Source organism: Mauremys reevesii, linkage group 11 (assembly GCF_016161935.1).
Source record: "Mauremys reevesii isolate NIE-2019 linkage group 11, ASM1616193v1, whole genome shotgun sequence".
NCBI lineage: Eukaryota > Metazoa > Chordata > Testudines > Geoemydidae > Mauremys > Mauremys reevesii.
The window spans coordinates 64,551,457-64,695,635 of record NC_052633.1 but is presented as its reverse complement, the minus strand read 5'-3'; the positions used below and the strand labels follow the sequence as shown (position 1 = coordinate 64,695,635).

The following is a 144,179-nucleotide window of genomic DNA, read 5'->3' as shown; positions in this document are numbered from 1 at the left end:
AATTAGAAGGCCCACTTCAGCTTATTGGGATGCTTTAGTATGTTTAATTATCTGAATTGTCAAAGTTCTAGATAGAGAAAATTAAACCAGTTTTTACAGAAGCTAAGAAATTCCAATCTCATTTTATATTAAAAGTATTAATCAGTGTTGTATGAGATGATAATGATGCAGCCATATCAGACCTAAAAATCTAAAATAGTTTTTATTCTTTGAGAAATCAAAAAATATCAAATAGAATCTAAGTGCTCTTTGTTAATCACTGTGAATATGCAGGATAAAGTACAATTAAGCTTTAAAATCTCGGAATACACAATTTGTGTAAGCTTTATGTAATTGGGAATGTAATCTACAGAGTATTTTAACTAAAACTTCAAAATCTTGATATCTGCATGTGAAAGAATCATAAAAAGTTATGTCTAGGTTCAACTGTACAAAGAAATATGCAACACACTTCAGGACTGAAGTAAATGCATTAGCAGACATGTATTTTGCTAAAAAAGTTTTTAAAGTATTTTAAATTAATTAGACTTTTAAATAATGGAGTTAGTCTATCAGAATTTATTATTACTTTTTTCCTCCAAAACACAGCTCAGTGTAATGCAAAGCAAAAATAAAGGGCATATGGCATTTATTTCATTTTAAGAAAGAGGGAAGAAAGGGTATTTCTATAGAATACACCAATGTGGTTTAGCCATAATCGCTTGACATTTAAACTTTTAGTTTATTCTGTTTAGTATATTTAGGTTCCCTACTGAAGAGCAATGACTACACTGACAAGCTTAGAAAATGACAACATGACAATTACTGTTCTACCACGAACGTACAATGAAACCAAATAGGAAACTATTATGGGAGGAAACCTTACCTTGGGTTTTTTGTTTTGTTTTAAATTTAAGTGTATGTAAAAGAGCAAGTTTCTGGTCTCGAACAAGTGAGTAATAAACTGCCTTTTATAGGAGAGACAACATGTAAGGCAGTTCAATGACTGGTGGACTAACCAAAAATGAAGTTATTGATCTTGCTATATCAGCTTATTTTTGTTATAACACAACGTTCTTAAAAGCTGTACAGCACTCCATTTTATACAGAGCAACACCACTCTTGACAGATCTGTTCTAAAGTGCCAATATTATTTACAAAGATTTTCTTAGCCAAAAGTCTGGCCCGTTGTGGCATCAGGTGAAGAAGTCATCCCAGCTCTATTATCATTTACATTCACCAAGGGAAATTCAGGGAATTCAGCACTTGTCCCTGGCCCTCGCAGGTTCACCTGTCCGTTGGGAGTGCTAAACTGAGGTGATATTCCAGCTCTTGCTCCATGGTATTGAGCTCTGAAGGGCTGCTCAAAGGAGCTCATTTGATAAGCCTGATGGACAGGCTGTGCCTCTGCTTTCTTCTGAGAAGTCACTTGATCCAAGAAGTCCTGTGTAGAGGAGGAGGAAGAATGATTCGCCTCATCACCTGAAAAGGGAAAAGAGTGCTGGGAATCAGCAACCATTAGTCCAAAATGAGACTTGTCTGGAGTTGTTCTTAATGGAGAGTTCATTCCCGATCGAAAGCTATTGACAGGTATAGAAGCATAGACCTGTTTGTCTATGGAAGAGAATGCTGGCTGGCTTGTAAGAGTCTGGTTATCAGTCACAAAATTAAGGCTTGGGTTGTTCAAATAGGCATCATTTTGGCTAGTTCTGTCCAACGCTTGTTGTAGAAACTTTGAATATTCTTGTAACATACTGGCTTTATCTGATGAGGAAGCCTGAGAGCTTGTTCCAACAGTTTCAGACTGGGTGACCTCAGATACTTCAGAAGAATTGATTGATATACTGGAGGTCACCTCAGTATCCGTCACATTGAAAGATATTTCATGTTGTCCATTAGCCTTGTGGGAATAATGATCTAGTAGGGTCTGAAGCACCTCATCTGGAATGACATTTTTGTCATGGTTACTTTTAATTTCCACATTCAGTGCCTGTGAATCTAATATGGATGCTGTGGTATTTTCATCAATGACACTTGCTACAGCTGCCTGTGTTACTGAAGGTTGAGATGCTATAGTACCTACATTCAGGGCATATTCTCGACTATTATTACTAGCCGCTTGCAGATACCTCTTTTTCTTTAAAAACTGCATTGCATCATCATAATTAGTGCTGCTGTGTACAGGTTTACTGGGTCCTTCCTGTAAAGTATCAACTTGGTCAATGTCAGCATTACCATCTGCGTCCAATAAACCTTGTTTATCCACAAGATCAAAGGCATACTTTGAAACCTTGTTCTCTTCATATGTAGATAAAGGTGAAATGGTCTGACTTTGCTCAAGTGGCTGTTTTAGACTTCTCTTACTAGTAACTTTTTTGAGAACCAGTTTAGGTGGGTGTATTTCTCCAGAATTTGCATCTTCTAAATGTGACCCACTGACAGAAGAGTGTGGCATCTCAACAGCATATTCTGCCACCATATATTCATCCTTTACTTTAGCACTGGCAGAATACAAAGGCAAGTAGTCATTTTTATCCTTCTTCTGTTCTGATTTATCTCCAATTTCCTTGTCCACAGACTTTGCTTTCTCTGTTTTCTGTCTTTTCTTCTTTGGCAGGGAGCTGTCTTTCATCGGTGTAGAGAAGCCAGGATCTTCCTCAGATGTCAAAAGGCCAACTTTGGTGGCACTCCTATTAGGTTTCTTGTCACGGCTCTCATGGCACATACGTTTATGTTTCAGCACACGGTCAGTTCTGGAAAAGTACTGTAGAGGATATTTTAAGTTAGAGAAAAATATATAAATAAGAAAAGCCATCTTTGATTGTAAGTAATTTACTCATTAATTCACACACAGTTCAGCCACTTCAACTGAAGGCTGCCCTACAACATACATTCAGTTTGCATTAGTATAATTTTTTCTAGATCGATTTGTAGGCTTGTCAGACTTCAAAATTTAGAGAAAGTCTTATGTGTATTACTTTAGAATCAGGTTTGTTATTTCAGTTTTTAAAATGATGTGAATTATTTCAATTAACCATCTTACCTGCAAACAATATTCACACTGGTAAGGCTTCTCTCCGCTATGAGTTCTCTTGTGCCTTTCCATATGATACTTCTGTATGAACCTCATACCACATTCATCACAGCGAAATGGTTTTTCACCTAAAAACAGTCATTATATTAAAATATAGTTTAAACAAAATAAAAACAGAAAAACAGAGTTATTCCATATGGTAACCTTGGCAAATGGAGAAGAGGATTTAATATGCTCCCATTGAAAAGGCAATCTGTGTTCGTTCATATAAGTCTCAATTTCCCCTAGTACTCACTAATATGTCAAGAATACCATGAAGGAAAGCAAAAAGGGAATATTATACCAAGAAATTCTAATTAAAAAGGGGAAATTTTAAGTAACCTGTTTCTATTACCATCTCTGTTTCCTGCATGCAGATATGTACTGTAAATCCATCAAAGTGTTACCAAAGATTGCATAAGATAGAAAAATATATTTCAAGATGAACTGTTGCCAAAAATACATATTTAGGACAATGAGAAGACTGTACTGATGACAAGGCCTAAATTCTTTCACCTTCTTTGCACAATTTGACTCCATTTTCTCAAAAAGAAATTTAAATTTTCAAGATGTCAGTGATTAAACAAATTTAAAATATCTGTGTTATTTTCTATAGTTCTCCCTCTTCTTTCTCTCCATATCTGTATGAAAAGCTGAAATAATGGCCCTGAACAATTTAAGCATTTTGGTTTGATTTCTAGAATAGTTCCAATAAGTAAAAGGCATGTTCACTTTACCTTTTCTTTTTGTAATTAAATATAAAAACAACAAATCTCTGTAGTTAAAGTCATTCTGGCAAATGAAAATGGAAGTCTTGCCCTTTGTCACATTATTCATTTGTTCAGACAGCATATTCTGAATGCTACTTCCACTCCAGTGCTACTTATACCTCTCACCTAATTTGTTCTTAATTAAAAATAAACAAAATTTACAAAGATCCATTCACATTATAAAGTAACTCAGATTAACTCTTTGTTTTAACTTTTGTCCTTTGCTATCTTCATTGTCTATGTTTGTCTGATGAAGCCTAACAAAAATCTACCTGTCTTGCAGAGTGTCTCTCTTTTACAGGAACTCACTGTTATTCAATGGAATTCACCTGAAGAGCAAGACATCTCTTGCATTATAGATGTAATATTACGGCTTCAAGACTGTAGAATAAAGGCAAAAATCTTGTCTTTTTAGTAACTGCAAAACAATCTCCAGAGCTATGGCACATTACTCTTTATGAATGAATGAATGGATTAATTAATTAATTACAAAAACAACAAGGAGTCCGGTGGCACCTTAAATAAATCTGTTAGTCTTTAAGGTGCCACCGGACTCCTTGTTGTTTTTGTGGATACAGACTAACACAACAACCCCCTGATACCTAATTAATGACACACATTCCTATATAAAACTAGTTTCTTAGAAGGAAAAAATTACTGAGATCCTGGTATTTGTCCAGGAAAAAGGTTCCATCTTTCATAATGAAGAGAGACGGGGGCAAAATTAAATTTTAAAAAAAATAAATTAAACCAGTATCATCTTGGCCAATAGATGTAAATCTCTTCAGGAAATAGGAATTACAGTATCTAGACATAAATAATATAGGAGTCCTACCACTTCTTAATAACCATATCTAAGCCTCTGCATTTGGAATGCGGTTATCATTTTGTTCTCCAATGTCAAACTTATTTATTGTTGATGTGACGGATTGTTCTTTTTTCTCAATATTTATTATGCAATCTTGTGATTTAATGAGATAGAAAACAGGGATTCTGCTGACAGCATCTGCCAACATGGTTTTGGTCCTGGAAAACAACGCAATGTTTTTTTTATTGCAGACAATACTGGCATCCTTCCTTTGTTTCTAGAAGTAAGGTTTAGATTGTCACCTAACTTCAGATGGAAAGGATGGAACACTCTGTTATCTGTTCTCATTATTACCAAGTTATGAATTTATTGATATTCAGAGGTATGTTTTCCACTCAATAGAGAGGAATTTAACCACATCCCAGTACTAATGTAAATGAGGATGGCATGGCTAAAGTTTCATATAAGACACTAAAATTTTATAGTACTGCAATTTTAAGTCATTACTACTTAGAATTCCAAATAGATGATGCAGAATTAAAAAAACAACAACTGTATATATTCAATGTAACCCTCCTTCCAATATCCATGTAGTGAACAGATTCTGCATCTACTATAAGTAGCCTACTATTGAAGTTTTTGTTTTAATTATCTGTGTATTATTATTTTTCAAGGTTACCATTATATAATTAGACACACCTACAATAAAACCATGGAAATTTGATTCATAGAAACTAGAAAAGACCTTTTTAGATCATCTTATTGTCTCTCTTGGTGACCCCATCAGCTACCACGGTTTCATCTCTCACCTTTATGCAGATAGCTTCCAACGCCAGTGCATCTCCAGTGCTTCTCAGATACCTCCTCTTGGATGGCCTGATGCCATCTCAAATTTATTCTCTCAAAAACTGAACTTATCTTCCATCCTGAGCGCTCTTTGCTGCTCCTTCCCCCCAGGCTCACAAGCTCAGTATCGTCTTTGAATTCTCTCTTCCTCCTTCCACATTTAGTCTCTTGCTAACCTTTGTTACTTCTTCCTTTTTAAATCTATCACCAAACTGGGTTTCTTCACTAACCACTTGCTCATAACGTGGTCATATCTTGTATCGAATATCATACGTTTCTCCTCTCTGGCCTTCTAGCTTTTTACCTCTCCAACTCCAGTCTACTTAGTTTAGCCATTATTAAAATTGTCTCTCTCTCTCTCCACTTTCACTGTAATCAGATCAGTACTTTCACACTTATTTATCTAGGTGTTTATACCACTTTTACCATACTACGGTATTTTTGCCTAACCTTCTACCTGCTTCTTGAATCAAGTTCAAGAACTTCACCTTTACCTTCAAAGCCCTGAAAATTTTTTCCCACCTATATTTCTGCTCTAGTTTTAAACTCCATATCACTCCCATAATTCCCTATCCTGCTTTCAATCCTCTTTCCTTGCTGTTTCCTTTTCCTGTTTCCTGCCATTCCCAATTTTGTGCTATTATCACATTCTCCCTGCTTTTGGAATAACTTCCTGCTTCTTGTCTACCAAATGCCCTCCCTACTGTCATTTAAATCCCACTTTAAAACCTAACTCTGGAGTTGGCGCAAAGGTGGCTTTGCCTCCCACATTTTGGGCCTCCCCAGCCCAAATGTGAACAACACTAGAGAAAGCTCAAACTTATTTTAGCTTTAACATCCCTGTAGAAGTCATTCTGCCAGCCCGTAAAGGCTGGAGCATAGAGTGCTCTGTTCACACACCTCTCACCCCTAAGCATGCCCCAGGGGCTCCATAAATGGACTGTTGTAGAGCCCTTACACTGTTTTACTCTAACTGGGTAGGCCCTCGGCGGGGTGAGATGGGGAAAATGCTGGTAGGTTACACTGCTAGTTATCTGTCCCCTTTACAACATTTGAAAAGTGTGAATGGGTGAGATCACAAGAGAGAATTTGGGGCCTTTGCGAGTATACACTAGTATTCCTTCAAATCTAAACATTATTTCTGTCTAAATCTTGACTGGAAAGAGCAGGAATCTTGATTTGAGGAAACTGTTCCCAAATGAGCTGCTACATCTAGGAAGATGATATTATTCAGCAGAGTGGCATAATGTTCTTCCAGATAAGATTAAGAAATGCCTTGTGAAGGTGAGTCTGTGAAGTTAATACCACCGTTAACTCTGGTTTTAATCTCTGTAAGGATGAGTATGTTAGAAAAGTATTAAAAATGTATCAGAAAATTCTTCTATTCTTAAGATGATCTGATGCCTACTGTAAACCATTTAACATAGCTGAAATCTGAAGGTAGATGGTTTTTGTAAAATTCTATCCAACTTCTAAACCAGGACACATTATGTGAATTGATACTATCATTAAGACAAAATCTTCTTCTCTTAAACTAGGGAAAGAGTTGAGGACATATTTTCCTTAATTGGGTTAATGAATGGGAAAAGACTGCACATAGAAGGAAAGGAATAACTTAATTGGAATGTACAAGATATTATGCAGATTATTGATCTAAATCGTATAAAAGAAAAATCATCTCAGATGTTTTGGACATGTCTGTACTAGAAGTCTTAATATTAATTCTAAAATGTATTTATAAAGTGCAGCTACAAAGAGTAGTGAACAGGACGCTTAACAGTTATGCAAGCAAACGCCTAAGAAGAGCTTACAATCTTAACACAAAATTTAGACAAAAGAGCAGAAAAGGCAAGCAACATAAAAGCAGAGTGATTGAGCAATTATGTTTGGCAGACATCTTGTTAGTCCCACGACGGTTTTATCTATTTTTTGAGGTAGACGTTTTTTGTAAAATTCTATCCAATGTTTGAACCAGGACACATTATGTGAACTGATAAGATCATTAAGACACAATCTTCCTCTCTTAAACTAGGGAAATGTCTACTCAAAATGTGAAGTGAGCTGGATTAAAGAATTAGGACGTGAGACAAGAATGCAGAGGTAGGGAGCTGGTGCAGAAATCTCCATCAGTGAAAACAAAACAGAAGAGATTTGAAGAAAGCCTGTGGTGTTGTTCTCTTCAGGAGCCAGTGACCTAAGAACACCAAAGTAGTAGTCTACTTACGATTTTCCCTCCTCCCACAAACTGAATGTTGATTCTCAGTATCATTAGCAACAAGCAAAATAATAAAAATTACAACTAGCAGTTGATCTTTCTGGTTATCACCCTTTTCCCAAGTGTGGCTGTTTCTAGGTAACATGATTTTGTATTAATGCAACTTGTTAATTTCCTATATAGAATAAGGGCTGTTGATTGATGACTTCCTACCGTCTTTGAACAGTATTTAATTTGAGGCAATAGTTCCAAGGACAGAAACCCTACCTACTGCTACTGATTGAGCACCTCTAAGTTCCCTGCTTTTACAAAGATATTAATGGGACTACTGTCTGTGTTAGTGTTGTCTTTAGCAACCTTAATACTGGTAGTTGGAGAATGGATACAAATCTTAAAAAGGCAAAAAAAAAAATTCTGTTACTATTTAATCTTTTAAACACTGTACCAAAGGCAGAAACAATATAGGATCATTTCACTAGGAATAAAGGCAAATCAGACCTACTGCATTTGAGGGTTGGGAAATGAAGAAAACCAAAACTGTTTACAAAAGAGAAAGGAAGAGCTAGGCAGAAATACTTCCCATGGATTCTCACCCTTTACAGACTATAAAGAATCTATGGCAGTACTGAAGTTGAAGTCCAAGGAAAATACCTTCCCCCCTCCCCCCCAGAGTAAAATCATGGAAACAGTATTCACCTTCTAGTCATAGAAGGCAATCTTAAAATGTAAATTATTTGGAAGATCCCAGTATGCAGCTGTTGAACAGCATACCGCAACACTAGACAACAATTTAGGACCAGTGGTGAAGAATACCATATCTAAATTAAAATACAGAAGGATTTTTAGGTATGTAGACTGTAAGGAGCCAAACTAAAATTGGGGCAGGACACCAAAATCCACAGATTATAAAGCCAGAAAGGACCACTGTGATCATCTAGTCTGGCCTCCTGTATAACACAGGTCCAGAGGTTCCATCACTACATTTTCTATTTATTTACTAAATGAACTTTAGAAAACTTTTTAAAACAACCAAATAAGTTATTTCCTTTTTTTCAAATAAGCCATATAAATATAATCATCACAGCTCACTGGGACTTATTAAGATTGTAAGGCAGCCCCTTCTGACTGCATGCTCAGTAAAGCAGAGAATTACCCCAGTGGAGATTGTCCTAAACACTCTTTTAACTGTCATCTGGGAAACACCAGTGTTCTAGTGGTTTAAACCAAATCCTCTATTCCAGTTCCAAGAGGAAAATTACCAAACTATGCAAGTCAGTAGGAGGCTGAGGAGAGTGGGAAAATATTTTTCCAAAAGTTCAGCAAACAGTAAGGTTAATTTGTTAAGACTGCAGTGTTTTTCTCTTATACACAAAAGAGTAAAACACCTATGCAAGAGTTGGCATAAACAAACAAACCAACACTAAAAGCAACATAGCAGCTTTCTCTATAGGGCTGGAAATGTTGAATTTCAAAAATACTGTACTAGTGACATTTATATAATGCTTGTACTCAGCTGTTAATTGGATACACTGCCCAGTCTCATTTTCAAAGCTATGTACAGGGAATAATCTGCAGAAAAAATGATTCTGCAAAACGTGACAACATTTAAACCCCTTTCCTGCTTTCTTTTTTTTTTTTTTGGGTGTGATCCATTCTTGACAAGAATAATATCTACAGAGAGTGAAGGCAGCAGTTTCTCCAGAGTGAAGTTCACCAATTCAGAGCCAGAGTAAAAACTAGGAATAGAGCAAAGCCATTGGACAGAAAAAGAATGCGGGACTTTTCTGTGGCTGACTGGCCAAAGGAAACCTACTAAGTCTGGATTCATGGCAACATAAGACACAGAAATCCCATTAACAACAGGATACTTGTGCATGTAACTCTCTGTACACTGCTCAAAAATTCATTTTGCAGAGTTTTTAACTTTCTCAACTTTCATACACACTTTCACATTAGTACCGTTCATATCCATTTAAATGGTACAGCCAAGAAACACTCTGCACATTCACCAGCTCTGCTTTTCTGTAAAAGAGGCTGAGAAATTGGCATCCAGTCCAAAAGGACCATATCACAAAATATTTACAGAGGGATTGAAAGGCCATGCACCAAAATGCCAAAAACCCAATAAAGCCAAACCTGTTAGAGAATGTGGTTTTGCACATTGCAATAAGACAAAAATAAACAAATGCGCATAAACTAACTCTCATTTGTTTTAAAATTTGGGCCTTATTTGACCTATTATATATATATATATATACACATATAAAATATTTTAAAATATATTAGAATAATTCTGCATTAAAACTTTTAAAATAGAGTGAAAAGTAATGCTGATGCTAATACCTCAAGGGTTAGGCATTTTGGCCATTACAGTCCTGATAGTTTTCCTTTAATTCAATAGGAAATAAGAAATCTTCTAAGCTATGAAGACCCCAGTGAAAAAGTCAGTTTTATATGACAAAAGAGAAGATTGAAAAAAATCATGGGTTGTTAAACAAACTTTATGATTTGCCACTGTGGGACTATTTTAAGAAGAATATGTAATTCCCACCTTTGCTCACTATAGTTTACACTCACTTTGCAGCCAAAGAAAAGAGAAGCAAGGCTAAAGCACAGAACTAAGTGTTTTGTATCATATATGTTAAAATCAAAACAAACTCCAACAAGATATTAAGCTGCACACTTATTATTGGAAACCTGGCCTGATTTGGGAAACAGTTCTTTAAGCACGCCAATAAAGATACTCAAGGCACTATACTCACCAGTATGAATCTTCTCATGTCTCTGTAGCAGGTACTTCTGTATGAAACGCATGTCGCATTGACTGCACTGAAATGGTTTTTCACCTTGAACAATATAATTCCACATCCATAAGTTAATAACTACAAACTGTTGTTTCTGATGTTTACTTTGAGGAATAAAATAGTTGTCTATAAGAAACCAGCATCTGAGCGAATTCCAAAATAGTCTAATACCAAAAAATTTATCCCTACTAACTATATGGACTTCAAAATTCTCCCCATGAGTCACATTTAACACAAACATGGAGGAGTTGAAGCTGAAATGGCTGTAATTTCCTCAAGAACAAAATCAATCATGATGCTGGCATAAGTCTGCATTTTGGGTTCCGGCAAGCTATTATAATGGTAAGTACCTTTTTCATCTCTCCGAACCAGAGATACCTCATCAGGCAGATAAGCATCTAGAGCACATTTTACAAAGGGGTTAATTTTGGCATTTACGCTACAGGTCAACCCATTACTTTCTGATAAAGAAAGAAAAGAAACCTTGTAAACAGTTATATCTTCAGTTTAATGAACATATGTTGATTTTTTTTCTGGTATTCTTTTGACACTTTGGTGCATGGAATCACTAAGCTTAGATGCCAAGTAACCTACACTCTTAGAACTGAAATTCGCATAGAGCTGAAAACACTTTTACTGTGAGTAAACAGATCTTTATATAGTAGAAAAGACAAGTGAAGTTAAGCAGTACCTGTATGAATGAAGACATGTCTCTGTAAATGGTAGTTGGTTCTAAAGGCAGCATTGCAATGCTCACAAACATGAGATTTGGGGGTTTTCAGACCAAGTGATCCATCCTCATTTATTGTAAGGATCTATTTTAAAAAAAGTAAAATTTGTTCTCACACTACCCACTAAATATGTTTTGTTAACTACAAATCAAAACATAAAATAACTTTGTAATGCAGAAAATTCAAATATTTCACATAAAAATAGTGCTAACTTCTATAAATCTACACCAACAGGATTTTGGTTTTACATTTGCAACAACTGCCTGTTCCAAACTTGTGTATCATCAGTTGTCAAGAGATATTTCCACCTGCTGGAGACAAAAGCAATTGATGGAAAACCAGCTTACAGCTTCTCTATTCAGAGTGGAGTCACTTTAAATGTCAGTGTTTACTTTCTCCATCTGTTGGGAAGGAGGTAAAGTAACCAAATCATCTTTGGCACAGAACCATGGATCATCATATTTTAAAGGATAAGTGGAATGCTGTATGATCTTTGTGGAAATAAAGCAAGAATGTAGGATTGTCAAGATGTATAAAAGCTTATCCCTGAGTAACCACATAACCTGTCTGCTACTGCACATCATAGCTAAAAATAAGACTGGACTAATAAAACTGTACCCCTGTCCAGTTACATATAAAAAGTCAGTACAGAAGTATCAAAGTAACTCTTTAATTGTTTAGTTATTTTCCATTATATTCCCTTAGCCTGGCTTTCTAATTCTTTGATATATTGTCATGGTACAAAACTGTCATGGCAGTACCTAGCAGGCTTTTATATCACTTTTATATGCTAACTGGCTACAAGACAACCTCTCCCAATATTCTGTAATGTGGAGATGATAAAAAAACAAAAACAAAAAACCCCACCTTGGACCCCTCCTAACTTGTTCATCTTACAGAGCCCTTCCTCACTTAGTGTATCCCTTGAGAAGATCTCCCTGCCAAATTCAGCTTTCTACTTTCAATAATTTTGATGACCATAGCAGATTTTTTTTCAAGTTGCATGAATTTTTTAAAAACTAGGGAAAGTTCATTTCCACACCCCATTTGATACAGCTCAGTACAGTTTTGCTCAAACTTGCCCCAAAATAACACCATTGGGAAGAGACCAGCAGGAAAATGGCAGCTCAACAAATGAAATTTTCAGAAAGTTTTAGGTGACCGAAAACAGTGTTATAACAATGTGTTGTAACAGAATAATCTCAAATAAATAGTGATTTGCTCTCTCACTATAAACCGAGGAGGAAAGCATGCTGGCACTCTAAATAGCCAGCATATTTTAACAGAGCAAGCAAAAGAGCCATTCCACTGCTCTGCAGTTGTTGATAAACTCAGTATCAACTGTTATTATAGGACCTACTTTGAAAAATGATCTAATTTTACCTGCTCGTTCTGCTACAGCCGACCTCACAGACAGTTTAAACTCTGATCTAGCACACACACTTGAAACCAATGGGATTACTTATATGTTTATCAATAAGCACATTCATACGTTTGCAGGGGCCTTACAGACCTGTGAAGTCCAATGCTTATAAAATTATGTTCTGTAACAACATGCTACTACTTAAACGGACACTGTCAGGTATAAAAGTATATTTTATAAAACAATTAAATTTTATCACATGTATTATGTATACTATTGACATTTTAAAGTAACTGCTGAAAACAGAAAAAAATATTTCATATTCCTCCATTTTCCTTCTAAATTCTGGAATCTTAATTGACTGCATTGTAGCTCCCCTTAAAAAAAGAAAATTAGTTTTGCCAATGCGGTTTCACCAAAATGTAGTCCAAAAAATAATGGGGGTAAAAATGAATAAAAACTAGATTTTTCAAGTAGTCAATTAATAAAAGGAAAATAGTACTAAAAATATTTCAGTGTATTAAGTGACCTCCACACTAAAAACCCAGATGTTGGACTGATGGCAAATCAAGACCAATATACTGGGATTATGCCATGCCAATCCTTCTGCTCTTCCTGCCCTTCCTATTCTTATGAGCCAATAAAAGATTGATACAAAACCTGCTCAAGGATTTTCCTCAACCTTTTTCAAACCTTCTTCATCTCAAAAGAATGGAGCAGGCAGACAGGGAGTTAGAGGAAGGAAGCATACATGAATGCCCATGAAACCTTCTGTAAGAGGGACACCAACCTCTCCCACCAAACAATACTCCCACAGATGTGGTCTCTGAGGAGAAAGGGTGAGGCATTCAAGCTGGATCCCCCTCATTATAAAAGAGAGAGTTGTGCTGCCATCAGGGACGCAAGAGCCTGGAACTTGCTCCCAAACTCTGTCTTAAATATTTATAATCTGTCAGCCCTTCAGGCATGCCACAAAAGCCATCTATCTAAGATTATTTGTGGGGGAGGTTATGGGATAGGTAACCCTGGGAAAAATGAAAAGGCTTATTTTCTTTCAAAAGGTGTTTGTTTTTTTCGGGGGGGGGGGGGGAGTAGAGAGGGAAGAGGAGATTTGCTGCTTTAATTTATTTGCTGGCTGGGCTGTTTCCTGAATACACTTATTTTTATGCTATTGTGTGGTCCTCTTCATGGGACTGTGATTTTACTTAATTGCTACAGCATCTGTGTGCTTTATTTTAATTGTTGCATAAATCCAAATAAAATAAATAATTAGCTTGGGTTTTAGTAGAAGAGGGCAAAACGTTGCTACAGCCGCAATTTGGATAGCTGATCCTGTTTTTGTCTTAACAAAAACGTACCCCTTTGCTATAGGAAAATCTAAGCTCTCAGACTATCACAGGGCAATACCGTCCTACAGGACCCTCTCATGGCACTGCAGGCACTCCCTGCCTCAGTTTCTCCTCCCCAGGATTGTCTGTGTCTCCTGGGGTTCATGTGGTTCAGCCATCTGGCTGGATCACTCTAAATTCAATTCCTCTTCAGGTAACAAGCTATGAGGAAGGAGAGAGCATTTATGCTGGTCTGCATCTCCCAGCTCATGCCCAGTTGGCTGGATGACAGGAGAGCCTGGCCCCACCCTCTCCAAGACTCCCAGCCCTTAAAGACAGTGATGGAATTTCCTTGCAAGCACTACTTACTCCTGGAACCACTTCCTCTCTATCAATATCTCTTAGGACAGTTCTTATATTATATATATAGGACCATTCAAAATCTTAAAAGGCCATGCCATCTGGCAGAGTGGGCTGACCCCTATGTGCCACTACATTTGAAGGGCAGGTTACCCAGTGACACAGGCAGACGGGTAAATTGCTAAATCCCTCTTGACGGTAGATCTGGAGAACAAATTCTCAAAATAATGCAGAACAGTTATCATGAGAACTTCTAACACAAATAAGAATACTACTCCTAAGGGAAGTTCTGCAAAATTCTGCATATTTTGTTAAAATAACACAATATAATCACACTATTTTCAATTATTTGCTGACAAGTATTTTGAAATAATTTATCAAAATAATTGAAAATTGTGAGATTATATTGTTATTGTGTTACTGTGCTATTTTGCCAAATAAAATTATGCAGAATTTTTAAATTTTTATTTTTTTGGCACCAAATTTTTAAATTTTGGTGCAGAATTCCCTCAAGAGTACCAGGGTTCTGTGTGGCACAATTTGGTGCAGGCAGCTCAGTGGGGGGTCCAGGAGGGATCTGGATGCACAGGGACTTGGGGGGTTCTGGGTGCAGGGGGAATAGGACTCAGCAGGGGAGTCCAGGTGAAGGCAGTTTGGGCTCAACAGGGGTCTGGGGGAGTGGGGCTTGGTGGGGGGGCAGTCAGGGTGCAGCTGTTTGGGGCTCAGTGGGGTGGGGGTCCAGTTGTGAGGCGTTCCTGATGCAGGGGGTAAGGCTCAGCAGGAAGAAGTTCGGAGGGCTCGGTGGAGGGGGGGGGGGGGTTCTGGGTGCAGGAGGCTCCTGATGCACGGGGAGAGTGGGGTGAGGATCGGCAGGAGGGATTTTGGTGGGGGGGGGGGTCCCGATGCACGGGGTTGGGCAGACAGGGGGAGCAGCTTCCCATACAGTAGCTGAGGAGTGATGGGACCAGGAAGTGGGGGAAGAGGGTCACTGTAGGGGGAGCTGGTTCCTGTCCACGCAACTCCCATGCATCTGGACACCTGCCCCTGCTGTGCCTCACCCCCTGCACTAAGCCCCTCCCTCCAACCCTCCGCCCGCAGTGCAGAGCTTCCTAGAGCCAGGGGAAGTTTCTAGGGTTGATCTGACGCAGTGCCGGCTGCTCCGGGCAGGGGAGGGGGAAACTCTGTCTCTGTCGTCCTCCTCCTCCCTCCCATGCCCAGCCGGGACTAACATCCTGGGGCAGCCGGGGCATCCCCAGACATGCCCCCCACTCACTGCGGTGACTTTCCTCTCCCCTGACTACCCAAACAGACCCTGCCGGAGAGGGGTGAGTGAGCACTGGTGCAGCTTCTCTTTGGTTCTCCACAGAAACCATTTTTCTGTGGAAAAGCAAAGAGAATCTGCACAGGGACATATCTCTGCATGTATGCAGTAGCGCAGACTTCCCCCAGGAGTAGAATATATACAAAGACACTTAAATTTTAGGAATGCTCTCTACCAGCAAGTTATTTTACTAAATTTATGAATGAAAACTTTTTAAAATTTTTGAAAACTCATTTTAAATTTGTTTTTAAACTGTTCTCAATGCATAAGGCACACAATAATTCTCAGGCTCATAGAAAGGTACAACTATTATTAGATGAACATAGTGAAATGATTTATAACTTGTCCACAAAACTACTGACTCATAATTTAAAAAAAATATATTTGGAAAGGGAACTGCCTGGAGAGACAGATGTTAAAGTATGTCAAAGGTTCATGTTGCTAAAAGGAGTTCAAAGAAACACACTATGAATGCCTTATATCACAGTCTTCTCTGGATTCTGGAAAGCTCCAAAGTTGCATCTTTACTGTGCAAATAAAACAACTTCCGACATAACTACTTCAAATTCTAATGAAATCAGTCAAAGTCATAGTAAATCTACAGGTTCTTTTCAAGCTTGGTTTTTACAAAATCCATCTTACCTTTGCTGGTGAACGCTGTTTTCTTTTCTTCTTTTTCTGCAAATCTACTGGCTCTCGTATTTGTTTTTTGTCTCTCTTCTGTTGTTCAGATGCATCAGTAAAAGTAATTTCTTGCTTTACACTGATCTGTTAAGATACAAAGTGCCAGTTTCAGGTGAGGTTCTCATTACAAAAGAGCAATTTTTCATTTTCAGATGACAAACAGCTGAAACAAAGGCTAAGATTTTTTCTGAAGGGATTGTCCCATGGTTTCATTCCTTCAGAAATTTAACAAAAAGGGAGTAATCAATATCTTAAATGCAGAAAAGAAATAATTCTCTACAGATTTACAGTTTGCTGTACCTCTTCATTCATCCCCCAAAATTTAGGCTTTTCTTTCTGACCTGTAGTGTTTCCTTGTGACTCCTAGTGTATATCAAAATCTCTCATATGTGCATATAATCACTCTTCAATTTGTTTCATACCTATATTACTTTTGCCTGTCGTATTGTCAATGCCAGGATTTAACAGAAACAGATTAATTTACTATATATTTGAGCTAAAAAAAAATTTAAAAAAACCCAAAATACAGAGAATGAACTTTTCCCCCAGTAATACTTCTTGATCTAATGTCAACTTTATTAAAGATCATATTCTTAAATGTTCCTGGTATGTTTTCTAAACGGCCCAACAATCTCTGAACTTCAGTTAAAAGGAAAGCCCTCTCAATGTACAGTGTTTTAACAAAACTCCAGTTGAAAAAGACTATTATTTCTTTTTACACCTATATAATTCATCTTTTTTAATCGTTGACATTTCAGTAAACACTCAAACTTTACAGTAATAATGCATTATTTTGAAATGGAAGCCATTTTTATTCTCCCTGTGGTAGATGGAAGACACTTTCTATTAAATATCAAGGAGGACATATATGGGCATCTACAAAGTGTTATATGTTTGACCTGCAGCATGAATGAAAGCAACAGCTATCAAATGCTAACATTTTATATGAGATATACTTTAAAAACATGTACAGAAATGCTTCAAGATGGCAAAAAGAAATGTGCTTTGCATAAAACAAATAAATCATCCAGGTCCTTTAAATAATATTACTTATCCTGGTTTATCTTTGCTCTTTAAAATTTATTATTGTGTGTTTTTTTAAGTGTTTAATGTTAACCAGTCAATTCATATAGTAACAAAAACAATATAATTATCAATTTTTTTACAAATAGATGCTTAATATAAAAATGAAATATAGCTGGGCGAAACTCACCTCAACTCAAATGAGGTACAAAAGGTTGTAACGCACTTTTAATACCACACTTAAGCTCATGAAGCTTGGTTTAAATGATGTATAGGGCCTTGTGTCAACCCTCTAACTGAGATGAATTTCACCCAGTCAGCAGCTAAAGACATTTTCATAAACAGCATCTATTATTAATAAATATTTTATAATCAAAATGCAAACAACTCATTAATGTATTCCTTACATAACACAACAACATTACCAAACCATGCTTCCTAAATGAGTGTGCAATATTTCATAAAGAAAATGCTTACAGGAACATTGACTGCGTACTGTAGCCCTTGAGGAAGTCTATCTTGAGCCTCCAGCTCATCATCATTTTTTACCGTCTCCTCATGGACCATGAGTTCATCATGTGAAATCATCTCTTGCTGTCGAAGCTCACTTTCTTGTAACACTTCATCTGTTGTAAGAATTTCTTGATGTGCCATAGTCCGGTCTTGAAGCACTGCTTCTTGCCGTTCCCCAGATATTGAAGATTGGTCAGATACTGCACCCATCCCTACCATAGCCCTGGATGACTGCATTTGGTCTATGCCACCACATTTAAGAAATAATCCTCCAAGTTTGTCTTCAATATTCATGCTTAAGTGCAATAGCCTACAAAAAGAAGTATAGCAAGTGAATATCTACAAATGGGGAAGTTATTTAAAAATTTACTTGACATTTAAAAAAAAAAGTTTTACAAAATAGTCAACAACACATGCCTTTCTTGTAAGTACTATCCAGGATTTCAATACTTCATCTTCGTTGTAATAAGCTAAAGGAGATCAATCTCTCTCTCTCTCTCTCTCACACACACACACACACACACACACACACTTACTTTCAAATAGGTTGTAGTTGAGTTGTGGTTGTCTTTTGACTACCAATATAATGGGGTGATACCGTAGTTATATACATTGATAGCCAAAAGAAACTTAAATACATTCCCTACCCTTTAAAGGAAGCTAACTGCTTCCATTTTTAATTTTCTGCCTCTCTTCCCCATCCTCTCCCCACCTTTTTTTGTGCCTGATCCCTCTCCTGAAGATGCCTCCTTTCACTGTGTTCTCTCTTCTCCACTTCCCTTTGTATGTGCTGTCTGTCTCTCCTGTCACCACTGCCCCAGGCTACCAGAACAGCTTTATCTTCACAAGGGAGAGGAAGGAGAATTTTTTGGCTCTTCTTGGGCTGCTGTTATTGCACGTGAAAGAAGGAAGAGGAGTAGTTAAACATACTTATAGGGGGGTGATCACCTCCACACCCACTCTGACACTAGAGCATGAGTCAGGGTGTATGGGCTTAGACACTGCCACCATTAATAGTGCAAAAACATAGTAGGAAATAGGCTGTAGTTCATCACGCTGAGGGGGAGGCTCAGCTCCACCTCAGTTAGGCTTTTTAGCTAATTAGTTTCTGGGTCAGCTCTGTCCCTAATGTTCTAATCGTCCAATTAAATAGCCAAAGAAGCCAAACCATCTTGCCCAGCAGTACAGAAGGGCTCTCCATCATCTCCTAAGAATTACATTGTGATGCCCTACAGCCAATTTAACATCCTGCTACTCGCAAAGCATACATTCCATCCACAAACTTGTATCAAACAGATCAACATGTAATGTTTAAACTTCAGTTTTCAGTTTGAAAATAGAAAATATGTCTCAAAAAACACTTGCAGTGATTTGAGAAAAATAGTGAGGATTCTGGATTTATCCTAATTTCTAGTGAAGATTTGTTCATTTCACAAACCCACCACACAATCTGGCATGAAGGGCAGACTCGCCTCAAGTGGGGCCCAGGAGCATTTGATGTTAGGAATGTGGTCCACTGACAGAACTGAGTGGTAAAGATTACACATTACTCATCTGCATTATACCTGATTCCAAACAGTACTATTGGTAGTCCTGATTCTTGTGAATATTCAATGCACACAAGCAAATTAAAACAGAATTAAAAATGTAGCCAAAATTACCATTCTCCAGCATTAATCTAATCAAGACAGGAGAGGATCTGTGCCTGCCCTATCACACAAGAGCAAGAATCTCTAACGCCTTGAATACGTCAGAGAGGTGGCTGATTTTTGAGCTGTGCAGGATTGTCTAATAATCCTCCCCCTTTTCAAGTTCAGCTGCTCAACAGCCAAGTCAAAAGAGTGAAGCATGTTGGATATTCAAGATAAAGTGGACCTTGTACCAGTAAACTTTCCACTGCTGGAAGTCCGAATGGATTGACTACTGATGTATTCACTCAGCTTGACCCTAAATATGTATGGCACTGACATCATTAAAAGATTTAATGATGTGGCTTCATTTGCTTTTTGGGAGACACTGAAACCCAAGCTTCTGCACACAAAAGGTCAAAGATATTTATAAATGAATAAGAAAGTAAAAAGGAACCAACAACCTTCAAAAATGTGGAAATATGAAAATGGAGGAATACATTTGAGACAAAAAAGTAAAGACTGATACTCCCCAAATCTACAACCTAACCTGTGAGGTAGCTGAAGAACAAGGCCTTTGATGAAACTAGAGAAGAGAGACTCCAACACATTTGCATGGAATTAATATTTAAAAACAAAAAGGGCTTCCAGACCCTTTGTATTTTTCCAGAATAGATGTCCTCCTAGATTTCAACAAAAATGTTGAGAACTGTCATGTTAGAAGGGCTCGGTACGCAAGATTCCATAAGTGTGAATATCAATGATTCAGAGACAGATGTTCCTGCAAGATGCAGAAACCACAGTCTGTAGGGGCAGTTTCGGGTGATGAGGATCAACAATCGTTTGTCTTCACTGAGGAAGGCAGCAAAGTCTCTCTGCAGGCCATCCCATGTGAAGAAGAAAGCAGTTGTCCAATCTTGCTGTCGTCAAGAGTCTGGAACAAAGTAAAAGTTCAGAACTTTCTTATTTGATAAAATTTGCAAACAAATCTGTTTGTGGAAGGAAGCACATCTGCGTCAGGTAAATGAAGGTGTCCTAAATTTCCAATCTCGTGAGGAGAGTTCCTTCTAACTCTGCCAATCTGTTTGCCAGTTCAGCTTTGCTGGATCTCGTATACTGCTAGAGAGAGAGGCTTTTGAGACCTTCTCATTTAACTTTCTGCTTCTAGTGCCATCCTAGAGGATTTTTAGCACCATCTTTGAAAATATAGTTAAAAATCTCTCAATAAAGACAGAGGTACAATTAAAAAAAGGTAACATAAAAGGTGTAACTTAAATGCTCCAAAGCTAAAAGAAATGCAGAGTTAAGATGTTCATTGTGCTTGTTAGAGATTCCCCAAATTCATTGCCTCGAGCAAGGCATTTGAATGTGGGGCTCCACAGGACAGACTGCATGGATATGTATACCAAGAAAGAAAAAGAAAGGAAGGAAGAAAAAGAAAAAGAAAGGACTGGAAAAAACAAACTCAGAACAGTTGCTCCATCCTACAGCTTCTTTCTCTTTTGATACAATGCTCAGCAACTGCTTGCAGAACACTGCATTTCTCACATGTGGGCACCAGAGGCTTTTCTTGCAGCCACAGCCATCTGGGCAGTGATTGGGAGCCGGGGGGAGAGGGGACACAAACCATTGGCCCCTACCCTGGGTCTGCAACTAGGGGTTGGGCCTTGCACCCCTTTGAAGCCACAATGCTGGAGGAGCAGACAGCCGATGTGAGTTCCCCACCTTCTCGTGCGTGGTGGGGCTCAGGCTTCCGGCTTCAGCACGGGGTGGTGGGCGGCAAGCTTCAGCCGTGCTTCAGGCTCACCCCCAGCCCATCACCTCTGGACCCTGCTGCCTTCCTCAGTCCATGACCCATCCACCCCATCACCCCTGGCCCCAATGCCTCCCTACCCACCTCCCCACCCAAGGCTTACTTTGTCTCCCAGCTTGCCAGGGCTGAGTAAGTAAGTCTGCTGTGAAAACTGATATTTGTTTGTTAATACCACTTTTCACTGCCTCCCCCTAGCTAACAACTCTGATGCTGAGAAAAGTGATATTAACAAATGGCAGTGAAAAGTGATATTAACAAACATACAAATATCACTTTTCACAGAAGCAGACTTACTAGCTAGCAATTCTATTTAAAAACAAAACAAAAAACAAAACAAAAAACAGAAGCCAAAAAAGCAAAAGAAACAACAACAAAAAAGACAACAACATGAAAAGTACCTTATTTGTGTTTCTATTCTGGTTAGGTCTTCTAAAGAATAGAGACAACTGCACATTGTTATTATTATTGAGTTTGAAAAAAAAAACCTACATAAATAAATTACAAAGATTTGGTATGTGTCCATATTTATTTGTTTTTCCTAAAGTTAACTACATTTTTCGGAAAAATTGTCATATTGGCCACCAGCAAGAGTTGGTGACAGCACTCAAAGGCCACCAAAAAATTTGTTGTGAGAACCCCTTCTAGAGCCACTGAACCATGTTGATTTGTTTCAGAAACGGCTACTCAAACAAACCCAACTACAGCACCTCAGTACAGTTAGTTTCAGTGTGCCTCACATACGTTTTTCCAAAGATTCCTGGTACATTAAGGAGATCTAAAGATATATCTACACTAAAGCTAGGAACGAGCCTTCCACTTGGGAAAATGGACTTGCTAAAAAAAGCAGTGTGGATATTGTGGCTCAGGCAGCATCTTGGGCTCTCAAGCCCACCCCAATCCCCCGACTCAGAATGTAAAAGGTACTACTTAACTGAAAATATCTTGAAAGCAAAATGTTGTTGCCTTTGCCTATTTAGAACAAAAAAGACAGTTTTGGCAGTGGGTGGAAAAGAAATGTGTCCTGATAGCCACCGCCAAGTTGACCCATTCTGCATAAAATGACGCTAACAAGTTCACTATAAACAAAATATAGAGTTGTAAAGACGCTTACGAGAAATAAGGTGGAAGGAATATGAAAGATTCTGTGAAAATCCTGCAGAACTGTTAAAAAGTTCTTGGCCAGCTATTATTTTATGGTTGCAGATACTGTTCATTATGATCCAGAGAGCAGAGTCAGTCCCATGCGACGGGCAAAAAGGTGATATTCTACCATTTTGGAAACATAAAGGCAGCAATTGAGACTGCTGTAATTATTGTTGCTTTACTCTTCTGTCCACCCAGGGGAAGGTTTTTGTTTCTGTCTCATTGGCCCAAACTGCTGATATCTTAAGCAATAAGACAAGACCCAACAAGCTGGTTTCATTCCCGGCTGTTCAACGATGGAAGGAGCCAATCTTCACAGCTTATTCAGACGGCCCAAGAATTCAAGTGCCCCATTCACGTTACATTTGTGGATATCAAGGCATTTGATTCTGTTGACAGGGTATCGCTTTGGCTGATCTTGAAATTCGCACACATCCCTGATAAGTTCTGTAGAATGTTTCAACTTCTACATGACGACTCCTCAAGCTTCATTCTTGTAAATCGGAAAAGAACTGCCTTCTTCCAAAATAAGGTTGGATGTTCAACAAGGACACGTTACTACCCCAAAATTCTTCAATGCCGTCACAGATTACATGCTTGACCAGACAATAAGTAAATGCAGGTTAGGCATATGTCTTGATGATAAGAACCTTACCATCATCAATTTTGCCAACAATAGAGCACTAGCTGTCAAATCAACAGACAATCTGGTTGTGGCTCTTAAATCTCTGGAAAACTCAGCAGCCAAAGTCGGCCTGAAAATTAATTGGGGGTAAACCCAAAATTCTTCCAATTTTAAATATGCTGTGACCTTTAGCATATGAATGACCACCCATCTGGGACAGTCAGTGATTTCACCAACACTGTCTGTGTTGTTGATAATACAAGCAGTGTCAACAAAGAATGTGAAGCCTGCACTTCAAAAGCTCATCAGTAGTGGGGCATTTTATTAAGAATGTCTTTCATGAACCAAACACCCTGATAAGTACAGAGACAAAACTGAGGATAAATAAAGCTTCTGTGGTCAGTGTTCTGACCTGTGGGACTGAAACATGGTGCTTCTCTGTCCAGATTTTAAAAAAGTTGGACACCATTCAGATGAAGCATGTCCAAATGATCTAAAAATATCAAATGGCATGAATTAAAGTCTAATGAAGAACACCATTTTCTAACTAAACAGGTCATGCTCTGTCATACAGTCTCCCAACACTCTCTAAGGTGGTATGGTCATCTGCTTCAAATGCCTACCATCTTCCCTGCAAGACTCATTACCTACTTTGACCCAATGAAAGCAGGATAGAAAAGACCCCCAGAAGACCTAAAACACAATGGCTGGACAGTGTCAACAGATCCCTGTCTCTCACAGCCATTCTATCCTGTAATGCACTAGATTTGACTCAGGACAGCACATCATGAAATTGCATGATGTATTCTGTGGCCTGTACGCTGTCCAAATGACTGCATCAGACCTAACCTAACCTAACTCGATAATTAGGACGATAGTGACTACTCACTGGAGTAGAACAGACACCCCAGAGGAAAGAATCATCTTGTTTAACATCAGGATAGAATGCAAGACCAAGCTCTTTTCTCACTTTGACTGGTGGTGGATGGGTGTATATATGTGTTTTTCCTTTTATTCTTGTACAAATAATGTTGATTTTATTAAATAATTAACATGCACCTTGAGATACTAATTGGGTGCATTTCAGAAATCTTAGACGTAAATTAATATGTGCAATATAGCCTTGGAAGAATTTGGGAGATTTTAATGATTGAATAGACAACTTGCGCAAAAGAAAAGAATGGGGAAGTATCTGGAAAAACTGATAACGTAAATAAAGAGGAAGCAAAATGACTATCTTTTCTCACATATCAAACGTGCATTCTTTAGGTTTCACACTGCTTTTTATTTATCTATCTACCTACCAACTGCAGAACAGAAGTGGTTGAAATTTTTTGCCAAAAAAATTAATGAAAAATGGCCCTTTTTTAATGAAAATGTTTATATACGTTTTAAAAATTTATTTCTAAATTTTCTGAGTTTCAAACAAAACATCAAAAAGTTTTGAGTTTTCATCACTTTCGTTTCCTCCCCTCCACCGTCTCCATCTTTTTACAGAGGCAAAATGGCAAAAAGAAAAAAAGGAGGGGGGAGGGGGATCCTACTCCAAAATGGAACATCTGCATTTTTTTAAAATAAAACACCAGAAAGTTACCAGCTAATTCAACTGTGAAATTTAATTAAATAATGTATTATGAACAGATGCAGGCACTAACTCCCTCTCGTTGTGCATTCCAAATTTCAGCCAGGAATAAATGTAAAAATAGTGTGTATAATGGAAATTCTATCATATCTTTATCAACTAGATGCCATGTTAAAAAATCTCTCTTCAGGATTTCCCAAAAATCAAAATCAAGATACAATGTGATTCAAGTTATAAAATGGCCTCAGAGCAGAAATACTCCTCCCATCCCCCATAATAGAAATACTCTGATAATGTTGCTTCTTCAAAATGCAACTTCTCATTTTTTGTTGGGTATTGTTTTAGACCAAGCTAAAGGTAAAAAAAGCTTTCAAGGAAACAAATACCTGAAGCTAGAAAATACAAGTGTGATGGTTCTTCCCACTGTATCCTATCTCCCACAACAATCTTTGGAAAAAGGTTTAGTGTTTTGTCCCCCAGCAGAAAATTGTGCTGAGTCGACTCATGCAAATAGCAAACCGAGGAAGCTTAACGAATTTTGGTGCAACATTTCCAGACATGTCGTCTGGCACGTCATTTCCAGGCATGTCGTCTATTCTTTGGGCTTGTCTACATGGAAAAGTTACACATAAGCTAAGGTGTGAATTTAAACAGATATAGTTATACCAGGACAACTCCCTGTGTTCTGGTTCCCATAGAAGAATGCCTTTTTTCAGTTTAGCTTACATCAGCGGTTCTCAAACTGTGGGTCGTGACCCCATTTTCGTCAGGGCTGGTGTTAGACTTGCTGAAGCCTAACCCTCACCACCTAGGCAAAAGCCTGAGACCTGCTGCCCTTGGGCTTTGTCTTTGCCCCCCCCTTCCCCAGACCACCCAGGGCAGCAGGGCTCGGGCAGACTCAGGCCCCCCTCCTGGGGTCGTGTAGCAATTTTTGTTGTCAGAAGGGGGTTGTGATGCAATGAAGTGTGAGAACCCAGGCTTACACTAATTCGAAGAGGGTTAAGGTAAACCAAAAAAAGTCACCTTTATTCTAGAATAAGTTATATCAGTATAACTATACCAGTATAATTACACAGGTATGATAAAAACCTTCCCAAATAAGCAACTTTTGCTGAAGCCTCATTAAAAAAAAAAAAAAGTACCAGCAACAGATCACACACTCACAACAAAAGACAAGTGGAAGATTTAAATAAATCAATCACAAAATTCAGGTAAGAAAAACAAACAAACAAAAGCCTCCAGTCCAGTTCCATAGGCTATTCCATGTCTTGTTCTTGTGTCTGTGTTCCTATTTTGCCAGAACCACTCAGTCAAACACTAACTGTATGTACACTGGTGAGTAGGAAAGGTAAGACTGGTGTAGGAACCTTACCTAGCCCAAAATTTACACCAGCAGAGGGTTTGTATTTAAAATTCTCAAACGTAACCATTAGAATTTTTTACAGGAGGAAATAGGGCAATATTCCTGCAATTCTTTATGCTAACAAAAAGAGAGATGGCAAAATGACCTAATAATGCTTCAAAAACTATAAGTGCTTAACATGTTGTATTTTTATCCTTCGTATTAATAAAACAATACTATCAGCAGAACCCTCCTTAGAAATTAAGAAAAGTATCACTCATGGTAATAAATTATAGCTGTTGAGTTTTGAATTGCAAAGAAAGTTACCAAACATAAATCAACACACAGAAAAAAAGCTGACAGATCATGAAATTAGAGAATTCTAACTGTACCATATGACTGAAACCCTCTTAAGACTCAGATCATTCAGCATATGCCCCTGTGAATAACTATGTTGCTGAACTTGTGCCAATATAGGCCCTGATCCTGCAAAGATGTACCTATATGCTTAACTTTGTGCACTGTGAATAGCCACATTAAAATGTGGGACTCCTCACAGCGCACGTGTGAAAATCTTTAGAGGTTTAGAGCCATAGTCTAGAACTTCCTGCTTTTTCTAAATTCTATATTAGTTGACCATTTATCATAATCATACTGTAACAATACTGAACACAAGTCTCAAAAAGCTTTCCATATTACTTCAGCAACAAAGCAAGTTAAAAACCACAAACCAGAGAGGCAACCACACTTTAGCCATTCAAAAAACCATGGATGAAAATAAAATATGCAACATTTGTTTACTGTCTGAACTGGAAAGGTCCATGAATCTTGTGGCACTGTATTATCAGCTTCTGTGCAACATTAATAAATGCAATATTTCAAAAACCCATTAGAATTTCTATTATTGTACAATTGAAATGAATAGACTACATATGGTATCTGTGTCCTTACATTGTGAAACTTAAACACTAAGAAGTCTTAGCTCTAGCTTTAGCTTTACTATAGGTGGGATAGTAGCACTGCCTATATTTAAGGTTGCCTGACACTTCTCTGTTTTCACTTGCTTATATCTTTGCCAAACTTCAGCTGTTTTGGATGAAATTTTCCATGCCAGATGTCTGCCAGGGGCTGAATTTTTGTTTTGGTTTGGTCTGGTTTTTTGTTTGGGGTTGTTTTTTTTTTACTATTTCAGCCAAAACAGTTCAGCAGTTTCTGAGAGCAAGGCCAAAGAAAAAATACCCCATTGTATTTGTCCATATTCTTTTGCCCATATTAAAAAATTCTAGTGACCTTTTCTTTGAAAAGCTCTAATGACCCCATCTTTTGGAGAAGGAACTTGGAATTTGGCAGGGGATGGCTTTTGTATCAGGGATGTGCCTTTTCCACCCCCATGTCAGGGCCCATCCACAGGTGGCCTGTGTGCATCCATCAGTTACCAAGTTGCATTCAGGAAATGGGTGGCCAGGTCAAGATATTAGGGAGTCAGGGTCAGGGGCCAGGCAAAAAGCAGAGTTGGGGATGAACCAGGGTCAGAAGTTGGAGACTACGGTCCACAGCAAGGCAAGGTCTGGAGCAGAAGCAAGGAGGCGGTCTGCATTGTTGCTCAGGCTGCTCCCCAAGATGGCTTCCTAGTTGATATACTAACAATCAGTGGACTGAGGGAGGCAGCCACACAGGCCCTGTTCAGTGGTACTTTCTGCAGTGTCTAGCTTCACAGTGTCCTCCAGCAGAAATCCAGCCTAAGCTTCCCATTGCAATGAGGAAGTGTCAGCAACCCAGAACCTCATGGTCCCATGTTCTAGTCCTGCAGGTTCTTATATCCCATGAAAATCCACACAAATTTGGTCAAATTATCATCCTCTGAAAAAATTCAGTTGGTACATGCTCAACAGACTTCTATCTGCACTGGGAGTGTCTGAGCAAGGACACTTGGATTGGGAGGTGGGGATAGAAACAACAAGTGGGGGTAAGAATGAGACCAGCTGAGGACCCTGGCCTCTGTTCTTTACACTGTTTCCTAAGAATACAAAATTCATGGTCTCAGTCCTGATCCTCAAGACCATCAACAGCCTGGGCCCAGGATACCTAGAAGAGCCCCTCTAAATTTCTGGAGTGAGGACCACAGCTGACAGCTCCACTCCTCAGGCACAACAGAACTGCAATTGTCTACAGTAAAGGTACAGCTTGCATGGGCAGGAGAAAGAACTATCTCAGGGGCCCATCCAAGATTGTGGAATAAATTCCCACAATAACTAAGAGCGGCCATAAACCTCACTATTACCACTACAAGAACAAGGAAAAAGTTATTTGACTTTGCTTGTATTAATGTAAACACACAGTACAGTGTACATATATTAAAATAAAATAGAAATTAAAAATTCCTGTACAACACTCTCCTGGAGAGAGGAAGAGAGAAACACAAGTGACAGTTATTAATCATGATTTTAATGCACTTCTGGAAGGTGATAAGACACTATGATGATGAGAGCTGTATAAGAACCTCAAGAGGAGAGAATAGTAAAGGTGACATTAAAATGAGTATCAGCCCTAGAGGTATCTCAGGGAATATTCCATTATGATAACCCCTTCTGATTTTTATGCATAATGAATAACAGGGGGCAGAGAACCTTGCAACACTCCATAAAGAAGAGCGTTAAGTAATGATGATGAGAAAATGTCTATCACCACATTTTGAAATCCCTCTTCCAGTTATGGAACTCAGTGACTGAAGAACAATTCTGCTCAACACAATCAGGAATAGCTGCCTGGCCACCAACTCCATGCTATCAACTGTGTCAAAGGCTGCTGTCAGTATCTAACATTATCAGCAAGGATCATTAGAGCATTCAGCAAGTTGATCAGAACGTGTCTGTATTACAAGACAGTCTGAACACAGACTGAAAGAAATAAAATAACTAATCAACCACAGACTGGTGGGAACAGAACACCCAAGTCATGCCTTTCTCAAAAACCTTTCCCAAACATGAAAAATTAGAAACCAGGCAAAACTGCCAGAACAATCCAGATTTTTTTTTAAATTAAGGCCCACACCTTCATACATTTAACCACACTCAAGACCTTATTAACTTAAACAGAATCACTGACATTTATTACCAGCAAGCCCATCACTAACCCACTGGCAGCAAAAGAGGTACATGACATTTGTGGTCAGAATAAACCCACTGAGAACCATTCTGATCTTGGAATCTGAAACTCAGCCAGGACAGACTGGGTACAGACATCTTGTTCATCTTAGATATTGATACCACAGTCATAAACCAATCTTTTCTAACCTGGTTGAACTACTGTCCAAAGATTGAGGAAAAAGTGTTAAGAGCAAACTACTGCTGAATCCATTATGGGTCACTGGCATGCTGTATTCACCAGACTACCAACAACCCAAACTAGTTCTGCCAGATAATTCCTCACTCTAGTCTAGACTAAGAGAACTTTAAGAAAAAGAAAAACCTATTGGCCTTCATCACAGACTCCAAGTGGGTTGGCCTTCACCAGACTTCAGTCTTCTCCCTGACTTTTTAATTACTCAGGCCTATTATTAAATCAAGCCAAAGGGATGATACAAAAAGAGAGGATGTCTTGGAGCCATTTCATGAATGGCAATGGGAAACACGTTTATACTAATCCATTAACCCACTTCAGAAATGACTCAATGGCAATTCAGGCGAGAACACTCTAACAGGTCTCTGGAACAGGCACTTTTCTGGGGAAGGACCACTGAAACTGAGCCTTGACCTTAGTGGCACTGGTACCCTGATCACTGTCTGCACTAATTAAGTGTCAGAATACAGAAGAACAGACATTTGGACTGATCCAAAAACAAGGCAAAAGTATGTTTTCATCTCTGTGTGTACTCCCTGTACTTATCAGGGACAAATTGATGAAAGACACTGGTTCCATGAACTCACAGCCAATAATTAAGAACTATCATCTGCACTGACTTGGAAACCTCCTACCACTAACAGCCAAGGGGACTCCACCACCAAGTCAAAATTGGTGTAATACGGTCACTGCAACCAACATCACAAAAAAGGCAGGAAACTATGGGTTTGTCTACACTACCAGCCGATCGACGGGCAGTGATTGATCCAGCGGGTTTGATTTATCGTGTCTTGTATAGATGCGATAAACTGGCCCCGATCACTCTAGTGTCAACGCCAGTACTCCACCTAAACGAGAAGCACAAGGGGAATCGACGGGAGAGCGTCTCCCATCAACACACCACAGTGAAGACACCACGGTAAGTAGATCTAAGTATGTGGACTTCAGCTATGTTATTTACGTAGCTGAAGCTGCGTAACTTAGATCGATCCCCCCACCCTAAATTCTGGTGTAATATATACACTCTGACTAATGTCCCACAGTCACATTCAACACATGCTATAGCTTCTATATGGTGTTCAGAGCCTACATAGAGTGTAATGCAGTAATTCCAGATATTAATTCCATAAAGCATATAACAGCTGACCACCTAATAACGGTTAGGTTTCTGGGCAGTTAGATATAGCTGATATACATTTCTTAAATTTAAAAATATGTAGTGTAATGTATAATATTCATAAAAACTGTATATGCCTTCCCCTTACCCTTTGTATGTTGCTTGTCTTCTCAGATACCAAGCTCTCAGGACATAGACTACTTCCCTGTGCATGATGTGTTGGTGGGTGTAAGCAAGCATGTGGACATTGTCCAGCACACTGTACTACCAGATTACAAATAAGAAGTAACAAAATAATAAGGTTGTCTAGGAGTCACAAAAAAGGCATTTATCCAAAGGGTCTGAAAGAAATAGTCATGACTGTCTTGCAAAAAAGGCGTTTTGGGACACCTTTCCACCTGGGAATTCAAAAAATTTGCTATTTGGCCAAAGGATTGCCATCCTCCCCGAGACCAACAATGCAGACAAAAAACACTCTCACCACACTCTCAAGAGTAAATAATTTGCTTTAGGTTAAACTCAAACCCTTCAAGTTGTAAAAGTACTAAATACAATCTTACCTGAGCTGTTTGGTGATGCTGTTTCAAAACTCGACTTATCAGAAGGTCAGAGGCTCAGATTTTCAAAGCTGGCTGTCAGCCAGAATGAATATAAAATACCTTCCAGGCACCATAGTGCATCATCCCCACCACATAAGATGACTTGAGCTCCTAATGCTGCCCCCTGCATGCTTCTCCCATGCTGAATGAAAACACTGTTTAATTAGTGTAGACCTTGAATAATACCACATTGCATAAAATGCACTGAAGATTCATGTCAATCAACTAATTTGAGCTAGAAATACATTTTAATTTATTTAGTTCTTTGGATAAATCATCAACTTGTATATAAATACCAAGTCTGATGGGGTGTACATAGACCTCACACGGATAAGGAAGGTCCAAGACAGGCCCTCGGAGCTGCCTGGGCTAGCCCTCCCACCAAGGCCCTGTCAATCTTGTATAATAGGAAGGAGGCTTTTAAAAGGGAGGAAACGGCAGCCAGCTATTGTGGGGATGAGGAGGGAATTGCCCTAAGCAGCAGACTGCAGAAGTGACTCCTAAAGTCACAAAGGGAACTCCCAGCCAGGAGACCTTCACCCTGACCCTACTGAGAGTGCAGCAAACTCCCATGGTAAGTCAGACACACTAAGCCTGACTCAGAAGCCCAGCCAGTGAGATTTCTCAAAACTCACTATGCAGGTGCTGGATCAATGGCAGCACTGTGGACTTTTCCCCATCTCACTTTTTGAGAGGCCCTGGGAATGGGGGTACCCTCAAATGTGTTGGGGTTTGTGACTTTTCTTTCGATCCCCCATCCGGAGAGACTTAAGAAGGCTCACAAAGGACAGCCCTTCCACCCCTCCTTGCAAGTAGTAAGGAACCAGGGCCTCTGCTGGAACCACCCAGTGAAAATAACTGGGTGTGGTCAGGTTCTCCTACCATCTGTGGGAGGAACCACAGGGGACTCTGTTACACCAAGTTTTAATTCTAAAAATAAGACCTTTTGACCAAAGTACTGATTATGGGTTGGTGGCATCTGCACCATAAGTAAGGTTCAGACTTGTTTTCCATCATAAGCCTTACTTTACCCCCAAAACAACTTTCAACTTCAAATATGGTATACGTGGTCTGTGGCATTAACATACTTTTTTTTTTAATTACATTAAAGGTAATTTAGACAACCCATTTTAAAGGTATTACAGGAGATTATGAAGTTTGCATGGGAGAAGAAGAAGCCATGTGGTTTTCACAAGGTCCACAAAACAATTACCTAGCTTCCTCATGGCCTCCACACATCAACAGCATCCCTACCACATACACACCCCTGCAACCCATCTGCTGCCCCAATGAAGATTCACACAGGACTAAAATTGGCAAGCTTGGCTTCTTATGCAAGGCCTAACCACCATTTTCTCCTAGAGGAAAGGTGACAACCTACCCTCCTATATAAATATATTAACAATCTCAAACAAAAATTGACTCAGTACCCACACTGGATTCTACCAAAGTGGAATGAGATCACATGCAGGTTGAAGGCCAATACTCCTCACACACTTCTAGAAAACAAGCAAGTGGTAATGGCCCAAATTCATTCAGAGATTTTGTTGCATTTGATTACAATGGGGACTGATCATCACTTCTGAATCTAATAAATCATGTCCATGAAATAAATAATCACTTCACAGCAAGAAAAAACATTAGATTATCTTTGCAAAATGAGTCAGCTAGGATATACCAAACTGCCAACTACCCTGAACAATTCTGTTACAGGGCAATTTTATGGACATAATGGTAGACAAGAAAACTGCTTTTTTCACATTCACTATACCTACCATGTGACTTTAGAAACGCTCAACGCTACAAATGATGCAACCTAAGAGCTTGACTTTTGCCATCCATCTCACTTATCACAGGCTCTCAAGATAGCAAGGTGACCTGTATTAAGAACCATCATAACAACGATCAAGAGCAGATGACAATCAGGATATCATAATAGGCCATCAACAGACAGGGCCACTGGCTGTAGCATATTTTCTCTTGGAGAACTCTGAAATCTATTTGGGTCCACTAGTGTCCCTGGTAGGATCTATGAAATCAGTCCTTCTTAACAGCAGCCACAAGCACATATTGTTCCAAAAGAACTGCCACACTGGATCAGAACAGTGCTCCATCTAGTCCAATATCCTAGCCCCAACAGCGGCCAACATCAGGCATTTCTCAGAAAGGTGCAGTAGATAGTTGTGCATAATGTGCCCGGTGAAGGTTTCATTCTAATCCCTAATGGTTAGACATTGTCTTAAATCCTGAAACATGAGGTTCTCTCTCTCTCTTACAAAAAGAGTATCAAAAATCTGGGTAGTTTGTTACCCATATAAACATTCAGTCCCTCTTTGAAACTTGTTAAATTCTTGGCCTCAATGACACTCCGTATTTGTTTTTCCTAGGATCAGTATGTTGTAAGCAAAATCCATACATTTTACCATCCTACCACTGTGAAACTTGCAAAAGACAGCACAATGGCAGCAAAGGCTGCTCTAGTCCCTCCCACATAACCTACAGATCTCAATCTTTCTCCAAGCAGCTTAGTAACAGCACCTCTTCCCCTATAATTTTTGAATATTTGCAACACTCAATGAACAAAACCCTAGGCCAGTGATCTCCATGAGTTTGGGATAAAGAAAAGGAGGAGGAGGCAGTCTAGGGACACTGGCAGAAGAATGATGGGTCAGAGTCGGACCAGACAATCATACAGTATACTGGCAAATGAAGAGCCAATATGTAACCCACTTACTATGTCTGTGGCAGAAACAGATCAGAGAGGGCAAGGGAATTGAGGATTACTAGGTACAGGAGTAAGTTATACTTGTCTGGAGTACACCAGAACTTTCCCACCCTCAACTCCAATTCTTGCAAAAATATAAATGTATTTGACATTTCTGAAAAACAGCCATTTAGAAGCTGCAATTTTGATAGTGTAAAAAAGGTTTGTCTTCCCTTTCTCAAATATTTAGTGAATGCACAACTACATCACATCTGCCAGCTAACAATCTTCTTCACTCCACCTCTTTCAATAATGTAATATTATCCAATCACGATGTTACTTTTACTGTAAACTGTTCCATTTGACAATTTTTTTTATATTCTATTTTGGGAAACATCAGTAATAAAAAGTTAATACAGACATTGTGGAATATTACAAGAGCATTAAGATAATCTTTGCAATTTTTAAGAATGGGCATATTTTTACCCTATGTGTATGCAGCTTTGTTCTAAAATTGCATATAGCCTCCCACTTTAGAGAGTTTATCCATACAATCATTACAACAACTTTATGCATTATTAAAATAACTTGCTATTCCAAGGAATTATTTTTACAGTCATTTTACATGCTTCTTGATTTTTCAGTGCTAGAGATATAGACAGTTTATACTTGATAGGCTGCTCACAAATTATATCCTTCTGCTGTTTGCAGGTTGGATCTTCTGCCCACACAGATTTCATTCTATCATCAGACTATTTAATTCTGCACTTATAAAAATGTCATCCAAGCCATAAAAGAAGAATCAGACCGCACTGTCTTAAAAGTTCTCTGTACAAATTGTGACAAGATGCAGATACTGTAATACTAAACTATCAATAAAAACAGTTCAGAAGACTAGCTCCAAAATCAGACCAATACATACAGGATATACAGTTAAACAACAATTTCCCACATTATTTTTCCAAAACTCAATAAAATGCTGAAAGCATATTAAAACCTAAATATATTTCATCACTAGTAAAAATTGCTACTTAATTATACTGTATTCCTGAACATAAGAAAAATCTGACAACAGTACTGGATTTACCATGGCACCAATGGCGCCATAGTGCCGGGCCCAAGCTCAGAAGGGGGCCCATAACACTCACTTCCTCCCCTCTCGCAGCACTGCACAAACAGAGCCTTGGAGCAGCAGGGATCCAGCATGGGAGCTGAAAACCCAAGGGGCCCTGGGAGCTGTAGTTCCTTGGCCAGCTCCCTGCCTAGAGAGCCGGCCCTGGAGCAGGGAAGGAACTACATTTCCCAGCATTCCCTTGGCTGCTATCAACAGGAAAGGGAGGGGGAAAGAGTAGGGAAGCTAAGACCCCATGCGCTGCAGCTTGCTGTGAATGGAGAGCTGGCTGCTAGAAGGGGGTGACCCTGTGAATGGGGAACAAGTATGCCCGAGGAGTAGAAGGCTTTGGTCCAGCTATCACCCTCAGAAGACTTCCCCAGACTGGATATGGGATGCTAGTGTGACCTCGCCTGGCAGCCCCCAAAGAAGGAACTGGGTAAAATGAATGGACAACGCACCTCTCTATCTGAAGCCTAGCAAGGGAGGTATTGGGATACCACCAGGAGAAGTGAAAATGAAAAGTAAGAGAGGAGAGACTCTACTGGAGGACCTGGGCAGCTTTAGGTACAGTACCAGGCATGCAGGAGGATTTCCACATCTGAGCCATGGAAGCAGAAACTGACTTTTCCTTTCCAGATTTATCCAATATTAAGAAAGGGAATCTAGCACATGCCTTCCTGATTTGAACACTCTCAAAATTCAGGAGCGCTCAAGCTCAATTGGGCAGCTGTTTGTTCATTTCTCCCAAATCAAATATACTGATCCACTGTAATTTGGTGTAGAAAAAGTAGGATAAAATTGAGCAACAAATGCTGGGGTCTTCCCACTGCTAACAAGGACTGGAATTGCTATTTTCAACAGCCAGTGCCATTTTTTTTAGTTTTGTTTGTTTAAAAAGAAGACAGTAATATTGCATTGGCAAATTCCCCACAGCAAAGAAGAGTGGAAGAAAAGAATAACAAAGGCACCTCAACTTTTCCTCATTTATGTAGGACAGTCTTATAATATGGATCCGGATATCCTCCAATCACGCAAGCTGAAAATTGTTCCACTTGCCTGCAGCTCTGTAACCATGCAGGAACCAATCCTGTGCGTGTTCTGTGCACATACAAAATTCCTACTTTGGAATTCAGAAGTGCCTTGCTTTTGTAACCATACTACCTGATATGTTCATCCCTTGTAAGCTAAACAGGTTTACATTTAGTAATTGGGCAGGAGGCCCATCAGAAAAAGTTAGGTGCTGTAGGAGGTGTTGCTTATTCACTAGTTAATGTGAGACCTTCCTATTACAATAGTAAACCAGTGCAGCATAGAATACACTTTGCTCCTAGAGTCTAGAATAGGATCCTTTGCTTCTATACGCAGCCCATTAAAGACAATGAAAAGACTCCCACTCACTTCAACAGGCTTTGGACAGGACTGGTTATACACAGGGTAACTCCACTGTCTTCACAGGATCCTGGTCCCACAGCAGAGGGGGGCCACATGAGCTTGTTGCAGAGCCGCTGCTCAGGGATGTGAACCTCCTGGCACTCCAGCCTCCAAAATCATTCAGGCTGTACTTTCTGCTTGACTATCTGCTAGCTGAGGGGTGAGTGGGAATTGGTGGTCTCCGCTGCAGGTGATGGGCATCTCAGGTACTTAAAGCCATGGCCTAGAGAAGGGAAGCACCTAACTCGACTCTGCAGCTGCCTAGGGCCAGCGCTGAGGATTTAGAACCCCTAGTGCTGCCACTGCAAGGTTCATGGATGCTCAGCCTTGGGATTGTCACCCCTCCCTTGCTAGCAGCTGCAGCTCTCTAAGGCTGGCCCATGGCTGTAGTCTGAGAAGCTGCAGGTGGCTCTGTGACTACAGGGGGAGGATAAAGAAACTGGAATTAATCTCAAGGAACAGAGGTCACTTATAGGAAAGGAATGTCATGGGGAACATAAGAATGGCCACACTGGGTCAGACCAAAGGTCCATCAAGCCCAGTATCCTGTCCTCTGACAGTGGCCAATGGCAGGTGCCCCAAAGGGAATGAACAGAGAGGTTATCATCAAGTGATCCATGCCGTCACCCAATCCCAGTTTCTGGCAAACAGAGGCTAGGGACAACATTCCTGCCCATCCTGGCTAATAGCTATTGATGGACCTATCTTCCAGGAATCTATCTAGCTCCCTTTTGAACCCCGTTATAGTACTGGCCTTCACAACACCCTCTGGCAAGGAGTTCCAGAGGTTGACAATGCGTTGTGTGAAAAAATACTTTCTTGTGTTTGTTTTAAACCTGTTACCTATTAACTTCATTTGGTGGCCCCTTGTTCTTGTATTATGAGAAGGAGTAAATAACATTTCGTTATTTACCTTCCCTATACCACTCATGATTTTATAGACCTCTATCATATCTCCCCTTAGTTGCCTCTTTTCCAAGCTGAAAAGTCCCAGTCTTATTAATCTCTCCTCATATGGAAGCCGTTCTATACCCCTAATAATTTTTGTTGCCCTTTTCTGAACCTCTTCCAATTCCAACTGGAGCAGGGAAAGAGGAAGCAGATCAGGCTTGCAGGGGGAGAACAGCCCCAGCTGGCTAGGGAGCATGTCCAAGGTAACAGGGAAACAAGCACAGGGAGAGATGGAGGTGACCAAGTAGTGGATGGGAGCAGAGGGAGAAAGGCTGGTGACTTCAGGTTCCCAGGGGCTAAGTCCTCACTTTGGGAAAATGGTGTTTGCAAGTGGCTTGCTCAAATGGCAGGATGAGTGCTGAGGAAGGGATTTGTCAGAATTGATCAGGTACCTGCTGGCTGTGCAACTTTATTGACCTGAGACCAGAACCACATACAGTGACTGCTGACATGGGGTGGTACTGGAGACATGGCTACAGAAGGTCGGAATAAGGAAGGAGATAAATCTGTGGGGAGTTTCCCCTGATCACTGTGAAATTACTGCTTACTATGGACACTGGTAAACCCACATTTATATACAGCTTAATGAGAAAAACTGGGGGCTGAGGGTGCTGTGTGTGGCAATGCATCTAGTCACGCAGAGGTGTGTGATCAAAATGAAAAATGTCTCTGAGATTCAGTACCAGGTAGTAGATAATGTTTTCACTTCTTACTATGGCACCAATAGCACTGCCACACCAGGCCTACACTTGGAGCCCACAATGACTACATGGGGGCCCACAGATATGTTTGGCACCAGGGCCCACAAAAGGTTAATCCAGCCCTGTCTGACAATAGCCTAAGCATAAATGCTGAAAAAATAGGAATTTTAGAGCAAAAGTACTATCTGATTTTTTTTAATAGATAATTCCAGACATTGTGTAGATTGGGTTACCAGAATCATTTCAATACATTAAAAATATCGTTAGAAATATATGCGTATGTAGATCTATCACTCTGTATGATATACTTCTCAGTGCATTTCCAAAGGAAGGTAAATCTTCTTTCTGCACATTTAAAAAAAAAAATTAAAAAAAAAATCAAGACACACACCAAGCAATATGAGAAAATAATTTTAAGTTTTTCTGATATATTATTTGAACTGCTGACTACATATGAAAAAATCTCATTATGCAATCTATTCAAGATCACATTTTTTAATCACAAATCCTATTGTAATAGTTTTTGAATATGTTATTTCATATTGTGTACTACATGTAAGTAAGATATGTTCAAGCGGTATGTTAATTATTGCACGTGTAGCTTAAAGCATTGTTGCTAATATATAAAAGGACACTCTGCTATATAAATATGAAGATTAAAAAACCCTAAAAATAACTGAATGTTTAGAATGTATATATAGTACTAATGAGCTAAACAGATGGGATAGTGTTTTTAACTTCACTGGAAAGTACTAAAATAAAGTAACTGACAGAATCTGTGTAACTGAAGATAAATGTTGTGAAAAACTCTCTAATAAGAGTGCTCACTCCAGAGTTAATAGCTGGGGCCAATGGTTTGTGCCTTGCTGACAACAGTTAACTTTCTGCTCTTTAGGGACATCAAGCAATTTGTATGTGGGGATTCACTATTTGTTCAAAGGTCTTTATCTGTATTTCAGTATGTCCATGTGGAGACTCAGTAGCTTCAGTGGGACTTCATTTGAGCATAAGCGTCCACCTACACAGATCAGACTGCATGCTAAGGGCCTTAGTCTATTCTCCAATCACTATGTGGCGATTTGAGAAGGCAGCTTTCATTAAAACGTCTAGTCAAATGAAAAACGTAACAATTTAGATGATTTCAACTAAAATAATTTAATTTGCTGATTTAATTTTAGCCCTTCACTCAGTTTGAACAATACAAATAGACATGTCAGTTTCACTTTCAGGTTCTCCTGAACAATGCTAACCAGCAAACATTGCAGGATAATGTTTAAACCCAAAGAGAAAACTTGTAATTTATTTATGTATCTTTAATGTCACAAAAACACGTTTCTTAATATTAAAGGGGGAGGTTGCATTTTTTAAAACCAAAACTAAATTAAGCCTAATCTATCTGACAATATTTCTGACAAACTGGAATTAGGAGCCCATTCCTGCAAGCTACTCTAAGCATGCACAGCCTAAGGGCTTTTCTACAAAGGGACACTCAAACTTGTGGACACAGTGCAGCAGTGCGCATTACCAGGGTGTGTAAACTGCAGAATGCTTAATGTATTGCATTCTAACTGCCTCGTGTAGACCTTCCTGACATGCTCTAAAAGGTACCTAGCGTGCACTGACAGTCTCGTTTGAAACAGCACTACATTGACACACACTAGGAACCTTTTACAATGTGTCAGCAAGGTCTACACAGGACAGTTGGCATGCAACACATTAGAGCACTGTACAATTTGCATACACCCTTTTGGTGAGCACTGCCACACCATGTAGACAAACCCTCAGGAAAGTTAAGGTGAATCAACTAAAAGTGTGAGGTTCATGTACATAAGTCCTGGTCTACACCTAAAACTTAGGTTGACCTAGCTACATCACTAAGGGCTGTGAAAAATGTCACATCCTGTGCGACCTAGTCAGGTCAACCTACCCCCCACTGTAAATGCAGCTAGGTCAACGGAAGAATTCTTCCATGAACCTAGCTAAAGCATCAGAATGGGGGGAATTTACTATAGAGATGGAAAAACCACTTCCCTCACTATAATAGGTGTCCACATTACAGCAGCATAGCTGCAGCACCGCAATTGTGCTACTGTAGCACTTGAAGTATAGACATAATCCTAAATTAAATCATTTTAACCCCCGTGTGGATGCTTTCATTCAGGACTAGGTGGTCTTAGTTCATTATAATTTAAAACCATTTTACTCTTGAGTAGGAGCCTCCATATGGGAGTTTAACACCCTGATTTATGCACACTGACTTCAAATCTCTAACTGATTCACCTTAACTTTCCTAAGTGCCCTAAGTACATAAATGTTTCAACTGGAGATATTTACAATGGAACAATAGCACACTTAATAGTCTTCTTCACAGGGGAATAAAACTACAAAAGATCCTTGCCACCATAGACATAATTAATTTCCAGTAGAAGGCAAAATGTTAACCCTGTCCAGGATTTTTCCAAAACACTAAAAAATGGTGACTGATCACATTTTCATCCCCAAAACACTTTTAGGGTTTTGAAACTTAGTCTAAACTGACTGAACTCACAATTGAAAACTTTAATTCCACCATTTCCAAATTTACATCACCAAATCTGTGGTGCACAGTCCTGTCCATGAGCTGTCAAATCAGTTCTTTTATATTTGAGTTCATAATATTTCACTGGGTCAAACTATGTCCATAATATTGTCTTAAAACACCACTAATGTTGTTGTCACAGAAGTTCACAAATTAGAAGCAGCAGTTTTCAACTTCAATAGATTTAGAATGCCATTTTCCCTCCAGAATAAAGTGCTAATATTTAGACTTATAAACTGACAATATCATTATCTGTTATATTAGAGACTTTCCATTAAAATTAATGCATTTCTAAGTGTTTACAGGATCGGGACTTAAATTTGGAATAGGGTAGAAATTAAATACAAGACAATAAAGCAATCAAGAACCACACCAGAAATATATATTACATATACACTTGTTATCCCAGACTTTTGCCTGAGGGGGTGAGGGCAGAAAATGTGAATGCTACATTGTATAGTCAAATAAAGGAGACTAGTCTCTTTATTTTGTTTTTAACTTATATTGGCCAAATAACTGTATTTTTTTAGAATTTCTACACAACTATGAAGAAAACACTTTTAAAAAATCAGTAACAAAAATACAATTATTATAATTAAACAGTCCCTGTTTCTTGTTTGTTTTAATACATAAATATTCTGCAATACTTCTTGATAAAAACCCATGATAGGGATTTTTATGGTGGGGAGGACTGACTTAGTAAAGCTGATCTTGAGGAGTTTTCCTCTAACCATTCCTGGGAGATCAGCATTTGTCCCTGCTGTGAAACCAACAGGATTCCAACCCAGAGACGTCAAATTCCACTAGATCCACAGAAGACTATGTCTGAGAGGCTGTGGGCCCCCCGGCACTGTCCAGGCTTCCCTCAATGACAGCTGTCCCTGGAAGCATGCATGAGTACCACAGGATGCCAAGGGAATACAGAAGAGTTAATGCAGCCTGAAGGGGCATAAACTTTTTTTGTAAATTGAAGCATTTTAAGGCTAGAAGGGACCATTAGATCTTCTAGTCTGACCTCCAGTATAACATGACTCCCTGCAGGAAGTGGGATAGGATGATACCATTCCTCAACATCTTTTACCTCCTCAGGCACGGATCTCCAAACCTAGGGAGGGGAAGTGTAGGGACAAGCAAAGGAGTAGATCTGAACATGGATGATCCACTGTGTTCAGAGAGCTCAAGCTCCAGGTACATACTGCTGGTGACTTTGAAAAGTAATGTTAAAGTTTGTACTTGGGCTCGGCCTTAATCTAGCACATTAAAGGGAATCTTTATTGGTTTGTTTTTATTTTAATAAAAAAGTTTTCATTTGATGTAGTTTGCCTTTCCAATAATCTTTTTTTCAATGTGTTGTGAAACCACCATCTCCCTCAGTCTCATCTTAAACTTCTAGCTTTCCAGAATCACATACATTTTACTTTATGAACCATGGCCATATTCTAGGTGGGGTTGAGAAACAAACTTAAAAGTTTGCTCACTGGATTCTACGTATAATAATACTTTACATCATTATACAGCATTCTCAATTAAAGAACTCAAGAAGGTTTATGAAATTGGAAAAGGTTAGCTAAACAGAATACATTATATTTGCAACATTGATGTCTAGCCCATGTCTATGCACCGTTAAAGAAAAAGACTCACTATTGTGCTAATCCAAACTAAGATCTGACAGCAGTATTGGGGGGAGTTTAAATCGCAATTAAATACCCGTCACAACTCCGACACCCCTTTTTTCTCTCTCTTGTGTGAGGACTTCCAAGCAAGCACTTGTTAGCAGCTCCTGACACTAGAGAGACCACTCGCAAAGCTGCCAAGAAAGGGGGGGGGCGCGCATTGGAAGATTAAATCCCCAAATCAGCAGCTCCCCTTCCCGAGAACAATAGACAGTGGGGGGAGGGGGGTGTCTCTAGGTCTGTCTGCCTGTCTCCATATCCCCGAATCTCACTCCTCCGTCTTTGTCCGTCAGTCCCCCAAGTGCGAGCCCGGCTCGCGGCGGAGCAGCAGCCCAGCAGTTCTCACTCCACCTCCTACCCCGAACTCAGACTCCGGCAGGGAAAGCCCCGAGCGCAGCCCGCATCAAGGGGGGGGGGCGGAAGGAAGCTCCCCTCACATTCACCCTCCACAGCAACAAAGCGGGGTGGAAGCCTCCTCGCCCCCCCTCCTCCTTCTTCCTCTTCCTCCTCAAGCTCCGGCCTCGCCAGCCCCGCGGGGGCTCCGGCCTCCCCCGCCCCGCTCGCGATTCCGCAGAGCCTCTGGGCCGCTTGGCCCGCAGCGCCGCGCACAGGGAGCGGCGAGGCCCAGCTCCTCTCCCTCCCTCCTCCCTGTGCGTGCGCGGCCGGGCCGACCCAGCTGCCCCGCGCCCCGGGGCTTACCGGCCGCGGCGCTGCGAGGGGAAGGCGGGAGCGGCGCTCAGAGTCCCCGGGCCGCTGCCCCGGGCATGGTGGGCCCTGAGGGAAAGTTCGGCGGCGGCGAAGGCTCCTTCCTGCTCGGCGGCTCGAGGAGCGCAGCAGCGTCGGCCTCCTCCTGGCGGTGACAGCGACAGGCCGGCCAGAGCGCCGCCGCGCCGCGGTGCAGGCTGGGAAACCGCCGGGAGGACCCGCAGCCGCCCAGGCGCCGGAGCCCTGGGAGTCGCCGGGGAGAGCCGCGGACGGAGCCTCGGCTGCCTGCTGGGGCGCGCGGGAACCTCGGCACTCCGGGGGAGCGGGGTCTGGGGAGCGGCGGAATGGAGGCAGCTGGGGCCTGAGGAACCGGCCGCCTTGGGCCATGCGGGTAGGGGAAGGGAGTCTGAGCAGCCGGTCACACTGCGGGATGGGGGCGGGGGGTGTCTGGAGAACCGGTCACGCTGGGGGTGGGGAGCAGAGGGGCTGTGTGGGGAGCTGGTCACTCTAGGGAGCGGGGTGCGTCTGGGGAACTGGTCACACGGGGGATAGGGAGTGGGGGCTGGTCATACTAGGGGATGGGGTCTGGGGAACTGGTCACTCTAGGGAGCGGGGTGCGTCTGGGGAACTGGTCACACGGGGGATAGGGAGTGGGGGGGCTGGTCATACTAGGGGATGGGGTCTGGAGAACTGGTCACTCTAGGGGGCGGGGGGTGTCGGGGGAACTGGTCACACTGGGGGATAGGGAGTGGGGGGGCTGGTCATACTAGGGGATGGGGTCTGGAGAACTGGTCACTCTAGGGAGCGGGGGTGTCTGGGGAACTGATCACACTGGGAGTGGGGAGCAGAGGGGCTGTGGGGAGCTGGTCATACGTGGGGGATGGGGGTGGGGTCTGGAGAACTGGTCACTCTAGGGGGTGGAGGGTGTCTGGGGAATGGTCACAGTGGGGGATAGGGTGGGTGTGGGCTCTTGGGAATTGGGCCTTGTATGGAGGGGCAAGAGGGGGCCCTGCAGTAGTGCATAGGGGCAGGGCACCCCAGGCTACAGGGAGATGGAGCGGACTTTGCAATACTAGATGCCCCAAGGTGTGGAAATATGTGGTGGTGGGCCACAGCATCATGTGCTCTATGGTGTGGCATAAATAGGGTGACCAGACAGCAAGTGTGAAAAATCGGGTGAGGGGTAATAGGTGTCTATATAAGAAAAAGACCCCAAAATCGGGACTGTCCCTATAAAATCGGGACATCTGGTCACCCTAGCTATAAACCAAAGCACTAAGTGTAAGGAGCCTTCAGGAATGGTGTGGCCCAGCCTGTTGGAAACCTGCAGGAGCTACTGCCATGTGTAGAGGGAAATTCACAGCAATGGCAGTGTTAACTGTGGAGGTAAACCTACAGTGTGGTGAGTGTGTTGGGTGTAGGGAAACCTGGAGAAGTAGCAGTAAACGTGGGTGCACAAGCACTAAGTGAAGAAAAGCAGTAGGAGCAACAATGAAATATGGAACTGCAGGAAGAGCAGCAGTATGTGCCCTGCGTGCAAGGAAACTATGGGGATAGCAGTATTCAGGGCTCCGCGTAGAGGAAATATGCATGGGAAGTACTGACTGCAGAAACAGCAGCCCTAAGGGAAAGAGGTGCTGAAAACCTGCAGGAGCGGCAGCACTGAGTATCTGCTGTCAGATATCTGCCGGAGAAGATAAGAAGGTATTGGATGTGGAGGAAGTTGCAGGAACAGAAGAACTGAATGGTGTAGATCAGCAAAAGCAGCAGCACCCCCACCAAGGATTGGGGGTGCACGAAACCTGTTGGAATAGGTACAGCTCTGAGCACCCTGTCTCCAGGAAGGCCGCAGAGGTAGCAAGGCTGAGTATCCTGTATGCAGGAAATCTGAGGAGGCAGATGTTCCCACAGTCTAGGTGTATGATGCCTTCAAGGACAGAAAAACCTGTACCAAGTAGACAAGGCACCTTACAAGTCTGGTAGCAGAGGGCCGCCCAGAGGATTCAGGGGGCCTGGGGCAAAGCAATTTCGGGGGCCCCTTCCATAAGAAAAAGTTGCAATACTATAGAATACTATATTCTCGTGGAGACCCCTTCAGGGCCTTGGGCCTGGGGCAAATTGCCCCATTTGCCCCCCTCTCTGGGCGGCCCTGTGGTAGCAATGAATGTTTGAATTCAGGAAATCCGTAGGGGTATTAGCAGTGAGATCCTTGGTGTTGGACATGCTGGGGGCAGCTGAGCTCTTGGTATAGGAATCCGGCAGGGACAAAAAATACAGACCCTCTAGAAACCTGCATTAGCAACAAGCCAGAGTCCAGGTGTCAAAAATGTGTAAGGGCAGAAGCACCAAGCAGCCTCAGTACTACAAACTTGCAAGAGCAGCTGTCTAGAATCCTGGAGAAGTTACAGGCACGGGGAGCAGAATAAAGCCAGGTGCAGGTAAAGCTGTAGGAACAGCAGCACCAAAAGGCAGGAGAACTGTAGAAGTAGGAGCAACAGCAAGTATGCCAGCTACCTGCATACTAACTATTTAGATACATTTAAAATATGGTACAGAAGAGATCACACAGTAGGACAAGCCTGAAGTCATATGAATCCACATCCATACTTTCTACTGCACACAGTCATGAAAAGTACACTTATTTTAAGCTTTAACTTTTCTTTAAAGGTTGCTGTTGGGAGAAGGATCTGGCATCAGCCCTGGGCCGCTCTCGGCAGGGGGCGCCGGCTTCTGCCCTGGCCGCTCCCGACTTCAGCACTGGAGCTTGGGGCACCAGGTTTCAGCCACTGGGCCATACAGCCCCCCCGAAAGGGCTCACAGTCCCCTGGTTGAGAACCGCTGACTTAAGCCACAGAATTTCACCCAGCAATTCCTGCACCGAGCCCATAACTTCTGGTTGAGCTAGAACATAACTTGACCTAACCTGAAGGAGACAGTGCATCTCAACTTTATACTGAAATGTGGTAGCATTCAATAACTAGAGTTTTTGTGGGTAGGTGGGTTGGAGCGAGATTAAAAAGAAATGTATTTCCAATAGTTTGAAATACTCATTGATATCGATCACAGAATCTTGGATCTGCTAAATAATTTGTTCTCTTGATAAAACATTTTATTCTTAATGTATCACTTGATATCATCCTTGCCAAAATTCATTTATTTTAATGTTATTAAATATTCATTACAATAGCACCTAAAGTGCCCGTGCCACAGCTCAGCTCCCATGGTGCTCATAAAGACTTGGGCACTAAGGAGTTTACAATCTAAATACACAAAAGATGAAGGATTGGGGAAGGTGGAGCAACAAATACACAATGGGAACAAAGTGTTGCAGAAGTTACAGTTTTAGTTTTCCCACCAATGTGCATATTCCTCATGCAAACTATGATTACCAATGTCCTCCATACTCTTATTTTCTTAACCACTGCCCCCAAACCCATTCCCCTGGATTGCACAGAGATAGAAGCCCCAGTCATTAAATAAAAAAAGTAAATCCTCAAACTAGTGAAAAGTTACAGAAAAAAACAGCCATCAAAATATTATCCTGTGTTAGGTGAGGTATCCCGACTTTCTCGCAGCCACTGGGAAGACGGGACGTGCCATATGATGTTTCTACTACAGTCTAGACAGCTTTTGTAATTGGTATTAACTTTCCTTGCTGTGTTCCTTTGTTATTCAGGATTTGCCTTAAGGAGCGAAGATGAAAAACACCCCTGGACCCCTGGCTTGAGCCCTGCCACCCCTTACCTCTCTCCCCCCCCCAAAAAAAATAGAAATAAAACTATGCCTATGGCTGAGGGTCCCTCCCCGGAGCCCTGAGTATTCTCCCCTCCCGCCCCGGCCCTGGCATTTTTATAGCATGTTGAGGGAGGCCTCAGCAAGAAAAAGATTGAGAACCCCGGGCCTAGGTTATGCAGGAAATCAGACTAGGCAATCATAATGGCCTCTTCTGGCTTTAAAAATCTGTGAATAATTTCTTCAGTATATTTTTAATATTTTTGTGACTACCACTGTACAGTACTTTGGGTTGTGGGCCATATCTTCAGAAATGTGAAAGCTGGAATTTTAGCATGTAAATACCCCAAATATGGATATTGTACACCTGAACAGTGTGTGGATTTGTCTGTCTACCCTGCTCTGGCAGTCAAACATCTAGAGACCACGAGCAAATGTTTCCATTCTGCTCCAAATAAATGTCTCAGTCTAGCAAAACACTTTTAGTGCATTCTTACCTTTAAGCTTGTGCTTAAGTGTTTTTGTGGATGGGACTAAAATCTGCACATGCTGTGCAAGGTCATACTTACCCCTAAAGCCAAATTCTACAAAGTGGATAATTCAAATAACTGCAGAACATGTTTTCTCCCTAAGCTAGGCTGTCCTACAGGATCTCACTGTCTGCTGTAAGGCTTATGCCCTTCTCCCATATTCTGGTAGTGTAACAAGCTGCATCTCCACATGAAGTCAGCAGGTGTTATCAGCTTTGTGCAGTTTTTAAACTCCTGTTAACAGAGTGCCTCAGTAGATGAGCTCTTCTCTTTGCAGGGACATAGATCTTGCCATCTGGTTATATTGTGATGCATTGCTAAGGACAAAATATCACTGAAGTTAAGCCAAAGTTTGAGGATTTGTATTATGCTGGCTCTTTGCACACAGGTTTATTTAAATCTTTTGGTCATTGCATTGTATTGTGTAATAGATCTGTAAGAACAAAGCAAGGAGTTAATAAAGTATGACTACTTTGCAAGCAGTCATTTTCCATTTTGTTCAAACACAAGTAGTAGTAGTTGTGGTTGACTTGCTTGCTGAACAAAATGAAAGACTAGATGTTCTAAAAATAGGGTTATAGAAACCAAGAAAAATTGTACACTTATGAAATTGATTTTTTTTCCTTCAAAGACAATTAACTTCATAACTCTTCATTTTTACCTATCAAAATTTTTGAATCTCCTTAAAAGGAAGGAGTAAAGAACCTCAATACTGGAAACTTGACTTTAAAATACATTTCAGGATTACAGGCCTCTAGCAGAGTAAGCACAACACTTTTTCCTAGGATGCTTTTCAAAAGTGTATTTGGAATTAATAGTGTAATTTGAGGAAGGATTATCTTGTAGTTAAAGCACTGGATTGAGAGTCAGCAGGTTCTGTTCTTGGCTGTTACCTAACATTTCCTCTATGACCTTGAGCAAGATACTTAGGACCAGATTTTCAAATGCCTACTGACTACAGGTATCTCTGTTTTGGGGGCACTTTTTCAGAGGTGCTCAGCACCTGCAAATATAGAAGTGAGATCTGCAGGTGGTGCTGTTCCTCTGAAAGTGAGGCTAGAGCAGCGGTTCTCAAACTGTGGGTTGAGACCCCAAAGTGAGTCGCAACCCTGTTTTAATGGGGTCCACCAGAGCTGGCTTAGACTTGCTGGGGCCTAGGGCCAAAGCCCAAGCTCAAAGGCTTCAGCCGTGGGTGGCAGGGCTCATGTTACAGCCCCCTGCCTGGGGCTGAAGCCCCCAGGGTGGCAGGGCTTGGATAGGCTCAGGCGTCAGTCCCCCCTCCCGGGGTCCAGTAGTAATTTTTTTGTCAGAAGGGGGTCATTGTGCAATGAAGTTTGAGAACCCCTAAGCTAGAGGCATACAAAGTTAGGCACCTCAAAATTGGGGCACTTGTAACTAGTGGACACTTGAAAATTTAGGCCTTATCCTTGTGTTTTAGATAAGGAAACTAACAGAGAGGTTGTTAATTACACAACTCATAGGTCTGTTGTGAGGCTTAACTTGTTAATGTTTATATACTTTGAAATACTTACTTGGATGGAAGGTATTACACATTGCAAACAGGCATAAGAAACAGAGTAGGGCAAATGTGTCCTTATAAAACTTTTCCAAGATACTGTATTGGATTGTTGGTTTTGCATGTGTAATATTTTGTTAAGGCCATAGAAATATTTGTATGTTGTCATTAGGTAAAAAATTCAATACCATTTAAAACACCAAAAAATAAAATGAATACCACCGGAATCTCTCCAGCCGTGGGCAACCCTACAGCAGTAGCAAACTAACGTGCATATGCTATGGGAGGAAACATTTCAGTTCCAAGTTTCCAAGGGGCTTATAATAAACCACAGTAAGTAACTATTATTTTTAAAGTGATTAAAATTGCCTATTCTTTTTCCTTTTAAGTTTAGAGTGAATGACAAAGATAGGAAGCAGCAACTATCATAAAAATATCAGAGAGGTAGCCCTGTTAGTTTGGATCTGTAAAAGCAGCAAAGAGTCCTGTGGCACCTTATAGACTAACAGACGTTTTGGAGCATGAGCTTTCGTGGGTGAAGTGGGTATTCACCCACGAAAGCTCATGCTCCAAAACGTCTGTTAGTCTATAAGGTGCCTCAGGATTCTTTGCTGCCTTATCATAAAAATAGTAACTGGGATCTTTGGAGGATATTGATGGGTTATAGCTGGTCTTAAACAATGTCTTCAGAAATTTTTTAATCCATGAACTGTTCTGATGGTCTAGACCAGTGGACACCAACCCGTCGATTGCAATCAACTGGTTGATCCCAGGGACTCTCCCAGTCGATTGCGATCTCCGGCCACAGCTGGGCTGCCTGTCACTAAGGCAGGTTCTCTGCCTGCCGCAGCCCCACACCACTCTCAGAAGTGCCCAGCATGCTCCCACATCCCTGGGGAAGACAGCCAGAAGGGATCTCCATATGCTGGTCCTGCCTGCAAGCACCCAGCAAGTCCCATTGGCTGGGAATGGGGAAATGTGGCTAATGGGAGCTTTAGGGGCGGTGCCTGCAGAGAGGGGCAGTTTGCAAGGGCATGTTGGCCCCTTTTGGGAGTGGTGTGGGGCCGCAGCAGGCAGGGAGCCTGCCTTAGCCTCGCTGCGCCTCTGATCGAGGTAAGTGCCACCTGGTGGGAGGCAGCACCCCAGCCCTGACCCCCCCTCCCAGAGCCTGCACCCTCTCCTGCACCACAACACTCTGCCCCAGCCCAGAGCCCCCTCCTGCACCCCAAGCCCCTACCCCAGCCTTGAGCCCCCTCCCCGGAGCCAGCACCCCACATCCCCCACCCCAGCCCTGACCCTCCCAGAGCCAGCTTACTTGTACTTGATACTCCCCTGTGGGCCCTGCTGATATCACGGATTGCTTTAGCTCTCTTAGTTGCAGCATCATTTCTACTATTCTGAGTTGTTCCACTGACTCACTCTGTATCAAGACCAGGTTATTTAGCCTTTTTGTTTCTGTGCTTCCCCATCAATAAAATGGGGATACAACTTCTCTCTCCCTCTCTTTTCCATGAGCTTATTGTGGACTCTGAAGTCCTGCTTAGTGGTCTCAGTCTTCCAAACACACAATTCCACACACACGAGAAATCCCACTGAACTCAGTGTGACCAAGTATTTGCAGGATCAGAGTCAATGTTTGTATAGATCCCTGACAATGTGAAATGCTACATAAACAATTATATATTTTTTCTGAGTATTTTAAACCCATACTAAATCTCACACAAAAACAAACTTAAGGCGGGGGAAGTCAATAGGTGGACTGTAGACCAAATCCAGACTGTCAGAAGCTTTTGAACTGACCATGAAGTTTTTATTTACTTATTATTGTTATTTTTGTATTATGTTCTCTGGTGTCTGGACCTTGACTATCCCTTGACCAAGAAATTTGGACCTTGACAAAAAATAATTGATTACCCCTGATTTAAGGTGTCATTGAGGTTGAGTATATATCAGTAATTTAAAGGTAAAACACTTTACTGGGGTGTTAACGTATGGAAATGCACAGGTAAACCATGCAAACAACACTATTATTATCTAGTAGTGATTCTATGTAAAAACCAAACAATTATGATTAAAGGATTATAGTATTTTTGGTACTAGATTGATCTGATTTTTTAATCATACTGGGTTTTTTGCCTTATGGATTGTTTTTACAAATGTTGGTTTTGGCATCAAGTGTTTGCATCTAACAAACCTACACCTCTACATGGAAATGCTTCAAAATTGAATGTAATGAACCACAAACAGCATGGTTCTCATTAGACAAGCTAGTTTTGTGTTTATTCCAGGGAGTATGTAATACATTGGTTTAAGACATGACTGGCTCTGGCAAAGATAAACCTTGACACATCTAATAATGGAGTTAGTTGTTGGCTCACGTGGTATAAATTTGTGCATTTGGGCCCCAGTTCAGCAAAGTATTTAAGTACATGACTAACTTTAAACAACACATTAGTTCAATTGCAATTTACATGCTCAAGGTTAGACAGGTGTTCAAGTACCTTACTGAATTGGGGCCTTGGTGTCAAAGGTCCAGTTTTGAGCCCCACTGATGATCATAACAACTGTATCTAGGGTTTATGACACAGTTGGGTGCATTTCAGGAATAAAATGACTCTATAGCAGTGCCTATGGGAATGAGGGATGAACGCCATATCTTGCAGAGAGAGTTAGCAGTAGTTAGAAAATGATAGCTACTAAAAGTAGGAAGGTCTCCTTCCACCCTCTCTTCGATTCAAATACTTAGGATAAGAGGGAGTATAACGAATATCAGTACAAATACCCAATGAGGAAAAGTAAATGAGAAAGCATTGAAGTGTTTATTGTCATTTCAACATCCCTAATTGAATTTGTGGTTTAATTTATATATTGGGTTTTTAATTAGTCAAAAAGGCTCTAAAGTTAAATTACTGAAGTAAAGTCCTTAGAGGTGGCAAGGCAGGAAAAAAAAGAAAAAACCCACAGCCAAACACATACCTCCGTAAGAACACAGCTCCCTATCACTCAACCAGGAAGGCAAGGAGTGAACCCATATGACTAAATGGAAAGTTTTGAGAATCTATTCAAACCTTCAGTATTTGGAAATCTGACTCTGGTGAAGCCAATTAAAATGGGAGCATGTTGCAACATGCAGTAAGAGGAAAATTAGAAGGTCCCAAATAGATTTCAAAGAACAAATAAAGGTGTTAAATAAATAAGCAAACAAGCCAAGAAATTCTTCAAGTTTCTTCAGAAACAAATACTTGATAAAGAATGGGTGAGTCTGCTGGATCACTAAAGTTCAAAGGGAACAATTGAGAGAGAGGGACACAGCTGAGGAGTTATATGATTTGCATCAAGTCTCCACCATCTAGAATGTTGGAAGATTTCTTCCCCAGATCTGCTGTTTTCTGGTAATGAAGGTGGGTGCTCTCAGATATTGAAGTGTTAGGAGGCACTGGAGCAGGGTGATAATTTAAAAAGCAGTAAGTCACCAACCCCAAATGGTACATCCAAGAGTTCTGAAGGAATTTAAGTAGGAAGTACAGGGTAGCTGAGTGCTAACAAAAATAGGCACTCACGTAAACACTTCAGGAGGATGGGAAGGGTATCAAATGCTGTACATATATTTAAAAAGGCTCTAGAGTGATCCAGGGAATTATAAACGCAAACTTTACATCTCTTCTGGCAAATTGGTTGAAATAATAATTCAAAGCAGAACACCACATGGAAACTCAAGATAGGATCTCCTCAGCAGTTTCTGCAAGGAAAAAAATGTGTCTCATTAGTAGAATTCTTTGAATGTGTCAACATAGTGAATAAAGGAGGACTGACTCAATTTATTTGGACTTCCAAAGGGCCTTTGACAGGATCCTACAGAAGAGGCTAGTAAAGAAGCGAAAATAGTCATGGGGTGAGAGGCAAGGTGTGTCATTGTCAACAACCTAAGAGACTGAGTCAGAAAGCAAGGTAGATTAAGTGGTCAATTTTCATCGTGGCAGAAGGTTAAGGGGGATGTCACATGATTCCAAGTTTAATATATTTATTAATTATCTCGAAATGGGGGTTGAACAATAAGGTAGGAAGATATGCAGATGAGAAAGTTATCTAGATTAGTACTCTCTGGTCCTGACTATAAGCAACATCAGAGACACCCTAAACAAACCAGGTGAAGAGGCAACATGATGGCAAATGAAATTGTGTCCATAAATGCAAAGTAATGCACACTGGAGGAAAAAAATATAAATTACTCCTAGACCATATAGGGTTGTAAGTTAACTCATCTGAAGAAAGGGACCTGGGCATCACTGTAGCCTGTTCAATGAAGACCTCTGCTCATTGTGCAGCTGCTGTCAAAAAAGCAAACAAGTAGTTTAAGATGTGTAAGGAATAGAATGGGGAATAATACAAGACATGGAACATTCTTTTATATAAATCATGGTGTGGCCTTGTGGAATATTGTGGGCAGTACTGGTCACCCCATCTCAAAAATAATATTGGGGGTGCGGGGGAGAAGAGAGAGTTCAAAGGACTGGAATGAGAATGATCAAGGGCATGGAAAACTGTCTCATAAAATAAGAACAAGAAGACATTCAATGAAATTAAAGATGGGAAATTCAAAACTGATTAAAAACAATAATCAGCATTTAAATCACATTGTGTAAAAAAGTGGAACTCATTGCCACAGGAAATCATTGAGACTAGGGCTGTCGATTAATCACAACACAAGATTAACTCAAAAAAAATAATTGTGATTAAATAATCACACTTAATAAATTTCAATTGGTATTCTATTGTTTAAATATTTTGGATGATTTTCTACATTTTCAAATATATTGATTTCAATTACAACACATAATACAGAGTGTACAGTACTCACTTAACATTTTTTATTACAAATATTTGCGCTGTAAAAATAAATCATTTTCAATTCACCTCATACAAGTACTGAAGTGCAATCTATCATGAAAGTGCAACTTACAAATGTAGATTTTTTTTGTTACATAACTACACTCTAAAAAACAAAACAATTTAAGACTTTAGAGCAGGGGTTGGCAACCTTTGAGAAGTGGTGTGTCGAGTCTTCATTTATTCACTCTAATTTAAGGTTTTGCGTGCCAATAATACATTTTAACCTTTTTAGAAGGTCTCTTTCTAAGTCTGTAATATATAACTAAACTATGATTGTATGTAAAGTAAATAAGGTTTCAGAATGTTTAAGAAGCTTCATTTAAAATTAAATTAAAATGCAGAGCCCCCTGGACTGGTGGCCAGAACCCAGGCAGTGAGTGCCACTGAAAATCAGCTCGCGTGCCGCCTTCGGCACCTGTGCCATAGGTTGACTACCCCTGCTTTAGAGCCTACAAGTCCACTCAGTCCTATTTCTTGTTCAGTCAATCACTACGACAAACCACTTAGGTTACATTTACTGGACATAATGTCATCTGAAAGTGAGAACAGGAGTTTGCATGGCACTTTTGTAGCCAGCATTGCAAGGTATTCATGTGCCAGATATGCTAAATAGTCACATGACCCTTCATGCTTTGGCCACCATTCCAGAGGACATGATTCCATGCTGATGATGCTTATTAAAAAAAAGAAAATAAAAAAAAGTGTTAATTACATTTATGACTGAACTCCTTGGGGGAGGATTGTACGTCTCCTGGTCGATTTTACCCACATTCTGCCATATATTTCATGTTATAGCAATCTCGGATGATGACCCAGTACTTGTTCATTTTAAGAAGATTTCTAAAGATAGCTACAGCACTCGACCCAAGATTTAAGAATCTGAAGTGCCTTCCAAAATCTGAGAGGGACAAAATGTGGCGCATACTTTCAGAAATCTTAAAAGAGCAACATTCCAATGCAGAAACTACAGAACTGAACCACCAAAAAAGAAAATCAACCTTCTGCTAATTACATCCGACTCAGATGATGAATATGCATCAGTCCACACTGTTTTGGATCGTTATTGACCAGAACCCGTCATCAGCATGGACACACGTCCTCTGGAAGGGTGGTTGAAGCATGAGGGGGCATATGAATCTTTAGTTCATCTGTCACAGAAATATCTTGTGACTACAACAGTGCCATGCAAACACCTGTTCTCACTTTCAGGTGACATTGTAAACAAGAAGTGGGCAGCATTATCTCCTGCAAATGTAAACAAACTTTTTGTCTGAGCAATTTGCTGAACAACAAGTATGACTGAGTGGACTTGTAGACTCTAAAGTTTTACATTGTTTTGTTTTTGAGAAGTTATTTTTTGTACATAATTCCACATTTGTAAGTTCAACTTTCATGATAAAGAGATTGCACTATAGCACTTGTATTAGGTGAATTGAAAAATACTATTTCTTTTGTTTTTTACTATGCAAATATTTGTAATAAAAATAATATAAAGTGAGCACTATACACTTGTATTGTGTGGTAATTGAAATCGATATATTTGAAAATGTAGAAAACATCCAAAAATATTAAAGAATAATACATACCATTTATTTAAACAGTGCGATTAATCACACAATTAATCACAATTATTTAATTGCACGATTAATCATGATTAATTTTTTTAATCGCTTGACAACCCTAATTGACACCAATAATTTAAGAGTAAAAGAGGAATTGGATAATTATATTGCTATCAAGAATATTCAGAGTTATTAACAACACAAATTGTGGACAGGATACTAAACTTTGTGCTTCAGGATTTATTATTTTTATTTAAGCCAGTCCCTTACAATTAGTGTTCAGGAAACCGATTATCCCACATCTGGCTACTCCAGATGTTTCAGAGGAAAAAAGCCTAGTCATGGCCACTATCAGACAGGATTCTGGACTAGAAGGACCTCAGCTCTGATCCAGTATGGCAGCTCCCACATTCCTATATTCTAGTCGAAAAGCAGTGTAGCCCATATTAAAATTAAATTAAAACTGGTTAGTTAATAGATCACAATAAATTGTAAATGGGAGTACTTCTAGTTGGGTCCTTTATGGATTTGTTCTTGCCCCATTGCTATTCAATACCTTTATCAGTCATCTGGAAGAAGATATAATCATTACCAGTAAAATCTGTAGATCACAAACATCTGGGGAGTAGAAAATAATGAAGGAAACAGGACAATTATACAGGCTAACCTGGATTGCTTGGTCAGGTGGGCTCATTTGAATGACATGCTGTGACAATTTGCTGGAGTTCCCAGAATTGTGAGCCACTGCGTTACTCCTCAGCCTCAGCAAGTGAGAGTTTTGCTGCTGCTAAGCTCTGTGACAGCTCCCCAACATGCCATCTTGTCTGCCTTCTCAGCAAGCTCTCCTGGACTCTGCCAGTCCAGACTGTGCCTAGCTGGTAACAATTAGTGAACCCCAATGCCTGAGTCCCTCAGTGACATCTTTCTCTGCAGTGCCCACATAATCTTATCAACTTCACTCCTCCTTTAAAGAGACAAGTACACTGCAGCTTTTTACCTTAACTGTGGTTAACAAACACTATTTCAGTCAAAGCACTGAGCTGACTAATGGTAAAAGTAAAACAAGTTTACTAATAAAAAGGACATAGGTTTAAGGAATAAGGATAGACATGGTTACAAACGAACAAAGGTAAAAAAAACATTTTTAAAGAACTCAATCTATTCCTTTATCCAAAAGAAGGTTAATAGGTGACTTGAATATGGCTTGTGAGTACCTATGTGGGGAAGAGATTTCTGATAGCAGATGGCTCTCTAATCTAGCAGAAAAAAATCTAGTGGTTGAAAGCTGAAACTAGACAAATTCAGATTAGAAATAAGGCACACATTTTTAACAGTAAGGGAAATAAATCATTGGAAAAATTTATCTAGGGACGTGGTTGATTCTCCATTACTCCAAGTCTTTAAATCAAGATTGAATGTCTTTCTGAAAAAGATACACAATAGCCCAAATCAAAATGATGAGCTTGATGCAGAGATTACCAGGTGAGGTGCTTTGGACTGTGCTATACAGTAGGTCAGACTAGATGCTCATAATGATCCCTTCAGGCCTTAACATTCATCTATGTCCTTTCCACATGGTCTTACATGATCTCCCTCTATTTTACTTCTCTCCCTCATGGTCCCTCTATTGAGCTGACATTCCATCCCATCGGTGCTATTCTTTAGCTAACCAGGTTGCTAGAACGATGCACTGCATCCTGTTATATTGAAAGCCCAAGCCTCCATGCTAATACCAGTGCAACGGGCGACAGTCAACATCTGGCATTCAAACTCATGCCCCTCCTTTGCTACTTCTACCCTTTTCAAGGAGTGGCACCCCCCCCCTTTTTTTTTTTTTTTTTGCTTCAGTGGCAGCACTCCAGACCTTTTTTTTTTTTCCCTCCCTCCTTGGGGCGGCAAAAAAACCTGGAGCTGGCCCTGCCTGCCAGGCTACTCACATTCCAAATATTTCAAAAACAACCTGCCAAATATGTTGATAGGCCATACAACATGTTAGGACTAGACAATTCAAAGGCAAATTTTTAATTAGTTGTGTTCCTAAATAAGAACAGGAAAGTAGAATTGAAAGGATTTTGAAACAGGGAGGAGGAATATTTCTTAGAGAAATAAATACTTAAAAATGTAAACCATGAGGCCAAATTTCATCCTCGGTTACACCTACGCAACCCCAATGGAACTGAGGCCAGAATTGGCCCAGTCACTATTTTTAACTCAAGTTTTGTGATCTGATCCAACAAGATTGATGCTTACCCGAAAAGTCACTGTGCAGCCCTCTAAAAGACCTCTAGTTACTGTTTTCCTAATCACATAAGTAAATTACATGTGCTAATAATCTTTCATGTGTGTATCCAGTTGTTTTGGGACATATACAGTTTATCTAGTAATAAACAATGTCTAACAATCCCCAGCCTGTACTAAAACATTCACTAAGAGTCTCTGTAAACACAGGGACAAAGGTCTTCTTTACAAAGTCTTATCCCAAGTTAAACAAACCATTACAGAAGCTATTACTGAATAACCACTGCCACAGGTCTTGTATTTATGTATAAATTCCATATCAGTATAACGACTGTGAAATTCAAGACCTGTGCTTAAAGGGAATCCTAGAACAAGAGCAAACAATTATGTAGATACATGTTGGAAAGATGCCAGAGCTTGTCAGAAATTGGTTTAAGAAGCCTTCAACTGTAAGAGAGCAATAATACAAAACAGCTGCTAACAGATTGGCGATTTCAGGGAAGGAATCTGGCCCCATATGAAGCAGCACAAATGGGCATTAAAAAAATGTGACCTTTGTTATGCTAATGTGTCGAAATCTTTATTTTATAGCTGGAACGATGTCCATGCTAGAAACTTTTTCCTTGACTCAATTTTGGTAAATAGGGGCACAATATACTGTGTGTGTTCTTCCTATGGATGACCCCATTCATTTCTCCAAGGAAGAGCCAGCTAAAATTGATGATTTTCAGGCAACAGCACGGAGGCATTCATTATTTCTACATGGTTTTCAAATGGCACATGAATTAAAAGCCTGCCTTTCACCTAGCCCGACTCAGCTCCCTTCTATTCTTAACCAGTGAGAGCTATTGAGATTAATGCACCTACAAACTTCAGATTAAATGCTCTGGAGTATCCAGAGACACACTTGTAAAGATCTAATCACCACTGCCTAACACTAGTATGCTCCTTCATGAGAAAATTAATCACTTCAGTCTCCAGCATGAGATCCGGTATCACGACACATCCTGCCTTCTCGTTTGTAGCTCAGCCTATGATTATTTATATCTCCAGTCCACACATCCTTGAAAGTCCTTTCTAACGCTAGGTCAGATGGCTCAAGTACACAAAGCTTGCTCAGAGTACTTCCAGGGAACCTGTTACCAAATAAATGCCCAGAAAACCTGACTGAGCCATATGGAGACGCACATTAACATGGCTAGAACAGTGTTTAAAAAGTTCTGTCAGGAGTTGGAGAGATCCCAGCCCAATAATAACAGAAGCTTTCAATAAATACCGTTTACTAAGTTATGCCTTCCAGCTAGAAAGCAGAGGAAGGTTCTTTGCTTAAGTTCATTTAAAGTGAGCTGTGTGATTAAAAAGTGTCTTGTTGATTAAAAGGGCAGTTCCTTGAAAAGTGACCTTGGTTTGTGTGCTGATAGAATATGGCCCACACCCAACAGGACAAGAAAGGGACTAAAAATCCTTCATTGGGGTAAATGGGGGGGGAGGAACCTGCCCAAGCCTAAGAGAAGCTGCCTGAGCTGCAGTGGATGTAGAGGGAGGACTCCATCTGCGACCAATGAAGGAGCAGATAGAAAAGCGGGGTTGAGATGAAAAAGTAGATTTTTTTTCCTCCATGTAATCTGGAGATAGAAGTTGCCATTAGGCTCTGAAGTAAAGGACCTGACTTGATCCCGAACTTGCCCAAACCTGAGACATGATTTCTTTAATACAATGCGGAGGAAGGGATTTGGTGCTGGCTATAATCTGTTGCCTCCAACTGCTACAAAAAAGTTGATCTTAATTTTCACAAGCCTGAGGCCTTGAGCGCTGTAGAGGAATGGAATATAAAGTAGCCTCAGAGTTTCCTTTTCGGATTTCAAGGACTGATAAAATATCTAGCAGTTTAGATTCCACATTACATGCAAAAAACATGGAACCACTGATTCAGCAAAGAAAGGCTGGCCTCAGGAGATGAGCCAAACCTCCTGCAGCCTTTATGGGAAAAATAGCTTTATTTTAAAACAAACAAAAAAAGACACCATACTATCCTGGATTCCTTAGCAAATGCTTCGTGACAGATTGAAATCAATACTGTTCGCTAACCATAATACAGTTTGAAAAACAAAAAAGAAAAATCTTTGGCTTCCCTTTAAATTTTATATTTAGATCAAGATTACAGTGGCTTTAATTTTGCCATCATAACTACTTTGGATCAGCTCATTTGGTGTATTTAATTAAAATGGATAATAAGAGACCATAATTCTACGTGGACACAAATTGAGCACTATTAGGAAACATTTAGGAAACATATTGTTTTGAAATACAATCCACTTATGTACTCCCCCCACCTCATTAAACAAAAAAGATTTGACAATACTGGGGAGCAGTCAAAAAGGGATGCAAAACAAAATACTCTGTACTGTAGCTATGCACACTTGTCAATAACCCTAATTTTCCTATAGGAAGTAATTGCTACACAAAAAAGGTGGACAGAAAAAGGACTGACTGTCATGATGGCCTTAAAACATGTAGCATTGCTTCTTTGTGGGAAGAAATGAATAAAGCCAGCAATATGAACCATCATTCCCTTTTGCAGGCAAAGTGTTTTATTGAATTAATTCTTCTGTAATCCTAAAAGGTACCTGAACCCCAATTAGAAAAAGTAGCAAAAGGTTCAGGGAAAGTTCTCTCTCAGCCTGCAAAAAATACTGAAAATAACAATACAAAAATATTGGATAGACTAGATCAAAAGTGAGGGTAAAACAGCTCCTCTTCCATATCTAAAAAAAACCCATGCTCACATTTAAGGCACGTGATAATCTTAGACAAACAATTGTTTATCTTATACAGATTATATTACTATATCTTTAGAAGTGACATTATGCCAGACAGTTATCTAAAAAGGTCTGACAACACTCCGTTTTGTACATTATGGTCAGTGCCAAAAAAAAAAAAAAATCAGTATTACAGGATCAAAGTTTGTTCTTTAATAGAATATATTTTTCACATCCATATTTCTTGAGCTATAAGGATATGTATGTTGGGGTAAAATGAGATAAGAAAAAATGAGACATGCGAATGTATAATATTTTTCTTGTCATTGCAAAGAAATGTCTTCTAAAAGCACTGGATTATAGCAACTATTCCCAGTTATACAATGTTGAAACAATACTTACCCATTAAAAGCAAGGTGCTTTTTAAAGACAAATAGTTCTGTGTACTAGAGTATTTAAAAAATGTTATTTACCATTGAAAGTGGTTACAGTCTAAGTAGAGAGTCACTTCTCTTATTAGTCCTAGTTTTGGACAAAGAACAAAGAGGCACAATCCTTGCCCTAAATGGTTTACAATCTAAAGACACAAAAATTAAGGAAGGAGGATACATTTTTTCCTTCCTATTTGTGAACGTATCCAGTTTCTTACTGAAAAGGAGTCATGGAGACCAGTGGTTCTCAACCAGGGGACCGAGGCTCCCAGGGGGCCACGAGCAGGGCCAGTATTAGACTCACTGGGGCCCAGGGCAGAAAGCCGAAGCCCTGACGCATGGGAAGCCCGGGACCTGAGCCCTGCCACCTGAGGCCGAAGCCGAAGCCTGAGCAATGTAGCTTTGAGGGAGCTCCTCTGGCATGAGGCCCCACCCCCAGACAATTGCCCTGCTTACTACCCCCCAACGCCAACCCTGGCTTTTATAGGCAGAAAACCAGATATTGTGACACAGGTGGGCTGTAGAATCTTTATAGCATGTTGGGGGGGGGGGGCTCAAAGAAAAATGTTGAGAACGCCTGATGTAGAACATACTTTCACAAGTCTGACATGTTTTACTAGTTATGAGTTTTAGTATTGTAGCTGCTTTTTCTGGGATGAATCATTTATCCTTTTCCATGTGTTTCTGATCCTTTTCCTTCAATAAATATTGTGGCTAAAAGATTAATAATTCCATCCTGTATATGAAACATCATAATCTAGAAAAATTGATATTGGTCATTAAACACTACGCTGTTTAATTGTCAGTAGTTGTCACCCCACTATGAAGCACACTGCTGCTTAATAGCCCACAGCATACTCAAAACATGCAATGCACATTAAACATCGTCCATTTCAATACAGGACAAACAGCAGACACTATGAAGCAGCAATCAGGATTTAAATGCATTTAAGATTGGTATCCCAGAAAGGGGCATTTAAACAAAAGTTACTTCATTCCCCTGGTTTCCTAGTGCATCTTGACTTCTCTATGTCCAAGCTTTTTAGATTGGGAAGTCCTTCACCTATACAGTTTTGTGTCCTGTAGACCAGTGAACATATTGGAATTGCTGCTGAATTGCTGACAACAGATAAAGCATTTGATGTCTCAGCTCCTATCTCTGTGCGGCCTCTTCATTGATGGAACTGCTCAGTTGTTATTAATGTTGTTGGACCTTTTGTCAACAGGTGTGACTGCCCTGTAGCACCCCCACATGGCCAAGCATGGCTCGATAGCATCCTGCCTCAGTTTCCCCTTCTCACATGGCCCCTTAAGAACACCATAGTCCAAAAGGTATAAGACAAAATTCCCCTGCTGGAATTGCACTTTATTAAGTCCAAATAAACTTGAAATAAAGTCTCTTCCAGTTCCAGACACAAGATCTCCCTGGCCTCTACTGCTTCCTAGCAGGCTCAGGGGTTGCCCAGCCCTCCTTGGGTGGCCTATATTCCTTAAGCCCAGTCTCCTTGACCTGTAGTCTCACCTTGGGTTCAGGAGTTGCACAGCCGGCCTCTAAGCCCTGAGTTTCTGGGCTCTCAGGAGCTCCTCCAGCACCTGTACCAGCTGTTTCCCTCAGGAGTAGAGTGATCATATTTTCCCAAAAGGAAAACAGGATACCCCCAAGCCAGCCCGAGCCACAAGCCTTCCCTGCCTCCCACCAGCATGGGGCCAGCCTGAGGTCCCCCCTGAGGCTGGCCCCAGTGTGCCCCCCCCTCGCTGGCCCCACATGCAGGGCCACCCTAGCCCCTGCCCCACATGCAGGGCTAGTCCTCTGAGCCCCCTTCCCACTACCCACCCATGGGGCTGGTGGTCCAAGCCCGCCCACCTGCGCATAGGGGCCACCCAAGGCCCCTCTCCTCCCTTCATGTGGGGCAGGCCAGCCAGCCCAAGCCACTCTCCCTAGCCCTCCCTCCAGTGCAGAGCTGGCGTTGCCACTCGGTCTCACCCCACCCCCGCACGTTCTTCTGCACTAGGGGGTCCCACCCCACTTTTTGGACACACTGGTGATCAGTTGGCAAGAGCAAATGGTACAAATGCCCAATTTTGTCAAAAAAGTCAGGTGGCCGGGACAGAGCCTAAGAGACTCTCCTGACCAAAACCAGACATAGGGTCACGCTACGTGGGAGCCCTGCCTGCAGCTTCCTATGTAGTTTTTTCCCCTCACCTCTCTGGGCTGATGAGAGCCCACAGGTAGCAATCTTCCCTCTGCTGACTCTTGGCCCTGTAGGAGTTTGATTACTCCATGCAGCTATGAAGGAATTTGCTAATAACTTGTAGCTGTCTCCCCCTTTAAGAGTGCCAGTGCCTTCTCTGAAGGTCAATGGGGCAGTAGGAAATCAGGTGAGGTGCACTGGACCCCTCTCCCTTTTAAAAGGGCCAGCCACTCTGTGACACCATCCCATTCCCCCACCCACTGGGAACCTTAAATAGCCTCCTATTTTCTTTAAACTGCTTCCATGTCCCTCTGCAGTTAGATAGATTGATAGATTATAAGGGTTGGAAGGGACCTCAGGAGATCATCTAGTCCAACCCCCTGCTCAAAGCAGGACCAATCCCCAAATGGCCCTTTCAAGGACAGTTCTTGCACCAGAAGCTATTGATGCCCTGGAGCTAGTGGGGGAATGAGAAACTCTCATCACTTCACATGTCATAAGGGAGTGTAAAAAGGAGAATCCATCCTGAGTTTCTCTTTTTAAAGCAATGTTCTGATAAAGTGGCAGAAACAGCATTAAATCAAATATTTGCTCCTTCTTATGGTGCAGAGACCACAAGGCACATTTTGCATGAAGGACACAGGCCCTTCTTAACGAGCCAGTGGTAACTCTCTATGGACGTTCTCTCCAGATTCCTGACTGGGATTTGAAATAGCCAAAGAAGAGTCTGCCCCAGGACAATGCAGCCAAGGTTTTACACTCAGCACAGAGTATCTTAGGACAGGACCTGGGGAGTTTAACCAGTGCTGCATGGATCCCTGTGCAGTACAGACATGATCTGTACAGCTCATTGTTATGTACCTCATTACTGAATCTCAAGACTCCCAGTAACCAGGGATACAACACTATTCAATGCTGTTGCCTCCGCAGCACTTCACTTTTGCAGATTGCTAATTGGCTACCAATTGAAACCATCGCTCTAGCCTTCCCCTTTTACACTATAAATGCCCAGAGTGAACAACGGATGTGAGTAAACAGCACTCCAGCCCCTTTCTACAGTGGCATCTGATTCATCCGTCCTTAACCTGCATTCTAGGGATGCTCGCTTGATTCAGCATTTAAATTATTATTTGCGTCAGCCAGCTCCAATAGCGTGTGGCTGTCATTGTTATACTAGTTGCATCTGAAGTTCAGGTTTTCATATAGCTCATTTAGAACATCAGTGTCACCGCTGTAGGCAACAGGATGCGAGGAATGCTCAGGTGCAGCAGCGCTTATTTAATTGCGCTACAAGACTGCCAGAAATAATAGGAATCAGGTAAGGAGAGTTTCACAGCGATCAAAGAGAGCTAAAGCTCAGCAAATACCACGGCAGGGGCCTTTGAGTGAGGAAATCAGGACTAGATTATATTTGGCATTAGATGAGAAGAACAACATGGGGGATGGTAGCTTGTCATAACAGCCTAGGAAATAAGGTACAGAAAAGTGTGTTGCAAAAAAGAATCTCGGCTGTAAATATGCTGACCCAGTTTCTCATGAGCTGTGTGCTCAAACCACATTTGTCGTATTTCTATCTGAACTAGGCCCCAAGAAGACCACAGATCCAAATACCTCTCAACCAGCTGCAGCCAGTTTCACATCTGGCTCCATGCTAGGCTGAAAGAAGATTCTAGATCTGTCCACGCTGAATTTTGGGGAAGTCTGGATAGGTATCTAAACTTTGTGCCTGGACAGGGCTTAATTTGTGCCAGGGCTTGTAGAGGTTGAGCCCTGGCCAGGGGCGGCTCCAGGCCCCAGCACGCCAAGCGCGTGCTTGGGGCGGCATGCCACAAGGGGGTGCTCTGCCGGTCGCTGGGAGGGCGGCAGGCAGCTCCGGTGGCCCTCCCACAGACGTGCCTGCGGAGGGTCCATTGGTTCCGCGGCTCCGGTGGAGCATCCGCAGGCATGCCTACAAGAGATCCACTGGAGCCGCGGGACCAGCGGACCCTCCGCAGGCACGTCTGCGGGAGGTCCACCGGAGCTGCGGGACCGGCGACCGGCAGAGCACCCCCTGCGGCATGCCGCCGTGCTTGGGGCGGCGAAATCGCTAGAGCCACCCTGGCCCTGGCACCTCCAAGCTTGGAAGTTCCTAGCCCCAGCACCTCTGGGCTTGTTGCATCAGTTATGAAGGTAAAAAACTTGTTAGAGCCCCAAGACCTCTTTCATTGCAAATTAAACCCTGGGCCTGGACCCCTGCTAGCAACTCCATGAGTTAACCTTACTCAGAAAAGTAATTAGCATTATTTTAAATTCTATTGAACCAAACTGCATTTCCTGGAAACTGCTGCTTCTAGATCTCTTAAAGGCACAGTCCACGGCAAAACTGCCTTCAGTTCAAAGCAATTCATACTGCTACATGCTGGGGATACAGATTGCCCCCAGGGGCATGAGTGGGAGCAAGGAGGTGGCCAAGGGGAAAGTAGGGAACAGATTTGCAGGAGGACAGTACATAGCCCAAGCAGCAAGATTTTTAAATTTTGATGGTTATGGATAACTACATCACCACACCAGGTATAGATAACAATGGTATAGTACCTAACTGGCTTTTTGAAAGTTCCTTCCCAATGGAATATAAGAGCTAGTAGAAAAATGTTTAATACATGACTTTCATTTTACTATGAAATTTGTCAAATGCCAAAAGAGAAAAGAAAGTTTTAGCATATTAACATGTTCCCACCCCCCATTGCATATAATTGAATTACAGTAGCTGCCATTAAAGAGGCAGTTTTTGCCAATAGTTCTCTCACAATCTGAGATGAGATACTGCAAATTCTTCCTACACCAAGGACAGGAAATATATGGGGGTGATTCTGTAGTAACTATGGCAAATACAGACAATGTTGATGATTGTACTATGTATGGTAAGAGCTGGTGAAACTATCTATTATGAATAATAATCATGGTTTGGGGGCCAACTGAGACCCCTAAAGAGGCACCTGACTTTCTGAAGTTGGGTGTTGAGCACTTTCTGAAAGTCAGGCCCCTTTAAAAGTGTCTCAACTGGGGCACACAAAAAATTGGGACACCCAAAATCAGCTTTTAAAAGTCTTGGCCCTACGCCCTTTGCTTCTGTCTCTCTCTCTCTCTCTCTCTCTCTCTCTCTCTCTCTCGTGTGAGTGAATCATTCATGAGCTAATCCCAATTTTCTTCAGTGAAAATTTTTGAATGACAAATATATTTGGATGAATCATATTCAGAGCACGAGTCAGCTGTCTGAAGACTCTTTGCTTCAACTATTCTCTATGTTGTGTGCTCAGTGACCTCAAAATCCTAATGTACCGTTTCTGCTTCCTGACTCTTTGACCAATGTTTTAGCTGAGAGAACAGCACACAAGGAACAATGCAGTTCATGGCATGAATAATCATTCATGTCAAAACTATGAAATTTTTGGGAAATCCAGAAACATTTTCACAAATGCTTACCTGTTGTTTGAATACTCAAGACCAACATATAAGACTCCATTAATTATAGAGAACCGAACCCAGCACTTATATTAGCTAAAATATTTGCAAATAAGGTGTTTTGTTTTTTAATCTACCAGATTAGCTCTATTAGCAGCAGCCTTTTGACAAAATCGTGCATGGAAAGAGATTGTATTACTATACTTGATTTGTACTGCCACTGTATATCATCTGACACACTTTAAAGACATAATTAACTATTTAAATAGAAAGTTCTTGAAATCCTGATATCATTTACAAGAGATCTTATTAATACACAGTGCATTTATTGGTTTAGAGCTAACAAACCCAACAGGTGTTCAGTGTATTAGGTATGTCAGTGTTTAGAGAGTGGTGTTCAAACAACAGCATCATAATTGACCGAAAAGCAGGTGCCAATTTACACAGATAGTGACAGGATTAGTTTTTCCTATAAGAAAAAAAATTAGTTTGTGCAGTGGCAGTTGCTTTGTGTAATGTGTGAGATTCACTACTTTGTGTCTTCTGGAGTGCTGGATAGGAGTCTCCGATCTGATCTTCTCCACTGTATTTTGCAAGGGTGCAACCAAATATCACATAGTGTTATGCAAGGCACAGGAAATATCAAATGAGACCATCGATCCATCTTGTCTAATATCCTAATTTGGACATTGGCCGCTGTCCAATGCTTCGAAAGGAGGAATCCAGGTGCCCAACTATTAAAGTATTGATTTGCATTTCTCTTTCATGGGGGAGAATGTGTGTTTAAAGTGGAATGGTCTATTTGGGGATGCAAAAAGAGCAGCATGCTGCCATTTCTCTATAGACCTTATGAAGAATCTGTTGGCACTGGTGGTAAGAGTCCTGACAGAAGCAGCAACTGAGACATAGAACTTAGGTTTGAACGCCATCACAGCCCTCTTCAGCTGATCAGCTATGTGGGAACATGAGTGCTGTCCACCATAGCTCCTACTACAGGCTTTCATAACAAAGCTAATAGGAAAGGGTGGCCTGCTTATAATCCTCAAGCAATAGTGGAGGGTCATTCATAGTATGGGAAGGATTGATGCCCCACTGTTTTCACGAGCATGTAAAAGGGGTGTTATAGGCTTTTGTGCTGCTTAGAATTGGTTTTTTCCTGTACAGGAACATGCATTACCATAGCCCATAGCTATATATTACATTATAGCTACCAACAGCACCCTGTTACATACCTCCCTGCTTTACGTTTCCCAGCTTGGCTACAGTCCCCCCTTTTCCACTGGGGGATCAGGTTTCTCCCTGATCACGCTCTATTTTCCTTATAAGGGCAGCAATCGCTCATCACTTCTGGAGTTCCCTTAGTCTTCCTTGCCATTTAAGCTGAGAAGCCTACTGGGTCCAAGATAGCAGCCCTTAACACATTGTCATTCTTGGCCTGCTCCTCGCTCAATGCCACGTAAGTGGCTTGGGTGTCTCTGACCAAATGAGGGGCTAATTGTAGGGCCTATAACCCTTTATCTCAGCACACACGAGTAGCGATTCTTTCAAAAGTCAGTTGGAACACATCAGGATCACCCCTGGGGCCACTTTTACAGAGACTTAGTCTCCCTCGGCTTCTAGTCCCCCAGAAGGACTCATGTTTTGTAATTGCTTCTGTACCTTGGTCTGCTCCTTCATGTATTCCTGAAACACCCACTGTTGCTCCACCTGCCAGCCTGGCAGAGCTTGTTGCTTAGTCTGCTGGAATGCCTGCGACATCCACAGCATCTCCTTCTGTTGGTCTACAGAAGCTCCTCCATCTTCTCCAGGTCCTGCCCGGCCTCTCACAGGCCACCTACCAACCCTTCCTGGTTCTGGCTGACAAGTAGATCCCAGACACGCCCCCACTTAGGAACAAACCCTTCCTGCATCTCCTAGAAGCCCTGGGTGGTAAACCCTCTGTGTGAATTAAGCAATACACATAGTCTAGCAGCATCCTCCCCTGAGTATCTGTATTGCTTTTTGTGTTCTAGGTACGTCACAATATAGCCTGAGTCATACTAAACCCCCTTTCCTGTGCCCCTAGCTCAGCTTTTTATCGTTTGCTTTCTTCTCACGGGTCTCCAGCTGGTGGGCTCATTAGCTCATCAGGCTCTACAGGTGCAAGGGATCCCTTCTGCCCTTCCTAACCCAAGTCCCTCCTGGTCTAACTACTTCCAGTGCCTGGGTGTTTTAAGTGACTTCCAAAGGGCTCCATTTATAGCTGTTACTAGCTCCCTGTTACGGGGGAGTGGGGGGTGGGGATTGGCAGGACACACTTCAACACCCAATTAACCCTACATAGATTACTAGTGAAAGGTAAAACAGCACCAGTCTGTTCCTTTTTTCTGCAGGGCCCCTCTGCAGAGATGATTTGTACCTGCTGATATTGGGGGGGGGCACCCTGTAAGGAGGGGCACCTGATTGCCCCACATGTCACCTCTGGGAGAACCTTCCAGCCCCACCTCCCTGGGTCAAGGCAGCCAATTCCACCGTCCGGGGGTGGGGGCCAGAGGGCTCACAACAACATGGTTTCTCCCTGGACTCCGGAGCTCCTATGCCCTTGCAGACACCTCAGCAGCAGGCTGGGTGCAGGCAATGCCCCTAACCTGGGCTGAGCAGAGGGAACCTGCTCCTGGCACCTTCCCCCAGGACTCTGTGCCCTGCCTGGGGCCGCTGCGCTCTCCCCACCAAAGTTTCCTGTAAAGAGAGACTCTGTCCTTCTCCTTCTGCAGCTCCCTCTCCCCACCAGCGTGTTTCCAGCTCGCTTGGTCCCTGTCCCAGCACCCGGGTTCAGGCAGGGAGTGGAGGGGGCAGGACACAGCTGTTTCTCATGCCAGGTGAGAGTGGCCACCCTGGTAGGGTTACCAATTTTAGTTGGACATATTCCTGGAGATTTCATCCTATGACATAATCTTTACTTAGAGATTAATTTTTAATTCCTGGAGACTACAGGCCAATCCTGGAGCGCTGGCAACCCTACGCCCCGGGTAGCTGCCTCTGTGCAGTGTGGCAGTTGCCTGGGAGAGAGCCTGGCTGGGAAGGCAGTGCCAGTCCACTCCCCACCTGGGCCTGGCTGCCACAGACAGGGGCCAAGCGAGTCAGAAAAGTAACGGGGGGGGGGCGGTAATAGGAGCTTATAAAAGAAAAAGACCCCAAAATCAGGACTGTCCCTATAAAATCGAGACATCTGGTCACCCTCACTCAGCAGGAGGAGCGGCTCCATCTGGCCCGGCTGTCAGGGGGAGGGACTAAGCGAGCTGGAAACGTGCCGGGGGGAGCACAGAGGGAGAAGGACAAAGCCCCCTTCCTCCCGGCAGGCTGAGCTCAGCACGCACAGAAATCTGGTGTGCGGGCATGTGCAACCAGAGAGGGTCCTGGTAGCACAGAGCCATTCTACCAGCAAGTCAGAGAAGGGGCAGCACCAGCGCGTATGGCCCTACAGTTCCTTGGAAGCAAAGGTCTTTACAAAGATGTTCCTGCTTTACTGTGGCTGCCTGGGATCTTCCAGTTCTGCGGGTCATTCCAGGGGTGGGGCAAACTCTCATTCCCTAACTTTCAGGAAGATGCACATAGGGGATTCCTTACACATTTTCCTCTGCCAGGCATTTCTGTGGGAGGCGATGCTCTAGCCCATGGGTTACAAAGCTTACTGAGGTAGATACAGATTGGTGCATTGCTAATATTTCTGTTTTCCTTTATTTCAGAATCCCAAACTGATTGAAGTGCAGCTGTCTTTTATTTTCCTGGTGGGAAGGGGAGGCCTGGCCCACTCTTCCATTTGATGGTTTCACAAAAACTACCCTACAGGCCTGATTCGGCATACTTGTACTATCCTAGAAGTCAGTCGGATTATTAGGGTAAAAAAGGGTTTGAAGGATCAAGGCCTCATGTTGCATCCAGCTGTGGATGTTCATGGGGCACTCACCCACATGCCTACCCATTTCCAGTCGAGAAGTCAGAGGTTTTGTTTATAGACGCAAGTAATCCCAGCAAATTGAAAATCAGTGGAGTGGCACGGACTGCACTCCGTTCTGAACTGCCAGGGAACAATTCGCCTTACAAATTAACCATTAGCTGGTGGATGTAGCAACATATAAGCGTGTCACATATGTTGATTTCCTTTTCCTTTCCTGCACAAATGTTAAATTAAAACACAGGGAAGCCCCGAATATTTCTTTAATCTATTTCTGTGCATTATTCAACAAGGCATTTAAAAGCAAGTTGTGCCCTTGCATATGCTACTCCTGGGGGAATTCTGCACCACTGCACGTGTGCAGAATTCATATCCCCTGAAGATTTCTTTGCTTCCCTGCAGAAAAATCACTTTCTGACGGGGAAGCTGCAAGAGTGGTCACGTGCCCCTCCCAAGCAGAGTTGGTGCATTGTTTCAGGCACCCAGAGCAGTTGGCAGAGAGGTAGAACACAGCAGGGAGTGGAGCTACGGTGCCCTGGCTGGTGGCCCTTACCCTGCACCGGGCCCAGCTGCTAGACCTGGCTGGACTGGGGACGGGGAAGGAAGGGACTTCCTCTTCCCCTGCAAAGAGCAGCTGTGGCCAGGTCAGACGCACCACCAGAAACCTTCCCCTCCCCACTTCCTGCCCCATTGCACCTCAGCTGCAGGGGGAGGGGTCGCTGCAGGGGGAGCTGCTCCCCGTCCACCACCCATGCATCTGGACCCCCCCCTACCCAGACCCCACTGTTGAGCTTCACCTGCCCGCACCCAGAACCTCCCCAATGAGCTCCCTGCACCCAAACCCCCACCCCTCACTGAGCCCCCCCACACGAACTCCCATCCCACCAAACCCCACTCCCCCAGCACCCAGACCTCCCCCTGCTGAACCCCACACACGTGGCCCCTAACTGAGTGCCATCCCCTCATACCCAGACCCCCCCTGCTGAGCCCCAACCATCTTCACCTGGACCCCTCTGCAGAGTCCCATTACCCCTGCACCCAGAACCCCCAATGAGCCACTGTGCATCCAGTTTCCTGCCCCCCCCCACTAAGCTACACACACACAGACTGCTCCACACAGAATTGTCTCACCTCACACCTGGATCCCCCCACACTAAACTCCTCCACACTTGGATCCTGCCGGGCTGAACCTACCTGCCCCACACCTGCTACGCCTGATGTGGAGGGGCAGGGCCCTGGGGTGTTTCTGGGGCAGGCCTGGCCCTTGTGCTGTGTCAGGGTCAGTCTGTGTCCTGGGGTGGGAGGGAGGGGAAGGGCGGCTGCAGGCTAATCTCCCATCTCTGTGCAGCCAGTGGCTTGTGCTCCCCACTGCCATGCATTTAGGAGGCTCTGGAGTTTGGTCACACACGCCCCTTCTGCCCTCATTCTGGATGAATAGTTCCAGCACTGTTTTGAAACACTGAATTCTTATTAGGATGTTGCCATAATACCTGTTAAATCATATTCACTACCCATATGGACCCTGTGGAGATGATCAAAGATGGACTTCATACATGAAGAGAATTGTTTGGGGTGGCGGGAGGGGAATCAGGGTGGTAAAATAGGACTACCAGAAAGAAAATAATCAGGTAACAAATGTTCTATCCTGGACCATGATCTTTACCTGAATTGGGGACATTTAGGACACAGGGAACAGTAGGGAAATAGTAGGGATTGGGAGATATGTAAGATAGAAGGAAAGGATTTCCCTACAAATTAATATAGTTAGACTTTGAAGGGACTTTATGGAGAATGTTCCTGATGAAGGGTGCTTCTATAGAGGAATGAAGGCTAAGCCTGGAGCGTTTACTCAATGAGTTAATGGATGACCAAGTGGATTAGAAATTCCCTCTGTAGCAACAGATTCTACTTCTGCCCAGGATGTCATTGTGGCGCATGTTGAATGGACTCTGATTCCTTCTTGGACAAGTCTGTCACAGCTGTGTAAGCTGCAGCAATACTGAGCATGTCCACTTGGCTCTGGAAGGTTTTGGATTTTCAGGGCCAGGCATGTAGGGTAAAAGGAAACAAATAAAAGGTGACTTTTTCCTGGACTGCTCTGCACTACTAAGGTAAATTTAAGCAAATCAGGCAAATTAAAAGGAAAACAGATCTCCTGTGATAGATGATAATGAGAGTTCATTTTACTTGTGACTGCTTCTGCAATATGAGGAACCACTTAGGCTCCGTGGAAGGTGCAGTGAGGACTGGTGCTTTCTAAAAGCAGAAATTTCAGAGACTCCTACTCATTCAGAAGGGAGAATATACATCTTTGCCACAAACTTTTTTGTTAGAGTGAATGTGTCTTTGCTGTGCATGGAACTGAGGGACTAACAGCAACAGAGCAGGCAGAGAGAGAACAGATGTTGTTTAATGCAGTTTCCTTGCTTCTGCTATTTTTTGCTGATTTTTCTTCAGTGTTCACACTATGATAAGTGGACTTAGAATTAAAATGCAACCATGTGACAATTTTCTCTTACATGAACCAAAATGCATCTGTTGATTCGGTAACTGTTGATCAGTTACAGTCTCTGTGCCTTAAACTGAATATTACATACTTTCTTATGGCCAGCAATGAAACAGTGGTTGTGACTGCAATGGATACACCATGTTTTCTTTCCTGCCCAAAGCCAGAAGGGACTTTCTCTGTATGACATGCAAACTGGTGGCTGTGCTGTAAGAAAAGATACGTGGTCTGAAAGGACAGTTACAGACACTGTGGAGCACCAAAAAGGCTGAGGTGTTTTTGAAGAATCAGATCCAGGAAGCATCACCATCTCCAAGTCCAGAAAGGAACTGGTCACCAAGGAACCAGAAAAAGTGGAAACTAGAGGAACCTTGGCTGTTCATAGTCACCAGAGGCAAGAGGACCAGGTGGCATTCTACACAGCTGTAAGCAAAAGTGGAAGGGAAGGCTGTGACTACCAGAGAGAAGAGGACTAGGAAGAACTGCACAAAGCTAGATGTAGCCACTCGTTCTGTTCTTCGGCTGGAAACTGCAGAAAACATCTCTGACAATCAAGCTGGATGAATGGAATGGAGAGTTGTATGGGACATACCTGCTATTGGCTTTTCAGCCCAACCTACAAGGCAATCAAGTATGTGCACAATGAGATCTCCAACTGTCCATGGAAGACTGATGATCCTTGTTGGGGATTCTGTACTAAGAAGAATGGAAAGAACATTCTGCAAGAGACAACAGGATGGTGTGCTGTCTTCCTGGAGACAAGATACAGGATGTCATTCCAAGATTGGTTAGGGTTCTGAGGTCAATAGGCCAGGAACCACTGGACATAGATGCATGTCAGCACTAATGACAATGCTTTGCAGGATACCTCAGAGAATAGAGATGACTTCAGGGAACTCTGAATGTTCCTGAAGAAAAAGAATGTCCAAGTGATCTCCTAACAGAGCTTTCCTATCCCATGAGTGAAGGAAGACAGAAGGCAGAAGATTCTGGAAATGTACAGCTGGGTGAGTAAGTAGTGTATAGTAGAGGGTTTGGGTTTTGTGGAACATTGGTCCACCTCTTATGGGGAGAGGGGGACAGAATTAGGATGCCCTCCTCCTCAGTAGGATCAGTAGAAGTAGCCAATCTTCTAGGGGACTGGCTGTTCTGTGTAGTCAGAAAGGCATTAAACAAACAACAAGAGGGGAGGGTGAAAAAAAGGGATGTGAAGTGAAATTCTCTAATTCCGTATGTACCAAAGCTAGGAGCCTGGGTAACAAAAGGAATTGGAGTTGTTCATTTATAAGTGCAAATTCAACCTTCTTGATATACTGAAACCTGGTGGGATGATTCACATGAATGAATGCTAAAATCAATTACTATAACCTATTTAGGGAAGATCGAGTGGCAAAAAGGGGAGGGAGAATGGCACTGGGTGTCAAAGATGGCATTACCAGTTTCCAAGTCATCAACAACTAGGAAGCAAATGAACTTGAATGCTTATGGATCTATGTCCTGAGAGACAGGGTAGGGGTTGGTGTCTGCTACAGACCACCAAATCACACCAGGGAACAGGACAACTGGCTCCTTATGACCTATCTATAATGTATAGAAAAGAAGCTGCATCATTAATGGGGGACTTCAATCTGAGTGACATATGCTGGAGATCTTACATTAATAGTACTAACATTTCTTCAGAATTTCTAATTATAATACATGATAATTTCTTAACTCAAAAAGTGTTTTATCCAATGCAGGAGAATTCTATATTAGACTTTGTCTTCACAGAGAAAGGGGAATGGATTACAGAAGTAAAAATTAGTGGGTGCTTACGTGGCAAATGATCATTTTTGTGTGTAAAGAGAATCGATTCCAAACCAGCGATATATATACATAGCCCTTTTAAAGCACCAATTTCATGAAGCTGAAAGTGATCATGAGCCAAAATCACATGGGAGAAAGAAACTGAATAGAAAAACGTGAATGATAATTGAGAACTTCTAAAGATTATTTGATTAAAATGCCCCAAAATCCACAACTGAGAAAGGTTATATAGGTTGAAACAAAAAACAAAAACACAAAACAACCTGGCTTAGAGGGGAAGTAAAACCAGCTTTAAAAATATAATAAATGGAAAAACAGAGAAGTTTATAGCATGAATATAAATGAGAAACTAGGAATTGTAGAAAATTGATCAGGGAAACAAAAGGTCACAAAGAAAAATCAATGGCCTGCTGATTTAGGGACAATAAACGAGAGTTTAAAGTATACTAAGAACAAAAGGAATTCTAACAATGGAATTGGTCCATTACTAGATGGAAATGGTACAATTGTCAATAATGCAGAAAAGGCAGAAGTATTTAGTAAATAGTTCTGTTCTGTGTTTGGGTAAAAGCTAGATGATGTATTCATATCATGAGGATGAGGGTGAAATACTTTCCATTCCGACAGTAACACAGGAGGATATTAAACAGTAGCTAATAAAGACCGCCATTTTTAAACTAGCAACTCCAGATTAAAAAAACCTCCTGAATGCAAGTTAAGAGTTGACTGATGAGCTCTCTGGGTTGTTAATGTTGATTTTCAACATGTCTTGGAACAGTGGGAAAAGTCCAGAGGACTGGAAGAAACCTAATGTTATGCCAGAATTTTAAAAGGTTAAATGGGATGATCCAGATAATTATAGGCCTGTCAGCCTGACATTGATGCCAAGGAAAACAATGGAGTGGATGACACAGGGCTTGATTAATAAAGAATTGAGGGGGGCAATATAATTAATGCCAATCAACACAGGTTTATGGAATATAGATCTTTGCAAACTAACTTGATATTTTTTGCTGAGTTTACAAGTTTGGTTGATAAAAGGTAATAGTGTTGATGTAATATACCTGGACTATTTAATAAGGCATTTGACTAGGTACCACACAGCATTTTGATTAAGAAACTAGAATGAGAGAAAAATCAGCACTGGCACTCATTAAATGGATTAAAAACTGGTTAACTGCTAGGTCTCAAAATGTAATTGTATATGCGGAATCATCATCAAGCAGGTGTGTTTCTAATGAGGTCCCTCAGGGATTGGTTCTTGGCCCTACTCTATTTAATATTTTATCGATGACCTGGAAGAAAACAAAATCATCACTGAAAGTTTTCAGATGACACAAAGATTTGGGGAATAGTAAACAATGAAGAGGACAGGTCACTGATATAGAGTACTCTGGATTGCATGGTAAACTGTGAGCAAAAAACAATATGCATTGCAATATGGCCAACAATGTCATCCTTTCAGGGACAACGAATGTAAGCCATACTAAAAGGATGGGAGACTCCATCCTGGGAAACAGTGACTCTGAAAAAGACTAGGGTGTCATGCTGGCTAAAATGCTGAATGTTAGTTCCTAATATGATGCCGTGGCCAAAAGGGCTAATGAGATCCTCGGATGCATAAATAGGGGAATAGCAAGCAGGAGTAGAGAATTATATTACCCCTGTATTTGGCACTGGTGAGACCTCTACTGAAATACTATGACCAGTTTTGGTGTCCACACTTGATGAAGGATGTTGAAAAACTGAGGAGGGTCAGAAAATAACACGAGAGCGTTTCCCACTGTTTTGGTCAATCTTACTTATAAGAGACTGAAGGAGCTCAACCCTGTTTAGCTTATCAGAAAGAAAGGGGCGACTTGATTACAGTCTGTAAGCATCTACATGTGGAATAGGAATTTGGTAAGACAGAGCTCTGCAACTTAGCAGACAAAGGTCTAATGACTGGATGCTGAAGCTAAATAACTTCATACTTGAAATGAGGCACACATTTTTAACAGTCATTGGATCAGTTTACCAAGAAGTATGGAGTATTTTCCAGCACAGGAAACTTTGGGCTGGTCTACACTGGGTGGGGTGGGGGGGAATTGATCTAAGATACGCGTAGCTGAAGTTGAACTATCTTAGTTCGATTTACCTGGCTGTCCTCACAGCGGCGAGTCGACTGCTGCGGCTCCCCCGTCGACTCCGCTTACTCCTCCTGCCGAGGTGGAGTACGGGCATCAATTCAGGGATCGATTTAGTGTGTCTAGATGAGACGTGATAAATCGATCCCCGATAGATCGATTACTACCTGCCGATTCGGCGGGTAGCATAGACGTGGCTTTTTAAATCCAGATTGGATGGCTTTCTAAAATATATGTTGTAGTTCAAAAAGGAATATGGCCTGTGTTATGCAGTAGGGCAGACGAGGGCCCGTGCAACCATTTAGGCGACCTAGGGCGCTAGAATTTGGGGGGCGCCATTTTCTTTGGCAGTGACCGCGGCAGCCGGATCTTCAGCCGCCCTAGTCACTGCCAGCATTTAGGCGGAGGGAGCTGGGGCAGGGGAGGGCCACCTGCAGCAAGTAAGGGGTGGGAGGCGGCACGCAGGGGAACTCTCCACCCCAGCTCACCCCTGCCCCGCCTCCTCCCCGAGAACGCTGTGGCCGCTTCACTTCTCCTGCCTCCCAGGCTTGCGGTGCCAATCAGCTTAGGCGCCACAAGCCTGGGAGGCGGAAGAAGTGAAGCAGCAACGGCGTGGAGACGGAGCAGGGGTCAGCTGGGGCGGGGGGGGTGCCTCAGGGCAGAGGGTGCCTCAGAGTGGAGGGGGGGAGTTGCCGTGGGGGGGTGTGTGCTCAGGGGGAGGGCACAGGGAAGGTGGAGGGCGCAAGGTGGAAGTTTCGCCTAGGGTGTGAAACATCCTTGCACCGGCCCTGGGGCAGACTAGATGGTCACGATGGTCCCTTCTGACCTTAGAACATATGAAGGGGGGAGGGATAGCTCAGTGGTTTGAGCATTGGCCTGCTAAACCCAGGGTTGAGAGTTCAATCCTTTAGGTGGACCATTTAGGGGTTTGGGACAAAAATCTCTCTGGGGATTAGTCCTGCTTTGAGCAGGGGAGTGGACTAGATGACCTCCTGAGGTCCCTTCCAACCCTGATATTCTATGAATCTCACAGGCAATTGTTAATCTAGCCAAAGGAAATTAGCACTAGATGAAAAACTATGGGATAAATTCTGTCCTCAGAGCTATATACAGGACTCCAACTGTGTCAATAGAACTGCACACACAGGTGAGAGCCAAGGTTGGTTGGTTACATACAATCATTCTAAAACACACTGCATCCAATTAATTTGTAGTTAACAACACTGAAGTCAATGGAATTAATCAGTGATATTTTGAGTTCATTACTACAGCCATATACAGTACCTCTTTATATTTAAAATATTTAATATGCTTTCTAGAGAACATCATCAGACTAGCAACTAAATATTTGTATTACTGCTATAGACAGCGGCAAATGGCTGCAGTATTTTGTGTATAGTTTACATTAGCCCAATCAGAATTACTTCTGAGAGACACAAGAGGGCGAGCTAAATTGTATTTTTCTTTTTGCTACATTAATTCCATCTATGCACACTGAACTTTACCAGAATGCTAAATAGAAGTAGATTATTGACATTCAATTATACGCAGCTATTTTCTAAAGCGAGACTGATTGTTTTCATCATGTGCCAGGATATGTAAAGAAACCTATTTGTCTGTCAAAACATTTACCGTAAGTAAACAAGATAATCATCACAGCTCACTGAATTAATATGGAGAAGCTTGTAACTGGTCTGAGAGTTAGCATTACTCATACGAGTTGTCCTGCTGGATCCATGGGACTAGTCACATGAGTGTTTGCATGCTCAGGCTCTGGGCTTTATCCTGAGTTATAAAGCCCATCAAGATAGATGCAGCTTCCCCGCCCACCCCAGGTTCAGGCAGGTTCTGTTTTTAAAAAAATGCAGCGTTGCAGACTGACAGTTCTGCTTCTCATTTAATCAGAGTTGCTAGAGTTTGCCACCCCCAAATCTTACCAGTGTAGAGCAAAATTCTTTTTAAGACATTGTGCTCATCTCCACATCAGCTTCAAACACAGCTGTAATTGTAAATGAAGCCGGAACCAGCTACTATTGTTTGCATTCTGGTGTCCCCTCCAGTATGTTAGGCACTGTCCTCACGCTCACTGACACACAGGCCCTAGCCCACAGGGGTCACCACGTATGCTCAGTTTTGGAACATTCTAAGCTTCGTTTTTTAGGAATCAGTCACTTCAGCACCTGGCAGGCATCCCTCTTGTTTCTAATGAAGGTGAGTCACACAGGGAGGCAGTGGCAGAGCTAGAACTGGAATCCCTGCTCCCAATCCTGTGCCATGAACCCAAGGCCAGACCCTTTTTCTCCTGAATTATGATGAATGTTTAAACCAACTTGTGTCCAAAGTATTTATGACAATCACTCCTTCCACTGTTGCGAGGCTGGGTGGCCTAAGGAATAAGGCACTAAATTAGGAGTTAATGTCCTATCACAGGGGTCGGCAACCTTTCAGAAGTGCTGTGCCGAGTCTTCATTTATTCACTCTAATTTAAGGTTTCGCGTGCCAATAACACATTTTAATGTTTTTAGAAGGTTTCTTTCTATAAGTCTATAATATACAACTAAACTATTGTTGTATGTAAAGTAAATAAGGTTTTAAAAATGTTTAAGAAGCTTCATTTAAAATTAAATTAAAATGCGGAGGCCCCCGGACCGGTGGCCAGGACCCGGGCAGCGTGAGTGCCACTGAAAGCAGCATGCATGCCATAGGTTGCCTACCCATCCTATATTTTAGGAAGTCGTAGATTCAATTCCTGGCTCTGCCTCTGCTCTGTGACCATGAGCACATCTTGTTACCTCTCTGCCTCTCATCCCCTTTTGTTGGTCCGGTGTACTTAGCTTGTAAGCTCTGTAAAGCAGCACCTGCCTCTCACTATGTGTTGGCACAGTGCTTACAGTTTGACTGGGACCTTTGAGTACTGGTGGAATGCAAACATACAATACAACCCCATAAGCATGTCACTGCTAATTTAGTCTGCCTTTCCAAGAAAAACACCTCAGAACTGAGAGTAGAGAAAAAGCCATGAAAGCACTTGATAATGGTAGATTTCCCAGATAGCATTCTTTGGCTCTAAAGGACAAGGGTCATCATCTAACGTACAATATATGGCTTTGATTGAGATGGATTGGAAAGCGGCAAAGATGCAACGGCCTGAGAAGACGTCAAAATGAAGCTTGATACCTCATGCATGTAAATTCTTTGGGGTGGGGGGGAAGTATTGTGTTTTTGTTATATTTGTGCAGCACCTGATCCATGACTGAGGCTCCTAGGCACCTCCAATAAAATTAATATTTCCTTCCTTCTGGTCTGGTGTCAAACAGCACTTCTAAGAAGAATTCTCTTATCTCAGCTCATCACCAATGCAGGGATGATCAGATTCAGATCACTGCACCACCGCTATGAAGAGGAACACCAAGGGATTTTTCTGATAGTGTAGTAATTAAAATTTTGTAATTCTCTCTTTTTTCTGGCCCGCCTCAGTTTTTCAACATCCTTCATCAAGTGGTCTCTCTCTCTCTCTGCAAGACATTGAAACACAATGGCAATAGAGTGATATTTTTCATGCCCAGCCATGAAAAAGGACTCCTAGCAAAGGAAATACATCACAATGGTAGGGAGACTTCATCAAGGCCAAGATGTTTGGGCATATTGTGCAATTTTAAAATGGTCAAATATGGAGACAGCCAAGGGCTTTATTTCCTCTGAAGTTAGCAATAAAACTGAGTGATGCTAAAGAGTCAGTGGAGAAATGCACCCCAATCACCTCACCCAAGTATTGAGAAAGGATGCAAATTATAGAAACTCATGCATGAAAAGTGCCTTAATATCTTGCAAATCATGGGGTTTTTTTTAAACAGAGCTGATCAGACAACTTATAAGCAGAAGGAAACACTGTAACCTATTTCCGTGATAGATGTCATGCACCTGGCAGCACTGGATGATGGAGCAGTTTGGTCAGACAGCTGCAACGTAGACAATACTACATTACAAAGGTGCCCTTGTGGAGCAGAGACTAGAAACTTGGTGGGTCAGCTACAAACATACTGGCCTTTGCTACTTGAGCTAAAGGAGATATTATGCTTTAAAGTCTGTAACTAAACACGGGAAGAAACATGTTTTCTCCCAGGCAGGAGAGAAGGTAGCACTGGGGAACCAAAACAATGAATGGAAGCCCTATTTACATACAAAATCAGCAGGGGGATGGGAAACCCACAGAAAGGGAAGAACAGGATGAGGTCATCCTGGGTCTGGGGACTAAACAGTGAGTTTGGTAAGACTGAAGGAGAAAGAAGCCATCTTGTGGCTAGACACAGCGGGCCAGAAATCTTGCAAGATGAGTCCTTCAACCAGGGTGGTTGAAGTCTCAGGTTTCTCACCTACATTCAGTTCCCATTTTAGGCAAAGATCTTCCCTAGGAAGACAAGGGAAACCAGCACTTTGTAATTCTATGGAAGGGCCTGACAGAGAACACCAGCCATGGCTGGGAAGAAAAAAAGATTGGTAAGAAATCTGCCTTGAACCAAGGCAGTAGCTTAAGTCAGTCATTAGAAAGCTTATTTTTATTTTACTTGCTTGCTGCACATTACACAGACACTCGGGGAACAGCATTCTTGTCTTCTGGCTGTTGGTATCATGCTAAGAGCCATAGCAGCAGAGCATTTAAGGCACCCAGGAATAGAGCAGGTGGTCAGAACCATTCCTTGGTCTAGATTGCAGCCCAAAACAGGACTGTAGGTCTGAGCTCTTTGGCATGAAATAAAAAATAAAAATCTGTAATAACAAAACCAAGCACATGGAAAAGAAGAAGAAAATAGAATAGCCAAAGACAGAATGCAGCTTGTTTTTGGGTTGCAGTTCAGTTGTTGGAAGACCTTAGGCAGAGTGCAAGGCCCAGTTACCAATTCTGGAACTCTGGCTTTACTACATTGACTCTGGAAAACATTCGGCTAAGTTGTTCTTATTTTCTTTTGGCTGGTCTGCTGGAGGCAATTTTTTCATCACCAACTAGGGTGCCAAAATTTGCTTTTTGCTTGCCAATCTGGTCCTAGCAAAAAATTGCAAGGTTAAGTCTGTCTTGGCCAGATCAGCTGCACACTCAAATAAGAGAGAATGCAAAAAAAAAAAAAAAAAAAAAGGTAGGAGGGATAAACTGGAAGAGGTAAAAGTAGGAAATGTGGGTTCGCCTCTCTGGAACTTATAAACACACAACTATGGAGATGCCTCTATCTGGGATCTTTCAGATCAGAAAGTGGTAGTGAATGGCATAGTGGTGAATACCTAAGTCCCGGCATGGGGTGCTGGAGATGGCAACGACAATGCTGGTTAATGCTTCCAGCCACATGTAAGTGGTCAAGGCCTCCTTAGAAAAACAATATTCAAGAGAGGTTAGCAATTGTCCCAGGAAAACTGACCACTCAAGAACATATAGTCTATATTGGTGAATCTCTTCCTGTGACCTGCTTGTGGCCCAATCAGCACACAGCTGCAGCCCATGTGACAGCCTTGGGGCCATTCAGGTAGTATATATATTGTGTGGATGCGGCCCACATAACACACAGAGCTGCATATGCGGCCCACAATGATAAATAGGTTGAGAACCACTGGTCTATATAGACACTTCATCATAGCAGCATTTTGGTCTGTTCCGCTAATAATTTTGTAACTGTGGACAAATTAAGAATTAAGCCAAGGGCAGGGATTTCAGAACTGTTCTTAAGGTGTAAAAGGTATTTTGTGGATTATGCAGCCTGCATCATGGCTGTGCATACACCACTACCTCGATATAACGCCACCCGATATAACACAAATTTGGATATAATGTGGTAAAGCAGTACTCCGGGGGGGTGGGGCTGCACAGTGCACTCCGGTGGATCAAAGTAAGTTCAGTATAACACAGTTTCACCTATAACATGGTAAGATTTTTTGGCTCCTAAGGACAGCGTTATATCAAGGTAGATGTGTACTTCACAAAGTATGTGTTTTCTAAAGTGCATTTGTTATGTGGACCTTATTAGCAACATGGAAACTGCTGTTAAAAAAAGAGACTGTCCCTTTCAAAAGTTGGCAAAGCCACCAGTGGTTGCCAAGACCAACAAATATAGAGTTTCTAAGCCAAGGTCCCAGAAATTGACCTCAATCTTTACACTTTTGTCTCTTCCAAGTCTTGTCAGATTTGATTAAACCTTTCAAAAAAAAAAAAAAAAAAAAAGTTTTACCCTGAGTAAGGTAACGGTACATATGAAACTCACGTGGCTCCATTCTATCAAGATTGGGTGGGGCCAAAAATTAACTTTCAACAGAAATCTAGTTTCACCCTTAGCCAGACACTAGCTTCTTTACATAAAAAGCAAGTCAGTCACTTAGTGATTTCTAAAAAACAAAATATTAAACCCAACTTTGGAGCCTAATCTCTGCAATGTTCTTTTAAGGCCCAACCAGTGCAAAAATCTGAACCCAAATATGGAGCAATCGTTTTCAAAACTGGAAAATCTAAAATAAAATATTTTGCAAAAAGAACACCACAACAAAAATATCAAAGAACAGTTTTATTTAGCATATTTGGCACAAAGCTTACAAGAACAGTTTTGTTCCCTTCTCAAATTTAATACAACTAGCAAGGCATATAATACATTTAGTAAGTTGTACAGAATGTGAAATAGGGGGGAAAAAGAGGCACCAGAAAGATCTATCAAACAAAATCAAAGTGCATGAAAAATATTTACTCCAAGTGCCTCCTGGTATTGGATTAAGGCACCACTAGTCTAGAATGTTTACTGGATACTCTAGATGAGCAAATCCTGGTTTCTGGAATGTACAAGTCCTTCCTCTACTTGTTATAGGACCTGAATACTACAGTTCTTTAAAATGGAATGATTTTGTATTTCTGTAAATATTAAAAAGGAGAGACTCTTTCTGCTCAACATCACTTCAGAGGATGACATAGATTTGTCATTATCATGTGCCTTGAAAAGGTAGAGGAGCTAAAAGTATAAACTGATGTTTAACCTTTTAAATAATTCAGAGCTTAGCCTACACCAGCTCTTAATGATTTAACAGATAATGCCACAGCAAAACACAGGATCTGGTATTTGAAAAATGAGTGGATACATTATATAAGGTATAGCAAATTTAAAGACTTTTGGCATACATTAAATCAGTATCTGACAATTAGTGTTATTTGTAGTATATAATAAACAATCATACGTGACTCAAGTAAGTATTACTGCAAATCTTCTTTTGGATTACTCATTAGGTCTGGCAAATTCCAGGGACATTTTAAACATGTAGAAAGGCCCCAGGACAGAGTAGTGGTGGGGTCTCTTTGTTTTGGGGGTTTTTTTCCTGGTATTATTAGAAACAGCATCTCATACTTAAGATTCTGCAAAGCTAGCAAGAAATAAAAACGTTTGGCTCTTGAACGTATCGTATCATAAGGACAAATAGGTCAGTCTAACAGATTTAAATTGCAGATGAATAAATTTAAATGTTACAGCCAAAACAGTAAAGAGCCACAGTAATGTAGGTATCTGTAAAATCGGTTCACAGGTATGTATCTGCAATATTGAAATATGGTGTTTCAAGAGCAAGCCAAGCCTGCAGAGCACCACAAATCTTAAATATTCAAAAGAAAACCAGCTATTCTGATGTTCCACATATTCATTTTAAAGGTGACTATTGCTAGAGCTAAACAATAACTGCAGTTTTGAAAACAGGCCCGCATTTACACCTGGGGTAAGCAGTTTCCATAAAGTGAGTTGAAGTTGCACTTGATTATACCAGGTCTGAGTTCGGCCCTGTTGCTCAGGTGGGTCATTACTCTCCTTTACTAGTAGCAGAAAATTAGATGACAGATCAATGTCAGTATTAACAGTCTAATGGGAAACAGTAACTGAGGAGTATGGTAGAGACCTGTTGTTCAATTCCTCTACTGTAGAGGGTATGAAAAAAATCTCAGAAGTTTGAGACTGCGTTTAACCTGAATTTCGAAAAAAAAACAAATTTCTCCTTGGAGATGCACAGCCATGTAACTATGAATCCTAAGCAGTACAATGAATTCAGTTTTTGTTTCCTTATGGTGTAAACCTCAAGAACACAACTGTGTGTGCACCATTAAAAAGCAAACAAACATCCCCCCCCACCCCGAGTATTACAAATCCTAACCAGCAAGGCTGAAAGCGGGCATCGGGAGATGATCTAAAGCGGAATGTGATGGTTCAGAAGATACACACAGAGAACAGTTCAGTTGTGTATGACACTACACTTTTTTGGGTTAGTCTGGACTTTCCCTAAAGCCTTTGCCTCAATGTACAACTGCAGCTTTCATTAACCCCTTTGCCCTCAATTATTTGCTACATGTAAAATATGCCACAAAAGTAACTGTTAGGGACTAAAGATTTAAGGACATTTCCTTTTTGTCCTCTATTAACACAACTACAATCAGCATAAAGAAAACTGTATTTACTCAACTCATTTATTTCATGATTTATATGTAGGTCATGTAGCAACTTAGTATCTGTGATTGTGCACTTGTGCTTCTGTTCTCTGGCACTTGGTTGAGGAGAAATTAGTTTCTGGATAATCACATCTTGCTGAAGCACTCTTTTGCGTTTGTCCAAACTTGAATTCCCTTTTTAAAAAAAAAGTGATTTTTGCTTATTCTAAACAAAGGAACCTTGCAACAAATAAATAAATGTGACATGTTTGCATACATTACCTGTAGACTTAAGCCATGCAAAACTCCCACTGACTAATAGGAACTTTACATATATAAGGATGGGGAAAAGACTGAGGATTTGGTCCACACTGTTTAATGCAAACTGTTACCAACACAGGAGAATCTCTCTTAACCTCAGTGCATGCCAGGAAGAAAGAGTAGGCAGCAAGGATATGGCATCTTGCATGCAAGATGGACTACGCTGCAGCTCCTACTCGATTGATTTCCAGCCTTCTGCAACAGCAGTTCTCTCATTTGTTACAGATCTGCCCCTGGGACCCCTACTACTATTTACATATTTGTCCTATCCGTCAGAAGCAAAACCTACCTTTTTGCACATACTAATCTGCATCACAGCATAATTTATGAGGGCCTCTTTCAAGTCATGATTCTTTTGCTCTTTGAAGCGTTCAATATCTGTCCAGGCACTTTTCACAAACTCTCTGAAATGAAAACAATATAGTTTTGTTAATGTGAGTGTTTTTAAAAAATACTTAATAAATTATGGGCCCCAGCCAGCTTCTACTGAAATTACCTGGAGAAGGACTCTGCCTTTGTCAAAACCTGAAGTGCTACACTTTTATAGTCTACGAGTTGGATCAGAGTCATTTCTATGCACCGTGGATGGGATCCTCATTTTATATGTTTACTTGCTCTAATGTTGGAATGTGTGCCACAATAATTCACCTAGTTCTTCAGAGATTTTTAATAGCGAATCACATACTTTTTTATAACTGGAGACCTTCACAGATAGATAAACTTCAGTCAGATCTATGTGGCCACTGAACTAAATGAATAATTCATAATGAATTTATATTCAGATCCTTGCCAGGCTCGCTAAATACAGTGCTCTGGTTGAGGGGCTTTGGGCCTTAGCATCCTCTTAGATCATCTCATTTCCTGTGAGAATCCTATAGACCGTCTTAAAATTCACTTGTCGCGAGCATTTAAGTCAGTAATGTACGATTGTTTGAATGTTTGCAGGAAGTGGGCACAAGCTTAGCTGAAGCAAATTTATTTCAGAATAGAATACTCCCTTTTCTTGTTTGTCTGCAATATTTGCCTCTGGCGCTACACCTAACCAAAACAGGGGCAAGTTCATACTGTAAAGTAACTCATAGCTTACTGTTTGTACTGCACAAACTAGACAAGTATTCATTTGAAAACTGTTTCCTGAGCTATAAAAGCAGATGTCCAGCACTTCTGTCAAGATGATTAAGGAATTCCATTTACCGGGTCCTAATTTCTATTGAGTATTTTGTTGTTTTGAACTGTGTATGAACTGGTCTGTTTCTTATCTTTTGGCATGGAAGGATTACAGCTAACAGATAGCACACTCATCTTTCCTATAACAACAATGAATGTGTTCTGACACAAATGTCTAGGTTTTGCAATGTGAGTTCCTACTAGTTAGAATACTAAGACTTAGTCATTCAAATGTAGCTTGCTAAAACATTTAATCACAAACAGAAGTCAACTATCCTTCATACAAAACTTTCTAAGGAATTATTAGCTCTAATGTCAGGAGCCATATTTATAGACTGGACTAAAACTACATCTGAATTCTACATTCAAGTAGCCACTACAAAGCTCAAATCCTCGTTTGCTTACAGCCCACCTGTTAAACATATTACCAGCTGAACATAAAACAAGGAGTCGGCCATTAAATGGGTCTCAGTAACTGGGAAAGCGATCAGCTCTTACATATGGTACCGTCTCAGATCAGGAGCTAACTGAGTGTACTGTACTTAATTTCACAACTTGTAAATGACAGGAATTTTTATAGACAGCTCATAAACACCAAGGATATATTAAAAATTCCACCTTTACCTGCCCTCCACATTTTTAGATTTCAGTTGTTCTTCCCCTTCATGTATCTGTTCTTCTAGAACCTTTATCTTGCCTTCTCTTTGCTCAGGAGTTTCCTGACCAAACAGTTTGCTCGTCATTCCCTTTAGAGAAAACGTTCTCAGAGTCTAAAATCAAACAGAAAAATGCTCTAAATGCTTTGTTCCGGTAGAATGAGAATTAATATTTGGCTGGTGGAGCTCAGACACTGAAAAATGTACTACTGTGAGGTGGGTGCAAGAGGCATGGTAGTTCAAATTAAAACCAACAGTTAAACAAACCTATATTAACTCCTACACTGCTACCTCGATATAACGCCACCTGATATAACACGAATTTGGATATAGTGTAGTAAAGCGGTGCTCGGGGGGGGGGGGGGGGGCTGTGTACTCCGGTGGATCAAAGCAAGTTCAATATAACACGGTTTCACCTATAACATGGTAAGATTTTTTGGCTCTTATATCGGGATAGACAGCATTATATCGGGATAGACAATTTTTAGTAAATACACCTCTATCTGAAACTTCACATAAAGTCTCTAACCTCTTCAAAAACTGCCTTCAAATTATTTCCATTGCTGTATGCAGTGTTGTAGCCGTGTTGGTCCCAGGACATTAGAGAGACATGGTGGGTGAGGTAATATCTTTTATTGGACCAACTTCTGTTGGAGAGAGAGAGGCACTTTCAAGCTTACACAGAGCTCTTCTTCAGGTCTGGGAATGTCCTCAAAGAAGAGCTCTGTGTAAGCTCGAAAGTTTGTCTCTCTCACCAACAGAAGTTGGTCCAGGAAAAGGTATTACCTCACCCACTTTCTCTCTTCAGATACTTTGATCGATAAGATTCTTATGGCCTGATCCACTGACCACTAGACTCAAGGGAATGACTCCCATTGACTTTAATGGGCTTCATTCTGGGCCCATATTGAATGAATTTGTTTTCAGTCACCAATTTCTAATCTTCAAGTAATATTTCTTGTCATATGATATGAAAAAAACAGTGAAATAATTCTAAACTAAGATATTAATAACTTTAGCAGTAATTGTTTACTCTGTTTATTCACCTTTCAGATTAAATGCAAATATTTGTTTTTAGATATTATCTAATTTCAGCCATTTTCCCGGGAGGGGGGAAGGGGGGGGAGAGGGGCAACAGGGGAAGGTGAACCTAAAATTTCATAATGAGGATGGTAAGCTTTTAAAAAGGTACAACAAAGATTTTTTTTCCCTAGATGACCATAACTAACCAGAAACTTTGGTCTTGGTAGTATTCTATTTCATCTCATTCGAAACACTTCAGAGCACCTTACCTGCAAGCCTGTATTTGCTAGATCTTAATATAAAAAGCCCCACACAAATGGTATTAATCACTATGAAAAAAATTAGTGTAAACTACTAAAAGATCTACAGCTCACGTGACACTTGTCATCATAACCAGCTGTCCACATTATCTATCTGTTAAATGCCATTTAGATGGCACCCTAACTTGTTTAGATCTTTTTTTTGTTTTGTTTTGTTTTAAAAAAAAAGTCTTGAAGAAGAAAATGGAAAAACAGACTCACTCCTGTTGCTAGTTCTTCACACTGTTGTTTCTTAGATGCCAGGTCCTGAGCAGCCATTTCCAAGTCATACTGCATTAGTTCATGTTTCCTGCAAACGGCCCTGAAAACAACCAATGAACAATTTGTCATTTAACGTTTTGTCTTGCTACTTTTTTACCACCTTCGAAGCTTTAAAAAAAAAAAGGTTAAAATGTTTTTTTAGCATACGTCGTGTTCACTTATTTATCTAGCCTGTATTTAATAGTCCTATAACAGTAAACATAAGTCTAGTGCAAGCCTGCTAAATTACAAATTTTCTGGTGCGTTAGTGATTTTATACTTCAGTGACCCGAAGCATATTCTCCTGCTGCTCCTTTTTCCATAATCTCATACTAAGATTTTGTATGCCATATAAAACCATCCTCTATCTATGGACATCCTTGTAAAATGGTTTCATTCAACGTTACAGTAAAAATTCCAATTGTAGGAAAGGGTTTACATGTCATTTTGGACATTGTGCCTGTGTGACAGGCAAAGATGCACATTAATCTTAGGAAAATAGCTTTCATTGTAACTTAACCCAGAGTCTCCAAATTCCTTAGAGTGTACTAAAAATTTTTTGTTTCTAAAAAGTGATACTGTACCTAAATTTATACAGCACCTTTCATTCCGAAGGATCTCAACGTGCTTTGCAAACTTTACGAATGGATTTGCAAACACAAGTGTCACCACTTCCTTAGTGAATGTGGCAATTGTAACTGTTCACAGCAAAAAACCACAGTACTTTAGGGCAGGAAGGAGTACTAGGGGAGGTTAGGGAGGCAGAATGCATCTGTCACAACCAGACGTTATTTGGGAAACTTAAAAAAAATTCCCATGCCTAGTTTTGAACAGCTGTAAGTGGCAAGAGACTCTTGTGTCTCATAATGGAAGATAGCACCTCCAGCAGAAGACTGTCCTGGGGCATTGATTCAAAGGGAGGCGCACAGCTTAATCAACACACAACCAGGGCCAGCTCCAGGCACCAGCTGAGCAAGCTGGTGCTTGGGGCGGCATATTCTATGGGGCGGCATTCCGCCTAAACCCAGGGCAGCATGGCCGGTTGTTTTTTTTTTTTGGTTTGCCGCTCTGACCACCCTGTAGGGGGCGGCAGAGCCGAGGAGGGGAGTGCCCTGCAGCAAACTGGGCAGGGCAGCCCCTGTTCTTCCCTCTCCACCGACTGGAGCAGAGCAGAGCCCTCCCGGCAGGCGGCACAGTGGTCGGGACCGCGGGACAAGCGCCCAGCTAAAGCCCTGGCCGCCCCCCATCTCCCTCCTTCTTCCCTGCTAGACTGGGTGCGCACTCTGCAGCACGTCTGCAGCACAGGGAGTGAGTCCCCCTGCACCCCGGCTCTGGCTGCCCAGCAGGGGGTTTTTTGTTGTTTTTTTCCCCCTGCTTTGCCGCTCCGGTCGCACCGGTTCCCCCCCCCCTCGATTTGCCGCTCCGGCCATGCCCCAGGTTTTTATTTTGTTTTCTTTCCTGCTTTGGCGCTCCGGCCGCGCTGCGGATCCCTCCCCGCTGCTCCAGCCGCGCCGCAGGTTTTTTTGTTTGGTTGGTTTTTTCCCCTCCTGCTTTGCCGCTCTGGCCGTGCCACAAGTTTTTTTGTTTTGTTTTCTTTCCCTGCTTTGCCGCTCCGGCCGCGCTGCAGGTGTCCCCCCCGACTTTGCTGCTCCGGTCGCGCCACAGTTTTTTTGTTTTGTTTTTTTCCCCCTCCTGCTTTGCCGCCCCACCCCCCCCCCCTTTTTTTTTTCGCTTGGGGCAGCAAATAAAGCCAGAGCTGGCCCTGCACACAATGTTACTTCCTAGAGTAGCTGGATTTTGTCTGCCATTGAATTACTAAGCAGCTCAGCTATATTTAACTCTGATTGGCTTACTGGGCAATAAATGATGCAAGGTATTTGCAGAATTCAGAACGTAACCCTGTAATGTTTTCTTCAAAAGTAGAAACTGTAAAGGATAGAGACAAATCTGCAGAGCATGTATTAAAATAAAGCAACAGAAGTACAGGGGTTCTAATCTTTTATGTTAATATACTTACCGCAGAGCTTCTGCATAGAAAAGATATTCTTTTAGCTGATCTGCATAATGCTCTTCCTCTTCCAATATGTCATCAATAGAAGCTGCATACCTGGTAAAGTACAACCTTTGGTTAAACACAAGAACCCCTGATTTAGCTTCTTAAATGATATAAATACTGTAAAAGTGAAAGAACCCTATTTCTTAGCAATAATCGTAAGTTACCTTAAAAGGGCTCTTTACTGTTGGATTTAAAAGGTGTATTTTAATGCCGAACAGACTAATGTACACTCTCCTGAAGGCCTGTTTCTGAAGTTATTACTACAGTGAAGTGATAAATCTTACACTAGGTCAAATGTTTTCTGCTGAAGAGGAGGCTGTTTTTATTACAGGAAAAGGAAAAAAAACTGGCTAAAGTAATTTATTCCTTTTCTTCAGTGATTTTCAACAGGCAGCAGCAAAGTGAAAAATATTCATAACAAATTTCAGAAGGAGAATGGCATCTTTAAGGTTTGGTGACGTGAACTTGATGCCTTCTAAAAGGCTAGTGGCAACATTTAAGAGGCGGTTTTCACTTGACCCTCAGTCAATGGTGATGGAAACAATGGCATTTGAGAGTCCTCAGCACTTTGCAGAATCAAGCCTTTTAGTTCCTTAAGTAGCAAGTTCAACAACCTGTCCTTCACATACAAGAGTGTCAATTCAGACTAGCAGCTATATATGCAAGTCTTTGAGGAGCACATTTTCCAAAGTACTCAGTGTTGACCTAACTGTGCCTACTGTAGTCATTGGGAGTTTTATCACTGCTCCCGTTGACTTCAATGGAGCAGAGTTGGGCTGACGCTGACACATTTTGAAAAATCCCACCCCCTACGGTGCGTGGCAGAAAGTGACTTTTTAAATTTACAATCACTTAAAAAGGTAAGAAATGTTGTCCGACAGCTTTCAACGGGCTCCCATTGTTTGAAAAAGGTTAGCGTTTTCAAGCATGCTTAGGGACAGAAGTACCTCTGTAAAATGGTTACTGCACGTATCTTCTCTTGTATGTTTTGAGTTATATCTGATTAGCCTACTAACAGAAATAAGATTTTACTATTGTCAGCAACACAGAGCCAATGCAGCTGGGATGAATGAGCTGTGTTATATTCCACCCCCTGTAGCATCAACAAAACCAACTAAATCAAAGAGAAACTGCTGAGCTCCAGTTCATCTGCAAATTTGACACCATCAGCTCAGGATTAAACAAAGACTGTGAATGGCTTGCCAATTACAGAACCAGTTTCTCCTCCCTTGGTTTTCACACCTCAACTGCTAGAACAGGGCCTCATCCTCCCTGATTGAACTAACCTCGTTATCTCTAGCTTGCTTCTTGCTTGCATATATAAACCTGCCCCTGGAAATTTCCACCACTTGCATCTGAAGAAGTGGGTATTCACCCACGAAAGCTCATGCTGCAGAACGTCTGTTAGTCTATAAGGTGCCACAGGATTCTTTGTTGCTTTTACAAAACCAACTAAGTTTGAATTCTAGAGTCTTTGTTGCAAAGGCTAAAGCAAAAAGTATAAAAACCCACTAAAATGACAACAAAATATGGAAGTAACAAAACTTTGCCAATCACCACCACACTCTTTGTTTTCATGTTGTTCCTTGCATCCAACACTTCATCTGTGTCTTTCACATTGTAAGATCTCACAGTCTCCTCTCCTATCTGTGTTTGTGAAGCAACCAGCACAAAAGGGACCTCTGGGCACATGTCACCGTGTAAGGCATCTTCATACACCAAGCACTATTTGTGTCTAGTTTTCTTCCTAAATCATGGGACTTTATCACCTGCTCCCTGTCCCTCAAAGTCAGACCTGCTGGCATATGTAAATGACAGCCTGTTCTCAGCAGGGAGGCTCTCCAGCAACTAAGATCTAGGGAAGGACTGCTGGTGGCTCCCACGCTGAAAGGGAGCTGGGAGTGTGAACTGGAAGAGAGCTGGGAGTTCCACTATTGAGATTCCCATAGGAAACAACTGTGGCTGTTAGGTCCGTCCTGTCAAGGGACAAGGTAAGGAGCCTGAGGGGGGATATAGCCAGAAGTTGGCAAGCAAATCAGGGGGCCTGCTGGAAGGGGATGTGAGCCCTTAGAGCTGAAAAGTGAAAGCCAGTCATGTTCGGGAGAACTATCTGTAGTTTCTAGTTGGGGGACTGTGGAATCCTGAGGAGAAGACATGGATTGGACAGAGGGTCCCTATACAAGAGCTGGACTGTAGAATCAAAAAAATGTAGGTCTGGAAGAGGTCAGCTAGTCCAGCCCCGTGCCCTGAGACAGTAAACCTAGACCATCCCCGACAGGTGTTTGTCCAACCTGTTCTTAAACATTTCCAATGACGGGGATTCCACAGCCTCCCTTGGAAGCCTACTCCAGAGCGTAACTATCCTTACTGTTAGAACTTTTTTCCTAATAGCTAACCTGAATCTCCCTTACTCAGATCAAGCCCTTTACTACTTGTCCTACCTTCAGTGCACATGGGGAACAATTGATCACAGACCTCTTTATAACAGTCCTTAACATATTTGAAGATTGTTATCACATCCCTCCTCAGTCTTCTTTTCTCATGACTAACCATGGCCAGATTTGTAAGCTTTCTGCATAGGTCAGGTTTTTCCAAACCTTTTATCGGTTTTGTTGCTCTCCTCTGAACTCTCCCAAGTTTGTCCACAACTGCCTCCTGTGTCTTACATGCAACACCCCATAATGTTATTAGCCTATTTTACAATTGCATCATATGTTGGTTCATATTCAATTTGTGATCCACTGTAACCCCAGATCCTTTTGTGCAGTACGTCTGTCTGGCCAGTTAGTCCCCATTTTGTAGTTGTATATTTGATTTTTCCCATCCTAAATGTAGTACTTTGCACTTGTCTTTATTGAATTTGATCGTCTTGATCTCAGACCAATACAATATATAATTTGTATATTAATAAACCAAAGCCTAGGAGTGAGATTTTGTTCTGGGCTGTGACTGTTCTGCGCATGATTTTATAGAAGGGAGATCTGAGGTACAGCACATCCAAGAAGGGTCCAGGCAAGGTGACCTTGTGACAGAAGTCTGATAATCTGTTAACAGCTTGCTTTTCAAAGGAGGCAGGAAGGATACAGGGATAAATTAAATAAAAGTAAAAAACACACCACACTGGTAGTTGGAGCAGGGAACACGTCTCAATGCTACCTTTAATTACTGTCTGGTGCTCCAGATACATGTCTTTTTTATGTGTTCTGAATTTAAAGCCCACCAATAATGTACAGCCAAGGAGGTGAGAGAAGACTCTGGGCTTGAACCCCAAGCAAGTTGAGAAGGTGCTGTCTTTGAGCTTGAAGGGCTGATCTCCTGCAAAATCATCTATAAAAGGGCAATGGCATCTGCCCAGTTTTGTGAGAGAGGAGCATTACCACCGTGTCTGTATCAAGACTTGAATTTAAGGCTCTGTGGGGTTTTTTTGTTTTTGTTTTTTTAAAGTTCCTAAAACAAAAGAGTTGGGATTTTTTAGGGCTACAGATGGACTGTACTTCAGTTGCAGCCAAGTTTTTCAAGGGAAGATTTATGACCGAATGCTAGGAGTTGTTCTGCCCAACTCCCACCTAAACATACCCCAGAGCAGAATTTATACAAAAACTTAAATCATGGTTTGACAAAGTAGTAGGTCAGCAGAAGCTGCACTTCTGACTATTTGAACCCAATTTTGCGCACTTTAGGCCAAAACAGGTTAAACAAATCATGGAAATCCCCAAAGAGAAAGGGAAATGCACAGCAGGGAACACGCTTCTACAAACAGGGAAATAAATGTTGCAGAGCTAAAACTTTCCAACATACTAGATTCACCTCATAGTCAATGGGAGTTGTGCAGCTAACCCACTCTTGTTATACTTTAAACAAATTAACTATTTTAGGTTGTCAGTTGATTATGGAGCAGCAATGCCAGCAAGGCTGGAGTCAAGTTTCTAAATTTAGGGGGGTCATTCATTTTTATCACGGGATAAAAGAAAAAATGGATGGCACCATGAAAATTAACACACATACAGACGCTCCCCCCATACTACACAACTATGTGGCTTCTTAAATAATAATGAGTTAAATAAAAGGGACAGAAACATTTGACTAACCATCAAAAATCCTAATAAAAATGAAGCTGGTATAAGCAGGATATGTGCAGAATAGCTTTAAATGTATTGCAGGAACAGGTTTAGATATTTATAATGTATACTTCCTGCTCAGAAACCATACTCCTTGTGCAGTACTCCATACTACTTCCCATAACATTAGATTTGGAGGGGAGGGGGAGTGGAGGAAGAAGAATTGTACTGCTCAATTATTTTTCCAGTTGATCCTGGAGGTGGGAGGGGAAAAAAAACCCAAAAAAACCAACCAACCAAATTTACGAGAGTCATAATGAGTCCCTGAACAGAGATTTCCCTACACCCACCATGAACTCCCCCATTCTCTCTCGCCCTCCCCATCACCCCTGTGGTCAACTAGTGACATGCAGTGTTGCCAATTTAGTCGCTTTCCAATACCCCCTGTAAATTCGAATACCATGTCTAATTTCAGTTCCTGGGGAAGACTGTCTCTGAACCTCACAACTGCTGTCTCCAGTAAGAAATGAGCTAGAGAGGCCACTTCTGGGATCACCTGTTTGTTAGAGCAGAGAGAAAAACTATGCCATCGGAGATTGCCTTTGATGGTTATTCATTAAAGCATGGACTAATATAGGTTACCCTGGGAACTCTCCACCACCATCATTCTGGGTCTTCAACACTAACAACATAAAGGGCAGAAGTCTTAGGTGTTAAGTCTTACAACCCCCTTGTGCCTCTAACTGCTGTTTTATGGTAAAGTGGAGCAGGTATAAACTGGAGGGGGTATAATCTCTTGAAGGAGGTATTTGTTCTATTTGCTTTACTTTATTTGATTAAAACATCTTCTCAACATTCTGACAGCACAGCATGGTGCATATTGATGTATCACAAAAGAGAAGCTAGGCAGGTCCAAGTACGTTTTCATTTATCTGCAGTACTTGTTCACGCAACTGAAAATAAATTGATTTCTATGGGACTGTTCAAATTTTGCAGTATTGTAATAAATATTTAATGCTGCACTCCACTTCCTTATTCTTTCTATGCCCTTTTATTTGGAGTTATTTCTTGTAATGGGATTTCGGCTGTATAATAAAACTATTTTAACATTAACCATAAAACTGTTTTTAAACATGGAAATAAATGCTTCTATGTTTCATTCCTAAACACTCATATTATTTAAGGATGTGATAAAATTCTCACTTTTTAAACCAAGCGTTAATTTTGAGAATTCACTGTTAAGCGAGCTTCTCCATAAAATTCTATTTGGCAGCAGGAATCTGGAAATTTATATCCCTTACTAAAACTGGACAAGGGCATCAATTTACAATACAGATGTAAACTGGCATCACAAAATAGTACTACTGACAACCTTAAAGTTTTCTCATGATTCACTTTTAAAATAAGATTATCTTTTCCAATTAAAACTATTTTATGTTTCATAGTTCCACTTGTAAAGCCACAGAACTCCTGAATGGGTTAAACAACTACTCTACCAGTCATTATGATTTTGTGAAATGGAAGGAACCAGAGATACACTGAATAAGAATTTCTCTACTATGTTTATTATTATCATTACATAGAAAGCAAAACTAGGCAAAACTAAAAGAATTCCCTGTTGCTATAATACAGATACTATAAGCAATCTGAAGCGCTAAACAGTTTATTTTTTATTTTGAGGGTTCTGTTCTCCTTGTTTCATGTACATAACCATCATTGAATCCAATGGAAGTTAAACATATGTGGTAAGGGGCAAACAGACACCCTTGCTGTGCTCAGTAGCGATTCCTGGTTACAACCACTATTATTTCAGGATGGTACTTGAAATTATTTTGGAATCCACTAAATAAGCCTGGGGTGCTGAACAGTTTAAAAAAAATAAAAAAAGGTTATTTAAACTTTTTGTTAAGTACAAATTAGCGTACCATCTACCGCATGGTGCAAGGCATTCCTGCCAAAAACAAACGGCTCTCATCGGGTCTGCAGTACATTACAGTTTAATTCCACTAGTTTCTGGCATAGCAGCTTAAAAGAAAAGCTGGAAGAATTCCAAACACCTCTATAGTTTCAAAATAATAATAAAAAGTAACCCCTCTGGCTCCCCCGAGGCCCTTTGAGCTACTTAATACAGTACATGGACTCTAAAAACAGCCCACATCCAAAAGTCACTGAAATGTTGTGTACCCAATAGTAATATACCTCGCCCCCAAAAGTTCTCTCAGTACATTTCTGATAGAATTCCCTGCCCCCCCTTAATATATGTGCATCTGGCATACATCAAACAATCAGTACTTACACATCCATGTGATGGCCAGCACTCTGCAGCCCATCCCCCATCTCCTTTTCTATTGCACTCCATTCACTAGAGAAAAAAGCAAATCCAATGAGAAACAACATCACACATGAAGTTAAAGGAAGTTAATAAGCTGCATCCTGTATATAGTTTCTTTCCAGGTGACATTTGAATGGAAATTGCCTCAAAAGTCGTACCTAGCCAAACTGCTTTTCTACCTCTAAGCAGCAGCACTGAACACAATTTAATAGTGAGACAGTTTTAAAGCATTCTGGTCAGGAACTGCCCTGCTCCATCCCTCCCCAGACACAGACACAGAGGGTTGTTGTTTTTTTAGTTCCAGTTCAAGAGGCAGGCATGAAAAGAACCTTGTTTTAATAGTTAAAGAGATTAAGAGAAATACTTTCTAACAGAATTGCAACATAAGGTTCATTCCATTGTGTTGACACTTTTAGCGCCACTATCTGCAATACAAATGGTCTGTAAAGCTATACTACCAAATCTCAATATGAGAATGCTGATTTTTAAAAAACTAATAAGAGAATAACCATTAGAGACAAGCAGCACATCAGACCGAAACCTGCCACATCATACACTGGAAAAAACCGATGGATTTATAGCATTCACAGTAGAAACACTGGAGTCTCATTTCTGAAATAAGACTCTCCAAACCTATTTTTTTTCCCCTTAGGATCACTGCATATTGTTGACAAACTATATATATAATTAAATCTAGTCAGTTTATGGATTACACAGACACCAAAACTGGAGTGGAGATGGCAATTGCTTAGAAGTTCACCACAAGTAAATCATAATTATACATTAATCTCATTATCTCTTAACTCTGCAAGTTATTTGGTTTTATCAGTTATCCTAAAACTGTACCCCCCCTCCACCTCTTAAATATTGAATGTACTTTTAGTTATCTTCCTCTTTGTGTAATTTATGTCTAGTATTTATTGTTCTATACTTTAACAGAGTAGATTTTTTAATTGTCTATAATGTTGACATTTGTTTATCCTTGTGTTATTACAAAAATGCACCTAATTTAATTTTAAACCCCCAGCCAGAAAGACATCTGCAATCCATTAACCTGGTGAATTAAATTTAGCACTTGTACAGATTGTATAAGCAGGAGGTTCCCCTTAACCAGAAGTTAGATTCTTTAATTCTCCAGCGAGATGGAAAACTTGAGCATGCAACTCAGGCACATAAATCAAAAACTATTGGTTAATTCAACTTCTAAAAAGTGTACTACAATATACCTGAGATATTGTTGATTTTTTAATGTATTAAAAGGATCAGGATACCTTTCAGCACTACAGATACAATGCAACAATTATTAACTATATAAAATAAATTACTAGGAAGCATTCTGAGGAGCAAACAGTTAAGAACTAAGACAAAAATCATGAAGTTATATTTAAAAAAAAAACCTAAAAACTTCATCCAGTTGAAACTAAAAAGTTCAGCAAAGGTAGAGAGATCTGTGTCAAATACAGCATCTTGTCAATGTTTTAATACTGAGCAGTGACACTTTCCAATGCACATATATTTTGTTTTACTAAATATATCAACATTTAAATTTCAAAAATAAGGATAAATAAGCTTCACCCATTACCTGCAAACTATCTAAGCTTCAGGAAACTAGATTATGTATTTTAAAAAACCTGTTCTAATTCTTACCTGAACACTCTCCCATAATTCCCATGCACTTTGTATACACCATAGAGACGGTCTGCCACTCTCTAAAACAAACATTTGTAAGAGTTAGATTTTGGACAAGCCCATTTCTTTTATATGCAGTTTACTAGCTTCTTGTAAAACATACATATCTTAAGCAAAGACTAACGTTTACAGACTAACCCTTCAGGTCTACAGCTGTAATAACTCAACAGCAGTATATGAGATGAAAATGTTATTTTATAAAGGCTAAAGCATAGCTCTGACTTGTCTTTTAAGACCAATAGTATAACTTTATTTTTTAAATCAACGGCTTCAAACTATACTGAAAAAAATCACATTTAGACCATTCTATGTATGAAAATCTACAGAAATGCATCAGACTGTCTATACATCCAGTCAATCAGCCACTCTAGTTAGATCACCAACAACCGAGTTAATGTGAGGCGCAATTCATTTCACCTGTATAACGCCTATGTAAATGGACATCTCACAGGGGAATGTATATGTGTGTCAGGGGGTTGGGGGAAGAGGGTGTATATGAAAACAGGAAGACAAAAATCTATGCTTCAGTTCAGAGTTGTGATTAAGCCTCTTCCCATCTCTCACCCTGCATGGCCACTTTCCCCATGCAGTCCTAACAAAGGCCTTAAAAATGAACTGCAAAGGAAAGCTGGGTTGGTTCAGAAAAAAAACTTCCAGGCTTTTCCATACATAATGAAGAATCCGAAAAGGCACAAGCCTATTTTTTTCCTTGAAATACAATACTACAAAGAATGGGAAAGGAAGAGTCAACTCATCACAACACTTGCTGCTAAAGCGAGAAGTCAATTCATGTGTTCGGAGAACCAGAAACCTGCACATGCTACATTGTTGGTAACTATATAGTTATTGATTTTTCCCTCTACATTACACTGAACTCCGAAGCGCAACTTATTTTTGTCCTTCACGATTATTAAATCACAGTTTGATATGTCTGAGTTAAACAGAAGTTTTATAAAAGCCATAATTATTCATGTGTCAAAGAGGTAAAAAGGCATTAAGTTAGAACATTGTCACACAGCTCTCACACACACACACACACACACACACACACACACACACGTACTGGCAGGAAGGCAAGTTACTGGAATACAAGCAATTAATCCTCTAACATGCCTCCACTCGACAGGGCAATCAATTACAATCCTCCCCTACAGCACACTTTTGCCAAAAAGTAAACCCCTGTTGAACACACTAAGAACTAGTATCGTGCTCCCTGTTACCAGGGTTGTAATTTCCTATTTCCCTCTCAGTTTTGTATTTTTTTAAAGCTTGTGTTTTCAAGCCATAGGAGACAGCCATCCTGATTCCATGACATGACTGTTCTAATCATTCTAAAAGGCATTATTCATTACAGACCGGTCTGTAAGATGAAAAGTGTTGTGGGGAACTTGCATAACTTGTGAATTCACACCACAAGCTCTAGAAAACACAATACACTGCTACCTTGATATAACGCCACCCTATATAACACAAATTCGGATATAATGCGGTAAAGCAGTGCTCCGGGGTGGCGGGGCTGCGCACTTCAGTGGATCAAAGCAAGTTCAATATAACACGGTTTCACCTATAACGTGGTAAGATTTTTTTGGCTCCCAAGGACAGCGTTATATCGAGGTAGATGTGTATTATATGTCTACGTTCCAGAAAACCTCATGCCGTTCTAACTCCTTTTTGCCACATGAGAGAAAGGCAGAATCCTGCCAACTGTATAGTGGGGATCCAACGTTTTCTAGTTGATGTGGGCTTCTGGCCCCCTTGCTGCTTCTTCCAGTGGCAACACCTATGAAGAAGTAGTAATGCTATTCTGCTCTTCTCCCTTTCCTGTGAATTGTAATTGAAGATGTGCATCTTACTCTCTGGTAACAGTATACTTTGCACTTTTCACTAATTCTGTGAAATATGCAATGTTATGCTGCATTTTTGATGGAACGTGCAACAAACTGGGGTCTAAAAACACTTCAAATCACTACAGGTCTTGTCTAGTTCTTTGGACATGACACTGATGTATCAACGTTGAGTTCCAAGGTTCTACTGTCCCAGCTAAGTACCAACCAACCTTCCTCCCAATTCCCCAAGTGACTTTCGTGGGGTTTTAAATTGCCAATACAATAAGGTACCGCATGTAAACTATTCTACAAGACAGAATAAAGCAACGAGCCAAACAACAGCATTATGAATGTTTGTGGAAGCATTTGTAAGCATTTGTTTAACTAGAAATCTGTGGTGTAAGAATGGCCTTTTTCCAGTGACTATCAAAACATATAATTCAGACTGGGGAACAATACTGGAGATAAGCATTTCACACTGCTTTACTCCAAGCACATTTAGAATTCCTTCCCCCCAAAGTGTATGGTTATAAAATAATCTCTCACGCTCGCACTCGACCCGCCCCCCCCACACAAAAAAAAACCCTGGACAGTACAACAAACCAATTTTAAGTGAAGAATACATACATCAGTTTTCTATTGACTAAAGAAGAAATGCTGTCTTATAAATATATTCTACTATTTGTCAGGACACACATGCGAAATACTTACAGCTCTGACTCGCAGAAGGTGTGATATGACAGACTGCAGTTCATCGCTGTAGTGTTTTAGCTCAGTAAATCGCCTAGGAACAGGAAACAGATAGTACATCATTAGCTATCACAAAAGCAAGCTTTCACAAAATGTAAGATAGAGCCACAACACAGGAGCTGGTGACACTGATTTAGACTTATGTTAAAGTGGAATTAGCTGTGGATTCCTAGCAAATGACAACAGAATCAAACTCCTTTTTAGCAAATAATTACACATGCAAAACTACTGTACTTTTATACAATAATAGTAAAGGTTCAGATCAATTTATATGCCATAAATTTAAGAAATATAAACAGCAGACATTTTTTCTGAAAGACTGCTGCATCTGGTTTTTTTTAAGAGCACTTATGAAGCGGAATGTTATTTGATAGATATAATCTAAAGAGCAGGAAGAAACGGTTCATTTAAAATCCCATTTGATGGGTTTTATGCTTACTAATGAAAAATTGTTTAAATTCTTTTGAAGTTGATAAAATATTACCTGTATTTACAATGTGCCTTTTATGCAAGGATCTCAAAGAACTCTAAAAAACATTAAATTAGCCTCAGAATACACCTAGGTGGTGTGTAAAATGGATATAATGCCCAAGGCTAAGCTGAACCCCAGAGCAGGTTGCTGACTTGGGGAAAGCCTCAAGAGGGGTTTATTTACTCCTGTTCTGATCATCTGCACAAGAGCTATACACCATTTAAAACCAACTTAAACCCTACTTTGAAGCCTTAGATCGTGCAGAGTCACGCGTTTTATCCAGAGAGAAAGTAAAGAATAGGAACTAGAGAACAGACTAACTACGGAATGATGTCTCTCAATTATTGTAGTGAAAAAAAATCCAGGCCAAGATTTTAAAAATAAAACAAACAGATGCCTAAAGTTAGGCTTCTAAATTCTTAATTAGTCACCTACATACAGGTGGTCTGATTTCAGAAATGCTTAGAACCCAGCAGGTCTCACTAAAAACAAAACAAAAAACAAAAAAAAAGCCACTTATTTAGGTGGCTAATTATGAATTTAAGAACCACATTTCAGCACCCATTTAAAAAAAAAAATCTTTGCTTACACCACATGTTTCTAATATCTAGCCCAATATCCTGTCTTCCGACAGTGGCCAATGCCAGGTGCCCCAGAGGGAATGAACAGAACAGGTAATCATCCCAGCTTCTGGCAAACAGAAGCTAGGGACACCATCCCTGCCCATCCTGGGTAACAGCCATTGATGGACCTATCCTCCATGAATTTCTCTCGTTCTTTTTTGAACCCTGCTATAGTCTTGGCCTTCACAATATCCTCTGGCAAGGAGTTCCACAGGTTGACTGTGCGTTGTGTGAAGAAATACTTCTTGTTTGTTTTAAACCTGCTCCCTATTAATTTCATTTGGTGACCTCTACTTCTTGTGTTATGAGGAGTAAATAACACTTCCTTATTTACTTTCTCCACACCAGTCATGATTTTATAGACCTCAATCATACCCCCTCTTAGTCATCTCCTTTCCAAGCTGAAGAGTCCCAGTCTTATTAATCTTTCCTCAGTCGGAAGCCGTTCCATACCCCTAATCATTTTTGTTGCCCTTTTCTGAATCTTTTCCAATTCCAATATATATTTTTTGAGATGGGGCGACCACATCTGCATGCAGTATTCAAGATGTGGGCGTATCAGGGATTGATATAGAGGTAATATGATATTATCTATCCCTTTCTTAATGATTCCCAACATTCTGTTTGCTTTTTTGACTGCCCCTGCACATTGAGTAGATGTTTTCAGAGAGCTATCCACAATGACTCCAAGCTTTCTTTCTTGAGTGGTAACAGCTAATTTAGACCCCATCATTTTATATGTATAGTTGGAATTATGTTTTCCAATGTGCATTACTCGGCATTTATCAACATTGAATTTCATCTGCCATTTTGTTACCCAGTCACCCAGTTTTGAGAGATCCTTTTGTAGCTCTTCACAGTCTGTCACCTTACTGTTTACCCCTTTTTCCAGATCATTTATGAATATGTTGAATAGGACGGGGCCCAGTATAGAGCCATGGGGGACACCACTATTTACCTCTCTCCATTCTGAACACTGGCCATTTATTCCTACCCTTGGTTTCCTATCCTTTAACAAGTTACCAATCCATGAGAGGACCTTCCTTCTTATCCCATGACAGCTTACTTTGCTTAAGAGCCTTTGGTGAGGGACCTTGTCAAAGGCTTTCTGAAAATCTAAATACCCTATAGTTCTAGTACACTAAGTAGCAAGAGAGCTTTCAGACATCTCTTATTCCAAACAGATGAAGACTGAAAATGGACAGCCCAGGATTAGAGAGGATTCCCATACTGTCGCTAAATCTGAGATACCATGTTCTTCCTGTTAAAATCTGATGCCAACTCTTCCTCTGCTATAAGAAAACGTTATCTTAGGTGGTTCTAGGGTGCCTATTAATTTTGGTATCCAGGCTCCATGCACAACTAACAAAACTGGTGTTGTTCCTCACATTCCTTGATGAATAGGGATGTGTGAACTTAAATTGCAGTTCTTTTCTGAAAAATAACTAAAAATAGCATTGCACCATTACAAGTTTACTGATTTTCAACGATTTTTAGATCAAATCTGTTCAATTCACTACTAAAAATATGCTTCTAAATGCCATTACTCCAAGCTACCTGGAATCAGAAAGGTAAGCTAGTGATGGTTTCCTGCTCTTGCAACTCCAACAGTAAAAGCTGTAGAGCCAGAACATGGTTGAACATGTTGATAATGCGAAAACTAGCTCAAAAGTCCAAAATGGTTTCCCCAATGCCCAACCCATCAGCTGTGTTGGATCTGTAATGCTACCACTTGTAAAAACCTATTTTAGGGCTGGTCTACACAACAAAGTTAGGTTGGCTTAACTACATCCTCAGGGCACTGAAAAACTTTATGTCCTGTGAGATGTAACTAAGCCAACCTAAGCTGTGGTGTAGACACTGCTCTGTTAATGGAAGAATTCTTCTTAACCTACCTACCACCTCTCGGAGAGGTGAGTTTACTACAGCAGCGAAAGAACCCCTTCTATCGCTGTAGTAAGTGTCTACATTACAGCAGTGCAGCTGTACCATTACGGCTGTGCCACTGTAGCATTTCTAGTGAAGCCAAACTTTTAGCAATACAGATGAAAAGCAAGTAAGTTGAGTCAGATGTTACTGCTTCTACAGTCACTTTTCAGACTAGAACCACATTTTAATAGAGATACTACCAATTAAAAATTCACTTCTGGATGAAAATACTTTACCAACTATTATTACTAGTCATACTTAAGATTACTATAACTATACCATAACTACTGTAACTGAAAGACACCAGAGAATTTCTCCCTTCTATTTCCAATTATTTTGTGCATTTGACAGCACTAGGTCTGTAGTGAAAGTTACTATAACTATGGTCAATTTCCCCTTCACAAAACAATAGAGGAGTAAAAGGTATTTTTAAGAATAGGTATGTGGGGCAGAAAAACCACAAATGGCACGGGGACTCAGGATCAAGTGTACTACTGAGAGTCACAAGTTCAGCTGCCATAAGCAGAATCTATTTTCTAATATGGCTCAGCCACAGTGATATTACCCAGATCCTTTTCATTCTGTTTTAGGAAAGTAACTACTATGAAAATTGTTATCTAGTGGACTGTATGAAAAAGGAACAATGCACCATTGGGAAAGCAATTTTTGATTGGATTTGAAGTACAGAAGGAAGACAGCAGGATGTTTGCAAAGAAACTGGATTAGAGAATTCAGTGGAAATGTCACTGCAAAGTTATTTTTGAGCAACAGAAGAGCACATTTTTATCACCACTGACCCCTTCAATAAAAAACACTCAGCCTACCAGAAGAGCTTTGGTTGTGTTCCAAACCAACTTCAGTAGTTAGACTTTTGAAATGCTGTGTTGCTATCCAACTTTCTACGGTTGGTTTAAATTAAGGATTGAGAAAGCTACTGATACTTGCTACCTCAGGGACTAAGCCTACTAGCCAAGCCAAAGATATTGGTGCTCCCACACTTCCAAAACCAACCCCCTAACCGCCAAGCCACCCATTGCTGTACAAATGAATAAAACAGACCGTGTATTGTAATTATACCATTTCAATCAGCTATTTAAGAAACTTGTAAAAATGTTACCTGCAATAAGAGCTAGTGGCACCATGGAATAGCAGGAAAAAAGTGTCCAATATATTAGTTGTTGAATTTCCCCAATATCTATTGAATAATATATTTGTCAAATAGCATTTGGCCAGCCATTGCGCAGGCTGAATATCACAACAAGTATTTGGCAAATAAATTTGTTAAGTATTGGTAACATCCCTAATATAACAAATTTGATAAATATTGTTCAATGAGCTCTATGCAACTCTTGCTTTTATTACACATTCTCTCCATTCCTGTCTGTATTCTATTTTTTCTTTCCAAAACCAGATCATAATGCATCTTTTCCTTAGCGGCATTTAGTATCAATTTCCTCATCTCACCATCCAGTCTGACTTTCCGTATACCACAGACTACCAGTATCACCTACTTTGCTCTTTTGCTTTTCCTTCTCCTACACTGTGTTCTTTCCTCCACGTCCCCTTTCCAAATCTCTCTCTCTAAATACTGTATTTCTCTTTTCTGTGTTACCTCAATCTCTCCCTCCCGTATTAAGGAGGCTGGTAAAATTTCCAAGCCCTAAAAACAAGAAGACTAACACTACTAGTCACAGACTAATAAAAAAAAGATTTGGGGGAAGGGAAGATAATATCCAAACAAGGGCCCAATTCCACTTTCAGATGCTGGAAAAGGGGAAGATGTCATCTCTTGACATGGCTTCAGGATTCCATCCTTCAGTTTCTGATAGATTTTAAGTAGCACCATATTGTTGGAAGGGAGAAGTAGCACTCTGTCTCTTGGTTCCCTCTCTCCCACGTCAGACTATTCTGGGTGCTGCAGGAATGTCTGCTACTTTACCCCCCTCCCACTCTCCTAGGTGCTACAGAGAGAGTCTCCTATATCAGTGGTTCCAAATGTTCTACTGAGGGGATGCACCAACTGCATTTTGTCCTTCTGTTGTTGTTACTCACCATTACATATATGCACCCTCCACCCTGGCACCACAACCCTAATCCCAGCCCACTGAGAAGGCTCGGAGGGGTAGGGGGAGTTGGAGAGCTAGCCTACCTGCAGTGGCAGCTTCTGTCTCATGGGGCTGGGCCCAGCTCCCCACTCCAAGTGTTGCAACCTGGCACACGCAGTCTCAGCGCCACTGTGGTTTGGGGCAGCCCAAACCTGAGTGGCACTGAAACCATGTGCGCCAGGTGGCAACACCTAGAGTGGGGAGACAGGCCCAGCCCCATGGGAAAGGTGCCACCACTCTGGGGTGAATGCAGAGCAGGCTAACTCTCCAAACTGCACTCCCCACCCATCTGTGGCTTCCTTTCCACACCACACTGGGAGAAGTGTATGTTTGCCTAGGCCAGGGCCCAGCAATGGGTTAATCCAGCCCTGGATACAGTGAACCGTCCATAGGTGCCAACTCTGTGGGCACCCAGAGCACCCATGGAAAAAAATTTGTGGCTGCTTAGCACTCACCAGCAGCCAGTCCCCCTCCTCGTGCCTGCCACAATCAGCTGTTCCGCAATGTGCAAGAGGCGCTGTGAGGAAGGGGAGGAGCGGGAACAGGCGCACTCAGGGGAGGGTGTGGAACTGGTTGGGAAGAGGCGAAGTGGGGGCAGAGCAGGGTCAGGGCCTTGAGGGAAGGGGTGGAGTGGGGGCAGGGCCTGGGGTTGAGAACCCCCAGGGAAAGGAAGAAGCCAGCACCTGTGGAACCATCTGACACTTTCCTGCAACCCACTGTTTGGAAACCACTGTCCTATACTAACCTCCTCTGGCCAAAACGAGGAGTGTCTGCTACTATATGCTCCCCACACTTCAGCCTCTGTTAATGGACTTCCTATCCAGCTAATAACTCCAGTGCCTGCCTCTGCAGCTACCCACAGCTTCCCAAGACACGGTAGACTGAAATCGATCTGGGTTTCCAATAGCAGCTGTGAAAATTGGCAGCTTGGGTACTGCAGCACTGGCAAGTGCATATAGTTGCGTGTGTGTGCACAAGAGAGATATTGGCTATGTATGCTTGCAGATTCAGGAAGGTCCCACTGCATTAATTTGCAAAGGTTTCTTTGCAAACAAAGACTAGATTTTTTTTTCTTCTGTTTTTTAAAATGAAAGCTTAGATTCTGCAGAAGGTGATGGCATTTCCCTTAAGAGTTTCCTGCTCTCCCTGTGAACTGGGTTTTTCAGCCTCTTTTCTCTGTCTCTTATTAACGGTTTGTTAATAAGGTTTAAAAAGTGTACGGATAGCATACACTCAGAAATGAAAAATTACATAGATAGCACACACTATCATTCATAATCACAACTGTAACTAGTACGAAAAATCTTACTTGTCTGGGTTTTTCACTCTGAATGTGGCATTAAGAGCTTTTAACCTGGAGTCTGCCTGAAAAAAAAAAAAGTTTGAAATATAATTGCATTATAACAAACAGCAAGCAACAATTTCTCTTTGCTGGCAGCCACAGTAGAAAGCTGCAGTTTTCTGTCATGGTACTTCATCAAAAATTTCAAACATATGAACAAATCTGACAAGTGAAGGAGCTAATGTCAGGCTGCTTTTAGAGAAAAGCCTAGAAAACTAAACTGTTCTGTGAACTAGCATGTAAACAGTATCCAATATCATTAAACTAGTATAATCACAAACCCCAGCAAAATATTCTTTTCTTGAAATGTTACACAAACCACAAAATTAAGATATATAACCCTACATTCTTTTCAGGTGATGCAAGTAGGTCTAAGGCTATATGGACAAATTATTTTATATATTTTTCAAACCAAAATAAAACCAATAGCGGAAATGACCTTTATATGGTCTGAATTACCAAAAACAGTTCCCCAGTGGCATCAAACACAAATCTATTGTGTTCTCTCATTTTCAGAGTTACTGTAGAGGAAAGCATACATATATCTGTGAATGAGAATAGTGTCAGTTTTTGATGCAGTGTTCCTTTTCAATAGATAGGAGACTACTATACTGAATCACAAATTGGATCACTGGATTTTCTTCAGTAAAGAAACAGTTGCTTTAATTAAACTTTTCACTCTGTTTCTGAGAAACATGTTATTCTACCAGTGCCTGCAACCGAGGTATAGAATTCTCAACACTAATTCTTGCTTTTGTGGTTTAAATTTTTTAAGAAGTCAGTTAGAATTAATTAGTTTTTGTTTACTCTGTAAAAAGGCAACATGCCTCCACTTATTTTATTTGTTTTACTACAATGCTTATTACTGTAATACCTACATGTCCTGGTCATTGGGGCCTGACTGCTAGACATGTACACACAACAAAAAGTCAGTCCCTGCCTCAGATAGTAAGGCCTTTAAGGACATGTCCAGATGGAGACACTCAAGAAAATTAAGACAAATTAACTAAAGGTGCAAGGTGCTAAATTAGAGCACATGCAATCCCTGTGTGGATGCTCTCCTTCAGAAGTTGCCCAAGTTCACTTTAGCTTAATCCTTCTTCAAATGAAAAAAGAGGTATGTTTAAAAGAACCAAGACTTCTGGTGCAAAAGGCTCAATAAGAGTGATAATTCACAACTGTACCTTCTGGCAGAGAGAGTTTTTAGCAATGATGTTTGCTATAGGAATAATATTTTGTGCATCAATTGCAGTAAAGTCAGCAACTCTTAAGAGCAGTTTTAAAAAAGTTATTTAGCAACTGATTCCAGTAGAACCCAATGCTCGCTTGGAGTTAGAGTAGAAAGTTTCCCTTCATAAGCCTCTCAGTAAATTCTGTTTATGAGATTGGCACCAAAACGAGACTGTTACGCTTCCCATCACATCGTGTCCAAGCTGTACCATGTCTGAATTTCACTGTAATATCCTTGACGCTGGGATCTCATCTCATGTTGGTAGAGCGCTGAGCACAACGTCTGAGCTCAATTAAAAAGTAATTTTGCTATTGCGATTGGCATGACAGCTACTGATGAGTATTATACAAAAGTGTGGTCAAGGAATAAAAAGGAGTTACTTTCCAGCAGTAACTCTGCTTCTCCAAACATTCTACAGACTGAGGGAGCAAATATCCCAAACCCCCTATAGCCATCTCTCAGAGTGCAAAGGAAGGGGTTTTAAAATTTTATTTAAGAATAGATTGGCTAGTTTTCCACAAAGATAAGTGACAGGTGTCAAGACTCTGTTCTACTCAAAGGTGTCTGGCAACATCTTGGTCATGAGACCTGTTTCCTCTGAACAGTCCGACTCATACTTGCTTACGTTATGGGCAAAAAGGTATTTACACTACTTTATATGCAGTTGTCCAAACTACAGAGCTAAAATTGCTCTCTGGGAGAGCAAGACAGTCAATTCTACTCTGGGTTCTGAATGCATCGTCAAAAGGATTAACTAAGTTCCAATTACAGGACCAAATTCTGCCCTCAGTTACACATACATAATCTTTCAGAACCAAAGGAGTTTCACAGGTGTAACTGAGGAAACAATTTGTCCTCCAGAATCTTTACTACTGATTATGCACAAAAAGGAAATAATGCACAAGAAGTCAGGCTGTGTTATCAACCTGGCCATTTTTTTTTTTTAAACACACAGTAATTTCAAACAAAAATCATACTACAAGCTAGCTAAGGGTAACTACAAAGCTAGAGCAAGTTTATGTAAGGTTTCTGGACAGACATTTTTGTAAATTGAGAGTACGTGCAAAAAGAATTTACAGAAGTGGTTAAATTGAGTGAATATTTGAAGTGGAATTGGCTGTCAATTGAGATTGAGTCAAGCAGCTTTCACACACACACACACACACACACACACACACACACACACACACACACACACACTCACACTCAAAAACTGGACGACAATATGGAATATAACAGTTAAAAAGAGATACTGGCTTTGTGCTCAGGAGCAGCCAGTGCGGTTTTGTTAAGTTTGGTGGGGGGGGATTGTTTGTTTGTTTTTGTTTTGTGGTTTTTGGGGGGGGGGGGGAGAGGGGGAGAGAAAAGAATTGTACACCATATTTTTCCTCCTTCAGATTAACTATGACTGCAGGTCAGGAATATAGTGCATTGTATTTTGACCTCCCAGAGCAAAAAAGTTTGAAAGAACATTTAAACACGTATTCTAAATTGCAGTATTTTGGGGTTAGGGGGAAAAGCATTACAGCTGGCAGAGAGAGAATTCTAAGAATTCTAACCCAGAGTAGTCAGGGTAATCCAAAATAAATCCTCCTGGTTTAAACACAGAATCTTCATCTGTTCGACTAGTTTATTGCAGTGTCTGGACTGTGCTATCTAATTAGTCCATAAACCCTTTGGCGTCACAGAACAAAGGCAGCAAATGGGCCCATGGCGTGCTTCTGGTCCTACACAACTACGCACTCCAAGTATAAATCTGCCTCTGATGATATTATTAAGCTACCATAAGTAACCAAATCAATCTGCTTACTAAAAACCTTTTATTTTTACATTCAGCACAGAAACTGAATGTATAATTAAAAGGTTTAGCAAAGGAAACAGAAAGGCTCCATTCCCCATTATTTTATAAAAGTGTAACATTTTTCTTAGGGAAGCAGGGATTCCACAGAGAAAATAACCATGCCAGAAATCTAAAAAGCAGAATGGCAATTGCCATCTTACATTTTACCTAAGATACCATCTGTCCTTAGACAGTTGTTTATTTTGAATATTTTGCAGTAATTTAACTGTTGTTCTTTGGGTTCCTTCTTCCCCTCTCTAGTAACCTACATTTTAATAAAGCTAAATGAACTGAAGAGGCCAGGTATCTGACAATTTGTTTAACAGAAACTATATTTTTCTCACTTGTTCTTACATGCCATAATTTTCTCCTTTCTCCCACTATTATTCTGGAGTATCTATGTTGAGTTATTCCTAAGAGTTTAATAAAAAATTTTATTATGCCCTTCCCACCATTCTCAATGCAACTAACTCAAACTGCCCACGCTGCTGTTCTCAAACACAGCCTAAAACAGAAGCTTTCATTAATTGACGATTTTGGGGCACAACATACATGACGTCATTTAAAAATACGAGTTAGCAGTGTCTACCATCTGAATGCTTTGCAAATTATTATGTGCGATCAGTAATTTTAAATGATGGTTCAGAAAACTGTCTTCCGCAGTTTTAACACTTAAAGGAGCAGAGGAGGGATAGGATCAAGTTTTTCCAAAAAGATCTGTCATCTGATGTTACATCCACGTATCAGCCCACAGATAATCAAGAGGTTAATAAAAACATGGTTATTCTTGCAATTCAAATGAATACACAGGAAAACCATTGCAAATGCTATTCCTACTTCTACATGTGCATCCTTAAAATGTTTAAATTTTTACCTTTTAATATTCCCCTGTAACTTCCTCTCTCACATTGTTTCCCCTCTACTATTATTTGCAATATATATCTCTCTTCCTGAATTTACAGCCTAAGTCCTTGGATGATAACTTGGCCTCTCTTTTATAAGGAATACTTGTCTTCTTGTTCATCTATTTTTTTTCCACTGAATTGACAGTACCCTTAATCACTATGTGGAAAATCCCACTCTCCATTATATGGCTGAGTTCCCTATATGCCTCAATGTACTGAATGAATACAGATCTCGTTACAAACTTTAAAGAGAGTCCACTCTTAAGACTCCAGTGGCATAAAGAAACTGTCCCCTAGAATGATGGTCCTAGATGCCTAGCAGTGTTAGAAGAGACACCCCAAGACAAAAAAGTCTACTACAAATCCACAGCATGCTTACCCATAATTTGGTGTCAAAGACCCTATACTCTTCAGCAGCTTCTGATAAATAAAAGCTCCATTTTCATTTACCAGAAAAAGTATGTAAAAGGAATTTTGTACTAGTTCAATTTATTTTACCCTGGCTCTACATTTTTAATTTTCAGTTGGTTGCAGAATTTTTTATTGAACATACATAGTGGCACTGAAGATGTGGTCTGTACATGCTGTATGTGTTGGGAGGGAAGGAAGCTAAAGGTTGTGGTAGGTGGATAGGGGACAGGTGCAGATTTTCACACCAGGTAGGCAGTTTGAAATTATGGGATATGGACATCAGCAGGATGTGCCCAGTGATACAGTCAGCAGTGAATTAAAGTCAAATTGCCATCATCAGTAGGTGCCAGCATTAAACCTCCTTGTGATTAATGGGGACAGATCACACCCCAGAACTATTTTTAAGGCTTTCAGCAGATTCAGGACAACAGTACTTCATTCCTTCATACTCACATTTGAAAGGTTTTCTTTGCAACCAAGAGAATTAGAGACTATATATTTAAGGTGAAGGCTTAGATTCACACACACTATATTTTGCACCCACAGAATCAGAGTACATATAGCTATGCCCAAAAAATTGAATCTGTCAACAAATTCCCATGCACCCATACTTTGCCTGTGTATTAATGTAACACTAGGTCACCTATTCCTGCCTGTCCTCCACCAGTTTTCCCTCTCCCACTGCTGACTGCAATCAGAGTACAGGTGGCTCTTGTTAGGAGTTTCTCCTAACTGGATGTTCAATGTTCTTCTCAACTGCCTCCTATAAGAAGTCAGAGGAACATGTTCCTTTAAGGATTTATTGCAGTGACTTCCTCAAAACTAATTAAAATTCAAATGGTCTGATTAAGCAAATAAAATTCTGCATAAGATATCTAGTCTGAGACTCAGCAACAGTTGAACCAGGTAAGTAGATCTTGGATTACCTCCACTGCAAGGGAGCACTGTCCTTTCTCCTATCTGATCCTTTTGGCTACTCGTCCTGTCAGAGACATCCTCCTTGGTCATCCTCCTCTGCTTCTCTTCTGTTGTCTTGTTCAGGTTTCTTTGAGGTACCTAACTTATCATACCAAACCCCAGGCTCTGTTTCAAAATTCATTCAGGACTGTATTCAGAGCTTTGGCTGAAGCATTTCAGTTCCTATTTGCACGTTCCACTTCACCACCCCAAATAAGCACCCTCTCCTTCAAGGCTGTCAACCTTTAGAGCTGGCCTTTACGGTCCTGCTTTGGCATGATATTTACCTAGGTTAGTGTCACTCTGAACCAGCTCAGTCTGCTTTTAAAAATACAGGGGTCATAATCCTTAATATTAATTCTACACTGCATCAAATATGAAACATGGGCAGATTAACTGATCTGTTGCAACTTCCCTCACTTATGAAATCTGGTAATTATCTGTTACATAATACCAGTACTACACTGTCTCCTTATATGGTCAAAATTATGCAGTTTGTCATGGGCCTGCTATTTTTAACACAACAGCAAGCATAACTCTGCAGAGACACTGAACTATGGTCTTTAACTGTGGTCAGAACAGTTCACAGGGTCACAACATTCACTACACAAATACATATAATTATTACCTTTAACTGAAACCCGGTCTCGTTCACCATTTCTTTCCATCCACCTTCCTGGAAATAAAAGTTTCATTTCAGTAATTGTCTCTGACAAACATACAACAAGCACAGTCTACGTGAGACATGATAATAGCACCACTTCAAGGCAGAAAGGACATTGGAGAATCCTCCTTGGGTTATGTGGGAACCCCAAGCATCCAAATATGGGCTCAGTCCCACTCACTAGACCAAGTTCTAAAAAAGGTATGTCAAGAAAATCCTCCTTTCAATATCTGGACTTAGAATAATGGGTCATTCTGTATGACAGGTTTTATGTTTACCCACCATCCCCTTTACAACTTTTCCCCTTCACTACATGACACCAGCAGGCTGCACTATCCCTTGTACTTAAGAGGATTCTTGTCTGACGAGTGATTCACACTTTATAAGAAGAGGGGTAATGTCAGTGTCACTTCTTTAATGTTCCCAGCCACCACCAACTCCAGGACTGAGATCGAGTTGAGGCCTCAATCTGCCTGATTTCTAGCTCATTATACGACCAGCTAAGCCATCAGACCAACGAGACCAAATGAATGAACCACTTTTCAGAACAGCATACCTCAAAAATAGGGCACATTAATTTTTTTTTTAAAGTGGTCTTAACTTAAGTAAGAAACTGAAGTAGTCAAGATGGCAATGTTCACATTGCAAATTTAAAACTGATCTTTTGTATTGTCTGGCTAATTCAGATGATAAACATTCAGAGTGTTCACAGAATGCTCCTCCTAATAACCTACAGCAGAATACTCTAAAGCTGAACTGTAATAGAGAAACTTTCACAAACAAGAAAAAATATTAAGAAAGCAAAAGCAAGTAACATACATGCCACTTTCCTGTAAGTTTTAATTATGTTTTTCTTCATTAGGTCAACCTTCCTGTGGTGATCACTATTAGCGGTGACAAATGTGATCCTAGACTTACACTAGATATTCAGTTGCAGGGTGATGACGACAACAAAAAGTTCAATCTTATTTGAGCAAAAGAAAGGAGACTAATTCTTATCAGACTGTACCTAGGATACTGGACACGGTCCTGGACCCTGACTTACAACAAAGACAATTCTTGACACATTGGAGAAAATTCAGTGGAAAGCAAGAAAAAAGGATTAAAGAGCTGGAGGAATTAAGCATAAAAATGTAGGGCTGGAAGGGATCTCAGAAGAAGTCACCAAGTCCAGCCGCCTGTAATGTATCAAGAAAGATTAAAAAGAACTAATGATGTAGCTTGCCAAAGTAAAAACTGAGTGAGAGATGCGAAAATGAAATAATTCAACCACCTAAACACCAAAATAGGCTTGAAGAATTATATTGTATGGTACAGGAGGGTATATGTGTGTAACTATGAATCATGGAAAGTGTTCATTAATTTCATCCCAATGTGTAAAATGCAATATCACAACTATTAGGCACACAAAGCAATTAAAATAATAATATTACCTCAATAAGAACTATGAGTCAAAAAAGAAATTTCAGTCACAACTTTACAATGTGGCCTGAACATCAGTAAGTTCTAGTTCTGTTCTGCCCCCAGAGTGGACACTCTAGGACTGTCAGTGAGAGCATTCCTGTTAATCACAGCTGTCAGACTGGAGCATGAAATAGCCAAGAACTAAAGCACAGAAGGTTTAAGACAGGGGTTCTCAAACTGGGGGTCAGGCTCAGGCTCTCAAGCTGTCAGCCTCCACCCCAAACCCCGCTTTGCCTCCAGCATTTATAATGGTGTTAAATATATTTAAAGGTGTTTTTAATTTATAAGGGGGGGGGGGGTCTCACTCAGAGGCTTGCTGTATGAAAGGGGTCACCAGTACAAAAGTTTGAGAACCACTGGTTTAATAGATTAGTCAGTTGCATCCAAGCTGCCCCCCCCCAAAAACCCCAACAAACTGGAGGTCAGTGCAGTAAATGCAGTAAAATGTATAATATGCTAATATTTATATTTAGTGTCAGGAAAGATTTCCTGACTGAGTTACATTAAGTTGTGGAATAGAGTTCTAAGGGATGTGGTAATCTCATCCCCTAACAGCCTTAGAATGAGACTGGAAAAAGAATTATAAGGCACATTGTAAAGCACCACTGTGTACTGACAGGAGATAGATTAGATAACCTAATAACACTTGCCCACCTTTAATTTGTTAATGCAGAAGTAGAGCAGGAAACAATTTATAAGTCACTGAAGAAAAGTTATTAGTGTTTAATATTTAAAAGCTGAACAAGTAAGTAAAAGTGGAGGGAAGTACTTAGAAATAAAGAATGTCTTTCTACAATACCTGTGTTAAAAAGGAATAAAAAATTTTGTCCTGACAAATGATGGGATGCGAAGCCACACGTATTAGAAAGTTTTCCAAACCAATCCTTCGTCTTTCCACAAAATCTGGATCCATGTTATCCGCCGATAACTTATGCCAAACAAACTCAGCCTGTGTGAACAGAATAGAATTAAAAGCAGCTAAACTCAGTGCTAGATGTAAGGCAAAGTGAGTTGAAGTTTCAATTTTCTTACCCTTTTTTCTGGCAAAGGTGGAACAACAATATGAGGATAATTAACTAACAAATAATTCCTCAGCAACTCAAATTCACTGTATCGCCTCCAAAGGGAGTCTGGTGGGGAGCACTGTCCTTCAGTCTGAGACTCAACAGCTCTGAGAAATAAAATATCCAAACTGAGTGTTACTGATATTTTTCCAAGACCATCAGTACAATTGTTACAATTCAGACACCTAATATTAAAAAAATAAAATAAAAATCATAGTACCCCACTTGTGATTACTTTAATAATTTAACATTCTTCAGTATTTAAGATTATTTTTTAAAAGGGACACCAAGTTATTTCACAAAGCTACCTGAACTTTCTTTTAAACCTATTACTGGTATAAGTATCCCTCAAGATATTTACATTTACCAGTAACTGGAAGATTTGATATTCCCCCTTACCCCATTTTCCTGTTCGTTTATTTTGTGCATTTCACTTCACTCTTCAGAGAGTCAGTTAGGGCCCAATCCACCAAACAGTTATGCATATGAGTAACTATACTCATGCGACCAAAGTTATTACTCACAGCAGGAAGCAATGTGGGTTCAATCCTCTAAGGACCTCTAGCCCTCAAGTCCCACTGACTTCTGCAGAAGTCAAAGGGCCTCCGAACTTCAAAGGAGTATTTAGCACCTTGCAGGATTGAATCTTATGCTTGATATAAGTACTGTCTACACTACCCACATTACAGCGCGGCCGCGGCAGCGTTGTGATGTGGGTAGTGAAGACATGCTTTATCACTGGGGGAGAGCTCTCCCAGCAATAAAAAAAAGCCACCCCAAATGAGCGGTGGTAGCTTTATTGCCAGGAGCATGGCTCCCAGCGATAATGTGGTCTATACTGGCGCTTTTCAGCACTAAAACTTTTGTAGCTCAAGGGGGTATTTTTTCACATCTCTGAACGACAAAAGTTTTAGCGCTGAAGGTGGCAGTGTAGACACAGCCTAAGTGTTCACTGGCTCAACCCCATCATTAAAATCAGTCTTCCCTATTTGTTTGGATCTTCACACAGCAACTGTGGAGAAAACACACATTTTAAAACACCTATGTAAGTGCAATTCTAAAGCCACAAAGATGTTTAAAGAGGCCTCAGAAATAAGTGTAGTACCTGAAAGATCTTCTAAGTTGACTAGACTTCAAGATGGTGTCCTTTTCGTATTCAGAGGATTTAAGAGTTTACAGTCCAAGAAAACCCAAACCCAAAATAAAACAAACTGGCTAAAGGAAGGGTAACCAGGTACAACATACAAGTAAAGTAGTCAGCGCAATTGGTTAAATCCTGATAATACAACCCTTCTCCCTCCACTCCCCACCTCGAAAATATTGTATTTAGTTATTTTCATTAGATACATAATCTACCCCAACTGCCCCTTAGCTTAATTTCTTGATGGTATCATGGTAGAAGCGCATCTTCAGATGGGATTTAAATGTGGAAAAGGTAGTGGCTTTCTGAACCGGTTCTGAGGAGTGTTCCATGTGTGTAAAAAGCAGCATGGAAAGAAAGTGCAAAGATGGATGCAGGTCCTTGCTTACAGACAGCCCCCCAACCTGAAGCAAATACTCACCAGCAACTACACACCACACAACAAAAAACACTAACCCGGGAACCAAACCCTGCAACAAACCGCAGTGCCAACTCTGTCTGCATATCTATTCAAGGGACACCATCACAGGACCTAACCACATCAGCCACACCATCAGGGGCTCGTGATATATGCCATCGTCTGCCAGCACTACCCCTCTGCCATGTACATTGGCCAAATCGGACAGTCTCTACGTAAAAGAATAAATGGACCCAAATCAGACGTCAAGAATTATAACATTCAAAAACCAGTTGGAGAACACTTCAATCTCCCTGGTCACTCGATTACAGACCTAAAAGTTGCAATATTACAACAAAAAAACTTCAAAAACAGACTCCAATGAGAGACTGCTGAATTGGAATTAATTTGCAAAATGGACACCATTAAACTAGGCTTGAATAAAGACTGGGAGTGGATGGGTCATTATACAAAGTAAAACTATTTCCCCATGTTTATTCCCCACCCCCCACTGTTCCTCACACCTTGTCAACTGCTGCAAATGGACCATTTTGATTACCACTACAAAAAGTTTCTCTCTCTCCTGCTGATAATAGCTCACCTTAACTGATCACTCTAGTTAGAGTGTGTATGGTAACACCCATTGTTTCATGTTCTCTCAGTGTGTGTGTATACATATATCTTCCTACCGTATTTTCCACTACATGCATCCGATGAAGTGGGCTGCAGCCGACAAAAACTTATGCTCAAATAAATTTGTTAGTCTCTAAGATGCTACAAGTACTCCTGTTCTTTCTGCCGATACTGACTAACACGGCTGCTACTCTGAAACCTGTATTGCTACAGATTGTAAAGCTTTTTGGGATCCTTTGGGATGAAACACAATATATACATATATTAATAATAAAATAATTATGTAATAAATAACCTCCACCCTCTAACATACACAGGACATTCTGCTATAATGCAACAGTACATGTTAGAATTTAACCAGAAAATATTACTGATATGTTGCTCACCTATAAACCACCATATAGCGCAGGGGTCAGGAACCTGTGGCCCGCAGGCCACACACAGCCCATCAGGGTAATCTGCTGTTAGGCCGCAAGACAGTTTGTTTACATTGTGCCATCCGCAGCTCTCAGTGGCCATGGTTTGCCGTTCCTAGCCAATGGGAGCTGCGGGAAGCGGTGGGCCGCAGGGACAAGCTGGCCGCCGCTTCCTGTAGCTCCCATTGACCAGGAATGGCAAATCGTGGCTACTGGGAGCTGCGGGCGGCCATGCCTCCAGACGGTCAATGTAAACAAACTGTCTCGTGGCCCACCAGGGGATTACCCTGACAGGCGGCAGGTTGCCCACCACTGATATAGTGAAATATGCACATGCAGAGAAACTCAAAACAGGGTCCTCAATGTGCAAACCTACAGTAGATTTAAAAATATCATTGCTTTTTATTAAGTGACCAAATTTAATTTTTCTAAGCAGCAGTAAATGTATTCTGGGAACTGCTGGTATAAACTTACAGTGAGTACTATTAACTCTGCCGTGGAATTACCAGCTGTAAAGACTTAATGGTACTCAGCAGTACAGTGCCCTGTTTCTTCCAGCAGATTTAAAGCTGCACAATGTCAACTTTGAACCTGCTCCGATCCATTATTTCTAGCTGTGGAGAAAGGTTTTTTTTTTAAAAGGTATCTAAAGAACTAAGACAACCATGAATCTGATTTTTTTAAAACAAAATTCTAAGTTACAAGACTAAATTTCAATAATCTTACCAAAGCTACGTGGTACATTTTAAGACAATGAACCTATATATCAACATTTGAACCCTGAAAAACACAGCCCCATTATAAATATAAGAACCACAAAATCCTTGTTCTGTACGCTGTTTCAGCTCCTGTATTATACTAATGACTTAACATTGGATTAAGTAAATGAACTTTAAACAACGAAGAGCTATCCCATTATCATCCGTTACTTTAAGTCAATGATTCTTTCCCCATATGGGCAGAGCATGTTTTTAATCAGGATGCTTAAAGCATCCTTTTGATTAAGTAGCTTTACTCCAAATAATTGAAACCACATACTCGATTTCCACAGGAAACAACAACCACCAAGAAGATACTCATTCATAAACATTCCAACACACAAAACTGCTGATGATTAAAAAACAAAACTGGATGAGCCCCACTTAAGCCAGAAAACACACTCAAATTGCTGACAGACGCCAAGATTTATAAAACAGAACTAAATCAAACCACAGCTTTATCCAAGAACATTGCCACAGCATCACACTCCATCTCCACGCTAAGGTCATGTCTACACTAAAAACTTAAGCAGACCTAAATTAGGTTGACTTTCATCTACCGCAGTAATTATTACGGTGGTTCATGTCCACACTACCCTCTTTCGGTCGCTTGTGTGTCCTCACCAGTAGTGCTTCCACTGACCTAAGAGGGGCAGTGTGAGGAGCCTAGCTAGCCTCTGGGGCTCTCAGCTTCGCACTCTCTGCCAGAAGCCTGGCTAGCCTCTGGGGCTCTGCCTCCTTGTCCTCTCTCTCCTTGAGAGCAAGGCAGCTGCCTGGAATCTCGCCTCACCACCAGGAGCCGGGAGCCTTGGTGCAGCCGGGCTTCCAGAAGGGAGCTGGGATCTTGAGAGCAGTCCAGCTCCAAGCGGGGAGCAGGGAGCCTGGGCAACAATCCAGCTGGGAGCAGGGAAACCAGCACCGGGGGCAGCCCAGCGGGGAGGACTTTCTTGTCAATTTCACAGCTCAGGGAACAGCCAATGTAAGGAATGCGCTGTCTACATGGACCCTGCATCGCTCTAACTACACTGACACAAGCCCTATGCTTCTCATGGAAGTGGAGTTATTATGTAAGTGCCCTACTACCCCGACATCAGAGGGAGTAAGGCTGTAGTGTATACACTGACATTGTAAGGTAGCTTATGTTGACCTAACTTTGACCTAACTCTGTAGTGTAGACCAGGGCTAAGAAGCTTCAGCTGCCTACACAGCTGTACTCAAAGAATGTATGCATTAGCTCAGCCCCTTGTAATGCAGGTATGAAAGGCAGTGCAGCACTCAGAGTTCAGAGCAAACATTTCTCATTGCATGTAAGCTGCAAGTTATTTTTTCCTTAGGAGTGAGGAAAGAAGAATATAACTTATTTCAAGACTATTTGAATTATAGTATCAATGGTATTGCTGGTGACCAGTAGGTAAAAGAATTAGAGCAGTACTAAAGCAAAACAGAGAAACTGACTTACAACAAAAGAACTTTAGGGTTCATCCCTGAGCTTTTTATGGAGGAGTAACTCCCAATGGAATTCAGCAAGTAACTCCCCATTGATGACACTGGTAGGGAGTTCAGGATTGGGTCGTCTGCATTTAAACAATTTTAAGTATTTCAATATTAAAAACTTCCAGTCTGCGTGTTTTTAAAGCTGAAGATCATTTAGTTTACAAACTGTGGCCTCCTCGAATGATATTGTTACAATGGCTGTAACTGTCACTTAAGCAAGACTGCCACCAACAGGATGCAACTTTATTCTAATTTGTGGTATAGAGGGAAAGAGAAAGCTTTGCTGAAGAACCATATTGAAAAAGTGCCTGGAGCCAGCAGGCCATATTTCAGTCTGTACAAAGTGGAGTAGATCAGCCACCACTCGGACTACATGGGGAATACAGATTCGTCCATTAAGTGCTGTCTTGATCTGATGGAACACTACCTCCCTGTTACAGAGGGTGGGCTATATTGTAAGAGTGTAGAACACATTTGGTCCACTCCTATTTTAATCCCTTTAAGATTTGATTAAAAAAATTACTACTAATTAGTGATCTAGAGCAGACCCTCTCAACCATTTATGAGCATAACAATATTTACTGAACACAGTGTGTAGCACTGGGGTCGGCAACCTTTCAGAAGTGCTGTGCCGAGTCTTCATTTATTCACTCTAATTTAAGGTTTCGCGTGCCAGTAATACATTTAAACCTTTTTAGACGGTCTCTTTCTATAAGTGTATAATATATAACTAAACTATTGTTGTATGTAAAGTAAATAAGGTTTTAAAAATGTTTAAGAAACTTCATTTAAAATTAAATTAAAATGCAGAGCCCCCGGACCGGTGGCCGGGACCCAGGCAGTGAGAGTGCCACTGAAAATCAGCTCGTGTGCCGCCTTTGGCACGCGTGCCATAGGTTGCCTACCCCTGGTGTAGCATTTAATGTGGCTTTGGATTGTTATGTTTTCCTAGATCTTCCTTCTACAGTTTAAGTTTTTCCATGCAAGCAGACTTTTCATCTTCATTGAAGTACCGGGCTATTTTTAAATTATACTGTCTCTACTAACAGAAGACACATATGTACAATCTTTTGGGAGTTAATTCATTGGGTCTCAGAGGAAACACACAGTATGAAAAAGCACGTACGTACCAGACAATGTTCTTGTATGTTTACTTCTTTAATGGATCTAGAGGTCAAAATTCTGCTAAAAGCAACCCAGCTCCCTTACAAGTTAAATACACTAAAAGAGCAAAAGTTATTAAAAACAACTTCTTAATGGTACCTTATGGCCTTTAAAAAAATTATGATAATCTAGGGTGAATTCCTGCAGAATATGGGCCACAGTAATTCAAACTGTGGTCAAATTTACGCTGACTGTTTCAGGTCTTCTTCACAACCTGTTTCTGAAAATTTTTAGTAGGACTGTCAATTTTTCAAATTAGACAAAAGTTACCTTCATTCTTATTTACAAATTTCTGCTTATGATAGGGGACAAGAACATTACCTGCTTCTTTTCACAGATGGCTATTTGGGAGACAGAATGTCTTCAGGAAGTTGGGGGGGGGGAGTTGGGGGAGAGGAGGAAGAGGGACAAAAAACTGAGCTGAACCTCAAGCCGGGAAGTGTTTGTGTTACCTGCCAACATTATTTTGTTTTATTTTCTTGACAACACTAGCCCTTTAGGAAGAGGTCCTGCCGACTGCGATGTCCTCCCACCCCTCGCTAAATCATTCCACAGGCTTACATAGCTGTAGATGATTTAGAGCATAAACCAATAGCTTTTCACCTTTGGGAAGCTATTCAGTGGTTGTTTCACTGCAACTCTTGGACAAAATCCATACCACAAAAATCACTTTTTGTGTGTATAATCCAATCTCTCAGTGCTATTTAAGACCTGAGTTTACATATCTCACTTTCCAAATAAGTGAGGCCTCTCAAGACCAAGATCAATAGTATCAGTGAGTCAGCACTGAAAAATCTGCACACCAGCTTGCACCTTTCAAGGATGACTCTGGATAGCAGTAGTCTGCAACTGCAAACGCTGCTAATCCCTTCCCCAAATGAACCATGAATATGCTTTTATATCATTGAAAAATGTGTCTTCTCACAGAGATACTAGAAAGTCATCCAGGCTTTGGTAATACTACATTAATAAAGGCTGCAGCTGGAATTCAGTATGGCTCTCCATCACTCCTTAAGATAAAGTTAAGGAGTTTGTCTTTCATGTTGGATCGGCCCTTAAATAATTAATAGACTAGAGAATGGTACTTTTCCCCCTTGTAAATCAGCCTTCTAAAATAATTGTTCTGTTATACCCAGTGTTGCCAACTCTCACAATTTTATCGTGTAGCTCAATATTTGGTGTTTTTCTTAAAACCCCAGCTTCTGCACTCAAGATAGTCAACCTTTCATTTAAAAAAAAGTCACTAGTCCCCATGGTTGATGAAAAGAGCCAGAAAACATGCCCCAACTGTAATCTAAAAACTCATATCAGAAGGCAAAGAAAATGTACCCAGAACTTATTAATTTAAAAATATTTCATGATTTTCAGACATGACTCATGATTTTTGAATGCCTGAAACTGGCAATACTGTGCATCTTCTATTAATCAATCAGGAGGACAGTACTTTTACTTTCTTTAAAGCTTGCTTCCAAGATATCATTTAACTAATATTGAATTAAGACTCAAGACATCAAGTGGGATCACTTAGTATTACTTTACTCATGTCATATTCTACTCTTATGTTAAGGACTGCAGCCTTAAAACGACAAGAGAATCGTAGAATCATAGAATAGGGACCTCAGGAGGTCATCTAGTCCAACCCCCTGCTCAAAGCAGGTCCAATCCCCAGCTAAATCATCCCAGCCAGGGTTTTGTCAAGCTGACCTCAAAAACCTCTTAGGAAGGAGATTCCACCACCTCCCTAGGTAACCCATTCCAGTGCTTCACCACCCTCCTAGTGAAAGTTTTTCCTAATATCCAACCTAAACCTCCCCCACTGCAAATTGAGACCATTACTCCTTGTTCTGTCATCTGCTACCACTGAGAACAGTCTAGCTCCATCCTCTTTGGACTCCTTCCCCCCTTTCAGGCAGTTGAAAGCAGCTATCAAATCCCCCCTCATTCTTCTCTTCTGCAGACTAAATAATCCCAGTTCCCTCAGCCTCATAAGAACGGCTGTACCGGGTCAGACCAAAGGTCCATCTAGCCCAGTATCTGTCTACCGACAGTGTCCAATGCCAGGTGCCCCGGAGGGAGTGAACCTTACAGGCAATGATCAAGTGATCTCTCTCCTGCCATCCATCTCCATCCTCTGACTAACAGAGGCTAGGGACACCATTCTTTACCCATCCCGGCTAATAGCCATTTATGGACTTAACCACCATGAATTTATCCAGTTCTCTTTTAAATGCTGTTATAGTCCTAGCCTTCACAACCTCCTCAGGTAAGGAGTTCCACAAGTTGACTGTGCGCTGCGTGAAGAAGAACTTCCTTTTATTTGTTTTAAACCTGCAGCCTATTAATTTCACTTGGTGACCCCTAGTTCTTGTATTATGGGAATAAGTAAATAACTTTTCCTTATCCACTTTCTCCACATCAGTCATGATTTTATATACCTCTATCATATCCCCCCTTAGTCTCCTCTTTTCCAAGCTGAAGAGTCCTAGCCTCTTTAATCTTTCCTCATATGGGACCCTCTCCAAACCTCTAATCATTTTAGTTGCCCTTTTCCAAACCTTTTCCAGTGCTAGAATATCTTTTTTGAAGTGAGGAGACCACATCTGTACACAATATTCGAGATGTGGGCGTACCAGGGATTTATATAAGGGAAATAATATATCGTCAGTCTTATTCTCTATCCCCTTTTTAATGATTCCTAACATCCTGTTTGCTTTTTTGACCGCCTCTGCACATTGCGTGGACATCTTCAGATAACTATCCACGATGACTCCAAGATCTTTTTCCTGACTCGTTGTAGCTAAATTAGCCCCCATCATATTGTATGTATAGTTGGGGTTATTCTTTCCAATGTGCATTACTTTACATTTATCCACATTAAATTTCATTTGCCATTTTGTTGCCCAATCACTTAGTTTTGTGAGATCTTTTTGAAGTTCTTCACAATCTGCTTTGGTCTTAACTATCTTGAGTAGTTTAGTATCATCTGCAAACTTTGCCACCTCACTGTTTACCCCTTTCTCCAGATCATTTATGAATAAATTGAATAGGATTGGTCCTAGGACTGACCCTTGAGGAACACTAGTCACCCCTCTCCATTCTGAGAATTGACCATTAATTCCTACCCTTTGTTCCCTGTCTTTTAACCAGTTCTCAATCCATGAAAGGACCTTCCCTTTTATTCCATGACAGCTTAATTTACGTAAGAGTACACTAAGTACACTATGTCCACCGGATCCCCCTTGTCCACAGGTTTGTTGACCCCTTCAAAGAACTCTAATAGGTTAGTAAGACACGATTTCCCTTTACAGAAAACATGTTGACTATTGCTCAACAGTTTATGTTTTTCTATGTGTCTCAATTTTATTCTTAACAATTGTTTCGACTAATTTGCCCGGTACCGACGTTAGACTTACCGGTCTGTAATTGCCAGGATCACCTCTAGAGCCCTTTTTAAATATTGGCGTTACTTTAGCTAACTTCCAGTCATTGGGTACCAAAGCCGATTTAAAGGACAGGTTACAAACCTTAGTTAATAGTTCCACAACTTCACATTTGAGTTCTTTCAGAACTCTTGGGTGAATGCCATCTGGTCCCGGTGACTTGTTAATGTTGAGTTTATCAATTAATTCCAAAACCTCCTCTACTGACACTTCAATCTGTAACAGTTCCTCACATTTGTCACCTACAAAAGCCAGCTCAGGTTTGGGAATCTCCCTAACATCCTCAGCCGTAAAGACTGAAGCAAAGAATCCATTTACTTTCTCCGCAATGACTTTATCGTCTTTAAGCGCTCTTTTTGTATCTCGATCATCAAGGAGCCCCACTGGTTGTTTAGCAGGCTTCCTGCTTCTGATGTACTTAAAAAACATTTTATTACCACCTTTGGAGTTTTTGGCTAGCCATTCTTCAAACTCCTCTCCTCTTCAAACTCCTCTCTTCATAAGTCACGTGCTACAGCCCCCTAATCGTTTTTGTTGCCCTCCGCTGGACTCTCTCCAATTTTTCCACATCCTTCTTGTAGTGTGGGGCCCAAAACTGGACATAGTACTTCAGATGAGGCCTCAACAATGCCGAATAGAAGGGAATGATCACGTCCCTCGATCTGCTGGAAATGCTCCTACTTATACAGCCCAAAATGCCACTGGCCTTCTTGGCAACAAGGGCACACTGTTGACTCATATCCAGCTTCTCGTCCACTGTAACCCCTAGGTCCTTTTCTGCAGAACTGCTGCCTAGCCACTCTATCCCTAGTCTGTAGCAGTGCATGGGATTCTTCCGTCCTAAGTGCAGGACTCTGCACTTGTCCTTGTTGAACCTCATCAGATTTTTTTGTCCCAATCCCCTAATTTGTCTAGGTCCCTCTGTATCCTATCCCTACTCTGCAGCATATCTACCACTCCTCCCAGTTGTGTCATCTGCAAACTTGCTGAGGGTGCAATCCACGCCATCCTCAAGATCATTAATGAAGATATTGAACAAAACCAGCCCCAGGACTGACCCTTGGGGCACTCCGCTTGATACTGGCTGCCAACTAGACATGGTGCCATTGATCACTACCCATTGAGCCTGATGATCTATCCAGATTTCTATCTACCTTACAGTCCATTCATCCAGCCAATACGTCTAACTTGCTGGCAAGAATACCTTGGGAGACCGTATCAAAAGCTTTGCTAAAGGTCAAGGAATAACACATCCACCGCTTTCCCCTCATCCACAGAGCCATAGAAGGCAATTAGGTTAGTCAGGCATGACTTGCCCTTGGTGAATCCATGCTGACTGTTCCTGATCACAGAATGCTCTATTATAAAGCTAAGCTCTGATCAATTCCCATGAGAATCAATATAAACTATGCAAGGGCATATTAAACTAGAAGCAGTTACATAAAAATAAGACAGAAGGAGGCAAAGCTAGAATAAAATACTTCGTCTAGATAATACTTAGCCCTGCCATGAGTGCAAGGGACTGGACTGACCTTTCGAGGTCCCTACCAGTCCTATGATTCTAGAAGGCTGCAGAGGAGGGTCATTTGGACCAAGGACCTAACTGTTTCTTCATTTCTCACAATACTCCCATTGTATCAGCTTTGAAAGGGACTGGTTGGCTCCATCAAATATTCTTAAGGAATTACAATCTAACATGCATTGTTCCTAGTATTCGTCAGTCCACTTATGTGGGGAAGAATCACACCTCTAAATGACAGACTAAGTCGAGAAGTATTCAAAAAAAAATAAAAAAGGAGGGGGGGAGAGAAGAGAAGAGATCACCTAAATCAATCCCTTACTTCCTACCCCCTCAGCCCTCAACAGCAGAAACACAAGCTTAGTCTACCTGCATGGAGAGAAGGAGGAATTACATATACTACTTCTGTCTTGGTGATGACTCGTTAATCAGTAACTGAATACCTACGTTTGTGGAAGTTAGCTTATTATTTGTGTTATGGTAGCACCCAAAGCCCCAGTCACAATCAGGACCTGGTTGTGCTAGGTGCCATATACACATATAGCAAGATTGTAAGCTTTTTAAGGCAGAGACTATCAAACTCTCTTCTTAGATTGGTTAGTGCAATAAGTATGTAAGAGTAAACTAAAAAAGCAAAAAAGACAAAGGGTAGTGATCAGTATGAATGATACACATCAGGTTAGTTCCTTTTCCTTTTAGTTTGTTATGGGGCAAGAAAGAATGGAGCGGGGGGAAGAAATGCGGAAAGGAACAGAGTGAACAGGGGGAGCCAGCCTGGCAGCAGAGGGTCACACAGAAAATAACGTCCAGATTTCAAGTTGTGAAAAGCTGCCTGCTAACATCACAAGCATACAGACACTAGAGCAGTGTTTCTCGCATGCGCTCTCCAGGGACTTTTCTTGCAGCCACAGCCTCCTGGGCAGTGATTTTGGGGGGAGAGGGAAGCAGAAGCAGCAGTGGTTGGACCCTGCCCCCTCTGGAGACTGGAGACACAAAAGCTGGAAGAGCAGGCAACAGGTGCAAGTTCCCCACTTTCCCAGTCAATGGGGTCGGGCTTCAGTCCTGGGGCGTCAGGCAGCAGGCTCCAGCCACAGGGCTTCGAACTCCATTCCCCGGCCACAAGAGTGGTGGGCTCTGGCCCCAAGCTCATCCCCGTATCACTCCTGGGCTCTGCTGCCTCCCGCAGTGTCCCATCACCCCTGGCCTCTGCTGACTCCGTACCCACCTCCCATCCAGGGATTAACTTATCCCCGGGCTTGCTGGGGCTGAGTAAGTCTGCTGTGAAAAGTAATATTTGTATGCTTGTTAATATCACTTTTCACAGCAGACTGAGTAGCCAGCAAGTTTTTTTTAAAAAGCAACCAAAAAAGCAGAAGAAACAAGAAAAAAAGACAAGAACATGCAAAGCACCTTATTTGTGTTTCTATTCTGTTTAGGTCTAGTAAAGACTAGAGACAACTGTACATTATTTTTATTATTGTGTCTGCAAAAAATATCCTACATAAATAAATTACAATGATATGTATATGTGCATATTTATTTGTTTTTCCTAAAGTTAGTTAAGTATTTTAGGAAAAATGTCAAAGCAGCCACCAGCAAGAGTTGGTAGCCATACTCTGAGGCCACCAAATGTGTTGTGAGAACCCCTGCACTAGGGTCCTTGAATACGCTTTCCCCACGCTCCCTGCTTCTGCTATTCCCAAATGTAGCTGGGGAAATCCCAGTTTCTTCTGGGGGCTGCCTCCACCATGGGAGGGCTTGCTCCCTCCTCTATATGTCTAGGGAGGACCAATTCTCCCACTCACAAAAGCCTACGTCTGGATGCCCTCATCCCTAGAAGTGGTCACTCCAGATTAAGTATTGAGGTGTACTGATGTGACAGTATTCTATGGAGATGACTACAGTCTCCAGAGCTTTAATCAGGCACCCGCACAAGCATTAAATTCCTTTTACCTATTTAAAAAAAAAAAAAAAAACCCACAATGCAATCCTACAAGACTTATGCTTCTCAAGCCTATTCAACTAAATTTAATAATGGTCCTAAAGCATAACTCCTTCACTAACATTTACAGCCATTTGTAGTTCAAAATATTCTTTGCTGCAGTGAATAGTTAAGAGAGGAAACACCACCTCTACTTTCCCCCCCAATTTTTTGATAGTCCAAGAAGAAATGGATGATATGTAACTTGGAGAAATACACAGAACTGGAGAGTTTGAGTGGGATAAGACTGGGAAAGTAAGAGCGGATGCTTTTGCAGAGCTGTGATGGACAAAAACCATACAAATCTTGATTGTGAATCTTCATCCACAGAATTGGCTTTTTCAATACAGTACTAATGAGGGACTGGAATTTTGTGGGGATGGATTTGGGAGAAGCAGGCACGATGGGAGAAAGCATTTTTTAATCTTATAAAATACGTCTCCACCTGGCTGCATTATGAAGCCATAAAATGTCACCGATTACAAGAATCCGTCTCCCGAGGAACTTGTTCCAAAAGGAAGTAGAAATTCACAGAGGTACTCATTACACTTAATACCTTCATTACCATCTAATTTTTGAGGCCACATCATGAACTCCATCATAAAATGCAAGTATTGTAGACACAGCTTCAATTAAGATCATAATCACTTGTTGACATTCAATCAAACTTTTCAATTTGTTTTGGTTTTAAAAATACAATATAATGCTTGTACAATGTTCAGATAGGAAAACCATATGTTTCCCCTCGAAGTACAGTTCCAACAATACACTTTATTCATTGGCTGAACCAGCCTGCCTGGAAAAAATTAAATGACAAAAATTAAAACCTTCAACTTTTACCTTCATAACTGATGTTATCATAAGTGATTAGGAGATTAGGTTACTCTAAAAGCCACATTCCTTTACCCTAATTCAAAGTGCCAATGTGAAAAATTTAGCTCATCTACTTCACGTCTTCCCATTTTCTATATAAACTAATGATCTGAAATGAGCCATTAAACAGCTCTTAATGTAATACAAAGAGAAATTACTTCATGAATCTTAAATGAGAAAGGAAGGAAACATATGAGCTTTATTTCCTTGTAAAACCAAACACCCCCTTTCGACTGTTTAAGTTACATGGTTAGGTTTTGCCTTTGATCTTTCAGCATTCACGCAATAAATGACACTGTTGCTCCACTGAAACACACCGTGTTGATCCTCTATATAGATGCTGTATATGTGTACCTGTTAGAAGAGTCACGCAGTCCTTCCTTCACTACCTCTCCAAAAATGGATCTCTATACTGGGGTCTCATGACAAACAGAATAAGAGCCATTAAGGGACAGTAATGTCAAACATCCTTTGCAAGTTATTGATCATAGTGTGCCAAAATATATTGATAAAAGGTAGTTTTGTTGACAGAAAACACTTTTGCATCCCAAGAATCACCACTTGGTAAAAAACAAAAAAAACAGAACAAAAAAAAATCAAACGAAAAAACAAACAAACCAGGGTTAGCAGGGTTCATCCCCCTAAATTTCCTGAATAAGATTTTAGGACAAGGGTCAAGTCAACATATGGACTGAACCTGAACCTGTGCCTCCAGCAGTGGAAAGATATTTAGGAAAAGAAAAAATAATACACACAAACAACTTACCATGTTTAGTTTAGTATTATCTTAGATTTAGCAGATATTCTTTCTTACATCGTGAATAGTCATCCTGCCCAATGTAGAGATGTATACTTTCTTATCTTTTTTCTGTTTTTTTGTTTTGTTTTTTTTTTAAAGTAAAGCCTGCATTCTAATATCTTTATAGGTTACATCATATCTATCTGGTCATATGCCTTCACCATGAAATCTGAACACCTAGGTCAGTGCTGACGTACTATACTGCCCTCATGGAATAATACAGAATTGTGAAACTTACTTTATGTTCCATGGAGAAGACAGAAACCCTCACAATACTCTGATGTAAAGGAAAGGGCACTGAGGTAGGAGCCAGCAGGCTATGGATTCCAGGATCACTTCTCTCACTATCTGTATTTATATATACACACTTTAAAACCCCTTACAGTTAAGCAACGGACCCTAGGGGGAGGCAAGTATTATTTCTCCCATTTTACAAATAATTTAGCTGAGAGTTTACAAGATCATTTCTACCAGAACTAGAAACAAAACTTGGGTCAAAGCCATGCTGCCCCACTGGCTTTCCTTCTGAACGCAACAAACTAAGGTACTTGGCTATCCTGTCTACTACACCATGCTCTTCCCAGACGCAAGACTAGAATCCAGGACTCCTGATACCTGACTATTTGCTATGGTGGTAGAATGTTGTGTTTCAGTACTTCTCCCTCTACTGGCTGGTCTACATGAAGGCTAAAACTTTATACTTTAGCTCCGTATGTCTTAGGTTCAAACCCTGCCAACAGCCCAAATGACAGTATCTTTATTGTTGCACGTGATAGAAATTCTCTTTTTCCAGTTTTCTTTTTAAGACAAACTGGATTTAAAAAGAGAACCACTCTTGAACAGATTCCATGGTTAAAAGCCATTTTGTTTGTCAGTTGTGGCCCACCTGTGTTCCACGCTGCCACATTTCATTCATCTGTCTCACATTTCAGTTGTTTCTACCAGACACTAGCAGGTTTGAAAGCTGCCAAAGACAGCTGCCATCAAACAAAATCACTTGCATCAGCATTTTCAGATGGGTACCTAAAACACTTATTTAAATTAAAAGTTGTTTGATTTTTCAGAGGTGCTGAATACCTGCATTTCCTCCTGCATGAAGCAGGAGTTGCAGGTGCTCAGCATCTCTGAAAATCAGGCAATTATTATTTAGGTGCCTGACTTTTAGGCACCCATGTTCACCCTAGCTTCTCTCCCTCATTTGTACAATGTGGATGGCATTTACCTATTTCTCTCAAGGGGGTACTGCGAAGACTGATGTATGTTTATCAAGTGCTTTGAAGAGAACAAGTGCTCTGACAGTGATTTTATGGAAGCTGTGATGTGGATACGCTTTCTCAAGACTTAGAAAACAGAAAAAAAAAGTTTTATCCATAAGATCTATTGAGTCAATGCTAACAATGTAAACCAAGAATTTAAATAAAATGGGATCCCTTTGGGAAGTCCGACATCTGAGAGGTGCTAGACTTTCGCAGCCTACAGTGCTGCAATGTGTTGTCAGAGAAAGAAATCCACACCAAGTTTTCTAATGGTCACTGATAAACAACAGATCAATAAGGAAATCCCATCAGATGATGGTGTGGGTAAAACTTTAAAATGCACTGCATACATCCTTTTCCTAAAGGAAGATGGAGATACTATCACTTGCATTTTGAAACAAACCAGTTAGTGGGTTTCACTGACTCCCAGGGATAGTTCGAAACACATTAGGTCTTCTCACAGCTCAGTTTGTACGTGTGCCCAGCTTGGTATATTTCCAATAGCCACATACTTATCTTCCATTAACCAAGGCACATTCATAAGAACGGCCATACTGGGTCAGACCAAAAGTCCATCTAGCCCAGTATCTTGTCTTCCGACAGTGGCCAATACCAGGTGCCCAGAGGGAATGAAGAGAACAGGTAATCAGCAAGTGATCCACTCCCTGCCGCTCATTCCCAGCTTCTGGCAAACAGAAGCTAGGGACACCATCCCTTCCCATTCTGTCTAATAGCCATTGATGGACCTATCCTCCATGAATTTACCTCGTTCTTTTTTGAACCCTGTTATAGTCTTGGCCTTCACAACATCCTCTGGCAGAGAGTTCCACAGGTTGATTATGCGTTGTGTGAAAAAATACTTCCTTTTGTTTGTTTTAAACCTGCTCCCTATTAATTTCATTTGGTGACCCCTAGTTCTTGTGTTTGAGAATGAGTAAACAGCACTTCCTTATTTACTTTCTCTACACCAGCCATGATTTTATAGACCTCAATCATATCCCCCCTTAGTTGTCTCTTTTCCAAGCTGAAAAGTCCCAGTCTTATTAATCTCTCCTCATACGGAAGCCGTTCTATACACCTAATAATTTTTGTTGCTCTTTTCTGAACCCTTTCCAATTCCAATATATCTTTTTTGAGATGAGACAACCACATCTGCACGCAGTATTCAAGATGTGGGCGTACCATAGATTGATATAGAGGCAATATGATATTTTCTGTCTTATCTATCCCCTTCTTAATGAGTCCCAACATTTTATTAACTTTTTTGACTGCCGAGGAGCATTCAAGTTTAGTTCACTCTTAATTATTTGTACAATTTGACTTAAAAAAAAATATTTAAAACCTGGACAGTGGAAGCCTTGGAACCCATGAATAATGGTAAATATAATGCAACTGTTACTGAATGTTCTTCTTTCATACTACTGTGAACTGAATTTTATTCCTTAGCTACAGAACATCAAAATATCCTATTATCTTCAGGCATATTGTGAAGCCCACTCAAATTTACAAGTTCAGTATGATGCAAGTTTAATAGTCTGCAATTACATTTGTACTGGGAAGCCAGCACTCCTTGCAAACAGAATGGGACAAATCCACATTTTCAGTATTTGTCTGACAACTGTGTAATTAGCCTTAGTAGTTGCTGACCACTGAATAAGAATCTGAGCGGTAGCAAGCAGGAACATGGGCAGTGAGAGGCATCTCTGGCACTGGGAAAGAGCTGTGCAAGCAAAAATGATGGGAACTGGAGAAGGCATCAGCATGGTTTAGGGCTGGATAGAGAGACTAGAGTTGTGCTAACAAATGATTTTCCAGTTTGGCCGAACCAGAAAAAAAAATTGTTTCAGGTCAAACAAAACATTTCATTCAACCCAAAATATTTCATTTGAAGGCTTTTCCTTTATAAAACTGAAGGAAAAATCAGTCTGAAAAGAAAAAAGATCAAAATGTTTATTCTGAAATTATTGAAACAGAATGTTTTGGTTTTTTTCAGAATTGTTTTGGTATTTTCAGCCACAACAATTCGTGAATTTGACATTTGCAAAATATTTTGGTCAAACTTAAATATGCATTTTTTGGCAAAAAAAAGTGTTATCTGAAAATTTTGCCCAGCTCTAACAGAGGCACACCAGAGTGCGCTTCATATCACAGCTAGCTACTAGACCTATTCAGATTTTGCCCTTCCCTAGCTGTCAAACACAAATACTGGCAAAATGGTATTTTTGGTAAACGAAAGATTCATTACATCCCTAACTTTAAGATAGTACATTTTAAAGAAAAAAAATCCTATGGTTTTATAAAGGCACATGTAACCAACTACCCAAACTACAGTGGTGGGAAATACATATGTTACACCCATAAATACAAATAAAGCAGGAATTTCTCTCCTGGAGCTTCTCTTTTAAGAAGTTAAACTTCCAAAGTGAGAGAGAACCTCATGTACTCTATTAGCATATAGAGGCATGATGCACAAAAAAAGATGTCATGACCTATTCTTAGAATTCAGCATAATATATAACAAAGGTATTTCTGCATAAGTATGTTGTAGTGTTACAGTATCAACAATCAGTGTGAATAAATTATCCTACAAAGAAATGTTTGAAAGCCATTACAAATTAAAGAGCCACTTAACTACTTAACAACTGGGTGCCTCATATCATGGGAAATGTCACTTATGTTGCAATTTAAATTCCTCAGGATATATTAATTTTGTATCTATGTAAAAGATTATTAAACGTTGTTAGTTTCACAAAGTTCTGTGTAGACTTCACGTTTCCAGATTTACTCATAAAATATACATATATATACTACTGATGTCAATGGCAACAGGTACAGGACCCTATCTAGGGCCGAATTGTGAACCTTTTACTTTTTTTTAATAGCAGCAATCTCCACAAGCTGTCCCATTGATGGGACCACTTAGGGAATAAAGTGCTTTCCAAAGTGAGTAAAGGTATCAAAGTGGCTCTTCGACAGGTGGAAATCTATCTTGTGAAAAAGTCTGACCTGTTTTTATTTACACTTGTTCACTACTGTTTGAACATTTACAATTGCAAGCAATCTTCATTGCATAGACAGAAATGCGTTTGCCATATTTGCATTACGCAGACAGTTAATAGCACCTGATTTGAAAAACCATTTAAGCAACAAAAACAATTGATAATTAAAAAAAAAAAAAAGTATGCCCGAATTGGTACTTGGTAAGAGAAGTAGGTTAATTAAATGCTTACTTTAAAATGCCCCTCAAAGAGGAAAACATTAATTTGATTTCATCAGTACCATTTAAAAAAAAAAAGATAAATTTAGCATACAGCTAAATGCTATGAGTTTTGACTTAACTAGCACAATTCAAAATATGAGATCCCTTTGCTTTCCTGTATGCCAAATAAGTCATTATTTTCAGCCACAATGTACATTCTGACCAAGCACATTTCACCCTGAGACTCAAGCATGCATCAAGGAAGGTTGTTGTTTAACACAGTGTGAAAAAATCTTCCAGATGCACCTTCCAAAAAACACAGGATGAACAGTTACCTACAATATGGATTAGAGCTGCTCATCCAGAGGGCATGTCTACACTAGTGGTTGGATCAACGGGCAGCGATCGATCCAGTATAAACACGATAAATCGACCACCGACTGCTCTAGCATCGACTCCAGTACTCCACCTCAACGAGAAGCGCAAGGGGAATCGACGGGACATACCGAGTGAAAACACCACGGTAAGTCAATCTAAGTATGTTGACTTCAGCTACGTTATTCACGTAGCTGAAGTTGCATAACTAAGATCGATCTCCCTCCAGAGTGTAAACCAGCCCAGAGTTCCTCTACCCCTTTGTCATCTCCCACATTTTCACATAAAAAGTTGTACTATTTCCTACATAAATAGATATTGTATAATTGAAAGTAGAAACTAACCCAGTTCTCTCACTGTAACTGCACTTGGACTCTAAATCCTATTTTAGAGAAATAATGAAGTTTTAAAGAAATAATGTACAATCAGAAGCTATTCTACCTTTTAAAAAAAAAATAGCTCATCTACTAACCTACATTCACCTTAGTTCTTATTACCCACCTTGTCTCAATGAGGTAAGCAGTGTAGGTTTCTTGCATGTTCATGGCATTTCTTCCAGTCCGTTTTTCTGCTTCCGAGACAGTGATCTCTATTTTCTTTGATAAACAATCTTCCATCATCTTAGAAGAAAAGTTACAAGGGTCACACAAGTCATTTGAGAAAGAAATATGCATCAATTCCTTCCTCCTTCCCCCCCGCCATCCCTATCAAGAGACAAGTAGCCACTTTATTAGCTTTTCCCAATGTAACGCCGAGAATTATTTTATTATTTATCTTGCAGCAGCACTTAGAAGCCCCAGGCATAGATCAGATCCTCACTGTGCTAGCGCTGTACAAACACAGAATGAAAAGACAGTTCCTGTCCCAAAGAGCTTACAAGAGACAACAGGTTGATACAGACAGATGGGGAAGCACAAGAAAAACCACAAGAATATTGGTCAGTATAAGTGGCAGGCAGCAATCTCAGTACATCAGCTGTCTGACCACCGTCAAGTTGTTGTAGGCTTTATGGTAAAGGAGCATTTGAAGGAAGGATTTGAATAAGGTCAATAAGATAGCTTTGCACATGCTTACAGGGAACTCCTCCCATGCATGAGAGGCAGGATGGACAAAAGCATAAAGGTGCTTATTTGAAAATTTAACAAGTGGATGATGAAAGTTGGCATCAATGGTAGAGTGGAGGCAGGAGGCAACATCTCAATAGCATATGGTAGGCTGTGAATGGCCTTGAAAATGAAAACCAATTTATGTTTGATGTGATGCAGAAAAGGGAGCGAGTGGAGGGATGCAAAGAGAGGGGTGATCTGATCAAAGCAATGAGAGATGAAAGTGATTTTTTGCAGCAGTACTGTGAATGGATCTGTGTGGGGAGGGACTGCATTTGGTGCTCTACAGGAACTAACCTCTCCTCTACTCTAAAATGTAATCCAGCAGCTCCTAATTTTTCCAGTGAAAAGTTCATGTGATAAACAACCTTAGAAACTACAGAAAACCTCAGCTCTCATGTAGAAAGAAATGTATGCACATATAAAGGACACCTTCATCTACTGGAAGTTGCAACAGGTGTCAACAGAAAACAGATTTACCATACATACAAATATAAATGCCTTTTTCTTTAGTGGGGGTTCTTCTAAAAAATGGTTTTATCACTGAGCTTTTGGAGAGGAAGAAAGTTTAATTTCTACAGTATGAACCACCAGAGTTAGACAATACAGCAATAAAAACCAATGGCGGCTGGCCTAAACTTGCACTCCCTTTGGAGCTAGCATTGGTGAAAGACTTTCAGGAAATTACCAGTATAGAAAAGCAGGACGTGGCATTTGTTGAATAGTGCAAAATTCTACCCAACAGTTTAAGACAAACTATAACAAAAAACAAAAGCCTTGTTCTACTGAAACTACATTCTCCCTACATAAACTCACCCTGAAATTAGTCAAGTTGAATTTAGGTGGGTCACTGAAACTATCACCTCTACCTCTTGAGTGATTTTTAAACAAGAGCTAGATGTGCTAGTATCAGCGTCCAGCCCAAATTCAACTTGACTAATTTCAGGGAGTTTACATGGAATCTGGTCAGGACCTTGGTTTGTCATTTCATCCAAGAGACCGACCTAGATGACACTCACAGCAGTGGTGTTTTTTTGTTTTTTTAGTTGCTATAAAGATATATTGTAAAGTGATACATATGAGCTGTCCTACCAAGCATTACATGCTGGAAACAGCAGAATGTGGTTATGTAAATTACGGTCTAAGACCAACAAAAATATTCCAGGAAATGGTATATTTGAGGAAACGTAGAAAAAAAAATCTAGCAAAGGATGTGCTAGCAATCTTATACATGCAAGTTGCAGCACAAGTTTCCAAAAGTGCTCTGTATCATCCAAATGAGAAGCACGCTGTAAGGCTGAAATAGAGGCCACAACCCCTGTGTACCTGTTCACAGATTATTAAGTCAGAAGGGACCACGCAGTGATCATCTAGTCTACATAGGCCATCAGACTTTCCTGAATTAATTCCTGTTTGAACAAGAGCATAACTTTTAGAAAAACATCCAATCTTGATTTAAAAAATGGTCAGTGATGGAAAAATCCACCACAACCCCTTGTAAATAGTTAATTATCCTCACTGTTAAAATGTGCACCTTATTTCCAATCTGAATTTGTCTGGCTTCAACTTCCAGCGATTGGATCTTGTTATACCTTTGTCTGCTAGACTGAAGAGCCCATTATCAAATTTTTGTTCCTTATGCAGTGGATACTGGGCCCACTGGAGCTGCGTAAACATGGACCATCCCCAGTGTGTCCTTCTGGGTCAGACATTTTCTGCAACACATAAGGGTTGTATAAGCACTCGCCCCGCTGCCTACTGAGTCTCCCGGGGGGCTCACGCAGCAGCCAAGCCGCCAGTGCTGGTGGCGGGGGACCCTAGAATCCCAGCACTAGTGATGGGTGCTGGAGCCTTCTCTGTTCCCATTTTGTCACTGATATTTTCAGTAGAAGTCACAGATAGGTCACAGGCAGTAAAGAAAAATTCAGGGAAGCCTGTGACCTGTCCGTGACTTTTACTAAAAATATCTGTGACAAAATCTTTACTAAGCCACCTCCTATTCCCACTACTTCCCACCATACCCATACTCATCTCCTTTAATCAGATCACTTAGAATTATAGGGTCTATATTATTTGTGAAAGTGATACTTCAGAAGCAGATTATGTAAGTATCAGCCACTCTTGAAAGAGTGCTATTTAAGAGTAACTAAAGAATGAACAAACAGAATTTTTAATATTTAATAATCAGATAGTGACCCTTCCACGAGGCATCTGTCTCAGGCAGCTTTAAATTTTCTACCATATCCCTGCTGTCCTGAGGCTTTGGGTCATCTATAATGAAGAAGTTACTTTAAGACTCTAGAGCAGAGTTTGCAAGTCTCCTCAAAGGACTTTTTCATTCCACCTTTTGAATGAAATTCTTTGTTAATAGTTTTCATAAAAACAAGGTTACTTAGAAAGTGCCAAAGAATTTTAAGATCCTAGTCTGACAATGCAATAAAGGTCTAGATGTAGAGTGAAATAAACATTCTTTTGTGACTACATCTACAACGGTTTATGTGACATGCCCTGTAGGTTCAGCCAATTTTCAAGCCACTATTAGAGAATCACATGGGTGAGAGTACCAGGAACACTTGGGTACGTCTTCATTTTGCATACATATAGCTAACACTTATTTCCCTGTACAACACTAGTTATTATAATAATAATAAAATAATAATAATAATAATAGGAGATATACCAATCTCCTAGAACTGGAAGGGACCTTGAAAGGTCATTGAGTCCAGCCCCCTGCCTTCACTAGCAGGACCAATTTTTTGCCCCACCTAAGTGGCCTCCTCAAGGACTGAACTCACAACCCTGGGTTTAGCAGGCCAATGCTCAAACCAAGGCCAGCAGTGCAAAGTTTGTAGTATAAACTCACCTGAATACTGGTAAGTCACCAGCAGATTACACTATGTAAGCCATGGTGTGTCATTAAACCATCATTTTGAATCGGTTTCCTGACAGTCATCCCAATGAAACAGGTATGCCATTTATTAGGAGCCAACAAGATGCATTCCAATCTATTTTAAAAGTTGCTTTAGTCATATCTTTTAAAAAGATACTATCAGGTAAGACCATCACTGATAAGCTCCAAATTATCACTGCTCCAACTCCTTTACACAAATTTATGTTTTATTTAAAAAACAAAGAAAATTATGAATATACATAGGTTTGATGGTCAAAATTCACTGTTAGTGGGAAGAAATGTGTGAGCAGAGGCGCTCAGAAAAGTCTAATGTTATTTTAATATAATTCTGTTTGTTACAATACCTTTCTACTGTACCTTCCACCCAAGGGTCTAAAAGTGCTTCACATGTGCTAGCGGGTTTAGCCTCAAAACGCCCCTGAGAAGGAATTAAGTTTAATCCCCAATTTTACAGATTGGAAAATAAGGCATGTCACAGAATCATGGAACTGGAAGGGACCTCAAGAGGTCATCTAGTCCAGTCCCCTGCACTCATGGCAGGACTAATTATCTAGACCAGTGCTTCTCAAAGTCAGGTCGCTGCTTGTTCAGGGAAAGCCCCTGGCGGTCTGGGCCAGTTTGTTTACCTGCTGCGTCTGCAGGTTTGACCGATCGTGGCTCCCACTGGCCGCGGTTCGCTGCTCCAGGCCAATGGGGGCTGTAGGAAGGGCGACCAGCACATCCCTCAGCCCGCGCTGCTTCCCGCTGCCCCATTGGCCTGGGACAGCAAACCGCGGCCAGTGGGAGCTGTGATCGGCCGAACCTGCAGACGTGGCAGGTAAACAAACCGGCCCGGACCACCAGGGCTTTCCCTGAACAAGCAGCGGCCCGACTTTGAGAAGCACTGATCTAGACCATTCCTGACAGGTGTTCATCTAACCTGCTCTTAAAAATCTCCAATGATGGAGATTCCACAACCTCCCTAGGCAATTTGTTCCAGTGCTTAACCACCCTGACAGTTAGTTTTTCCTAATGTCCAACCTAAACCTCTCTTGCTTCAATTTAAGCCCACTGCTTCTTGTCCTATCCTCAAGCGGTTAAGAAAAACCATTATTCTTCCTCCTCCTTCTAAAAACCTTTTACATACTTGAAAACTGTTATGTCCCCTCTGAGTCTTCTCTTTTCCAGACTAAACAAACCCAATTTTTTCAATCTTCCCTCATAGGTCATGTTTTCTAGACCTTTAATCATTTTTGTCGCTCTTCTCGGGATTCTCTCCAATGTGTCCACATCCTTCCTGAAATATGGAGCCCAAAACTGGACACAATACTGCAGTTGAGGCCTAAATCAGCCCAGAATAGATAGGAAGAATTACTTCTCATGTCTTGCTTACAACACTCCTGCTAATACATGATGTCCCTCAGAATGATGTTTGCTTTTTTTTTTTTGCAACAGCATTACACTGTTGACTCATATTTAGCTTGTGGACCACTATGACCCCCAGATCCCTTTCTGCAGTACTCCTCCCATGGCAGTCATTTCCCATTTTGTATGCATGCAACTGATTGTTACTTCCTAAGTGGAGTACTTTGCATTTGTCCTATTTACTTCAGATCATTTTTCCAGTTTGTCCAGACCATTCTGAATTTTAATCCTATCCTCCAAAGCACTTGCACCCCTCCCAGCTTGGTATCGTCTACAAACTTTGTAAGTGCACTCTTAATGCCATTATCTAAATCATTGATGAAAACATTGAACCAAATCAGACTCAGAATTGATCCCTCTGGGACCCCACTTGATATACTCTTCCAGCTTGACTGTGAACTACTAATAACTACTCTCTTGGAATGGTTTTCTAATCACTTATGCACCCATCTTATAGTATAGCTCCATTTACATTGTATTTCCCTAGTTTAAGATGTTATACGAGACAGTATCAAAAGCCTTACTAAAGTCAAGGTCTTTAAACCACAATTTGAGGACTTCAATAACTCAGACATAGGTTAGGGGTTTGTTACAGGAGTGGGTGGGTGAGATTCTATGGCCTGCGTTGCGCAGGTCAGACTAGATGATCATAATGGTCCTTTCTGACCTTAAAGTCTATATACCACATCTACCACTTCCCCCCTATCCACAAGGCTTGTTACCTTATGAAAAAAAGCCATCAGGTTGGTTTGACACTATTTGTTTTTGACCAATCCATGTTGACTGTTACTTATCACCTTATGAACTTCTAGATCAGAGGCAGGCAAACTACAGCCTGCAGGACCGTCCTGCTCACCCCTTGAACTCCCGGCCATGGAGGCTAGTCCCCGGCCCCTCCCCTGCTGTGGCCCCTCCCCTGCAGCCTCAGCTCACCATGCCGCCAGCACACTGGGCGGTGGCGTTGCAAGCTCCTGCCAGACAGTGCTGCAGCATGGCTAGATCCAGCCGGGCAGCGTGGCTACCAGTCCTGCCGCTCTGAGCGGCATGTTAAGGGGGCAGGGAGAGGGGGGGTTGGATAAGGGGCAGGAAATCCCAGGGGGCAGTCAGGGGACAGTGGGATGGGGCAGAGGTTGAGAGCGGGGAGGGGACAAGTAATGGGGGGGATGGATAGGTGTGGGAATCCCAGGGGGTCTGTCAGGGTGTGGATAGGGGGTCAAGACGGTCAGGGGATGGGGTTGGAGAGGGGCTGGGGTCCTGGGAGGAGGCTGTCGGGGGGGGGGTCCTATGAGGGGGCAGTCAGGGGGATTGGATGGGGGGGGGTTCTGAAAGGGGCAGTCAGGGAGCAGGGGCTAGGCTAGGCTGTTTGGGGAGGCACAGCCTTCCCTACCCGGCCCTCCAGACAGTTTCAGAACCCCCATGTGGCCCTCAGGCCAAAAAGTTTGCCCACCCCTGTTCTAGATGTTTTCAAATTGATTGCTTAATTATTTGCTCCATTATTTTTCCGGGGACAGAAGTGAAGCTGACTGGTCTGTAATTCCCTGAGTTGTCCTCATTTCCCTTTTTCTAGATGGGCACGGTATTGGTCACAGATGGGAAGTCAAGGCACAAAGATTTAGCTTCTACAGTAAATAAGGGGCGGCCACTCTATGCGGTACTTACGGCAAACACAGATCAGACAGGAGCACACAAAGGCAGGCTCCTGGCACCACAGGAAGAAACGTTACCTTTAGTCGGAGCAATGATTTGTGTGTGGCATTGGCGGGAACGGGGGAGTCAGACAAAGGTTATGGCATTACAGGGGGAGGGGGGGAGATTTGGCAAAGGCCAACACAAGGCAGGAGCCAGCCAGAAAGGAAGGTGGCAAAGGACGCGCCATTAGCGGGCTAGTGAGGCGTCTGGACAAGGAGTGCGAAGCCCAGGGCAGGGGAACCGCCCCGGAGAGGAATTCACAGGCGGGCAGGTGATCTGGGGAGAGGCACTTTCCACCTGTCGCTTCTCTACACCCAGGCTGCCGCCCCTGCCCGCCCTCACCCAGGACTCGGGCCACTGTCCTGCCCGGCGCTACCCAGGCCTGGGCTCCTCTCTCCTGCCCCCCTCCACCCGGGCTGCAGCCCGCTCCACGCTACCTCCGCCCCGAGCGGCTGCTCCCAGAGCGGCCGCCGGCCGCAGGAAAGAGCGGCGCTCGGCAGAGACGCCTAGGCCGGAGCGGAGCCCGCCCGCCTCCTCTTCCCCAGCCGGGCCGCCCCCGCTCGCGGGCCGCCCAGCCCCCTCACCGTGCCCGCTGCTCCTCCGCCGGGTTCCTCCTCCGCGGGCCCGGGGCCCGGCTCAGCCTCGCCCGCCTGGCAGCTGTGGCTAGCGCCGAGCGGCGCGGCCTCCGGCCTCTCCATGGGGATGGGGGCTCGGCTCCCCCTCCGCGCAGGCGCTCAGCCGCGGCGCCTCCCGGGGCTGAGACCGGCCCGGCTGGGCAAACTCATCGCAGGGCCGGGGAGAGCCGCCCCATACCTCCCCTCGGCTCCCGGAGCCCCCGGCTCCTCCTGCTGTACCCCGAGGGGATCCGCTGCCAGTGACGCGGAGTAACGGGGTGCAGCCCCCCCACTCCCTCCGCCGCTAAACCACAGGGAGGACCCAGCTGCGCCCTGGACATGGGGGTAATCAGCAGCACTAGCAATAGCGGTCAATAAACGTGCTCCAACTGCAACAAACTAATATTGGTGCGGTGATAAAATAATAACCTCATAATGCACAGGATAGACTACTTAGTAATCATGCAGATTGGAGAAGAATTACTGATGATTCTGGTCGCCCGTCAGGGATACATTAATAATATGTTAACAGCGAGCACAAAACAGCTATCAATGAATATTCATGATTGAAATGTTGGCATTGTTACAGTCATCCCTGCTCTGACTCCACC

General features: G+C 41.3%; 2 protein-coding genes across 8 annotated transcripts in view; both read right to left on the bottom strand.

Annotated features, from left to right (window-relative positions):
* Positions 1-43,099, bottom strand: part of ZNF148 (zinc finger protein 148) — a 48,156-nt gene extending 5,057 nt beyond the window's left edge. The window contains exons 1-8 of one of the 4 annotated variants that reach the window (XM_039494849.1): positions 42,858-43,099; positions 18,531-18,704; positions 17,783-18,128; positions 16,241-16,366; positions 11,187-11,310; positions 10,454-10,537; positions 3,023-3,141; positions 1-2,743 (exon numbers count right to left, since the gene is read on the bottom strand). The exon at positions 1-2,743 is cut by the window's left edge and continues 5,057 nt beyond it. In XM_039494849.1, the coding sequence (XP_039350783.1) occupies positions 1,148-2,743; positions 3,023-3,141; positions 10,454-10,537; positions 11,187-11,310; positions 16,241-16,366; positions 17,783-18,112 (2,379 nt within the window). In that variant the 5' untranslated portion in view covers positions 18,113-18,128; positions 18,531-18,704; positions 42,858-43,099 and the 3' untranslated portion in view covers positions 1-1,147. Of the gene's footprint in view, positions 2,744-3,022; positions 3,142-10,453; positions 10,538-11,186; positions 11,311-16,240; positions 16,367-17,782; positions 18,129-18,530; positions 18,705-30,967; positions 31,060-42,595; positions 42,642-42,857 lie in introns of those variants that run through there. The other 3 variants (XM_039494850.1, XM_039494848.1, XM_039494851.1) reach the window with 3 other exon arrangements.
* A 39,956-nt stretch (positions 43,100-83,055) lies between these two features.
* Positions 83,056-143,901, bottom strand: SNX4 (sorting nexin 4). Of its 4 annotated transcripts, none has more exons than XM_039495452.1 (14): positions 143,539-143,901; positions 136,346-136,464; positions 116,368-116,506; positions 116,135-116,284; positions 113,836-113,883; positions 107,831-107,886; positions 101,354-101,426; positions 98,775-98,836; positions 97,092-97,157; positions 90,699-90,788; positions 88,643-88,742; positions 87,067-87,212; positions 85,565-85,679; positions 83,056-85,149 (listed from the first exon to the last, which is right to left on the bottom strand). In XM_039495452.1, exons 1-14 carry the CDS (start codon positions 143,650-143,652, stop codon positions 85,102-85,104), a joined length of 1,326 nt encoding a protein of 441 aa, XP_039351386.1. In that variant the 5' UTR covers positions 143,653-143,901; the 3' UTR covers positions 83,056-85,101. The 4 variants fall into 4 exon arrangements, with proteins under 4 accessions (XP_039351386.1, XP_039351389.1, XP_039351388.1 ...); XM_039495455.1 differs by lacking the exon at positions 143,539-143,901 and adding an exon at positions 143,392-143,410; XM_039495454.1 differs by lacking the exon at positions 143,539-143,901 and adding an exon at positions 142,990-143,092.
* Between the last annotated feature and the right edge of the window lie 278 nt (positions 143,902-144,179).

Bases quoted from the DNA above. Each gene is read 5' to 3' on its own strand.
- SNX4 (XM_039495452.1), bottom strand. From the start codon at position 143,652: ATGGAGAGGCCGGAGGCCGCGCCGCTCGGCGCTAGCCACAGCTGCCAG. The intron at 98,837-101,353 runs GTAAGTATTTCG...TGTTTGTTTTAG, and splicing joins ACCTTCTGCGAGTCAGAGCT to AGAGTGGCAGACCGTCTCTA. The intron at 88,743-90,698 runs GTAAGTATATTA...GGTTGTTTTCAG, and splicing joins TTCTATGCAGAAGCTCTGCG to GGCCGTTTGCAGGAAACATG.